The sequence below is a fragment of the Ammodytes marinus genome (assembly GCF_949987685.1).
Source record: "Ammodytes marinus genome assembly, chromosome: 4".
Lineage (NCBI taxonomy): Eukaryota > Metazoa > Chordata > Actinopteri > Uranoscopiformes > Ammodytidae > Ammodytes > Ammodytes marinus.
In genome coordinates this window covers 10997157-11141335 of record NC_137233.1, presented here as the reverse complement: position 1 = coordinate 11141335, position 144179 = coordinate 10997157, and the positions used below count along the sequence as shown (strand labels likewise).

The window sequence follows — 144179 nt, the reverse complement described above, 5'->3', positions numbered from 1 at the left end:
TTTTTTTGCACATTTATACTTCATAGGATCTCCGAGTTCAATACACCTTCATATTCCAACCGGTGAAGTAGGCCTTTAAGGAAGCTGGGTGGGGGAAGACGACTAAATTACATTACAAGAGGTTGGCAGACAGGTTGAGAATACATTGATATTATAATTGGGGGAGGGGCAGGCTGACCAGAGAACAGCAGGAGGCTGTCTGTAAAAGCAGTGTCCATTCAGATGTATATTCAGGCTGGGCTATTTTACCTCCACAGGCTATTCTTTGTTGTAACTTTGAACCCAATCAACAAAGGCAAACATAATGAGAAATCCTTCAATTGCTAAATTAAAAGAACATTTAAACATCTACAACTCATGTGCAAACTCCACCTGTTGATGAAAATCTTGTGCTCCAGAACAGCCACTAAATGAACTTTGAGGTGAGATTGCTTCGTTACAGCTGATTTTAATGATGTAGAGAAGGAGTTTACACATAGGAAGTACTGTTGAGAACACCCTAACGGAATAAATGCAATCCTGTTCGAGAATTTCCTTAATTTAGTTCAAGGTTCAAGGTTCAAGGTTCAAGGTATCTTTATTATCCCCGAGGGGCAATTTGTTGTACAGCCAGCAGTGTAAAAAGATGGCAAACATATAACATATAAGACAACAAATAACACAAACAGATCACATATTTACATGTGGTCATTGACCAGACTGATGGCAGCAGGCATAAATGATTTCTTCCACCGGTTAGTTCGGCAAGGTGGAAGCCTGTATCTGCGCCCTGATGGCAGCAGGGTAAACTCAGGGTACAGGGGATGGGTCGAGTCAGCCATGATTGAGCGGGCCTTCCTCAGTGACCTGACCTTATACAGGTCATTGAGGTTGCTCAATTGGGTTCCAGCAATCTTGCTGCACAGTTTAACAAGTGCCTGCAGCCGATTTTTCTGCTTTACAGAAAGTGACCCGTGCCAGCAGACAAAACAAAAAGTAAGAATAGATTCAATGAAACAAGAATAAAACATTTTCATAAAAGTGGTGTCAACATTAAAACTGCGGAGCTTCCGATAAAAGTACATACGCTGATGTGCTTTCTTGCACACAGCATCGACATGGGGCTCAAAGCTTAATTTTTCATCAATCACAGTCCCAAGGTATTTGTATTGCTGCACCACTTCAACAGGCTGATCATGCATTAAAACAGGGGAGATGGGGGATGGAGCTTTCCTAAAATCAATCAACATCTCCTTTGTTTTTGTCACATTAATATTTAAAAAGGATGATTCACACCAATACATAAAATCGCTCACTACAGGACCGTGTTCAGGGTCGTCACCGTTGAGGAGGGACACAATAATAGAATCATCTGCAAATTTTAAAATGTGGCGCCTATCATGTCGGCTACGACATTCATTTGTGTATAAAACAAATAAAAGAGGTTCATGAAAAAACCCAACTGAACTCCTGAATACCCTTTGTGCTGGCTATGATTTATATTGTGTTTCACATTTGGTCCCATTCAAAAGTTGACATTCACAGGATACAGTCATATGAAAAAGTTTGGGAACCCCTCTCAGCCGGCATTATAATTGACTCTGCTTTCACACAAAAAAGATAAAAGTGGTATGTCTTTAATTTACCAGGAACAGCTAAGTACTGGGATGTTTTCCAAACAAAGATTTTTTGAAAAGCAGTATTTAGTTTTATGAAATTAAATAAAATGTGAAAAACTGGCTGTGCAAAAATATGGGAACCTTTGTGGTCTTGCTGATTTTAATGCATGTAACAGCATGTAAAACTGAGGACTTTAAACACAAAATTGGTTGGATTATGTTGTTAAGCCTTGAACCTCATATAAAGGTCTGTTTAATCATGATAAAAGGTATTTTAGGTGCCTAAATGCAAGTTCTACTTCTCTTTGACTCTCTGCAGAAGTGAGACAGAATGCGATCATCAAAACAGCTCCCAAAAGATCTTAAAAACAAAGATTATTCATTGTCATGGTTTAGGGGAAGGCTACAAGAAGCTTTCCCAAAGGTTTCAATTGTCAATTTCTACTGTAAGGCACGTTGTCAGGGAATGGAAGGACACAGGCACAGTTGCAGTTAAACCCAGGTCTAGCAGACCAAGAAAAGTACAAGAGCGGCATATGCGGCGGATTGTGAGAATGGTTGCACACAACCCAAAGATCACCTCCAAAGACCTGCAAGAACATCTGGCTGCAGATTGTGTATCTGTGCATGGTTCTACAATTCAGTGCAATTTGCACCAAAACATCTGTATGGCCGGGTGATGAGAAGGAAGCCCTTTCTGCGCCCACGCCACAGATACAGTTGCATGGAGTATGCAAAAGCTCATTTAGACAAGCCAGCTTCATATTGGAAGAAAATGCTTTGGACTGATGAGACAAAAATTAAGTTATTTGGTCTTTATAAAAAGCAAATGTTTTGGTGCAAATTGCGCTGAATTGTTGAACGATGTACAGATACACAATCTGCAGCCAGATGTTCTTGCAGGTCTTTGGAGGTGATCTGTGGGTTGTGTGCAACCATTCTCACAATCCTCCACCTATGCCGCTCCTGTTTTTTTCTTGGTCTGCCATGCCTGGGTATAACTGCCACTATGCCTGTGTCCTTCCATTTCCTGACAACGTTCCCTACAGTCGAAATTGACATTTGAAACCTTTGGGAAAGCTTCTTGCAGCCTTCCCCTAAACCATGACAATGAACAATCTTTGTTTTTCAGATCTTTTGGGAGCTGTTTTGATGATCCCATTCTGTCTCACTTCAGCAGAGAGTCAAAGAGAAGTGCAACTTGCATTTAGGCACCTAAAATACATTTTCTCATGATTAAACATACATTTCTATGAGGTTCAAGGCTTAACAACATAATCCAACCAACTTTGTGTTTAAAGTCATCAGTTTTACATGCTGTTACAGGCATTAAAATCAACAAAACCACAAGGGTTCCTATATTTTTGCACAGCCAGTTTTTCACATTTTATTTTATTTCATACAACCAAATACTGCTTTTCAAAAAATCTTTGTTTGGAAAACATCCCAGTACTTAGCTGTTCCTGGTAAATTAAAGACATACCACTTTTATATTTTTTGTGTGAAAGCAGAGTCAATTATAATGCCGGCTGAGAGGGGTTCCCAAACTTTTTCATATGACTGTACCTTCCCAAATAAAATATAATTTTCAATTCTATGAATAATCCAGTGTGTTTGCACATTTAAAAAAATAAACTAATAAAATTACACTATTATCCGCCTAAACTAAGACCAAGATATATTTCATCTTTGTTCATTGCTCTGCAGATGTGTTACTTTTTCAATGGCTTGTTAACCATGTTTTGTTGATTAATTTATATTGCATCAGAGAAGGGCTCTAACGTGTTACAGACTGTTTCCAAGCATTTTTTTCATGCTTGTATGTTGCCACCCACTGACCGTATGCGGAAAAGCACCCACTAATTCCATGTACACACCACACAGGACAAGACTACTTAAAATGCCTTTATTTCCTATGATTACATTTTGACAACACACAGATATGTCCTGACCACATCCCATGTTTGGGTTGCTGTGAGTAAATCTGTTCTACATAGAATGATATATGATTACACGGTCATTGGTCTTTTTTGTTCCCTCCTTTTTTTTCGGTGGAAAACATGGATTTTGTATGGAAAGAAATCATGCAGCTCACAAAAAGGCACACACTACTGACACACCTCTACAACAAGACAAAAACAAGAAGAGTCAAGAGAGACGTTTCAAGCATTTCCTTTGCCTGTGTTGCTTAGAACATGAATTGAGGGAGTAGGATGATCATCGGGTCTTTGGATGTTCTGTATCTTGGCTATGTTCTCGTAAAAGGATTAAGAGGAACCATTATTGAAGCAGCAGGCTGGCAGTATTGCATTGCGAATGTTCCTCTGCACTGTTTGGGTCTGCTCTGTGCTCAGTCAGGCTTATGAGACCCAGGAAGACAGGGATTTTGTTGCCTGCTAGGCAGAAAGTTACAGACACACTCAGTCCATTTAAAGAACACCAATAAACACATAGAGGTTATATTGGTCTTATTGCAAATACACAAAATAGCAGACAGAATCTGGTGGCAGCTTAAATACATAGATGAGACTGAGCATATTAAATGACCCCAGGACAAGATGACCTGACACGTTTTGAAGAAAGGGATATTAGGTAGGGCTCCTCTACAATAATATATTAGCTGAAATTTGACACCACATAATTGAATTGATCCTTCAGAGTAGACTCGATATTAAACATGGAAAGTGTGTCGCTTATTGTTTTCCTCTCAGTCCTTCGAACATCTAGAGACAGCTACTTTACACCCTAAAAGATAAACCGCCATGATGATGAGGGTTGTTCATTTCCATGCACCTGTATGATTTAAATGAAGGTGTATCACATTGTAGATGACTGTTACACAAAAAAGCAGACAGAGTAAACAAATCCCCACATAAGATATGTCATGGTAGACACAGCATTGATATCTCAGAGCATGCACAACCGACACAACACCAGCTCATCCCATTGATATCCATTGGTTAATACTGCATGTTCATTCATGAAGTGATATTTTTAATAAAAATGTTATTGATTGCTTAGTTTTGTGAGCTAACTTAACAAACTGCATCCATTATATGCAATGATAATATTTCACAGAGCAAATCCAGCAAAAAAATTGTAAAATTGATTTCAATTATTTTGTATTCAAATGACTGACTTTGCTCATTTTCTTATGTTAAAAAGTATGATCAGACACATGCGAGCAGGTTTTATTGGACAGCAACAAGATGATAAGGTACAATGTAATGTTGTACGGAAGATAAAAGGGACTATAAGTCTATTTAGTCATCAACTCTATCTACATTTAATAAACAAAGACTTAACACCCATGTGGCAGGAGTAAATGAAGGAAACACTTACGGTACACTGAGATAGAAAATGAAGGAGCCAGCAAATGTTCTCCTTTTTATAATATATACAGTATACTGGTAAGACACTGTATAACAGGTGCAAGCACAAATAAACAATAATTACACAACTCATAGTCCTAGCATTCTGTAACAACGAATTGTGCACAGAGGACAGATACGAACAGAAAACAAGACGATCATGCAGCATTATGGAAAACTATGTGGGCCAGGCGATAATGGAGCCCATGAACCCTATCATTAGTTACACATACATTCAGTCCCATTCAGCAAAAATACATACACTTTGCAGTCAATGCATACTCTTTTTTTACACAATTTTATTATCAAAAATGACACAGAACACAAACACACATACACAATATAGTTATGGTTCCTCTTTAAAACATGCTACTATTTACATCATCCTGTAATTACATGCTGTAGCCTATTAACAGGTTTTGCGTGATGCATTATGGTAACAATAGGGAGAAGTAGTATTCTGAATGGACCAGTCAGTGTGCCGCTGTGTATCCTCCTGTGGAATTTTGTTTTACTTATGTTGACAGCCTGCAATACTTTGAACATTTAACATAACCACTAGTTAAAACTTGATGTTAAGATTGAAATACCACTGAAATTATACTAATTGAGTATTTTACTGTGTGTTCTCTAAATATATATTTTAATTTGATGATATTTTAAAACCTTAACTTTACCAAAGTAAATAGTGTTAAAAATATAGTTACATGGTGACTGCATGTTTTTTTTTTAGGTTTGGTCAATTTTTAACAGTACTATTATTATTACATAATTTTCTCTAGTTTTCTATCTATTTGTTCCTGGGACAATTAATATACTGAAGGTCAAAATTTAACCAATTTGTAAACCTACTTTCAGATGTTTTTCTTACAGTTTCTCTCGCTATACATTCTTTCTCCAGGTAGTTGAGTTACTTCACAATTGCACCACACACCAACGGCAGTACCCTTTAGGGTATAAAGTTTCCCTGGTTGAAAATCAGAAAGATCTGAAGTTTAACATGGCTTAAATTGTTATTCTTCGTAGCTTGGTATTTTTTTTATTTCATTTTCAATCCTTCATTTTGGGTATCTGAATGAACTCAACTTAGATCCAAACCAAATGACCAAAACAATTTGAGCAAAAGAAAGAAAGAAAAATATAATAATTACCTTTTTTTAAATGTGAGGTTGGGGAATTTAACCCACATGAATTTAGATAAACGGTTGTAAAGTAGTGAATAATATTTAAATGCCATAACTTTAGAGCTGATAAAAATGTTTACATTAGGCATACAGTGGTTATTAAACTTCAAAAATTAAAACACTGATGGCATTTATTTTGTCCGTACCTCTGCACATCACACTAACAGTATGTCAGTGATTTAGCTGTAACACCATCATGTTGCAGCATTTTGGCTCCAGGCTTACAAAGCTTGTGGCTGTTGACTGAGTGATCCAAACAACATGAAATACTGCAAGGCATGATACATGCTAGATTCTGCAGCTGTATTTGGTTCAAGCAAATGGTCCAAGATGTGTTTATTATATATTATGTTGGATGTAACAGTTGCCTTGGTGAGTTTTTACAAACCTGCCTTTTGTACTTGAATTCTCGTTCTCTTAAAAATGCAAGCTACATCTCCCATTTCATATTATATTCCCTAGAAAAGCATCTCATCTTTGACAGAAATCCTCATGTTGTTTTACAAGTATTTAAGTGTACTACAGTATGTTTGGTTAACTGCATTATCCATCAAAGAAAGACATATCTTCTGTTAAATGGATATTAAAAGAAAGATAATTTAGACAGCAATGTCTTTAGAAAGCAAAAGCAGAATTTCAAAGAAGCATTTTCGTAATTGAATCAATTGAAACATCATTGGTAAGCCTTCTAGTATCCTTACTTACTTACTCCACAGATAAGTAAGGATTTACATCCAAGTGGTCAACACAGCTCAAGACAGCTCTCAGATGGCACATTCACAGTGTCCCTCACTACTTTAAATGATATTCACTCTGTAAAGGTTTCCCTTCCTAAATAAAACAATAAAGTTTACTGAATTTCTCAAAGTGTCGTATCAGCAAAGGCACCTTTGTATTTCTGTCCTACAACAGATCTGTCTGAAGATACAGAAATGTATGTTGAACTTAAATGCATAGATGGGACTTCATGGCAACACAAACAATGCAACTTAGATCAGACAACTTTGTTATCCCTGCCAGACTGTTTGCTGCTGTACTGTACTGTATGTATTCACCCTCTCAAATGTGAGTTGAATAAATGAGGACAATCATCGATGCAGATTGTTCTTGAAAATATATTGCAACATGGATTTCTGCATTCAGTGACCTTAACCTCACTCATTCACAAATAAATCTTCTTGCATTACTAGACTTAAACAGAGTCATTGCAGGAAATAACCCAATACTACAGTACTTTCTATTAGAAGTTTTAGCACACGTATTAGCAAGATACAATACAGGGCATGGTGTATGCAGAGCAGTGGGGAGGTAAGTAAAGCATGCGTTATAAACTAAACTAAAGCTTTATTTCCAGCATTGTCTTCACAAAGACCGTCATTTAGTGTCAGCACCCTAATAATCAGTTTCTAAGTGTCTTCCAATGAAAGAAAGACCTAAAGTCAATCATTCATGAACCAGTCACCCAATAACACAATGCCATTCTTCTCAACATACACCAATGTGTGAAATGTGATGCTTGAAAATAGTTTTTTCGCCCGACTTAACCATGAATGAGCTGACTTTTCTAAGATGTCTCTTTTTTGCTGAGCAGGTTTCATGACCAGTAGTCATGTGTTAAGTCATGGGTTTCATGCAAAGTAGGGATGGGGATTGGATTTCTGAGTTAGTGCATTAGCTGCTTGGTGGGTCAAGTTACTTCTTTGCAGCCAAGGATGCTAGCTGACCATCGATATCCTCCTCTGGCTGCAACGGATGCCATTGGGCAATGGGGCGACGCGGGTTAGTCAGCATGTCGGACCAGTGCTTCAGACCGAGGCCAGTCGCCTTACTGCCCACAAAGATCTTTCCGATGGCATCATTCTTACCGATCTTGTCATAATCAAACACTGTGACTGCCACCAAGATTTTCTGAGAAGTGAATAGAGAATTTGCATGAGTCACAGAATCGACGTAGGAGAATACATTGCTTTTAAAACCTTTTGTAAAGTGGAGTGATAACACTTTGCTTGCAGCTGCCTATACAGTAAAACTATCTTATTAACAATAGTTCAATATTTTAGTTTGACTTGTACTATACCTGCATCTGTTCCAGGGGTATTTCAAAGCTGAAGGATTCATTATAGTAAGGGTTTAGGCTGTTCTTCTTTACTGTAGTCTTCTTTTTCTTCAGACGCTTACCCCCCTGAAGCAGCTGGATCTTTACATAAGGATCTGCAAAAGGCATCAATATGATCAGCACTAGAGACCATTAAGGCAAGCTATTGTTATGTATGTGACAGCTTTCATGTCGTCTCTACAATATTTAATTCACTTACTGTATATCCCTTGTGATGTGAATTTTCATCATTTCTGTTACCTGATTATTCTCCGTTTTGATTTATTGTCAGTTTTTGTGATAGATGTTGAATTAGTCGATTGGCACCGCTGAATTACAATTGTGAACTGCATTTCCCAAGTTTACTTGCATGAAAAAGCACAGACGTGCTCTAATTGAATTCATACCCTTTTATAAAAATGTACCTTGCGACAGAAGCCGAGAACGGCCATGCCTGCAATTGTTCCTAAATTTTGTTATGTCAATAGCGAGTAATAATCTTGTGATCTTGAGAATAGATAATATAATAATATAATAATGTAATAAGCATAATATTTTCGTACAAAAATAATTGCTGAATGTTGCTAAATGTTCTAAGCTTCTGTACCTTACCCAGGTTCTAGGGAACCAACCGCTTGTCTTTATTATTAAGTCCTAAAGTATGTCTTAGGACATCATTCATTTAAGAATGGTGTCATAGACGCAGTAATACTTGTTTTTATTGCTATATAATGTGTTTTAAAATGGCATCAAAAACTTAAGTCGGATGGACAAACACAATCTAAACTGCTCCCAACAGCACCAAATCCAAATAAAGGTGTAGTAATCTACATTCTGTTCATAACATTTTAACTTAAAATTGATTTTGGTATTCGTCTACCAGATAATCCACAGGCGTCCATCTTCTTCAGGTTCTTTGCCTCCAGGATGCAGACGGTCAGTTTCCCAGCGGTGGGGACGTAACGGAGGGAGATGCAGATGTCACCAAGTTTCTCAGGCTGAGCGGACAGCAAAGAGAGAAGGCAGAATCACATTTGCTTTTCAGCCAACAGCAGAAAAGTTGTTCTTTTAGTCTTTGAGGAAAACGGTCTTAGCTACGGTCTGCTGGAAGTTAAGGTAGTTGTTAGGCAATTAGGCATTAACATACTTGCTAAGAATGAAATAGTTCTGTTTGGTTTAAGAAGAGTTAATAATAATAATAATAATAATAATAATAATAATAATAATAATAATAATAATAATAATAATAATAATAATAATAATAATAATAATAATAATAATAATAATAATAATAATAATAATAATAATAATACTTTTGTTGGTTACGGCGATTACTTCAAATATTTTTTTTTGTAACAAAAATCTCAGCTTTAAGAATTTTAATGTAATGCAACGTTTTGTAAATGATTATACTACTGTAAGTAAATTGCGATTTGATGAATTTTTTAACGTCTCCTTTTACAGTGTACTTCAAAAAGCATAATTTAAAAAGTTTGACTCCTAACGGCACCTCCTCTTGATCAGCGCTCTCCAGATCCTTCCACTCCTCGATCGGCTGTCCGAGGTCGATGGTTTTCATGGCAATCTTCACCTCTCCAATGACGTCATGTTTGGAAAATCGGTCATAGTCATAGACAGACAGCACCAGAGTTTTCCCACCGAGATCTTCATAGGGCACCTGAACGACAAACATTACTTTGTAATGCAGAATGATACTTTGATAAGTAATATTTCCGATTGCATATGACTACAAAATAAATGAAAAATGTACAATCGCAGAAATTGGTTACAGGAAATATATTTAATCTCTTCAAGAAGAAATTTGAAATTCAACCACATTCTCACACGAGGATATGAGCATATCTTCATTTCTGTTCTGTAAAACAATTTTATTTTTTTTGATGCCGAAAATGTACAGACAGGCAGTGCTTCCAACGTGACCCGAAGCCACTTCTTAAGTCTCTGTGGGCTTTATTAGCCAGAAAGAGCAGCATGTTCTGTAGCTTCACAGGCCAGTGAGTACAAACACTGTGACAGGATGCACTCAGTGCTATTACACTTACACACTATTAGACAAAAGCTGGCAGCAAGTTAGAATACATATTGTTGCAGCCAATTTCATATAAAAATGTCATCAATATCATTCAAATATGTTTGATCTATGTCCTCTCTGTCTGTTTAAACCGAAACCGATTCATATCAGAGCCGTTCAGGGTGGAAAGCAGGGCACACACCTCTTCTGCATAGTATTCTCCAATAGCACAGCCAAGACTTACCTTGAATACAAAAGTCTCGTTGAAGACAGGATTCAGTGTTTTCTTGTGGACTTTGGTGTCATACTTCTTCTTCTTGTCAGGGTGGAGCGTGACTTTAACGTAAGGATCTGAGGTGCCACCTGAATCCATGGAGATGAGGTCCGCAGCTTGAAGGATGCCAACTGTGAGCTGTGTGGGGAGAAGGTGTGGGTGAGGGGTGTAAGGAACAAGTAGATACGATTTTTTTCATTTGTCTCAGGGTCACTGCTGCAGAATTTGGTTGAATAACATCATCTGACAATTTGAGCCTCGCCATCTATCACCACAAGCTTCCTGTCCGACATGATACATATTGAATGTTCTGAGTTTTTTCTTCAGTTGTCACAGTGATTTATCAAAAATCTAAATGTCTCTCTCTCTCTCTCTCTCTCTCTAATCATGTTTTATTCTAGTCTTTGCTCTTTGGCGAATGTGTTCACTTTCCCCCCCTATAGCCACACTAATTGCTTAACTATTTATTCCAGAAACTCACCAATTGTTTACTCTGCTGAGGTTTTACAAATATGTTCTCTACAAAGGCGCAAGAATCCAACTTTTAAGGGAGGGATCAACACTGTGAGAAATACGCTTTCTCAATTTATATTTGAGGGTAAGATGAGACGATCAATAGTACTCTCATATACAGTATGTCCGTTCACTCACTAGCTATGCTGATACATCTCCCCGCTAGCTTTGCTATGTTCAGAGGCGCTGGCAGGTAGATTTTTGTTAACCTTGGACAGAGCTAAGCTAACGGTTTCCCCCTGATTCCAGTTGTTGTGCTAAGCTAACGCACCCTACAGACATGATATGAAATTGGTATCTTTATTTTCATCAAATTATCAGCAAGAAATCTAATCGGTATTTTTTCATTAATATAGATGTGTTAGAAAATGTCAAAATACACATGAAACACTCTCAGAAGCATTTTTTGGGGGGAAGATATTTGGATCAGATACTACCTATGAAATACTTCACTGTCTAAAAAAGCTTTTTTTTAAAGCTTTACAATAAATTAATAATAAGATAAAAGCTAGAGAACCACAGACCTTTGCGGCCTCAAAGTCATACTCTAAAGAATATTGCAGCTTCCCCAGTTTCTCTTCCTCTTTCTCCTCTTCCTCTTTCTCTTCTTCCGTCAGTCCGGTCTCTCCCTCTTCTTCATCATCGTCGTCGTCCTGGTGTTTCTGTGGTTTGAAGATTACAAAGACAAAACAAAGTGTTAAAGGTCAAAAGGATTAGGGAACACAGGATAGGGCTCCCTACAACAGCCAGCATGCCACAGACACTGGAGCTCCAGGATTTATTTTCTTAAGTGGGAGATACATGTTTTGGTTACTGCTTACCTGCACAGCACCTGATGATAATAACCAAGGGTTTTTCAATTGCAAGGTGAGACATCTCGATTGGTAACACTTAAAGACATGTTTTTACATTTTTTCTTTTCTGAACACCTTGTCCTCTCAGTATTATGGATCTTTGTACAATTCTTTTGACATGCTTGAGCAGTACATTTACAGCCAGAGTCAGTGGAGGCTTTGCATGCTAGTTCCACTAAGATAGGTCATTAATGCAGCAGTTTCCCAATATAATCAGATATAAGCCTAGTACTTATGTTTTGATTTCACCTAATAAGCAAGATGATGGATGTTTATTTTCAAACCCCCGAAGAACTGGCTTACAACAGTAGTGCATGTAAAATTGTAAAAGGCAAACAAGATATTATATCCGGTGCAAGGAGATGGCTTTCAAATAGTCTTACGCTTCTGGCTATTTTATTATTTCCTGTTTTATTAAACTCTACATTCACAACTTTCAAAATCCCCACCTTAACCTGTAGGCCTTGTTTGACCTCTACGTTTATTTGGCACCAAAAATGCCTCTCCGCAACCATTATTACAATTCATGTTCAGGAACATAGGGCACAGCTGTTTGAATAATGTAGTCTTATTGCTTCAGTGGTATTATTGTAATGAAATTAGGGTCTCATTGCCAAGGTTACCTTCACTTTGAAACGTTCTAACTTATTTGTCCAGGCCATTCAGTTTCTACTCAGTCCACCTCCTCCTTGGGTTTTGCAACAATCCAGAAGACAGGTTTGCAAGTATTTGACTCTTCATGCAGTTGTATCATCACCATTTCCATGTCTCCCAAACAACCAACCATGCCCTTTATCAACATGCATAGATTAATAGTGTTAAAAGTTTCTTGCATATCATCTCTTAGTCCAATACTTTCCATATTGGTGTGAGTTACAGTTACATTGTTGCAGGGACAATGTGTTAGATGGTTAGACTCTCCTCTCTGGGGTTTATGGAGTACATTATAGCTTTCTAGTGTTATATTCTCAAGCTATCAAAACAAATAAAATGAAATAAAAATTGTTTTGGGGGGAGGCGGCTAAAAAAAAAGAGCAAAAAAGCTACTACTTGCATTCCATGAAACCCCCCCTATGCCCTAAAGGGCCAGAGAGCGTCAACGTGAGCTACTATCCACCTACCGTAGAGCGGGAGTCCACCACAGTCAAGAAACATGGGGCATACACAAGACAGACACAAAGCAGGGGGAAGGAGGAGAGCAGAGAGAGGAAGAGATTCAACTCACGAGACACCAAACACAAAAGAGGCAGTCACCACCACCACAATTAGGATGAAAAATGACACACTTGTTTCAATAAATTGACATTGTTACCACAAATAATTGATTGCTTTAATTAACTTTATCTGCAGCTCAGGGGAATCTGTGGTGATGTTGGTTGATTAGTTCACTGGCTTTACTAGTATTCATCCTTTGATTTATTGTGCTTTGCTTTCTAAATCGCCTAATATTTCTGCAGGTCTCCTACCTTCATCCATTATCTTCAATTATGAAATTAAATTTTTTCTACTTAGGTCTTGTCAAAACAAACTTTTCCACTTCATAGTATAGTCATTATTCAGTGCCACCCTGTTACAAAGTGTATCATTTTTCACCACAGGCCACAATGAAATACGTCACGCAATTAAACGACCATCACAACATCGAATAAATGGAGGGAAAGAAGGAGCTCTCCTTGCGTCCTCTACAGCCTGGGCTACAAAAGCTGCTGGTGAAAGATCAAATGTAGTTAGCTAAAGACATTTTGAATTAATAGAAAAGGCAATAAATGTAATTCTGACTTTTCAGCATGTAGGAAGCACAGCGTGTCATACCTCGCCTTGCATGTTCTTCATGTTGAAGCCATCCTTGCCCTTCTTCCCCTTCTTGTTCTTCTTCTTCTTGCAGCAGCATTTTTTGATTATGCAGAAGCAGCAGGTGAGAACAAGTAACGCGGCCACCACCGCAATGGCAATCAGAGCCCATGGAGGCACTGTCAGTTTGAGAACAACAGAGGGCAAATTGAGATTGATTTGTAACTGAAGTGTTTCTCAGCAAAAAATTGTCAAATAAATTGCATTTTGAATCTCAGCAGAAAGTTTGGATGCACTGCATAGCTTTACTCACATGGGATTTTGTCAATTTCATTTAAGAATTTGCTCTTGATTTCCTCAAACATATCGTTTTTGCTGATCTCTGTGTTGTTAGAGCCAGAGGTGTCCGGCACAGAGGTGGAGATGAAAGCCTGGGTGGGAGCCATGGTCATGGTGGTGGCACCGGTGGGACCATTGGGACCGGTGGGTTCGGCGGCCTCTACGGCCTGTGGCCTTCTGAACAAGTTGAACTTCATTGTCAAAGACTAGGCACAGCGTCCCTGGGAGAACACAGATCAGACAGACGGGGATAATCAGATATGTCAAAGAAATGTAGTGTCATGGACTCAGTCGTGAAATTTGGAACATACATAAGGTGAATAATGCAAAGTAGAATATTTGATCTTTATTTGCATTAAAAAACATGTAAACTTCATCCTGTTTATTGAATTTACTGAATGTCAAACACAATTATATATTGTGTCAGAAACATTGTACAGTGCATTTAGCCTGAGAAAAAAAACTAGTGTGTATTAAAAACTAGAAAAAGAAAAATGCCATGGACGACGCAAACTGAGGCAAAGATTGAGCACAAAATACAAGAAACCAGGTAGGCCTATTAACGGATATTCCTCAAATGTGCACAGATTTCAAAAGTAAAAGGAGTAGGGAGAGAAAGGGCTTGACTTCTTGCTGCGTTATATGATCAGCTCAACACAAAGACACAGCTATCACATACAGCTGGCTATCTTGTAGTCAGCTGCATCTGGACAGTTGGCACATCAGCTGTTTGGGTGAATTTACACAGAGAGCAAAAAAACAGTGAGGTGAATGTAGCTATGGGAAACATTTGCATCGCTTGCGATCTGATAACAACTTTTTGGAGTGTGGATAGAGCCGGACTTTCTGTTTTGCCAATAGTCATTATGATAAAATTAGATCATCTAAACTCCAGTTCCATAATTTAAAAAAGCATTCTTGATCTTATCCAGCTGTTGGAAAGTAATGGAATAAGCACATTTCCCAAAATGTCACTGTACTATCTCTCCAAATAAAAATTAATCCAAAACAGATGATGTGATGAAAATATGGTTTGTAGCTGTTTTTAAGAGCTTTCAAGTTAATTCCTGATATATTGTTGCTCATATGGTGACTGACTAATGGATAAAATAGTCCCATGGTTTTTAAAATGGTTTTTGACAGATGATCAGATCAAGAACTGCAATTAAGCCACTCAAGCTCCGTGAAAGATAGAGGGGACCATAAGCAAGCAGTCTGGGTGTCATCACAATCAACAATGATCATTGTTAGTGAAGGATTTAACAAACATCAGTTAAGAACACATTTTCAACTGAGAACATATGAGATACTGTATAAAAGGCATTAAAGTTAAGAGTAAAAAACATCCATTATGCTGAGGATGTTAGAGTGTACTGTCAGTGTGAAGAATGAGAAAAAAACTGCGGGGAGTACCCCTCACCCTCTGATCTGCCAGGGCTGAAGGAGAGAGACAAGCTTCTAAGAGCTATCAATTATTCAAGGATAGATCTCTGTGTTGAAACTGAAACACAGATCTCTAGGTGTTACCTCAATTTTTAAAGAAATAATACAGACGATTATTACTTCTACATTATATGGTATGTGTTTTATGTGATCTAAGCATCAATTCTGCCCCTCCATCTCTGCTAGCCAGCATGTGTCTTGTACGTGCTTTCAATGTGGTTCCTGGACCCTGTACAGTTCTCAGTTAACAATGAGGCTACAGCCATGAGAGGGCAGCTAGCTGAGCTTTCCATTTAGGCTGGAACAAAGGGAAATAGCTGGCTCTGTCCAAAACAACAAAAATAATTGTGTTTTAACACTTTTGTTTTTCATTTGAATTATCCCAAAACTGACATATTTTTGTAATGTTAACTGTAATGGTGTTGCTATTTGGATATTATCACCGTTGGGTAGAGGCAGGCCATCTCTTTTAGGTAGTTATGATAAGCTAACCCAAGTGATCTATGGTGGAAGCTCCGTTTTTAATCGTCTTGTCTAAGTCTTGGAAGAAAGTGAAAGTGAATCCATAAATGTATAACTATAGCTGATTGGTTTAAATAAGTATCTGTGTGGGGTTAACATGCTCTTCCATGTGGGTTACATAGGCTTTAAATATTTGTTTGCATGTTTATATGTTTGACTTATAGTTCTGTTCAACAAAATGCATGCTGGGATAGAGAGTTGGTATGGAATATGTGAGTGAAACATAGATGCAAGTATACATAGAAACAAATACTTTGTTTGACATGTAATACCTGACAGGTGAATGTATTGTTTTTAAGTAGGATATGTAAATACTTAATATAAGACAATAAGAACAGCTAATTGGTTTATCAATAAGTTGATTGACAGTAAATTAATCAGTTATGATTTTATAACGGAGTGATCAAATTTAGATTTTAAACATTCCTTTATTACAGCTGTTCATTTCCTTTCATTTATTTTTTTAAATGTGTGATCGATATACTATCTTTAGGTTTTAAAATGACCCCGGTGTCTCTTCATAATAGTTCACCTTTATAACCCTCTCGAAATACAATCCACTGCAAACAGCTGACAAAATCAATCTGACACCTAACCTAAAGTGAGTATTATATTATTGTTTCTGTTTTTTTCTCTTTGCACACCAACCTGCTCAAAGGTCTTGATGCTCCGGTCTAAATGAGGCTTTCTGGATATTTAAAAAACATGCTGCAGACGCTGGACGCAATTGACAACTCAAGCACCAATTCACGTTGACATTAGTATCAGTGCATTACAGTATGGTGCAGATAAAACCAAATCCTTCTTCCTGTTTCACATCTATTATATTAACTAAAATGGACAGTTATTTTTCAATATGGGGATATTGGAAGCAAAAACTGTTTGGTGGTTTAGATTCAGATCAGCAATCATATTTTTACTGCAGTTTGATACATATCTGCAGAGCTACGGTACTTGTCTGATAGGCTGGTATTATTTCCAACACTGAACACAATAATTTGGATGCTGCCTTCATGCTCCTGTGCCACAAAACCAGCTCAACATAATGCTAAATAATGATGAGCTTCTTGTTGACTGTTTACTTATTGTGTGGCTTCAACATCTCCATGTGTGTATGGTTTTGCTTCAGGGGGAATAATTCAAAGGGTAAAAAGGGTTTCAACTGAGAGGTCACACATTTTAATTATATGTATATATACAGTTTAGTTTCTACCTTAATAAGGTTGGAGTGCATGTGAGGATTACTGTTACACAACAAAGAAATGAACCATCAGACTACAGTAACCTCAGCTTCATTTACTCACAGACCACGGATCAATAAGTATTGCATTCCAACATGTGTGTGTCAGTGTGGACTTACTACGGTCTCCCTTGATGTGAGGTAGGAATTGTGATAAAATGTGAGCCATCCACATAGAGTGCAGTAGAAGCCTGTGTGCTGTGAGCCGGCAGAAAATTGTTGCTAAGCAATCCTGATGGTGTCTATCGGCTATCCAGTATTGCCCACAACCTGCCTATAGCCAAGGTGACCAGCCAATCAAATAAACAATTGGCTCATAGCCAGTGTCAAGTCATTGCCTGAGCAGTGGAAATGGCCATGATACGAACACAGACTTGTCTGCTCAGCTATATTGTATGATGATTATGATTAAAGTTTGAGCTGCAACTGAGGTCCCTCAAAAATCAAGTCACTTGATGTTCGTGCCTCCCCCCAAACACACATACACCAAAATGACATGGTACGAGCCAACTCGTTGCATAACTCAACACTCCAACTTACTAATAACTGAGTATATTATTTCTGTTGGCATGAAAATGAGCTGTGATGACAATAGCGGCTTAATGCAAAATTAACCCTAACAACGTCAATAAGCCCTCATACTTGTGTTTACCTCAATTCCATTAAAATGCAGTCCTTATTTGCCTTTGATTGCTGCAGCTCATCACTGAACAGCAACATTTAACCACAAAAAAGGCTCCGACAAATCGTGACTCACAGGGATATTGAGGTGCAAAGCTTACAGTTACAGTGACATACTTTATTATGACTCACTTAGTTTGAAAACGCAGATAAGAATCTTACAGATTGCTATCTTTTATTTATCTATTTGTATCTTTTGAATGTATTCTTGTTACATAACTGCATCTTAATTTAGAAAGATCTCCAAAACAGAACTCACCGGTCAGATGTGGTATTCCCCTTCGTGAAGTAGCCCATTCAATATCAATAACTGTATGGGCTACAACAGTCCCTCAGTGCTATGGTAACATAGTCTGATCTCTCCCATAAGCAGAGACTGCAGTCTCCTCTCACTTCTCTCCACTGCAGCACTACACCCCTCCTCTTACTCCTCCTCTTGCAAGGCACACATCTCCCCCTTCTTCCACCCTCCCATCACACACCTCCCTATTCCTCTGTCTCTCCCTCAATGTACTCATGCAAGCACGCCATCTCCCCCCCAACCTCATTTGTGATGCTGCTCACACAGCTGATTGCAGCATGCCATTCTTTGGTCTAACATTGGAGGACAGTTGTAAAAGATCAATGTGCACAACCTTTGGGGATTTGAAAAGGCTGCACTTGAATAAATACCACAGTTTGCACGAATAAGATATGGACGACAACCAGGGCATGTAGAAGGTTGGTGGACAGACTCTTAAAGGTGTGCTGACTTTACCAAACCAGCTCCAAACAGTATCACACTGTGCTCATACAATTAATTGGAGAGTAATAATTGATCATAGAAGTGTGATATAACCCTCTGGAGAAATCATTCCTCTTCAAACCTATTCAGAATGAATAACTGACACCATGAAAGATGTGGTCAACCTGTCTGCTTTCATAAATCCCTCGGGAGACTCGTCAATGATAATGGCAAGTGAGCTGATTGCAAGGCATCTTCTCCAGTTACAATACAAACAAAAGCGGTGCAGCCCACAGTGTTGAGCTAAAACCATTACTTCATGAAACAACTGATGTGTGATCAAACAATCAATACATGCATACAGATGGGAATGTTAGGCTTGAATAGGAAAACCTGGCCTAACATTGTTATATTCGTTCTGCATGTTAAACTGGTCCCTTATGTGGTTACTTCTGTACATATTTGAACCACTTTCAACTCCAAAATTTAAAAAAAATCTCAGCTTTCTCCTTAAACCCTCTTTCTCTCCTCACTCTCCTTTGGGAAATACCTGGCTATCTGTGTGCTCATGTTCAGCTAGCATCAGTCAGGAGGAGCCAGTGTGAGGTGGTGCCTCTTACCTCAGTTCACAATGTAATGAGCGTCACCCGCCAGAGGGGGGCAGGGATTTCACACAAAATTGCTGCATCACAGACCATCTTTTTTTCTCCTATATTGAGATGCTGCAAAGTTATGCCAAGAAATATTTTCTCCTCCCTAAATTAGTTTTAATTTGCATATAGTAAAGGTGACTCAGATTGCTCTTTAAAAAATAAATAAAAAATGTTACATAACAGTATACATTGTCATTATGCTTAATGCTTTTCTCTGCATGAGTTTAATGACCTTGCTATTAACTTGCTAGCTACACAACCAAATTAGACATTAGGGACTTTGATGGAATAAGGTGGGTATGAGGGGGTCGTCATGGGATTGAAAAGAATGTTCCAGGGAGAATTGAAGCGGCAAGGTTTAGTTAGGAGGGTTATGTTGCTGGTTTGCTGTTTCAGGACTGAGATGAGCACAAAGAAGTTTAAAAGGTGAAGGTATGCCCTAACCCTATCTGTAAAAGAAAACATAAGCTTCATCTTAAACCATTGGGTACTTTTAAGGAAAATGTAATAATGATGAATAATGGATTGGATTTATATAGCGCTTTTCAAGGCACTCAAAGACGCTTTACAGGGTTCCAGGTTCCATTCATTCACACACAGTCATACTGGTGGTGGTAAACTACCATAGTAGCCACAGCTGCCCTGGGGCAGACTGACGGAAAAGTTTTACATTGTGGTGACTATACTATTCTTTCTTGCCCAGAGTCAGATACAGTCAGTCCGGATTTCACCTGGCAAAAGGCAAACCGGCCTGAGAAATAACATGGGAGTTGAAGGCAAAAACTGTGGAGCTATCATAATAAACAAGTAACTCATTGTTACAGGCTTAATTAACAGGACCCTTTAGCTACACCGCACTCTGCCGAAAGGGCGACCGGCGACGGGCATTGAGCGGTTCACGCAGCGCGGCTAGGGCGGCGCGGCCACCGCAGGAGTTGAAAATATTGATCTTTTTGCCGCCGATAGCCAATCAGCGTTGAGCTCCTCCCGACGTCACTCGCTTCGGGATGACGGACAGAGGAAATTAAGATGGATAAAAACAAAATAGTCACAGTTTGCTCCCATAAGTTCTGTGAATAGCCTATGTGTCTGTTGCCTGTGTACAGCTATCAGTTTTGCTTTATATGAACCAAGTTAGCACCAGTTAGCTTGGGTAAAGCACCATCAGCACAGCAGACTGGTCCCCTCAGCACCGGTTGGCACCAGCACCAGTATATCCCCAGAGTAGAGAAGGCTACTATGGTCGGGCGGCGGGCACAATATGACCCAATATGATCACGCGGCGCGGAACCTGCGATTCGCACGGCCAACTGCCGCGCCGCGGAGTGCAGTGTGTTTGTAGCATTAGAGGGGGCAACCGCCCCTGCCCTTTTTGTTCAGAGTGTCTAAGTGCCCTTTTCAAATGTTTATTTAAACCTGTGTATTTAACCAGTGCCGTCTTAGGAGACTTCTACACTTGCCCAAGGGTCTTACAATGAAGGGGCATTTGAGCTGCTCAGGTGCCCCTGGTGTGAACATACAGGGCAAAACAATTAAGCATGTTATACATCAGAGGGGCATTTGAAGGTATGTGTCAACTTATTCACCTAAAACTAATATTTATCCGAATATCTGTCAGCAAGCACACATGGGCAACTGGGCCCCACGTTTGTCCTGAATGGAGGAGGTGCCCTTTTACATTGTGTTTGCCCCTGCCCCTTTGAGAGAATGTGCACGCCCCAGGACAGAGCAATTAATTTTTCTCAGACCCTCTTCTTACTGTACTTAAAGTTGTTCTTGTTTTTTTGTTAGAGTGACAAGAATCGAATCAAAATGTGGTAAAAATAGCATAGGTTTGAAACTTTGCCTGCAAGTTAAAGGGCACGTTCCCAGCTCACTTTTCTACTACGTCATCACATTGGAAAGCTCCTACAGTCAGTAATTAGGCAATGGCATTTAATCCTAAATATGGAAGCACAAAGTTTAAATCTGCATAATCAGAAGAGGAAACTTGGCAACTACAAAGACTTAATTTACTCAAACGTTAGCATACCCAGCCTTCATTGTGAAATACAGTGCAAAAAGGAAAATTGGATAAAAAGTTATGGAAAATAGGCAAACCAAGCAGCAGTATTCTACAGAAAGAAAGTCAATAAATATCTGATACAAACGTAATAGCCACATTGTCCTTGATGAAATCAAATTTACTTTTGACAAATGCCATTTTGCCAACATGAATACAGACATTTCAGTGTATTTATGATACCATCATACCATAATATATACTTTATTGTCCCCTTAGGGATATTTGTCTTGGACTCAAAAGCTGCATACATAATTAATTGAAGATAAACAGAAACCGGAAGGAGTACTGATTAATTCACAGAACTGGGGCTGCAGTGTCATGGTCTGTCTTTGTCTTGGTGTTCCCCGTGTTTCCTGTTTTATTTTGGTATGTCTGTCTTGTTCCTCCCCATGTCCTGTCAAGTTTCCCTCCTGTGTGATTGCTGCTCCCTCCCCTAATGTGTGGCACCTGTCCCTCGTTGTCTACCCTGTCTTGTGTCTAGTATATATACTCCTTGTGTTCCTTTGTTCCTTGTCTGTACATTATGGTTTGTCACTGTCGGTGAGTCGTTGTCTTGTGTGTTCCCTTTGTTCCTTGTTTCATGTACTCCTGGACTTTGTTTTACTTTTTGCCTGTTGGCGTTTTTTGGTTGCCTTTTTGAGCTAATAAATCACCTTATTTGATACTTCTTGCATTTGGGTCCTGCTTTCCTGCCTGCCTGTCTGCCACACTGTAACATGCAGGAAGCTTTTTAGGACTTTTACAATTTAAAATATATCACTATATAAAAAGAAACAGAAAAGTTTGCCAACAGTTTATGTGAATTATTTTAATATCCTGGAATACTGATATGTTCAGATTAGAATTATTTATTTTTAAAGGTGCTCCGAGGAACTTTTTTGTTCATTCATGCAGCCCCTTTGGACAAAAGCGGTAGTGTTTTTACTAGCTGTTGTTCCTGGGTGAGCGTACCCATGACAAAGGCATTAAAAAAAAACTGTATAAAAGTTGAATTTTTTCCACTGATGGTCTCGTTTTCTGTTACATGTCATTTCTGATCGTTAGAAGAAAAATTAGACTGTTTCAGAAATATTTAAAATTATTTAATTAGATTAAATTATACATTAGAAATAAATACATTAGATTTTTCAAATTATCTGTTAGTTATTTGTGTCTTAATATAGACCTTTGTATATATTCACTGTAGACTATATTACCTTTTTGATTATTCAATTCAATTTTAATGTTACCAACCCTGAACTACCATATAAGTAAAACATTTTAAAACAAGTTTTATTTATTTATTTATTAAGATGTTGCTATTTAAGTGATGTTAGAGCTTTTATTATTCATGAATGTGGTCACCAGATGTAATCAGCTAATGTCCCTTACCAGATCTGATCAATCACTACTGCTTCTTGACTCAGCAGCTTTGGTGTCAGGCAGTGTTTAGTGCAAGGTCACAATGCAGCTGCATTATTAACTGAAGCAGTGATAGTCCAGTAGGATTGTTTCACCTGGACTCCCATTGCATTGTGGGATACTCCATCTCTCTCTTGGCCCCCTCTTATGAGTAAAGCTCTCCTTTGGCCCAAAAAGGAGGAATCAGGCCTGAGGACTGCGCTTTGCTGGGATGTCGATGAGAGCAACGCGCCCACTATCAAAGCCCCAGAGAACAGCTGCTTTCAACGTGTGCCGGTGTGAAGTTGTGATGGGACGTTTTGGTTGAATTTTTTTTTGTCTCCTCCGAGGCAGCATAGAGGATGTGAAAAAGACTGCACCCCTCAGCTCCTGCAGGAAGTGCTGCAATGCAGGGGTGTAACAGAGAAACACAAAGCTAGAAGGCTGTCCAACAGTCAGCTGCTCACACTCTTTCTCCATTTCCTGCCATGCCTCACTTCTTCCTCTCCCCATTGCTTTCATCTCTTAATCCTATCATTCTTGCCCGTTCTGCCTCCCTACCATCTCTCTCTGTATCTCTTGCGGCCTCTCTCTCTCTCACTCACTCACACACACACACACACACACACACACACACACACACACACACACACACACACACACACACAGAGCGAAAGGCATTGGTCATATTCTGGCACATCATTACTGCAGCTCAGACAACAGTAAACAGAAAGCACCATATGGTCGTATTTGGCTCTGTCCATTAGTTGCAGGGTTTGGGTGTCTTGGAAGTAGCAGTTGGTCAAGTAGGTGACAGTGTGCCTATGTTTGCCTGTGTGTGTTTGTGTGTCTGTAAACACCAGGTGGATATTTATGGGCTGTGTTGAGTGGGTGGGTGGATGGATGGCTGTCGAAGGAGAGCTCTTGTTTTTAACAGCAACTTTTCAATCAAACTGAGTTACAAACATGATGAGTGATGACACTACAGTGTCACTATTTGGCCTGCTAAGCCAACAGAACCTCAAATATCCTGAAGCTGTGTTGAAATGTGAGGCAGGTGAGTCAGTTAATTGTGTCTAAAAGCTAAACAATTGGCCAGACTGTACAAATATCCAATTACTTGTTACTTGTATAGCTGTTTTCAGACATATGTTGAAGAGCTGACCAGTAATAGTTTGAAAGAGTTAGACTCAAACTGGGCACCTCTATTTTATTTTTTATTTTTGGTGCTTTATAAGATAGTACTGTAAAGTGAAGAGTGAAGTGAAGAGACAGGAAGCAGGGAAGAGGGGGGGAAGACATGCAGCAAAGGGCCTATAGCCGGTGAGCCCCTGGGGTGTCCTATTTTGACACATTCTGACAAAATGATATTCCTTTGTGATAAGTAACCTGACACCTGTCTGGTTGGGTTGGATTTTGTCTATAAGTGTTTCAGTAGCCATGTACCAATGAACTACCATGCAACAGTCCAGAACCCTGATGTTGGACAAATTAAATGGGATAAAGTAATTTTTAGTGCTACAATTGAACATGTACATCTCTTTCCATGATACAGTATGTTGAAATGTATTCCATGTTAAAGGTCTATAAAAGCCAGCATGTGTAAGAGTTGAATACTTCTGATTGTGCCACCCCCAACTAATAGTATGAAAAAAGGTCAAGAAAAATGTGGCAGAAAGCCGATTTCCTTGTGGACCCAGGTTTACGCTGACATGAAACTTATTTTTACAAGGGTGTTATATATTTTATCCATTAATGCCAAAAGAATGGGCCCTTTTCACAGCACACAGTTTTACGCTTGATAGTAGGAACAGCACTGGTGTTACTGATAGCATTAACAATGGCTTTGTTCTATTCAAATGTCCTAGTAAGCCATGACAGTGTCACAGTGAGACAGTACACGTAATACCAGGACACTTAAAACGGATGCAGCCACTATTATTTTAATTGGATGCACCTGTTCTGTTCTTACTGTGAGTTTGAAAAAGAAAAAGCATGGAAAACATCTGCTGGCATATTTTTTCAAGCCTTCTATGACCTGGTAATGAATGACTTAAACCCTATACTCACTACAAGGCATAAGAAATTGCTGTCCAAACTTTTCTATTTGCTTAAAGCATACTGTATTATAAACTGATTTTTACATTGACAGTTTGGTGTGGAAATTCTCATTAAACAAAGCAACGTATGAAATAGCTGATGTGGAGTGTGTGGATTTCACCAAGCTCTGACAGAAGAAGTGAGGAGGGAACCAGCATTTCCCAAATGGCGGATTTTTACATACAATTGTCTAAATCTCTCTATATATCTTTAAAGAGCCTGGGAATGTAAGGATGACCAACAAAAGAGATTAACTGCATATTATGTTTCCGCTTAATTTCCCCTGTGTGCTAATTCACATACATTAGCTTAAAAGGCAAACTATCGCAACTATAACACCAACAATAATTTCCCTTAAAAAACGTTATCAAAAAATGTGCAGAAAACTCTACAAATAAAGGAAAAGACAACAATGGGTGACGATCCGGCTTTTTGCGGATCGTTTTACAAAAACTGGAATAAAGCATTTCACAGTTTTCTTTGTAGTTTAAGTAATGAATTGCACTGCATATAATCTGTATGTAAGTGTGATCCATTACAGTCATTAACTGCAAAAATATGACACATTTAGCTCTCTAGAGCTGATGTTGCAATGGTGACTCATACTGACTGATGACTTCCTCAGAGAAGTTTTTTCCTCTCAAGGTTTCTCAGATTGCACCGATCCAACCCTTTACTTTCCGTCTTGTTCTGGTCCTACTTTCCTCTTTCCACATTGTTAACACCAATGAAGATTACTTCTACATACCATCAAGATTTAAAACATACAGATTTGTGCCGTACACCTACACTCAACAAACACACTCTTTTTCTCTCTCCCAGTGCTGAAAATAGCCTGACCGACCAGCGCGGGATATTGGTGCATTTAGCAGGAGGGAGGGAGAGAGTAACTTTCAGAGAGGGAAGAAAAGAAAGGGAGGCAATACATCTCCCCCGCAGTAAAGGATGTGTTGCCCAACGGCACAGATCTGGGGCAACATGGCGGAGTAGTACTGAGTAAAGAGAAGCCGGAAGGGACTTGAGTTCAGTAGGTAATTATCTGAACCTTCTGCACTGACATCCTACATTTCTTCCTCTCCTCGTCTGCCATTGAAACCTTTTCACATTAGATTTTATTCAAGACGCTTGCGAATTAAAAGAGCAATCAATCACTTTCCCCTCTGTGCCTTATTAAAACATGCATAAAATGAAGCGGAAGCAAGATATTTTAAGGTGGTATATGACTAAAGTCTCTAGTACAATGGCCAGCAATGAAAACAGGAGTTAGATGTGTCAATCTTGGCGACTTCCATTTTCTGCTCCAGCAAATTTCCCAAATCTGTCATGGGTTTCGTGCTGGGAGAGGAGAAGACAAATTGGTATCATTAACAAAGCCCTTCATCAGCAAATCCTGAAAAACAGGTCTGTTTTCTGCATCAACCCAGAAAATGGCAGAATCATCCTCTTTGGTTTATTATTATAAGCAATATATTGCTTAATCTACTGTGATTTTACATATTCAGTTCATAAATAAATAGATGCAATCTTAAATCTTGGTTATCACGCCCCTGCATGTTGTCAGTGTGAAAGTGTAGGACTCAAAATGTCCAGTTGAGGGCATTAGATATACAGTATTTATTTCACAGAGCTTACCAGTATCAGTAAAATGTCTGCATACTTCAAGGAGACCTACTTTATCATTGTTAACACCATGCTCTTTTTTCTTTTTCCTTTTCTGTTATTTAGAGGTAGAAAGTGTGTGAAAATACTTAAGTTCTTCTACTTCACTTCAGAATTTCCATTTTAATCTACTCATTGGTTAGGTTTTTTATCCCTTTTCAATTTAACTGCCAGTTATAGTTACAACTATTTAACTGAGACCCCTTGTCATGTTTCAGTTGTCTGCATTGTCAGCAGTTCCACCTAAGAAACATTAACCCTCTAAATAATTTCACAGCAAAGCTAAGATCCAAAATATGAATAATGCATTGGTGCAGTTTTTCTTCTTTCATACCATTAGTTAGTCTCCTTCATCAACATATAGATGGGTCACTATTAATAATGACATTGATAATATTGCATTGCTCAATGGGTAATTAATACCTTTATAAAAATACATGTATTTAATTTGAATAATTATATTTTGTTGGCATCACTTCTATAATTTTACAAGAGTAGGATTTTTAAATCTACAACTTCTAATTTACTACTGTCATATTTTAACTAAAGTGATATGGTCCTTTTAGCTAACTTCCTGTCAGTGACTGCAGTTAGCAGTCCCCTCCCTCGTCCCAACGTCACCTTCACATGAATACACAGCCGTCTTCGTCAGATAGTGCCGGGATGGAGAGCAGCGAGTCATCGTTCACGGGCACAGAGATCCGCCTCTTTTTAGCGCTCTGTACCTTGATTGGATAAAAAACGAGATACTAAAAACTTTATCTGGCAATTACTTCACAGCTGAATGACTGGGAGACCCTTATTATGAACTGTGCATATTGTTTAGGTGATTGCTGTATGAATATAGAGTGATTTGAAACGTGATATCAACAACATAATATCACTTCTCCTTTAAAGCTGCAATAACTTCATATTATTTATCTAAATGTTGGCATCGTGGGGGCAGCAGAAACAGGTTTAGCAAAACAGCATCATCACATTCGTAATTGATTTGATGAGCTTGTAGGCTTACAGTTGGCAGCTGCTTATTAATGCATCCAGCAGTTACAGAGCAACATTACTATTAATTTGGAGTTGTGCTTCTGGCCATGTGATGGCTAGTCGAACATGACCTCCCTTTTAGCTCTTTTTTGGTCTCTAACAAACCATAAAGGAAATATCTTCCAGTTTAGTGGCACAATCCTTCACTATTTTCACAAGCAGGACAATTACTGTGTATATCCGCTGTTATGGTGCTCACAAGGGTTTTTTGAGCTATATCACGGAAAACAGCTGTCTACAGCAGCTGGGAATAATACTTTGATGAAAAATGGTTAATTTGTGGTCCGGAAAGTTAAAGGATGAGCTGAAACTCACTATGAAGCTCCATAAACCAGAGGGGAGCCGCATATTTGAGTGATGATTCTCTGCAAATGCATCACTAATAGCATCTCCTCCCACATCGTTTTCACATTGTCTTTTGGTACATTATTTATCAAAAAGTATTTATTACATCTGCTTAAAGTAAAGGATCGTAATACTTCCTCAGTTGAGTTTTGATGTACTCCACTTAAAATTCTGCGTTTAGCTTTGGAGTATTACAGCATTAGGCTGTACCTCTCAAACAGCAGTAGAAACAAACCTTCAGACTGTTGCTGCTCTCTCTGGTACTTAACTATATTAATTCTCTCATGAAGCACTCAAAATTGATCTGCTGAAAAGTATTGATTCTCTGCATGAGAGTGCAGAGGTTTGGCTGAAACAGTCACTGTGTCAATCATGTGCTTACTGTTTTCACTAATGTAAATGACTGGACGACGACCAAGGTTGGCACAACATTGTGGAAATACATTTCATAATTTGTCTACTGTGTAAAATTATATTATGATGGTATCTATCATACACGTTGGTCCAGTGTGCTCACCAGCAACTGTATTTGTCTTTCATTTTGTGATTAGCAAGACGTGAAAAATAGGTGTATTGCTACATACATGTTCTGCAGTCCAGGGTGATTGAAATCTATGGGGTTGTCACTACTAGCAACAACCAAGCCATTGCACAAGGTTCTGATATCCATTGTTAGTTTAAAATACTGATAAGTGCAGCATTCAATCAAAAAGTATTTTAAACTGCCTTCACACTGATGTCCTCTTTCTTTCAATGCATCCTTCTTTCCTATAAAGTATATACACTGTGTTCCAAATTATTATGCAAATTGGAATTAAGTGTCATAAACATTTAATTTTTTATATTTAATTTAAACTCATGGATGGTATTGTGTCTCAGGGCGCTTTGGATCATTGAAATCAATCTCAGACACCTGTGATAATCAGTTTGCTAAGTAAGCCCAAGCCTAATCTACTTCACAAGGACGTTCCACATTATTAAGCAGGCCACATGTTTCAAGCAATATGGGAAAGAAAAAGGATCTCTCTGCTGCTGAAAAGCGTCAAATAGTGCAATACCTTGGACAAGGTATGAAAACATTCGATATTTCACAAAAACTTAAGTGTGATCATCATACTGTGAAGAGATTTTTGGCTGATTCAGAGCACAGACGGGTTCGTTCGGATAAAGGTAATATGAGGCAGGTTTCTGCCAGACAAATTCATCTGAATAGGAGAGCAGATGCTAAAATGCCATCACAAAGCAGCAGACAGGTATTTGAAGCTTCTGGTGCCTCTGGAGTCCCGCAAACCTCAAGGTGTAGGATCCAGAAGTTTGCAGTTGTGTATAAACCTATTATTCGGCCACCCCTAAACAATGATCACAAGCTGAAACAGTTGCAGTAGGCTCAGGACTACATGAAGACTCATCTTCATGCCGTGCAACCCTGGATGGTCCGGATGGATGGAGTAGTGCATGGTTGGTGAATGACCACAATGTCCCAACAAGGCTGCAACGTCAGACAGGAGGTGGCGGAGTCATGTTTAGGGCAGGAATCAAGGGGAGAGAGCTGGTTGGCACCTTCAGGGTCCCTGACGGTGTGAAAATGACCTCGGCAAAGTATGTAGAGTTTCTGACTGACCACTTTCTTCCGTGGTACAAAAAGAAGAACCGTGCCTTCCGTAGTAAAATCATCTTCATGCATGACAATGCACCATCTCATGCTGCAAAGAATACCTCTGTGTCATTGGCTGCTATGGGCATAAAAGGAGAGAAACTCATGGTGTGGCCCCCATCTTCCCCTGACCTCAACCCTATTGAGAACCTTTGGAGCATCCTCAAGAAAAATATCTATGAGGTTGGGAGGCAGTTCACATCAAAACAGCAGCTATGGGAGGCTATTCTGGCATCCTGCAAAGATGTTTAGTTTAGTTTAGTTTATTTATTTAGCACACATTAACAATTAATGGTGCAAGGAGGGAACGAAGCTTGTACAGAGTTCCTATCATATTCAGGCTAACAAATAAACTCTAGAAATTAAGGAGACAAGGTAGCCTGGCTCCGCCCGCCCGCCTACTTCCGGACAAATTGTATTTTCCCTTCAGTAGTCAGTCTGGGTGTACAGCCCATTTCCCAGTTTTGCCGGAGATTCGACAGCCGGTCCAATCAGCGAACAGAGCGAGTGGCTGAGAACGATGACGTCGAAGTCGCGCTCCAGTTTCAGTTGCCAGAAGCCGGCTCATGACACACGTGACGACCAAAGGTTATGCGATTGGTTGGCTAATCCAGAGTGGCACTGGGCAGATCCAATAGTTTTAAACTTAACAGACACCCGCCTCCATGAGTGAACGTTTGCCAATTACAGCACTGCCAACCTTCTGTACAAATGAAATGAAGTACAATGGTCTGGTAGCACCAGGCTAGAGACAAGGTACATAAATACTCAAAATAATCAAAAATAGATGGAAAAAAAATTGATAAATACAGTCATATGAAAAAGTTTGGGAACCCCTCTCAGCCGGCATTATAATTGACTCTGCTTTCACACAAAAAAGATAAAAGTGGTATGTCTTTAATTTACCAGGAACAGCTAAGTACTGGGATGTTTTCCAAAAAAATTTTGAAAAGCAGTATTTAGTTTTATGAAATTAAATAAAATGTGAAAAACTGGCTGTGCAAAAATATGGGAACCCTTGTGGTCTTGCTGATTTTAATGCATGTAACATCATGTAAAACTGAGGACTTTAAACACAAAATTGGTTGGATTATGTTGTTAAGCCTTGAACCTCATATAAAGGTCTGTTTAAACATGATAAAAGGTATTTTAGGTGCCTAAATGCAAGTTCCACTTCTCTTTGACTCTCTGCAGAAGTGAGACAGAATGCGATCATCAAAACAGCTCCCAAAAGATCTTAAAAACAAAGATTATTCATTGTCATGGTTTAGGGCAGGGGTGGCCAACCCGCGGCTCGCGAGCCGCATGCGGCTCTTTGCCCAGCTTCGTGCGGCTCTTCAGTTCATATCAAATTATGTGATTATAATTTTTTTTTTTTTTATACTTTTTTTTTTGTGTGGGCTTATGTGTGTGCATGTTCGCAAACGTTTCATGCGGCTCTTACGTTCGTTTTACATGTTGTCTATTATTTCATTTTTTATTTTATTAATGTGTAGGCCCTATGTGTATGCCTGTTCGCAAATGTTTAATTGAGGACGCAACATAACGTTCGCAAACGTTTGGTGCGGACGCAACATAAAACTGCCCGCTCAGCTTGGAGGGAGGTTTTCCGTGAGTAAACTATTTGTGTCAAGTTCGCTCCGAAACAGAGTGGTAGAGTTCATATTTTTTGTTGAATGTTATGGCAGGCCATTCTGCCTTATATGCCAGGTGTCATTTGCGCATTTCAAGGCTTCAAATCTTCGGCGCCACTTCAGCTCTCTCCATGCTAAAAGTAAGTCCCACAAAGCAACATGCATAGTAAGAGAAAAACGCTATTTTAAATTGTTATACTTTTGTTTGTGGACTTGGTTGAACTGAGAGTTTGTGCGTGAGGCAGTGCACACAATGTTCATTGTTGAAAATGACTGCCCTGTCGTCTTTAGTACTGTAGGAGTCCAGTCCTGTCATTATCACAGGGGCGGCCTTAACGATCTGGGGGCCCGTTTCAAGTCCTAGTGTGGGGCCCCCTGTTTTTTTTTTTTTTTTTTTAAATAAATAATGCTTGTGCATGCATGTGCAAGCTCCCCGCGAAAATAAAAACGCCCCCCCCCCCCCTGAAATCTTACTGGCCACCCCAGTGCCCCCCCCCCAGTTCAAATGTTATTTTTATTTTCATTTTATTTATTTTATTACATTTTTTTCCTGATATGTATCCTAGTTCAGAGATGATATGTATTTTAAGGTAGTTGCCAAGTTCATCACACAAACACTCCAATCCACTGATATGAGATCAGTTTGCAATTTTTTACTAAATTAATGGTAGGACTGTGGCCACTAGAACTGGTCTCTGGTCAGCAAAGGTCTTGAAAACAGCATAAGTGTGCTTGTGACATGCGTGCCACCCATGCATGTGTATAGGCACGTGTCCCAGCAGATTTTTGAAATCTGAATAAAAAAATTAAAGTTTGTAGTTAGCGAGTGTAACATGTTCTTAGCAAGGGCAGACTTTCATAAATAAAGGTTTATTTTTTTAGCAAGATATTTGGTCAAAAGCTAGTGGTCATCCGTCCCTCTGTGCAGTTGTTAGGCATCTGGCTGCTAGCAAGTTATGTTGTCTTGCTAATTTTACTATTCATCTGAGCTGAAATAAATATTGACTTTTTCCTTTATTATCTTCGCCAGAATGCACCAGAATGCTTATATTACATGTTAAAAACACAAACAAATCTTCTGGGGGGGGGATGCCCCCAGACCCCCCTTCAGGGGTTTAGTTTTCTGACAAACATTACAATGGATACTAACATGATTTGGGCATTTGGGATTATAAATCATCTTTGAATTGGTTGTACAGCATATCACATGCTATTCATTCAGGGGTGCGATGGCCACCCCACTCTAACTCTGTGGCCCACCTTGGCCACCCCCAGTCAACATTTCCTGGAATCGCCACTGTGTGTACCCGTGTGTACGATGTGGCTCTTTGCAGTAACACAGTAAAAAATGTGGCTCTTTGTCTCTGACTGGTTGGCCACCCCTGGTTTAGGGGAAGGCTACAAGAAGCTTTCCCAAAGGTTTCAATTGTCAATTTCTACTGTAAGGAATGTTGTCAGGGAATGGAAGGACACAGGCACAATTGCAGTTAAACCCAGGTCTAGCAGACCAAGAAAAGTACAAGAGCGGCATATGCGGCGGATTGTGAGAATGGACACGTGCCTATACACATGCATGGGTGGCACGCATGTCACAAGCACACTTATGCTGTTTTCAAGACCTTTGTTGACCAGAGACCAGTTCTAGTGGCCACAGTCCTACCATTAATTTAGTAATTGAAAATTGCAAACTGATCTCATATCAGTGGATTGGAGTGTTTGTGTGATGAACTTGGCAACTACCTATCAAAAAAAGTTAAGAAAGAAAAAAAATACATATCATCTCTGAACTAGGATACATATCAGGAAAAAAATGTAATTAAAAAAATAAAATGAAAATAAAAAATAACATTTGAACGGGGGGGGGGGGGGTGGCACTGGGGTGGCCAGTAAGATTTCAGGGGGGAGGGGGGGCGTTTTTATTTTCGCGGTGAGCTTGCACATGCATGCACAAGCATTATTTATTAAAAAAAAACAAAAAAAAACAGGAGGCCCCACACTAGGACTTGAAACGGGCCCCCAGATCGTTAAGGCCGCCCCTGTGATAATGACAGGACTGGACTCCTACAGTACTGAAGACGACAGGGCAGTCATTTTCAACAATGAACATTGTGTGCACTGCCTCACACACAAACTCTCAGTTCAACCAAGTCCACATACAAAAATATAACAATTTAAAATAGCGTTTTTCTCTTACTATGCATGTTGCTTTGTGGGACTTACTTTTAGCATGGAGAGAGCTGAAGTGGCGCCGAAGATTTGAAGCCTTGAATTGCGCAAATGACACCTGGCATATAAGGCAGAATGGCCTGCCATAACGTTCAACAAACAATATGAACTCTCCCACTCTGTTTCGGAGCGAACTTGACACAAATAGTTTACTCACGGAAAACCTCCCTCCAAGCTGAGCGGGCAGTTTTATGTTGCGTCCGCACCAAACGTTTGCGAACGTTATGTTGCGTCCTCAATTAAACATTTGCGAACAGGCATACACATAGGGCCTAAACATTAATAAAATAAAAAATTAAACAATAGACAACATGTAAAACGAACGTAAGAGCCGCATGAAACGTTTGCGAACATGCACACACATAGGCCCACACAAAAAAAAAAGTATAAAAAAAAAATTAAAAAAATTATTATCACATAATTTGATATGAACTGAAGAGCCGCACGAAGCTGGGCAAAGAGCCGCATGCGGCTCGCAAGCCGCGGGTTGGCCACCCCTGGTCTAGTGCGATGTGAATGTACGTTAAATGAATAAGTAAACAAAGTCTGAAAGCTTTCCGGGAGATCTTGGTTTCTGTAAATAAACTTGTGAATGAATAAACATATGTGATAGACAATTCACCATATGTGATAGACAATTCACAATATTCAATTTGTGAATTGGAAATATATAAAAATGAATAAAAAGTGGTGCTGACGGAGCATATCTGTTTGAATGTGAGATGAATCTTAAAAATCGCTTCTGAATAATACATAATTTTTTGAGATGGTTGGGATATGAAGCTGCCCAGACCAGATTACAGTAGTTCAGGAAAGGAAACAAAAAACTATAGTATAAAGTTAAATGGGCAGAAGGATGAATTAAAGGACAAACTTTCCTTAATATGCCCATCATCTTTGTGGACCTTTTGCAAACCAGGTATATGTGATTTGACCAATTAAGTCTTTCATCAACTAGAATTCCCCAAAATTTGGTAGCCTTTACTTGCATAATTTCTGATCCGTTAAAGCTACTACGAGTAAGTCGGCACGTTGGCGACACCTTTGAACAAAAGCGGTAGTATTATTACGACGCCAGCTGTCGTGAAGCTGTTTTGTAGCTCGTGCAGGGAGTTCAAGATTCAAATAATCAGGAAGCAATATGGTGCGTGTCCGTGTGTTGAAAGTGTGAGGGCACCGGACTCTTTTCGGCTCCGTGAGTCTATGGGTGACACAGCATCAACTAATGCCAGTAAGTGCTAAACACACCTGATTGCAATGAGTTGATGCATTGTCACCTCTCACGGAGCTGAACGAGTCCCCGTGTCTTCACACAAAGCGAATGAACGAGAGATGGCAGTTAGTATGTATCACGATGAGGTTATGTGTTTATGTTGTAAATAAGGACTATTTCCGATGAATAATGGTCATCTGATGATGCTGGTGAGGCAAAGTAAACTTTGTTTTAGTAGGCTACCGCTCATTCATTTAGGAGTAAACACTGCAGTCTAGTTTCGCTGCGTGAAATTGTGTATACGTTGCTTGGCAACGCCCTCCCGCCCGACTATCAATCTCCGTTTTAGCTTTTCTTCATTGCATTTTCTTTTTTTTTCTTTTATGGTTCAGCCCCGTTATCAGTCATTATGACGACAAACATCTGTCTCAAACAAGGCTCCCGCTCCCCTTCCCTCACCAGGAGGGATAGGCTTCTCAATTCACGTTCCTGCGCCACACTGAAATCTGTGACCAATACGGATATGTGACCATAGAGCATGCACGCGTGAACCGAAAATCAGACTGGGTGTACGACCAGATCAAATGCAGCAATAAAAACTATTTAAAAACGTCTTTCTTTGCACTGATGGTCTCGTTTGCTGTTAAAGGTAATTTATGATTATGAGAGGAAACATGAGGCTGTTTAAAAGATATTTAAATGTTACTCGTAGCCGCTTTAATAAGTACTTTTGCTTGTTCTTTGGGGTAAGACTTGTTTATGTTGCAAAAGATCACAAAGTTACATTTCTTCACATTAAGTGTTAATTTATTAATTTGAAACCATTTGGCAATAGAGCATAATTCATCATTCACACAGTCAATCAAATAATTAAAGTCATTATGAGTTGCTATGAGATTAGTGTCATCAGCAAATAATACAGGAAAAAGATGTTTGCAAGACATGGCTAAATCGTTTATATAGATCAAAAATAATAAAGGGCCCAGTATTGAGCCCTGTGGCACCCCATGTATAATTCTGGACTTGGTAGAAGAATAGCCATTAAGCGACACATATTGTTCTCTGTTAGTTAAGTAATTCTTAAACCAGTTCAGGGCAATATCCTCCACTCCATATCTATTTAATTTGCTTATCAAAGTTCAAGCAGAAACTCTCCAAAAACTCACAAGTTCAATGGATGCAAGAATTGTGAAGGTGATATCAAAGAAGGGGTCCTATGTTAACATGTAACTTGGCCTGTTAAGATGTTTTTGATTGAAATAGCTTTTGATTTCACTAAATATGACCTCCTAATGCTGCAAATTCAACAAATGACAATTTTTAGTTGTTTACAACCTATAAAATGTTTTGAAATTCTGTTGAGCATAACAATTTGGAACAGTGCATTTGGAGTTTTTTATTTTTGAAAAAAATGCTTTTATTATTGGGAGGTTTGTTCAATAAAATTTGAAATATAGGGGAAGGTGGGGTGATTTGTGCATTTTGGAAGATGCAAAACCCCTTGTTTCTAGAAAACCGTGGAAGAAATTGGAAATGTGACCACATATTTAAGAAGAGCCATCCATTTGACTCATCCTGTAAAGAAGGGAGACACAAGGAATAAGATATAAGCACATTTAAGCTCAAAAAACTGTGTTTTGCCTTTCAAAGTAAAATTTCCATGATCAAGGTTTTTTGATTATTGTGTCTGAACAATTATAGACACGTTTGAAAACATTTGACACATGTTTAGTGCTTTGGTATGCTACACTTTGAGTCTATATAGTTAGCACAATGTCAACCCTAAATTGCTGCATCATGCCTATTATCCAAAATTCTGGGGATGGGGTGATTTGTGCGCAAGGGCCTGGGTGAGTTATAAGTAAGTAAGTAAGTAAAATGTATTTATAAAAGCACATTTATGACAGTTTGCACTGTCCAAAGTGCTGTACATAGTGCATTCAGTAGGTAAACAATGAAGGTACAATAACAATAACCAAAATAAAAGACGTAAAGCCCATACATCCACATAAACACAGATAGTAGTGCAGAGGTAAGATAGTTAATGGGGAGGAAACACCAGGGTGTACATATGGGTTTTGAGCCTTGATTTAAAGGCAGAAATGTAGGGGGAATCACATTTGTCAGGTGGCAGTTGGTTCCACAAGCACGGAGCAACTAGTGCAAAGTACATTTCTGAGAGTTGTGCCAGTGGCATGGCTGTATACGCTCGTCACCAAAAGAAAGTGATTGTCTACAGTAGCTCAGAAGAGAGTGACATCTCAATTCCACTTAACGACACCACTGATGAGAGTTCAGATGGCCAGAAAGATGATGATGGTGACTTTGTCATTGTGACACAATGACGCACTACGTGGGGTGATTTGTGCGTCAAGACAACTTTTTTTCCGAAAGCTATATTTCTTAAACAGTTTATTCCAGATCCAAAGTTTTTATTGCCAGGGATGCACAACATCCTGAAATATATGTACATATTTGAGTTGGAGACATAACTGTCAAGGCCTCACTTTAAAATCACTTTGAGTAAAAAGTTGCACAAATCACCCCACCTTCCCCTACTCTAACGGTTGATGACTTCAAAATTATACTGACTGTGATTTGCATCGACTATTTAGGAAAATCTGGGAAAATCTCATTTGCATTATAATTTGGAACGCAGTGTATATTGGAGACCATACTGTTAACTCAACCATATCTTGCCACTTATGATTAGTGTCATTATCAATTGATCTTCTGATGATTTTTCTTTGATAAAGCAGTTAATGCTTTGTCAGAAAATGGTTTAGGAAATCTCTTCACATTCTTCAAATGTCTTGTTTTATTGTCTGACAAACTGTCCAAAACCCAAAGATAATATTTTAAAAGTGATATAAAAAAGAAAAATAGGCAACAATTAATCACATCGGAAAAGTTGAGTTGCAACCAAAGGATCGTAGTGTTTTTTACGTGAAAAAGTATTTGATGCATTGATCGATTCTAATAATAGTTGCTATTATTTTATCCACGATGTAATTATCAGGTAAATATAACAGATCTAGTTCTCAGTGAATCGTGCTCTTGTATACGGCTTCATGTGTGTTGCTTGTAACTCCTCCCTCTCTACTCCTCTCTGTGTTTTGGATTTGACCTGATGCAAATCTGTTCAGTCTTGTAGGCCTCTTAAGGTTTAGCACCAACATCCCATTTTAGTTATACTAACTACTCAAAGCACGCAGTTGGAATGCAGTTGGGCTAAAAAGGCCAGAGGTTCAACACCTGAGCTATGTTATAGTACACATTTCCTTGTCGCTGTAGGTCGAACCTTAGAACAAGTCCACTGGATATATCCTCAGGCAGAGAATTATTGTACTGATGGCATTCATCTGACAGAAAATGCACTGCAGCACAAGCAAATACGTCAGTTTAGAAACATCAAAGAGTAGTTGTCAAAGTCTACAAAACGTCTCCCATCACTGCGTACGAGAATGTTTCCAAACACAAAAAAATTGTCATCGCCAAATTGCCATTTTGTGAACCGATATTATTTTATAGGCTACACCTACTGCAGTATCAGTGTCTGTAGAGTATAAGCTATATGAAAAACATCAACAGTGTGCTTTATGTACATTGATGCACCTGACAGCCGTGAAAGAGAGTTTTAGTGGGGACAGGATAGGCTTCAGTACAGAATCCCATTTCATGAACCATCAAGCAGCAAAAGTGCTCCGGACATGCATACCTCTCCTTAAGACAAACTGTAATGTGGAAAGTTAAAGGAGCTCAATTGAAGCCTACTGATTACTGCAAGAAGAGTCAACAACATGGAATGAAAACATTACTGATATTCAGATTTCCTACACCTTTCAATCTGTCAACCGAAGGCACTATATCAAATCAATGATCCAACAATGGTGGAGACCACTAGGCTCAGAAGACGCATATGGCAACATGCAGTACAATAACAAGACTAAAGAGTCTACAGCCATGCTAAAAGCTCTGCAAGTTGCTAATGTCAACATGCTAAGCTGCCCAGGTAGGCTACTAACATACAGTATTATGATTACCAGTTATAATGTTTACAATGTTGACCATATTGAGGGTATTAACATGCTTACATTTGCTTATTATTACTAAACGCAAAAAAAACAAGCTGTTATGAGTGTAACTTTGCAGACATTTGGTCGCAAACCAAAGTATTCGATAAATGAAGAGATTTAACTCATGGTGTCGCTATTTCAAATGTCAGAGGATCCCTAGAGTTAATTCAATGTATCCTGATGGGAGCACACATGTGTGAACCAATTTCATGATAAGCTTTCCAACAGTTTATCAGGACACCTCACTCAGACCTACACATTTCAACAACGTAGAAACACAGGAAAAAAAAGAAGGGATCCCCAAATTCAGCAGGATCCATCATCTCTAAGTAATTAATATCTGAACAGCATTTCATGTCAAGCCATCCTACATCCACAGCACTACATGGCCAAAATAGGAAGTGTGCTTGCTAGCATATATTTGAAATGGAAACAAAGTATAATTCTTATAAAGCGACTCCCTTTAACATGATCTCATTGAAGAGATGTAACGCTGACTTAATCATCCGAAACCGGGAACAAACTGCAAAACTGTGGAGTTTGATCAATCCTCTCTCAGGGTAGCCAAATTCAAATTTTGCAACTCTATATGAAAAATATACTGCTTTGGACTCTGCGTACAGTTAATTGTGTGCTTTCTCTAATCTAATTGCAGCACAAAATACCCTAAGGCAAGTACATTCACTGTGGGACAGGGAAGCCGCATGCGTCAGTGTGAGCATGCATGAGTGCTGACATACTGCAGCTACACACTCCTTGATCCACCTCTGCTGATGCCAAAAGGGTTCCTTTACCCTCATTTGGCTCACACACACTCAGGAATGTCCCTGCCATGTAGCCTACTCATAACACCGCCGGGGATTGAAGAAACCACTGCATCACCAGATCTGTTCACACCACTGCATCATAATCAGCCAAGGGACACAAGGCACCAGCAAAGATCATTCACGCATATCTGTAGAAATTGTTCTTAATCAATAAAAAAAACAGGGATATCCACACAGGATGTCTTTGAGGCCAAATCAAGAGAAAGTGCCAAGGTGCCTAAATGATAAGAAAATGAAGCCAATTTCAAGCTACAAGGATATCAGCATTCATCAGAGGCAGCTGCGCAACATTAAAATACAGTTTATTTAAAGCTTTACTTCCTACCATCTCCCAGTCAGAGAAGAGCACATTTTACTCAAACGCATTCAAAGAAAATGTTGCAGTGGACTTATATAATTCACTGGTTTAACCGCTAACGTAATGACACAGATTTGCACAAACTCAGAGTGCTCTGCAGGCTCTTACGTGGGCCCTTCACTCTTGCTGGCTCAGCAGATTTGAGTTCGCACACAGTCCCTCAGAGCTTTTACTGTATAGCTGTGAGCTGACTCTCATCAACCATCTAAAAATGGACAAACTGCAAAAAAAAGAAAGGAAAAAAAGCCCCAGAAGAAAAATGCAGATGGAAGTTATTCAGGTACATGCCAAAGCTTTATAACAACTTATTATCTGTTTTCTAGTTTAGGAAAATATGTATTCCAATTTATTGCAAATGAAATATTTCTCATATTTTATTCATTTCCTCATATCTTTATTCAAAGCCACCAATGAAATGTGCTGTTGAGTGTTCTCATTCCCGCACAAGATATTATCATTACACACGCATACACGTTTGTTTTTTGATGTGTAACATTATACTGCAGCACTACAAGATGCCACGCACCAGGCTCGAGGATTCTCCCGCACGCTATAAAAGTTCCACTCTGGCACATATGATATTACTTTAAGTCTATCTGCATTAAAATGAGAGGCGACGGGTGAAACGCTAACACCGTCTGCTCTAATTACCCCTGAGACATTCATTCTCTCTTTCTTTTTCTGCAGAGCGTTACTTCCCGCACATTCAGCCAGGATGTGTGTAATGAGGCTAGGTGCCTCTGTGACAACTTGGCATGCAGCAAAGCCCTGGTAACTGATGATGCTGCTGTGGACACAGAGAGAAAGAAGAGGGAAATGTTGCTTACCTTGAATAGAGATGTGCTGCCTCCTAACAGGGAGTGGAAGCAGAGAACAGGGTCAGGTACTCTTGCAGGAGAAAGAACAAATATCTTAAAGATCTGCACTTTGGCTCATCCCACTCTCTCTAAATACATCTCAAAACCTCAGTGCTGGTAATAGGTAGTTCCCGGTTTCACCAGGGGGGTGTCTGTGTCCAAGAAGCAGACACCCTCAAACCCTCAAAAGACTTTCCTTCGGTCAAGGTGCTGACGAGGTGTATTCAGATTAGGCAGAGAGGAGAGGAAACACTCACACAGATTAACATTGTTCTGACACACTGAAATCAGCACACACACGCCTCAGAGTCGGTGCAGTTCTACTGCTGTATTTCCCGGCACTGTTCGCTCATTGGCTGTGGAGCTACTCAATAAAAAAAAAACACCTTGTCATCAACTGGGCAGGGGAGGGGTGGTTGGATTTTTCTGTGGCGCACTAACAACTGTGCTCCTCCTCTTTTCTTTCTTGCTCTATCACTTCTTTTTTCCTCCTCAGCACAGGGAGACGGGGAGTGCTGAGCTTTGAGAATTAGACGCAGGAGGAAAGGGAGGAAGAGAGAGAAGTGAGAGAAAGCACAGGAATGGAGGAGTTGTGAATGGAGAATGGTGGGCTATGGTAACCAGCAGCATGCAGTGGTTCATTCACTCACAGAGCTCGATTGTAGGTTCCGTGTCTCCCTGCTACACAAACTCTGCAGGAACCTGAGTGCAGTGAGGTGTGAGGAGGAGGGAGGAGGAGGATGGGTGAGGGGGGGGGTGTATAGCAGTCTGCTTGGGCTGGTTTTGCTGCAGTATAGAGGCAGGCAGCAGATGGGAAGTTGTTTTGTTTTTTTCTTTGCTTTTTCCTCTCAGCAGCAGCAATGTAAAAAGGCAACTAGTTCCTCCTGTCCGTGTTTACAGGCATCTTACATGTAACTGATGAATAATTTAAAAGAGCAGAAGGTGGGATGAGCTGCAGGACTGACACAGATAACTGCTGCTGTTTATTAGGGATGTTATAGAGACAGCTAATTAAACTAAATATGTTAATTTTGTAGAACAACATTATATCCAACCTGCAAACAGAACATTCAGTTCAACAACTGGACATTTAAAATGCTCTAGGAGCATCTGCTGAGGGTGAAGAAGTTAAACATACATGAGTGAACACTTGAGCTGTTTCTGCTATTGCTTTTAATTTCCTTCCCACTCAACAGTGTCTGTTTTAATCAAATTGACTTAATGAAGTCTCCATCTTCCATCTGAAATCAATAAGCTATACCTGACTTCCTACACTGGAAAGCGGGTGAGAGCCAAATCACAGTCATACTGCAGGTTTCTCTGGGGAAATCCATTAAAATACTAGACTGGTTTGTGGGAATCACTGTCTCCTTCAGCCAATGTGAAGCAGCATGCAAAAAACTAACATATATAATCAAATAATTTCAGACTATTTGAGATACTGCCACTGTGGAGTCAGATGAAGAAGAGATCTCAGGGGGCTGTAAACTGTTCATAAAAAAACAACAAAGAATGCCTTAGTCTGTAAATAACAGTATCAACCCAGCATAGGAAGTATTGAGGCAAGTGAAACATGTCCTCAGACAGTCTAGGCCAGCGGATTTAGCTACATTTGTTAATGAAAAGCAACGGCAGGACATTGGTGCGAGTGCCAGTTTCACCATTACACTTATTAACTGGGAACGTTGCCAGAACCTCTGCAGCTAAGAGGAGCCGGGCTCCCCTCAAGAAGGACACGCCATCGCATTGCCTTTGGCATTACCCTTGGTATAGACGCAACCAGTCAGTGCTACCAATCATTGGAGAAACACCACCTGTTACAGCCATTCCTTAAGTTAAATCAGCGTATTAATTGTTGACTGTTTATTTGGGGTAATTGAATTATTAGATGGCAGGGGGCGTGGTTTGGCCCACCTGTTAATTGCATGGTAGAATGGCAGCCGGTGAGTCCAGCCAAGTCACAACCTGGAGTAGAAGCTGTGGTTACACATAATTTTGACCACTGTGGCGTGTAGAGACGGGAGTCGGAGGCGGAGTGTCAAAAGACGGAGCTAACTGCTTTAATGACATTAATACACTTGTCGAGTAACAACAACGGAGCAGACAGTAAACTCTTGATAGTCTCAAAACGCCAACAAGACAAAACAGGAAATTCCCCCAGTCATAACAGTTCCCCCGGAACCCCGGAACTTCAGTTCCATAGGTGAATTATGTAAGAGCACTACACAAGCCCCCCCAGAATTCACCCATAGTCAAAGTCCCCGTGCCGGAAAGGCACGATGGCCCGGCCGCGACTAGAACGAGTGGCAGGGGCCGAAGAGGGGAGGGGCGTGGTGGGTGCGGCAGGACCAAGCCCAGGACTGGGCGGCAACGGCACCGACAAGGCGGCAGGGAGCCCAGCGGGGCGTGGCAACGGGGGGCGTCCACGGCGCGGAGCCTGGGCCAACTCCAACGGTCTGGAAATGTCCACGTGGGCAGGCTTGATCCTGTCGACCGAGACAGTCTCGGGCCTACCACCGACGTCCACGACCAGGCTCTTATCCCCGTGTTGCAAGACCCTAAACGGCCCGTCATAGGGGGGGCGCAACGGTCCACGGTGGGCGTCGTGGCGGATGAACACAAACTCCGCCGTGTGCAGATTGGGTGGCACCAGGGAAACGGGGGTGCAGTGATGCGAAGTGGGGACGGGTGCGAACTGCTTGGCGACCTCCAGCAGAGAGGACCGCTGCCTGGCCGCCGACCAGGGTGTTGTGGCGTTCGGAATGAAATCCCCTGGAACTCGCAGCACCTGACCGTAGACTAACTCGGCAGACGAGGACTCCGGAGCCCCAGCATCACCCAGGGAAGTCTGTCCAACCAGTTGCCGTCCGTCAAACTGGCACGCAAGGCCGCCTTCATGGAGCGATGGAACCGCTCGCACAAACCATTAGCCTGAGGATGGTATGCGGTAGTGCGATGCAGTTTAACCCCCAGATCCTTGGCAACCACATTCCAGATCTCCGAGGTAAACTGTGCACCCCGGTCGGAGGAGAGGTCCGAAGGTGTCCCAAAGCGCGCGACCCACGTGCCGATAAACGCACGGGCCACATCGGAAGACGATGTCGAGGTGAGTGGCACAGCTTCAGGCCAACGCGTCGTCCTGTCCACCATCGTGAGGAGGTGGGTGAAACCATGCGAAGGGGGGAGTGGCCCCACCAGGTCGATGTTGACATGGTCGAACCTCCTACCAGGGACGACGAATGGCTCCAACGGGGCCTTGGTGTGGCGGTGCACTTTTGCACGCTGACAGGGCACACACGAGTCGACCCAGGCCCGTACGTCCTTCTTCAGTCCTTTCCAGACAAACTTCTGAGAGACCAGCCTCACGGACGCCCTCCTACCGGGATGGGACAGGCCGTGTATTGCCCCGAAAACAGCCCGCTGCCAGCCGGCAGGGACCAGTGGCCTGGGCTGGCCGGTGGAGAGGTCACACCATAACCTGACCCCTGAGTCGCCGATCGCCACTTTTTCCAGGCGCAGCCCGGTGTCCGAGTCTTTGAGGGACTGAAAACCGTGGTCCGTGGCCTGTTCCGCACTCATACGCGAGTAGTCGAGATCCAGCTGCACCGCGCCGACGATCACTCTGGAGAGGCAATCCGCGACCACGTTGGATTTGCCAGCGATGTGCCTGATGTCCGTGGTATACTCAGAGATGAATGACAGCTGGCGCTGTTGGCGGGCGGACCACGGCTCGGCTACCTTGGACATGGAGAACGTGAGGGGTTTGTGGTCCACAAAAACCGTAAACTGACGGCCCTCCAGGGCGAAGCGGAAATGACGGATTGCCAGCCAGACGCCGAGCAGCTCCCTGTCGAAAGTACTGTATTTGCGCTCCCGGGGTACCAGCTGGCGGCTGAAAAAGGCGAGCGGTTGCCAGGCGCCACCGTCCCACTGCTCTAACACCGCGCCAACCGCGTAGTCGGACGCGTCGGTTGTGAGGGCCACCTGAGCTCCGGGCAACGGGTGGACCAACAACGCGGCCCGGCTCAATGCAGTCTTAGTGTCCTCGAACGCTCTGTCCCTCTCTGCAGTCCAGTCGACGTCTTGGCCGGGCGCCTTGTCCTTGAGGGCCTCATACAGCGGGCGCATAGTGTGGGCCGCCCGGTGTATGAATCGGTGATAGAAGGTGACCATCCCCAGGAACTCCCGGAGCCCCCGGGCCGAACGTGGGCGGGGAAAGTTGGAAACAGCCTCCACCTTCGACGGAAGGGGGACGGCACCATCCCTGTTGATGAGGTGCCCGAGGAACTGGATAGACGGCACCCCAAAAACACACTTCGCCGGGTTAATGATCAAGCCGTGGCGGTCGAGCCTTGTGAAGAGGGCCCGGAGGTGTGTGAGGTGCTCCTCCTCCGAGGAACTGGCGACCAGGACATCGTCCAAGTAGACGAAGATGAAAGGCATGTCCCTCAGCGCCGAGTCCATCAGCCGCTGGAAGGACTGGGCTGCGTTTTTCAGGCCGAATGGCATCCTGAGGAACTCAAACAACCCAAACGGAGTGACCACGGCTGTCTTCGGGACATCCGCAGGGTGCACCGGAACCTGGTGGTAGCCCCGCACAAGGTCGACTTTGGAAAACAGGAGCTTCCCCGCCAGATGCACGGAGAAGTCCTGAATATGGGGCACTGGATAGCGGTCGGGCGTGGTGGCGTCATTCAGGCGGCGGTAGTCTCCACATGGGCGCCAGCCGCCATCCTGCTTCGGAACCATGTGGAGTGGCGAGGACCACGGACTGTCGGAACGGCGAATGATGCCCAGGCGCTCCATGTTGGCGAATTCAGCCTTAGCAACCGCCAGTCTCTCCGGAGCGAGCCGTCGGGCCCTGGCATGGACAGGGGGCCCTTTCGTCTCAATATGGTGCTCCACACCGTGTTTCGTCGACGTGGACGAGAAGGTTGGTTGCAGCAGGCTAGAGAACTCTCTGAGCAGCCGCTGGTACTTGTCACCCTCAGAGAGCGAGCTAGAAAGGCCGTCGTATGTCCCCTCATCGCAGACACATGCGAACGAGGAGAAGGTCAATGCGTCCACCAGGCGCTCGTTCTTGACATCAACCAGCAGCCCGTGTGCGCACAGAAAATCTGCGCCGAGGAGGGGGAAGGAGACGTCGGCTGTAACAAAATCCCATGTGAACCGTTGACCTCCAAAACATAAATCCACAGACTTCGTGCCATACGTTCGGATCGGGGTGTCGTTGGCAGATGTCAAGGGAGGGCCGTGCAACCCGCCGGCGGCGTCGTCCACCGTAGCCGGCACCACGCTCCTCTGTGCACCGGTGTCGCAAAGGAATTTACGCCTGGAGAGGGTGTCCACGATGAACAGCAGCCGGCCCTTTGTGCCTGCGCTCACGGCCACTACTGAGCGCAGGCCTTGGCGTTTCCCGCCGCGTTGAAAGTGCACGGAGAACGGCACTTTTTTGCCTTGGCCCCGAAACGTGCATGGAAATAGCACAAGCCCGCAGCGGTAAGGCTGTCGGTGGACGCGTGTCCTCCGCCAAGGGGAGCGCTGCTGCCCGCACGAGTGTAACTGCGTGTCGGGGCCAGCACATCCGGGGCGAAACGCTGGGTGGCCAGAAAGAACCTGTCTGCCTCCTCTGCCAGAGCCCGTGGCTCCGTGATGGATGTATTCGCGAGCGCTGTCTGGACGTGTGGTGGCATGTGTCGCAGGAAGAGTTCGATGAAAAGGAAATTTGGTACCTCCGTGCCCAGCAGGTTTAACATCATTTCCATATGTTCGGAGGGTTTGCTGTCCCCCAGGCCTTGAATGGCAAGAAGACGCCGGGCTCTTTCCGATCTTGACAGTTCAAAGATTTTGAGGAGGTAAGCCTTGAGCCCTGCATATTTATTTTGGGCAGGAGGAGATGTAATAAAGCTTACTGCCCTGGCTGCAGTGGAGCTCTCCAGTGCTGAGACGACGTGGTAATAGCGTGTGGCATCATCCGTAATCCCACGGAGGGTGAACTGAGCCTCTGCCTGTGCGAACCACGTTGCCGCGGACGTCTCCCAGAACTTCGGCAGTTTGAGAACGATGGAAAGCGCCATGCTGTTGCGATCGATATTCAAATCAGTCTCGGAATCTTCAGCGGGACTGACGTCAGGGTCACCAATGTGGCGTGTAGAGACGGGAGTCGGAGGCGGAGTGTCAAAAGACGGAGCTAACTGCTTTAATGACATTAATACACTTGTCGAGTAACAACAACGGAGCAGACAGTAAACTCTTGATAGTCTCAAAACGCCAACAAGACAAAACAGGAAATTCCCCCAGTCATAACAGTTCCCCCGGAACCCCGGAACTTCAGTTCCATAGGTGAATTATGTAAGAGCACTACACCACTCTGATTTCAATGTGTGTTTACCAGCAATTTAAGCTTTTCGTTTAGTCTAGCATTTATTTGTTATTTTGAAACCTTTTTGTTCGTAAATAAATACCTTTTTGGATGGAAGAAATCAAAGTTTCTGAGTGCGTATATCAAACCACCACAGTTAATGCCCCGGAGGAATCATCGACTAGGATGCCGTGACATTAAGTCAAAATTATATCGATTCTGGACTGACTGGAAACTGGATTTGGACACGTTTGCAGCGCTAAAGGACGCTCGGATGGAAATGTTTGCCAACTACCGTGAGTACGCAGCAGAACAATAGGTGGAGCCTGGCCAGGCCTTTCGTTGGAAGCGCTCACTGCGCACTGCTTTTACCAAAGTTTGTGTGAAAGTTAAGAAGTGGAAATGGAGAGCGATACTGATGAAGTTGTGGACCCTGAAAGGAAATTGTTGCCAACAAATAAATCGCGCAGAGGAAGGCTCGGCGCAGCAACTAGAAAAAAGAATGAAGTGCTACATATGATGAAAACAAATGAAGACAAAGAAAATGTGAGTAAACGTATGGACGCATTCCGTGAACTGTTAAAAGACTTTATGGATTTGCAAGTGGATGTTCAATCATTGCTAGAGGCTGATGAAAGACAGGCTGATCATACTTGTTGGTACGAGCCAAAGTTAATTGAGTTCAAAGAATTCCTGACAAGCGTTGGCTCATGGATGTGTGAAGATGATGGGGAAGGAGGTAAAGTGGATGACATAAATGCTTTAAGTGGACAAGTTGATGATAATGATGGTGACGAACAAGCATACGGTGAGATTGGCTGTAGCGCATCACAAGTGTCGTCATGCGCCAGCGGCCCCAAGTCATTAACAACTGCCTACGTAGAAGCCGAGGCTGAGCGCGCTGCTCTTAGCGCAAAAGTCAAAGCGCTGGAACAAAAGCATATATTGGATATGGAGGAGGCAAAGATAAAGGCAAAGCAAGAAACGCTTGCATTAACAGCTGAACTGGCAGCCGCAGAAGCCAAAGCAAAAGTACTACGGCAAGCCGGAGCTGGCTCCGTCAGTTCGAGAGCAAGCAGCCGCACAAGTCAACATCGCTCTGCTTTACCTCAACTCCCCCCTGCTAAAATGCAGACTCCCCAACAGCATTCATTTAAATCTGAACCAATCACTGCCCAAATTGACAGCCATACTAATCAAGGAACAAGTAGCACAGAAAATGTTGTAGACGTACTGAAAAGGCAAAATTACATAACTGAAATATTAATACAACAGCAGAAAGCCTCCCTCCTGCCTGTTAGAGAAATTCCCAGCTTTGATGGTGACCCACTGCAATTCCATTCCTTCATTAGAGCCTTTGAGCAAGGCATAGAAAATAAAACAGACAATATGCAAGATAGACTCTATTACCTTGAGCAGTACACCGTGGGGCAGCCAAGACAAATTGTACGCAGCTGTCAGCATATGGATGTGGAAAGTGGATATAAGGAAGCAAGGAAGCAGCTTGAGTGGCACTTTGGAAATAAGATGAAGATCACAATGGCATTCATGAGCAAAGCTTTAAACTGGACAGCTATAAAAGCAGAAGATGGCCCTGCATTAAGAGCATATTCAATATTTCTCCGAAGCTGCTACAACACCTTGTCAGGAATTGACTATGTGGAGGAACTGGAAAATGCAGCAAATTTGAGGATAATTGTGTCAAAGTTACCCTTTAAGCTGCGTGACAGCTGGAGAACGGTCGTCTGTGATGTTCAAGAAAAGCAATGCAGACGTCCAAAGTTTAAAGATCTCCTCCAATTCATTGAGAAGAAAACTTGTGCTCTACTGGATCCCATGTTTGGTGAAATAAATATGCCAGTGGAAAATAGAGCCAAACTCAAGGTACCACAAATGCCCAGCAGGAGAAGCAGTTTTGCCACCACTGTCTTAGAAAAACAAATAGCAACACATGCCATTAGAAGATCCTGCCTGTTTTGCAGCAAAGACCACTCACTTGAAATATGTATGTTGTTTAAAGGCAAACCCAACGAAGTAAAGGTGGAATTCATGAGAGCCAACGGATTGTGTTTTGGATGCATGGAAAAAGGACACATGAGCAAGTACTGTAAAAATCGTATGACATGTAGAACCTGCCACAAGACCCATCCAACCATCTTGCACATAGAAACAAAAGACAGTCAAAGAGAGCAACCAGCTAGGATGCAATTTACAGAAGCATCCATGTCCAGTGCCTTGGTTTCTATGAACGCTGGTAGCCACACTGGGGCCGGCATAAAAGTAAGTGCACTCTCAATAGTCCCAGTTAAAGTGAAATTGGAAAAGGGAACAAAAACTGTGCAAACATATGCCTTTTTGGATGGAGGAAGCACAGCAACATTCTGCACAGAGGAGTTGATGCAACAGCTAAATGCTAATGGAAGGAAGCAGGACATATTGCTCAGGACAATGGGTCAAGAGAAGCCAGTGTCTAGCTACAAAATCTCTGGATTGGAAGTTGCTGCTTTGCATGGAAATGGATACCTTAAACTGCCTGATGTCTACACACACACATCCATCCCAGTCACCCAAGAAAATATCCCCACAAATGAGGATATTAGAAAATGGCCTTACCTGGATGAAGTTGACTTGACACCCATAGATGCCAGCATTGGGCTGCTTATAGGTGTCAATGCCCCAAAGGCCATAGAACCATGGAGAGTGATTAATAGTGAGGGTATTGGGCCCTACGCTGTGAAGACTCGACTTGGGTGGGTTGTCAATGGCCCGCTCAACATGACCGGTGATGGAAATGGAAATGCAGGTAAAGTTCAAGTTAATCACGTATCTGTTGAAGATCTGTTGGTCCAGCAGCATAATCAAAACTTTATTGTGCAGCAATATGAAGGCAAACAAGTGATGTCTGTGGAAGACCAACAGTTTATGGACAAAGTGTCAAGCTCAGCTGTGCTAGAAGATGGCCATTACAGCTTAAAGCTCCCCTTTCGTAAGGATGATGTGAATCTTCCCAACAACAAAGCTGTAGCCCGGCAAAGAACACAGCACCTTTCTAAAGAAGTTCAAAACGAACAGTACGCTTGCAGGCGTTGGAGGCGGGTCCACTACATCGCCGACCTGTTGTCGAAAAGGTGGGTAAAAGAATACCTCCCACTAATTCAAGCACATCGAAGGTGGAACAGGAGAAAAAGAAAAAAAGCTTTGCAGTTGGAGCCAGGTGCTTGTCATGGACAAACGGCAGAGCTGGAACGACCCCTCACCAAGCTGTGCCTTCTTTTGGAGGGGGCTGCAGCTTAAATATCGACACTTACACTGATGGATACACCCAAAGGCTCTTGCAGACACTATATTTTTAATAATGCACATATTCCTTTGCATTACACCTTATCCCCTTTTTGAATTTTGACCCTTGCATTCCAACTTTTCCCATTTTTTGACCTTTTGACACCCTTGCATACACCACCTTCCCTTTTTTGCCTTTTGAAGAAAGAAGACCCTATTTTTGCCTTTTTTAATGGCTTATGAACTGATAAAGAGACACTTTAAAAAGACAAAGTTTAAAAAAAAAAGGAAAGAAAAAATGCATGATGTAACTGATGTCAGTAGATTTTGTTATGGCTGTATATTTTTCCCTTTTTGAATTTGTAATTAGTTGCTTGGCAATAATTAGGGGCCGGAATGTTACAGCCATTCCTTAAGTTAAATCAGCGTATTAATTGTTGACTGTTTATTTGGGGTAATTGAATTATTAGATGGCAGGGGGCGTGGTTTGGCCCACCTGTTAATTGCATGGTAGAATGGCAGCCGGTGAGTCCAGCCAAGTCACAACCTGGAGTAGAAGCTGTGGTTACACATAATTTTGACCACTCTGATTTCAATGTGTGTTTACCAGCAATTTAAGCTTTTCGTTTAGTCTAGCATTTATTTGTTATTTTGAAACCTTTTTGTTCGTAAATAAATACCTTTTTGGATGGAAGAAATCAAAGTTTCTGAGTGCGTATATCAAACCACCACAGTTAATGCCCCGGAGGAATCATCGACTAGGATGCCGTGACAATGCATCAGTCTGATGAGTCAGACTGATGCTGCTGCACTAAAGCATTTTGCCTTTTTATGAACTTTCCAATCCTGCGGAACTTCTTTCCTTATCATGTTCACTCTCGAGGAGAGACTGAAGGTTTTGATTGGATCCAATTAGTCAGCCACAGGATATTTTGTGATTGCCTAGTGCTGGACTTCATGGCAATTAATCCAAATAAAATAAAACAGAGACACAGATCATTCAGCATGGAGATAAGAGATGGAGTATGTGCCTGAGGCCGAGGCAGCCGAGTAGTTCTTGTTTCATAAAGGTGAACCAGGGAGACTAATGAATAAACAGCCACTGTTGCCTCTCTATGAGGGAGCGAATGATGTTGGTAACATGCTGATAATGACAATTCTAACATGCTGAAGGTAAATATTTAGCAGGTATAATCTTTATCCCCATCTTATCTTTGGTGCATTGACATGCTAAGGTTTACTAATTAGCACGTAACGGCTATTTGACACAGCTGAGGCGGAAGTCATATGTTTTTTTTTTGTCATGAACCAGCATATTGGATGAATTTGTTCTTATCGAAAGGATCATCAAAGTGATTACAGTACATTCTGATAGGGACATGAATACATTAAGTGTACCAAATTGAATCTATTCAATTGTTGTTGATATGTTTCTCTCTAAACAACAAATGGGAACTCCATGGGTTTGCACTAGAGGAAAAATCAGGTCAACACCAAATTGAGTAGGATACTTTGTCTTTGCACAAAAAATATCAGCGCACAACTCAATTGCAATTCATCCAATAGTTGTTTGGATATTTCTGTCTGGACTGACCACTGACAGACATATGGTGTGCCATCCCTATAGACGTTCTGCTAGTGTGGCTTAAAGGCCAATTTTCCTTAAATGAGGCCTTGCAAATATGACATATTTCCCCAAATTAAACTCTTCTCACAAAAATGTAATGAATCAAAACACAAGAGATACGTAAGAGAAAAACTCTCCCTTTCAACAATAGTAAACAGGGAGGTTCAGACCTAATGCCCCTTTCACCCAGTTGACTAGTTATTAAAAATTATTGTAGTTTGTGCACTTTACTAACATGATTTCAAATTTCACAGATTCAGAAAGTCACGGTTACTGTAAGAGATTGTGTTGAAATATACTGGATTGAAACACATGATGTACAGTATATAGCTTTATAACATTTAATGTGTGCACTTACATACATTATACATCAGTGATTTAACAATGGTTTTCATCGAAGCATTTGAAACTTTGTCGGTGCAGGACCTAAATTAGATGGGAAGTCTCTTGCTCCATGACCCTATTGCAGCATGTCAGCACCAGGGACCCACCAGAAGTAGGACTGAGACCCATTATGGCTCCCACCCCACGGGCTGAGGCCTTCACAACGCACATTTTGCGAGACAACGCCTCATTATGGCAGAGATATCTATTTAAAGGAAAAATAAATATATATATTTTTTTAAATAACAAAAGGTGACTATGTTACTACCCCGTTGCAGGTATAATGTTTAAATTTTCCCATTTGTGGAGGAGCCTCAATATATAATTTCTCAATTGTAACACTAGAGGACGCCACACTCAAAGTCTGAGATTCAGATTTGTTTCACTAACTGTGGAGCTGGGTCACCTATTTCGCTGCACTCTGCATGCATTACTATCTCCACACAGTCATAATACGGACGTGTCCTATCGGGAACATTATGATTGTACAACATCGTTCACCATAAACTGCTTCATACAATCTAAATAGGATCCTGTAAGGGAGGGACCAATTGGGTTTTCTGATTCTTTGAAATCAATGCTTTTTCCATTTAACTCTGACCAGGCACATGTCGCTGGTCGAGACCCTCATTCCAAAAATAACCAGGAGCTTGCAGGAGAACTGAGGCTAATTTTGTCAGCCTCTGTGTGAACCCATGTGTCTCTGTAACCTGGATATCTGTGACATCCAGTGCCTTATCACTATGCCAGTAACACTCAGTCTAAATAGCTACAGGCTCAGTAATATTAGACTGGTCTCATTATAATGATTTCTGGAATTCTGTAATGTGCTCTTGGGTGTGTAGGAGCCAGATTAATAATACTGCTGTCGTTGGATTCTCACTGCTCTCCTGCCAAAGAGGCTTCATACGTACAGTAGCTGAGTGAGACTGTAGTGGGCTGAAATTATAATAATTCAGAGTACAGTATCTTACCGCTTTAGCATAGCCAGTCAGCCAAATACTGAGTTTCTGAAAAAACTGTACAGTTTGTTTTAATTTGGTACTAAATTTAAGGTAAATATAATTTGAAACCCAAGTCATTATTCACTTGTCATTCACTTGTCATTGGAAGCAAATCTGTTATATATGTTTATCTGACCTGCTCTGCACTGACCAACTACCCTCTAAGTTATGCTTTCAATTAACTTGACAAGTTCTAGGAAACCCATACAAAATTATGAAATATATCAGGAATGACGGACTTATAAATAAGTTATATTATAATAAATTTATATTAAATAATTTATAATACCCGATATGTTAAGCACACTATAAACAGTAGTAACCTTCACAAGATCTACTGGTGGATATTTTTATTTTAAGAAAAAAACACTACTGAAAAAAAATCCAGAAATTAAATTATTTATTGATATAAACACATAGTTTTTAGATGTAGTTTTACTGTGAAAAACAGAAACATTCATAGAGTACAATTATTTCATGTACACCTAGACTGGCAAGATGACCAGCCAAGGAGGGACAGTATTTGGAACATGGTATACATTGTTTACCGAGAAAATTGTTTGGGAAAAAGCTGATTATGGACATGGATAAGGATTTATTTATGTAGTGAACGATAAAGGCATAAAGCGACAACAATTGTTCATCCTAATGGGGTAACACTCGACAAGAGCTCACAGGCAACAACCCTTTGGTAGTGTGGTCACCAGCCATATATACATTTTCTTCCAGGAATCCAGCACCTTCCTGTTAAGATATAGAAACAATTTAAACTTTAAAAATCTCAATTCACTGTTGAGGACAACAATTTAGAAATTCTAAATGTGTAACTCACCTTATGCTGCATAGGTCATTCCTCAGCTCCTAATTTGGGAATGCAACAGATGAACACATTACGTGTTAAAAAAGGAAGGCAGTACTGCATTTGTGGAGATAGCAGAGATTAAGACCACATAAAACAATTCAAGGAAATAAGGCATGAATAAAGATAAATATAAAATTTTAAAGATTAGATTTATTCAGCAATTAAATGGTATAAAGAACAACCACATTATGCAGATTAAAGCTCAAAAAAGGGTCAATCTGTGTCATTATTAGGACAGTCCTTAAACAAAATGCTGAGCCCTTAAAAAACTGCTGCTGCTGCTGAGTCGAGGAAATGTGATGTCACATAACACATGAGAAGCTCTAACAAGTTTAATTTATGGGTGCTACCTCTTGGACATGTTCAGTGGCAGAGGCCACCTTTTCCAAGTTTAGTGCCCACCATGTATGGACAGTAAGGCATGCAGATAGCAGATGTCAACTCAGGGCTCATATATAGATCAACCTATCCGATACATCAAGAATCATTGTTAACATTTCATTGAATGAATTGCATACATTTCTATTTTTAACCAACATTTTATGAATACACTATATTCTGTAATAAGGAGTAAAGGCACTTAGATTTAGTTTTTGAATTGAGTGTATAAAGCAAGCAATGCAATAATAGGAATATTCAAATAAGACCCCAACACATCCTGACCTGTGAGAATCCGAATGTTGACCTATTCCTTTTCTTTTTCAGCATCTGCACCTGCAACTACAGGCTCTGTTTGGCAGAAAGACAATTTATTAGCTTTCAGAAGGTTAAAACTTGAATACTTGTAACTTAAACAGCAGTTTGACACCCATATATAGATGAAAAAAAGTTGTTGTTTTTTATTCGATCTCAACTTACGTTTGACCTCCAGCCTGCAGCTGACGACATCTTCTCCGTGAGCGTTCTTGGCTTTGCAGCAGTACACACCTCCGTCATAGTTACCGGGCCTACGGATCTCCAGAGAGCAGATACCCTGGACACAGATCTGCCTGTACTTGGGGTCGTCTCCAATAATCATTTGGTTCTTCGTCCATATAACTTTGGGCTGTACCAACAACAACAAGAAAAAATTATATAAGCAAAACATAGGATTCTTGCATGTTTTCCAGCAGTAGTATGGTCACGGTATTAATACATCTCAGCTCCTAACAAATAAACAAGCTGTAGTGGTGTTTCTATTTCTGTTTGTGCTTCATGGCACGACAAAACCCTTTTGATTGAAGTCGACACACAGCACATACTGAGTTTGGGAGTTTTAATGGCACTAATATGGTCAGGGCCTCCTGGGGCCGCATAGGGAATGTTACACATGTGACCCAGCTTCTCAGCTGACTTACAACCCTGAAGGCCTCTTCTACTTGTACAAATGCTTCAGAAGCAAAGAATACCAATTCATGCATTCTCTTCAAAACCAATTACACTACTGTCCTGTTGGCAAGCTGGTGGGATTATGAGCCCAACAGAACATGACAGGCTCAGACAGCAAGCTAACAAGGCCAGTCGAGGATTTTAGCAGATCATAACACATTCACAGCTTAATAGAGCTGCTGACAAGTGGTGTGAACAGTGGCGTCACTTGAGTTACAGTAACATTGAACAAACACTGAATGATCACTTCAGTTTGAAAAGTTCTGCATCTCACTTCACCAAAGGCGAGGAGGTTATCAATGGTTTCATAGTTTTAAGCCATTGCATAACAGCCAAACATGATCCCAAATATATGATTCTGGTTTTGGACTGCAACCCTACCTCCGAGGGAGCCTTTCTTTTTCGATTATTTTACAACTAATTTAATGATCATCACATTGCAGTGACTTGTTGTGATAACTTATCACAGCAAGCACACGGCCAATGTTTCTATATTTGTCAAATGTCAGCAGCGAATGAGGTTTGTTTTTCAATGGACACTGAATTGGAAGCTGAAACATGCTATATTAATCAGCTACATTTTTCCAGGAAAACAAACTTGGAAATCAAAGTGTGTTAGGTTTTTTTAAGAATAAGATCAGTTTTTCAAAAGGTTAAGTCTTGAAGTTTGACTTCATCAAAAAGTTCCAGTGCTCGATTTTATCGCTGTCATCATTTGGCATGACATGATAATGGTCCAGCTTTAAATATGTTACTCTACCCTTGGGGTTCCCCTGACGGAGCACAGCAGCTTGGTGCTGTAGCCAACGGTGGTGGATCTGTCGTTCAGAATGGTGGTGAACTTTGGTGGCTCGTTGAAGTCGCGTTCCTGGTACACAGGAGGCTTGTAATCAATATCTGGACGATGGGAGAGAAACACACATGAAGCTACAACCATACACCTTATTTGATTTAACTGTAAATGTAAAGGGTATTTTGTTAGAATGATATTTGGGAGATCGTTACATCTCTGGTGCTACAGATCAATCTTAATGTCAGTTGTATATAGGATAACATCTTTGTCAATAAAGGGGCCTATGGCATAGGAATGGATTATACAATTTAGCTACTCAAATCTGGATCCATAACAAAATAACTTGAGCACCAAGTGCCACTTACTAGGTAAAAAAAAGGTATGAAGGACCTATGGGACGATTAATTCAGAGGAAATAGGGAAAAATTAAAGATACAATGTTCATACGTTGCTGCTGAATGAACAAAGTTATACATTTTGATTAGAGAAACAAAAAAAATTGAAATGTACCTGTCTTTAAGATAACGGCCTCCTCCTTTGCAATACAGACATCTTCACTCCTTCCAATCTTGTTTTCAGAAAACGCTCTGAACTTGTAGGTGTTGCCCATGATGAGGTCTGAGATTGTGGCATTCAGTCTATGGTAATGTTCCAACACAGTGAACCAGTCCTGAAGATGCACAACACACACAAAAAAAGAAGAAGACAAAGTGATGCATTAGCAGAGGGAGGGTTTGAGGATTCGGCAAGTACTGAGACAGGTGGGATCCTTCTCATGTTAATTGTCTGTTCTAATTTCTAAGGACCTTGGAGACACCCTCTGATACTGAAAACTCACTCCAGTCTTTTTGTCGGCCTTCTGGATTGTGTACCCTGTGATTTCGGTGTTTCCATTGTCCTTGGGGGGAGTCCACTCCAGAGCAACATTGAAGCCCCAGGTATCCACAATCTTGATACTGGCAGGAGGCCCGGGCAGCTCTGTGAACAACCGGGCACTCATTAGGGATTACGCATTACGTCAATAGTGTCAAATCCCATCTCACCAAAATAAAGATATATCGGCCAATGGACAATTTGTCAATCTATTTTGGATCAGTTTTTTTTCTTTTTGCGTGCAATCTCAACATTTTGCTCACCAACAATTTGGAGGATGAGTGGAGCCTTGTCCTCAAAGTCGTCTACCTTCACGCACATCTCATACACGCCGGAGTCGTCTCTCTCTGATGTACGGATGAACAGGATGCTGTCTCTATCGCTGCTGCGGACGTTCACCCTCTTTGTGTCCAGGGGCTGCCCATCCTTTGACCAGGTGACCACAGGTTTGGGTTTGCCCTGGGAGAAGAAAAAAAATTAAATAAAAAATTCAAAAATCAGACGGAGAATTGTGAGAAGCTGTGTGGTTTTCATTCATCATGCATCCACTGGAATATGTAGCGGTGTTGGGCTTACTGTGAAGGGGATGGTTAGGTTGATCTTATCGCCGACTTGAGCGATGTATCTCTGCCTGAGGAAACGGGGCAAGCGGACCTTGGGGCGATCTAGAGACAAACACATTGAGAAGAAAGCAACTGATGATTATTATAGTAGGTAAACAGGTATGTCATTTATTCTTAGCCTTTCTGAAGTTATTTTTATTTGCCGCCTCCATCGGTGATCAGTGAAGGATTACTCGAATCAGGTAAGAGTATTATGGAGTGAAGCAAAAGGACTTAACTTTTATTTGTGACCAACAAATCGATAAATCTGCCAGGCCTATCTAAGCTCATTTAAGCCACGGAATTTCGCTGGTGCCATCAGGGTGTGTCTGTGCTTTAACTGGTTGTAAAAAGTAAATGTGTCCTTTAGTCCTCTATCCCTTTTGCTATGTATCTGTCTCCTCTGTAGTGCATACTTCTCATTGCATGTTCAAAAGCAACGATACAGATCATGGGACACGTAGGACTCTAAACATTTTCAAGAAGGTAAATCAGTTTTTATTTATACAACCCAATATCACAAATAGCCTTTTTGCCTTAGTGGGCTTCACAGTCCCTACACAATATGACACAATTGGACCCTAGGCTCGACTAAGGAAAACTCCCAGCAAAAGAAATACCTTTAACGGGGAAAACATGTCTATGCTCTGTCTAAATAAGTTACATTTTTTATTTTTTAAGACGACAATCTATAAAAAACTGGATAGTTAAAATGTATTTATGCAGGTATGTAGGATTTTCGGCTGTATGAATGAATGAATGAATGAATTAATTAATTTTTATTATTGTGTCATGTCCAAACAAGGACCCATCCCCTTTGGGATTATAAGACACCAACAACTGTATCAAATTCAAATGATAACATTCACTTCCTGTAAATGGTGATCACATTTCACTGTTTGTATGTTGTATTTGTGTCCATGTTGTGCCTGCATTTTATATCTGTTCACAATGCATACATCTATTCAATATAGATCATAAAATAGTAATCTAATGTCTTAAGTGTTCTTCTCCATATTTGCTCATTTTATATTCACCCAAACTCATCATGCATTTGTGGTTCGTTGTCCTGTATTGCAAGCTGACAGGCTGGCAAGTAAAATTGCCTTCACATGAAATTCGATAAGGGCATGTGTAATTCTGCAGGTAGGAAGTTAAAGTCAATATAAATATTAATAGGTATGAGAATATCATAGGTGTGAGATGTCCTGGTTGACATCATATCTATGTACCTTAATAGTTTTTAATGGGTCCAAAATAGCCCATGAATTATCATAAAAAGAAAACTATGATGATAGTTGGCCACTATGATGTTTGAAAGGAATCTTAACCCTGGATGTATCTTGCTCATGCTCCTTAGTAAAAAATGATTTAGTGAGAAGCACCACCTGCTGAGTTCAGCGGAACATATTTTTCAGTACTAAAAAAAGCGGACGTGTACTGTACTACTTACTACATAACCTCCCAAATGACGCATGAGCTTCAGTTACTCCCCCACCAAAATGAGAAGGCGTTACAATCATAGATGACTTAAGCAGGACTCATTAGACATAAATGAAAAAAGGAAAGAAAAGTAAGATGATGTCAAAAAAAATACACCACATGTCAAGTGTCTTATCACTTTGTACGGAGAAGATTAGCCTTAATGAACATTACCCCTGTGAAGTCTGTGGCATGTTTCAAAATAAACAGAGGATCTCGGGAAGTGTCAGGAGATTTGGGCGCCACCTGAGAGGTTAAGATCCATGTCCACCACCCCCACCCACCAGTTCTGTCCGTATGCAGAGACAAGACACATTGGAATGTACCATCCAACCCTTCCCCCCTGCAGCCCCCACCTGCTTGCAGTAGGATCACTTGTCGCCATCAATCTCATGAAAGAAGCAGCCTGACAACTCCCTCAGCTTGAATCCTGGCAGGGATCACAATGACATGCCAGCCACTCCACAGAACAAACCTGTGATACTGGAGGGCAACATCCCAACCATTTTTCCAAAGCTTCTTTGTTATTTTGTCGGAAACCATTCATACGGTTAATCTATATGTAGACCTGCCACTATGCTGCACATTCCGCTGAACATGGACTGTTAAAATATTGCCCACCCAGCGGGGATCAAGTTGCCCCCCTCCCTTAAGCTCTCCATTACGCATAACGATGATTTGTGAGTGAGCCTCAGTAACGCAGCTCCTCCTTTTAGAACCCTTGGTGGCCAATGGTCACTTCATCGCGAACCACTTTAGATACGTTTAACACTGTTAGGTGTGTGGCATCGCATCAGTAAAACCATCTACTGTACGTGTGTTATTACAACACTATGGTTTGGTTGGAAGGAGTCGGAAGGCCCCAGTTTTATGCCGTTGACACAGTGCGTGCAGTGACATGCCAACAGGACATGGACAGCTGAGAAGAAAACATTGCTGAGCTGCTTCGGTTTGACTCCTGCACTTCAAAACTACCCTATCCTCTAATGAAAGGCCCTGTAAAGTTTCACCCTCAGCAGTGTGAAATAGTATCTTGTATATGTGCTGAAATTTACAGATGGATCAAGCTAATCTAGAAGCACCTGAGTGAAAGTTTATTACAAATCTAAATACATGTGTATTTTTCATTAAAATGAGACCTTTTGCAGTTTGTTTTAAAATTAAAAAATATCTTGACTCATGTTGGACCCTCAAATCCTCAAACCATGTATCCTCAAATGTAGAGAGAAAATAGCCTCATAATGACTTTTACATTCTGATTCAACACATATTCGTGACTATTGTACCTTAATACAGTTTGTAATTAAAATTGTTTTTACTGTAACTTATTTCTCAATTCACTTTATATTGAAAATAGTAGTTGATGCATTGAAAAAAAAATGCATTTTGCACAGCTTGTGCATAGTCAGTGGCTCCCCTTCTTGGACATACACAAATATAGAAAATGCTCATATTGTAGAAGTTTTCTTATCCATATGAGGCATATGTTCTCTCCTTTATTTCGCTTCTATGGCACTTCATTTCCCATGTTTGTGATCAACAAGTGAATATTTTCCTGTGATTTTTTACTTTAATAACGGAGTAGGCAGCTGATTTCCCGTGCTGACTCTTTTGTTACAATAAATCTTTAGTTCTGTTACTGGCCATGCTTTAGCAATCATACTTTCTGAACTCTTCTTACCAGCAACCTCCTTCACCAAGACAGCCTCGGGAAGGGCTACAGCGGGGCTGCGGCCGCCAGCGTTCACAGCCACCACACGGATCTTCAGACGGTCACCAGTGGTCTGGTTCTTGATAACGTAGCGGCAGGACTTCTGCAGATCCTCATTGACTGCTTTCCAGTCCTCAGCTGAATGGGAAATGTACAAAATAGACAGATAAGTTATTTATTTTGATATTAAATTATTAAGACTGTGGTTATAGAGTTGGCCCACTGTGTAAACTGCGGGCGGACTGAGAGGGACCTATCTAATTCATAAACAATACATCGTCACGATAGTTTATAATGGAAATAAAGTGTTTATGTTTGACAAAAATGTCCTGTAAAATTACATTGCTGGTCTTTGGGAAATCAGAATCACGCCCCGTCTGCTAAATCAAGCCTACATTGAAAGGCTGCTGGTATTGGCTTAGGGCTGTAAGTCTAAAAGCAGGACCTCTTGCAAGACCACTGTGGCTACAGAAATGCCTCTTTCCTTGTAGGGAGAAGTAAGGTAGCTCATGTTATAGCTCTGCAGGGTGACACTTCTGGGACAGCTGCAACCAATATGGCTGACCCACATTAAAACAGTTATTTAACATGCCCCCTAGTGAATTTTAAAAGAATTTAAACAGACACAATTATAGATATAAGCTATATAATGATATTTCAATTAGAAACCTAGATAAGCTTTTGAAATAAAACCTTTAAAGATCATTTAAAAAAGGCAGTTGTTATTTTTGTCACTATGTATTAATAATCCAACCCCTTCCATGCTAATGCCACTGTGGAGTGCACCTGGTCAAAAACAGAGACAGACTTACTTCCGTCCTTGCAGACTTCAATGGTGTATCCATCCAGACCGGTGTGTCCGACTTCGGCTGGCTGGCTCCAGATGATAGAAACTGAAGTGTCATTCTTGTCCTCAATAAACAGTTCAAGGGGAGCGCTGGTGGGCTCTGCAAATGCCAAAAACAATTCATTATTCAACTGATATTTGCAAAATAACAACGTAAATCCTTCAAATCAAAAATATATTCAATCTGAGGTCTGTGAGAGCTGATGACGCAGTTCTTAATTTTTACGCTGTTTTTTTATTTTTTAAAGAACACAAGTTGAAAGTGGATTTATATCACTCTGAGATGAAGTGTTCTTACTGAATAGAGGGGTTACCTTTGGGTGGAGGTGGTGGAGGGGAGGGTGCTTTTGGCTCTTCTGGGGCAGCTTCAGCTGATGTTAAATAGGCATTTGCATTATTATTGGCAGCATGTTATGAGCGGAGCGATGCCACAGCATCAAATCAAATTCAGTTGTGTACCTCACAGCTCCCCATTAAGGGCTACTACTAATGAGAGGTTAAATCCTGTACAGTGCTAATGCTGGAGTCCTTTAATCCAATATGCCTCAATTGACAAAATCATCGTGGATATTTAAAAGAGAGAGGAGAGAACTGAATCATGTTTTGTTTTGTTGCAGGTTGGTTTACCATCGGCAGGTGCTTCGCCGTCAGCAGCGGGAGCAGCTTCCTCTGCGGCTGGAGCTGCGGCAGCTATTGTTAAATGTTAGATATTATTGATTAATGCAATGAGCAAATGGGACATGTTGTACCAGATAATAATGCGTGTGTTTAGACTGAAGACTGTGTTCAAAGTGTTGTAATGTAGTCAGTTAGTGACGTTAGCTCTACAATAAGGGGTTGAATATTCAAATTCTATTCTACTTGTATGAAATATCTGCTGTGGCTCATGCGACAGTCTGCTTTACCATCAGCGGGGGCCTCTGCGACAGCGGCCGGCGTTTCCTCAGCAGCGGGAGCAGCAGCTGATGTTAGATGTTTGAAGATATTAGCATAAGATTTTAGTGCAGTTACTGTAGCAGGTTGACGGTTCAAGATTGACTCATTCTTAGATAGGCTCTATTATTTATTCATTCTACTCATTAACTCTCATTTAAAGTCTATTATTCCACTCTTCTTTCTTTACCATCAGGGGCAGCAGCAGGTGTTTCTTCTGCGGTAGGAGCAGCAGCTAATATTAGATGTTAGGAGATATGAGCATTAGTTAGAAGTGTAGTTAGCTATTGGCCAACTGTAGGATGTGGACAGTCTAGATTGCATAGTCATAGGATGTCTGTGATTCCACTCTGTTTTACCCTCAGCGGGGGCCTCAGGTGCAGCGGCAGGCGTTTCCTCTGCAGCAGGCGCGGCAGCTGATGTTAAAGGTTAGAAGACGTAAGCATTAGATGTTACAGAGTTAGCTTTACTGTAGGACGTTGTAGTTTAAAGCTATAGTGTGTAACTTATGAACGCATGTCAGTTACATTCAAGCCATCGACAAATTATTTTGCCAAAGTTGATTACGCCTATCTGTTCCCCAGAACTCTCTCTGTATTTCTCAGTATGGCAGTGTCTACAAACTGGTGTCGCCCACTTCCCCGACACTGGCGCAGGAGCTCAGCCAAATACATAATATTCAATGATCTAATGTATACGCCGACATTGTTGTTGTAATTAGTCAGAATTCCCCATAGAGGTAACATAAGTTACGTACTATAGCTTTAGATAATATTATATGTATCAATCCCAGGATAGTCCATTTTACCATCAGCGGGGACCTCAGGGGCAGCAGCTGGCGTTTCCTCAGTAGCAGGCGCGTGGGCTAATATTAGAGGTTAGGAGACGTGAGCATTAAATATTAGTGTAGTTAGGCTTTACTGTAGAAGGTGGACAGTTCAAGATTGCATAGTCATAGGATTTCTGTGATTCCACTCTGTTTTACCCTCAGCGGGGGCCTCAGGTGCTGCGGCAGGCGTTTCCTCTGCAGCAGGCGCGGCAGCTGATGTTAAAGGTTAGAAGACGTAAGCATTAGATGTTACAGAGTTAGCTTTACTGTAGGACGTTGTAGTTTAAAGCTATAGTGCGTAACTTTGAATGAATGACAGTTACATTCAAGTCATTGAGTTGGCCAAAGTTGATTAAGCCTATCAGATCCCAAAACTCTCTCTGTATTGCTAAGTATGGCCGTGTTTACAAACTGGTGTCGCCCACCTCAACCGACACTGGCCCAGGAGCTCAGACCAATACATAGCCTAAGAATAAATTACCTCACGTAGATTGTAGTTGTAATTACTCAGAATTACTTACTTGTTCTGGCAACAGACGTTAGGCACTATAGCTTTAGATAATATCAAAGATATGTGTCAATCCCAGGATAGTCTATTTTACCCTCAGCGGGGGCCTCAGGGGCAGCAGCTGGCGTTTCCTCAGTAGCAGGCGCGGGAGCTAATATTAGAGGTTAGGAGACGTGAGCATTAAATATTAGTGTAGTTAGGCTTTACTGTAGGAGGTGGACAGTTCAAGATGGAATATTTATAGGATTTCTGTGATTCCACTCTGTTTTACCATCAGCGGGGGCTTCTGCAGGAGCAGCAGGCGTTTCCTCTGCAGCAGGTGCGGCAGCTGATGTTACAGGTTAGAAGATGTCAGCATTAGATATTAGTGGTTAGCTTAACTGTAGGACGTTGAAGTCTACATAATACTTGTATAAGTTATCTGCTAATCCTCGGATAGTCTGTTTACCCTCAGCTAGGGCCTCAGGGGCAGCAGCTGATATCGGGGGTTAGGAGATGAGCATTAGGTGTTAGTTTAGTTATTTTTGCCATAGTAGCCTACACTGAAGTTCAAATAATATGTAGGCTCTCTATCAATCCTATAAATCTGTTGTACCCTCAGGGCAGCAGTTGGCTTTTCTTCTGTTGCAGGCGAAGCAGCTGTTATTAGACGTTAGGAGATATTAGTGTGCAGTTATTTACTGTAGGACGTTCACATTTACTAATAATACTTGTAAAAGATCTCTGACAATCCGCTGTGTTTCTTCTGTGGCAGGAACAGCAGCTGATAGAAGTAGATGTATAACATTTTGAAAATTGTACATGACATTTTCAAAATGTTATAAAAGAGGTTAAATCTATTGAAAAAAAAGAGAGACAGTTACAAGCAGAATAGGTGAGTTGGTTAATAAGTTCAGATGGTAGGTTATACCCTGAACCACCATGGTATAACATCTGAACTTATTAAGATAAGGGTTCTTAATGTTTGTTTGTTAGGCGACAAGAAGAAGATCACGAAGGCAGGCTATTAAAGCGCACATTAGCAAGGACTTTACAAGTCAACAAGACAAAGTTTTGCGCAATGGAAGCGCAAAAAGCGCACGAGGATGACTTTCAGCAAAGATCAGGCGGATTATGCAGTAACCATGTGTTTTATGTCGATGGATAACATTTCTTACGCACGGCACCTTCGCACTGAGAGCGCGCGTGCGTAAAGGTCACCGCGTGCTTACCGTGGGACGAACCGACTGCTTTGGCCTTAATTAAAAAGGTACAACAACTAATCCAAGACACATTCTGTGAGAAATAAAATATGTGGCCATGATGTACAATTTGACTGTAACTCATGGCACGAACGCCCCTTCGCTCGGTGCATTACCATCAGCGGGTGGAGGGGTGGGGGGTTTGGGCTCCTCAGCTGGTGGGGCAGCTTCGGCCTCAGCTGGTGCAGCTTCGCCCTCAGCGGGGGCTCCTTCTGCTGGGGCGGCTTCAGCTGGGGCGGCTTCAGCTTCAGCAGGGGCAGCTTCAGCAGGGGCAGCTTCAACAGGGGCAGCCTCGACCGGTGCTGGCTCTGGGACGGGCTCAGGTGCTGGCTCTGCAGCCTTCTCCTCTTTCTTGGCTGGCTCTTTCTTAGCCGCCTTCTTGATCGGGGCAGGCTTGGACGGCATGTTGATGGTTGCTGATTCCCAACTCGGTAAAGTCCTTTAAAAAAAAACCCTGTATCCAATGCCGGTATCCCCGCGGGGTTGGAAGGTTTATATAGGGCTCAGGAGGCTCAGGCTACGCCCTCCAATGAGTCACTTGGAATAGATACTGGACCCTAAAGACCCAAGCCCCATGTCTGTTTGTCTCACTCATCAACACTAACTGAGTCTACTTAAATATTCCATGATGGCCTACTTCACCACAACTAAATAAATAAAACATATATATGTGTTTATTTTTAAATCAAGGATTAGACAATCATTATTGATTTTTAATGTTTTATACTTCATATGTTGTGCATTGATTGATACTGAACAATTACTTTTTTTTAACAAATAGAATAATTTTATTTTGACTTTATTATACTTAAATATGAATGCAAATGCATTACTATGGCATTTTATACTCAAAATAACAGTCTTATTAAAATGACACAAAGGCAGAAGCAGAATAAATATAACATGTATTTTATTGATTCCAACAACCAGTGATAGGTGGATGAAAGCCTTCAGAAACATGCCATATCGATGTACTGGATGCAACTCTGAAGAAATACCTTTATCTCAAGGATGAACCACCCTTCCTCCTCCCAAATGATTGTTGCCGCATCCAGAATGCTGACCTATTTACAATCTTTACAATGATATCCTGTACAAAATAGAGAAATAAGGTTTTGAAAAGGATTCCTTAGAAAAAAAAGAAAAGAAATATCAAATATCTGAGTAGTAAAAAGGAAAACATTATCTATAATGATTTTCCTAGACAATACATTAATGTTAACATAGCAACACAGCAAGTTTACATGCATTTACAACACTTAGAAACCCTTAACATTTGCACATCAGTGACATTAGATACCTCATAACATTTTAATTTTTTTTTGTTAAGTCTACAACACGCTTTGCAAAAATATGACTATTCAGCAACCTGTATTGGCTTAATATATCCGATTACTTTCTTTATCCAGGTTGATCTTGCTTCAAAATCAACTATGCAAACATTGCAGTGCTGATTCTTGCCAACTATTTCAGGCTCATTATTAGATTTTTAATCTATTTTTAATCTTTTTTTGTTTGTTTATCGTCATTTGACCATTTACAAGTCCAGTTGTGGTTCTTTTTTGCCATTCATAAGGACTTAACACATGAAGCAAACAACTTCCAAACAGCTTAGTTTCTTGAACTCATTCTATTAACCCTGTTCTCAATGCATCGCCAAGCAAATCCTTCTCTCTTTAAGGCTAAAAACAAGCTTCCACTTTATTCCTGCAATGTAATTTGGTCCAAAATAAGAAATCAAAGACAGACCAGATGAAAACACACAGCGTTTGTTTGTGAAGTTCAGACATTTGTTGATTGCCAACACCAAGTAGAAGTTGCTGCATAGTCCAGATACACTAGTTTGCAAACACAAATCACAGCTACTACAGAGCAACAGGCACAATAACCAGTGAATGAGATGAGAAGCTTGTGCTGATGGATTTTGCAGAAACAGACCTGGTTGAGGTTGGTAACACTGTCTAATATGAGAAATATTTACAATAACTGACATTTTTATCAATCTGCATGTGGCCAGTGTGAGAGTCGCTGGCCATTTTGGCATCTTTTTGTTCTCTGAAGTTCTTTATTCATTTTTTTTTGTTAAGGAGGTGACCAATCAAAGCTGCGGATTATCTTGATTCATTGTGTTAGCCTTACACAAACAGTGCAATACCAAAGCTCAGACACAATTAAAACTTTCTTACCAAGCTGTCATAAAAGTGGTCCGACATTCATTTACAGGATTTATGTACATGTGATGTTATGTCTAACAAGGACACAGCTTGGGAACAGGGGAATTAATTTCGAGACCACAACTTGTCATTTACTCCGTTAGGGCTTCTTCACAAATACCTACACAACATACCTTTGAGAGTTGTGGTATCTTTACATTTTTGCTCGACTTCAAACACAAACTCTTCATAATCAGTTTGTTACTGTGTTGTGTACCCAAAATGTTTTACTGTACAACATCAGCAGGCATGGGCACGCACAATACAATGTCTCACATGACTTCACTGCCCCTATAAGCAATATCTCCAACAATACAGCTTAAATGATATCGACTTTTTTTCTAGATCTCTTTTCACAATTCTATAGCATTTGAATGTTCCGACACTAACCTCTTTTCTAACCTAACCTGTAAGTCTATATGACATTTCTTCAACACTTGAACAGTTTGGGACATTATTAAAGAGCACCATAAATATATCTAAATTATGATAATAAGCATGAGTGGCATTAAGAATGAGATTTGTTAAGTCTGTTTGTGAAGAGCATGAACAAATGAAATGGACATAGGTAGCTTAAACGTCCCTCTACTCAGTCATCGTTAAACGTGTTTTGCAGGGGAGCTTTGCGATAAGGCGTCCTTTAGAAAAAGCACCCACTAGATGATTTATACTTTTAAATGGTCTTTTATAACTGTTTTATATACATTCAAAGTTTAACTTAAACCTGTAACTCGACAGTCAATATGCATGGTTAAAGTATTTGGTTCAGTATATTAGATATTTGCACCAACTAATGCAGACAAAATAACTGCGATATAGCCCGATTGTATGTACATAATATATACAATAACTAATCTGAATATGGGGGGCAAGCTTTAAAACAAATCTACTCTCTACTGAACACATTTTACAGAAAAAAAAAACTCCTGAATTGGATTCAATTAGCATTTGCTACTTATGTTTAATCATAGGTGTTTGTGATGTTAAATTATCCCTGCCTTTCTAATACCTGATATATATGGCAACATTGGTGACACTGCTTGTTTTGAATAAGGCAGTTCATAAAAACTGAAATTAAGTGCTTGAAAAATGAATAAATTAGTTTTTCCTTAAGTAAGAGCATGACAGCATGTTGTTTAAACTTGTAAGCCATAAAAAGATCAATAATGTCATATTGTAATAGAAACGATGATTAATTGACATAAATAACGTAGTGAGTTGAAGAAGTAACCTAGTAGTTTTAAATTAGCTGGGATGATATTTGATGAAAGCACCAGTCTGCTGAAGTTAAGGTGACACCGACGTCTTTGTTCTTAAGACATTCCCTTTCTTTCACCTGCTCGGGTTGTAAGGTTTGTCAGGATTGCATATGTAAAATATTTGGCCTTCAAAGACTTATACAGTAGATACAGTATGTACCAAATAACTTTGGAATACAGTAGCGTCTGTCATGCCGTCATACTCTTCTTCCAAAATGAGTCACCATAATTAACAATAGCGCCTGTTGACATGCACTCCATATCCCACCATGCACTTGAGCACAAGACAGATCTGCGTGCGCTGCTGCAGAAATCACCTGAAGTTTAAGTGCTGACAGACGGTGAGTTTGGTAGTGATCTATTAGCACCAATCTAAGAAAACTGAGGGCTGACGCTGGGGTAAAGGAATATCAACTGGAGGGAATGTCATCCAACCATATATAAGAGTAAGTTAACATAATATAGCTTTGCATTCAAACCTATGAATAGTCTTACTTAAATAGTGTGTAATAACATGATTTGTAATTATGCAGCTAAATGTTTCACTAACTGCGGGAATGTAATTGAAATCCCCCTACAACCACTTCTGAAGGTTCATTTGCTCCTGAATGCAATGTGTCATTGCAGTGGACCAAAAAAGAAAAATTTGAAGTGCTAGGTGTTATGTCTAAGCTTTGTGTTCAAAGTTTAGGTAGGCCAGGGTCTTCTTTGTCTGGGGATTCAATGTAATTGGCAGCCTCTTGAAGTTTCAAAAGCATTGCCATCTACAACAAAGAGGAGAAGAGTTGAGAAATTAGCAATGCTAAAGGGAACATTTCAGTTTGAAGTATTAGATACAAATAACAAGAAAAGACCATGAAGTGACCTCTCTTACCAGTGGATCAGATTCCATAGAGCTTGGTGGAGTGTCCTTGTGCAACCTCTCCTCCAGGGTTTGACCTGGGCTGCTTGAACTGATGCTGGGGGGAGGCAGGTGAAATAGCTTTGCCTGGTCTTGCTGGGCAGAAGGCCAAGGCAAGGTGCCCCTTACCCACTCCACTGGGTCCTCCCATACCGCCTTCTGGCCGTGGACCTGAAGTGTCGCAACATACCAAGAACAGTAACATTAGAGCACAACATTTACAGTAACATTAGAGCACAACATTTACTGTGAAAAGTAAAATAAGCCACCAGCATGTTCCAAGCAATTATCTAAACTGATAAAAGATGGAGACCTTTTTCTGGATTTGCTGACTGTGGTTTCTCACCTTGATGCCGTCCTTGGCCCCCTCTTGCAAGTAAGGAATAATAGAGTGGTTCCAAAGGTCAATGAACCACGATCGAAACTCATCCACCGTGACTGGACAGGACAGGAAAAAGCAGGGGCCTGGGGAGACATGGGACGACAAAGAAGTACATTAAGGACACACACTGAGAAAAGTTTGACATCATTCACACAATTAAAGTACTCAATACTATAATGAAAACTCCTGTGTTGGAATGGATGGATTCAGCACGCTAATAGCTCCATAATTTGCGGAGAATTTGCACCAGCATTCTGACATATTTGCACCGGCATAATGGTATGCCGGCACTAACACACCCACACATTTGTCTCCTTTCTGCGTTAAATTGAATACACACATTCCTTTCCAGTGTTTCAGGTGACACGACACCATGCACTTTTACACACAGTGCCACCTGAAAAACTGGTCAGTTGCTTCATTAGGCCAGGATTTCATACCGGTGAAGACAAATTGCACCTATTTAATACACCAGCCTCAATGGTGATATACAGTAGCACCACTATAACTGCCTGTGGCAATTAGTGCTGGTCCTTGTGAAGTATTGGTATTTATAACTAAGCTTATCATCTGCTTGGCTAAGCAGTTTGCGTGAATTTCCCTCTTTGCGCCTGCTTTGTGAATTATCTTTTTCTCTCTTTTGCACAGGTTTAGTGGCCGCAATAGCAGCTCACTCATTTGGTGAATCTGGCCCTTAGTTTCATACCAATGAGGAAGTCCGACGTGCTGTGCTTCTCCAGGAAGGCGTGCAGATGATACCACAGCTTAGGAACCCAGTCTAACACCCTGATCAGGTCCTCGTTGGTCAAACTGCTTTCATCCTCCGACTCCATCAGCTTCCTGTGCAAGTAGCGCACCAGGAAGCCATTGGCTGGCTCCACATTATTGGAGAAAGTCACCATCCTGAGAAAAAGAAAGAAAAAGTCATATCAAAAAACAAACGAATAACGAAGGCTAGTTTATTAGCCAAATATTGGGTTAGCCATATCAATAATAATAGGTTTTAGTTAGATCCAAAGTAAAATACTGGTTGGACCATTTCCCGTGGCTATATCATTTTTATTCATCCAAGTGATAGTACCATTCAACTAAATGTATATAATAAATCATTCTGCTATTGCAACCTTTCATAATCAGTTTGAATAAACAAATTATTGTTACTTTGTTTTCATTGTTCAACCTCAGCCACAGAATTTGGTAAGTACACAAAAGTTTCAGATATGTAATTTTCATTAAAAAAAAGTTTAGGTAAACCATAACAAAGTCAATTGAATTACCGTTTGTTTTTTACTGGCAGTGAGCTCAATCAAACTGTTTTAAATCATGTCTTATCGGATTAGTCCTACATTTAAAACACATTAACTGTACTCTTGATTTGGTTTAAGACCTTTTTATTGTTTAAACTTTTGTACTCTATAGTTTGCTTCAAATCTCATCTCAGTGTAATCAGGACAAATTCAGCCTAAACCCATCAGACAATACTGTAGGAGAATTAGAGATCAATATTGTAAATAAGAAACTGTTCTTAATGTTTTATCTGGAAAAATAAAGGTTAAAAAAAATAAAAAATAAAAAACATCCCACAAAAGTGCCTTCAACCAACCTGAAGCTGAGATGGAGGCCATGATTTGCTATCATCTTCACTGGCTGATTGCTTGTTCCAATAATGTAAGGACTAAGGGCAGGAAAAAGAATGAAGTTTAGATACATTAAATCCCATAAACACTCTTGTAGCTACCTCAAAAAGGTTAATTTAGTCTAACTTGATCAATTAACGTGTATGTTCATGTAAATAGACTAGTATTCATTTGTTTGTACCTTGACATGTTATGACTACTTCCTGCAGTCTTCTTCAGATGTGTCAGATGTTGCTGTGACACGCGTTGTGTCAGCTGATGTTATAGACGACCATGTCAAGGTACAAACAAATTAATACTAGTCTGTTCACATGAACATACAAGTTACTCATGTAGCTAGTCTTGGTATGTGGAGCTTACCATTTGTGGTATTTGCAGGTTAGCGCACCATTGACAAGTTCACTGATTGAAGCAGGGTCATTAATGTCATCCAGAATAACTACAAGCGGGATTTCTGACATGCTGCTTTCCCGATCGATTTGATTGGCCAGGTTGGAAAGATAAAGCTGCAGATCCTGAGGAGAGAAAGTAGAAATAGGGAGGGTGAAGGAAGATGATTAGAACAAACTGACATGAATCTAACCACTTTTGAACGGACTCGTACGGGACATCAGTTTCGCTCACCTTGCATGACTGGCGATGCATGTTGAAAGTGGCCACAATGCCGGTGGTGACTTCGCGGGCGCTGCGATCCACCAGGTACTCAGCCAGTCGGGATGCGAGGTAGCTCTTACCTGTCCCGCTTGGGCCGGACAGGATGAGACGGCGGTGTTTAAGTAGCAGACTGATGTAGTGTTGCATCATGGGTTTGGGTATGAGGGTATGGAATACTAGGTTGTCCACACACTTCTCCTTTAAACCTGAACATAGTGAGGAAAAGTAAGATTAGACTGTGTTGTAATAAACACTGAGGTTGATGACTACCTACTGATTTGCCAGCACATATTAAAATGTCTGACACAATGCGGTTTGATACTTCATTTAAAAAGTGTTTCTGGAAATATAACAAAATGCCAAACAGAAACATGGAGACCAATAGGATGATCCAAGGTAACTCCTTGTTGTGAAAACAGACTTGTATCACCTCGCATGTCCTCTTTAAGAAACATGGGGTCCAAGCATTTTGCTCTGAAAATAACTTTGCATCAAGTGTAGGGAGTCCGTTTACCCCCCACCAGTCTACTGCAGTCTAATTTTCCGCTTTGACATCTTTGGGGCCCTTGTGGCTAGGTCTGGGCAACCAGCTGGGCCTGGCTGCACTGAGATCATGTTACCCAGAGCCCTGTCTGAGCTGCCGCAGCTTTCTCAACTCTCCCAACACGTCGCTCCTAACATTCCTGCATGCAAAGCTGCTGAGGGCTGGACTTCATAAACCAGGCGCTCCCCTCTCCTTACTGACCACAGCTCTGGTTAAGAAACTCTGATGGCCTCTACATATGTGCTTCCAGCTCAAACAAAAAAACTGCTGTTGGTGAAATAAGATGTATCTAAGTCACCTAAGTCTGTACAAGCATTTAGAAGTTTGTATACATCATTTGACCAAATAAATCTGGAAACTGTGGCAATTTCCACAGAGGCAAAATATAATGTTGATTAACTGATGAGTTCTTCAGATGTTCTGTGTTTAATTCAGTTTATGTTTTGGACAACTTTGAGGACAACACAAGGTAAAAGGAAGATGATTGGGCGATGGGCGTGAACAACAGTGGTAAGGTAAAAAAAGCAACACTGCAAGCAACAGCAAACAGCCATAAACACAGACATGCCCAAATGTGTCGCTCTGATAAGCCGACCAACATGAGGATTTGCACTTGGTCGAGACATGGACGAGACCGATAAACTCCTCGGATAAACACCTCATGCCATGATTAACCCAAAAGATCTACAGTAACAAAATAAACCTGACTGAACTGACTCCAACGTAGGGTTGCTGAAATTTCCCGAAATGGCCCCTTTTCAAATCCCGGGATTTCAGAGCTCCTCACGGGATTTCCCGGGATTTCCCGTTGAAACCATTATTGCCCTTTAATACTACTTTAATGGGACTAAATCAATGCCAATAGATAAATAAATGCAGCAGGACAAGGCTATATTACATCACGTTTTATTTCTACTTAAATAACATGAAGAAAAGCCATTCAAATTAGGCAAAATATTTTCCAGAAGTTAAATAGGCCTATTGAAAACGGTGTTTTTATGAAGAAAATACGAAAAATGTTTCACAGAGGTTCAATATCAAAACATGGCCAAAAAACGGTGTTTGGCGAACAAATGTATTTCAAACAATCTATTTTTATTTCTATGAACGAAATCAGTTTAAATTGAATATTTTCCAAAGGATAGGCAAATAACAAAAAATGCACTACCGATTGCTCTTAACGTGTGAAATAAGACATGACAGAACTAACAGCCTATTCAAACTGACACGCTAAGCAAGATTACTTTCCAGCTTTCCTTTCTTTTATTTTCATGAAGTGTGACTTCAAGAAACATGCTCAGCCTGTTTCTGAGCTTTGTCACGAACTGACCGCACACCGAGAACGCTCTTTCTTCCACGGACGTCGGCTGTATGGTGGAAAGTGCAGAGTAGAGCTGCTGCAGGTGTTTGGGTCGCTCTTTGGTTGCCTCGAAGAGCGCAAACTCTTTTGAAATTATTTTGTGGAGGTCATTCCCATACCTCTGGTCTGGCTCGGGACATTGCATGCAGTCATTAGCCTCGTTCGACTTGGAGCCGTCTTGCTCAGACCTGCGCAACTATGAAGCCCGTCTTGCTGAGCGCACAACAAAAATGCTGTGCGCTCAGCAAGCCGAGCGTCATAATTGCGCAGGTCTGAGCAAGACGGCGACATCTCTAACGAGGCTAATGACTGCCTGCTGCAGATGTGCAGTAAGGCTCTGGGTCATCGTCTGCTCGCTTGGCTCTGGCTGATACGCATATTCTTGGGTATCATCAGACTCTTCCTCGGACACAGCACTTTCAGTATTGTAGAGGCGCTGGTATTTCGTATGCCTGCCTGTCTAAATAATATTTAAAAATATATCCCCCCTCAAAAAAAACGAAAAAAAAAAAAAAAACGGGAGGACGGGTCCCGCGGCCAATTTCCGGTACTCCCGGACTGACTCATTTCACGGGAATCCCGAAATCCCGGGACCCGTCCAGCAACCCTACTCCAACGTAGTCTATTGCAGAAAGTCATCATTTAAGTACTAACATGAGGATGTTTATCTCATTAGCCCAAATTCTGATTGACTACAGGCAAACATATACTGTATATCTTGCTTTGTTAAGATTTGACAAAATAATGTCAATATACTACAGTTGGCCCACAATGTATGTTTTGAGCCAGTAGAATTACATTTTCTAAATGATCAATAAATGACAATTTGAGATTCATCTTTGTGTTTAAATGTATGTAATTTAATCTAATCTAATCAACCGTGTCATGATCTAAAAGCTACTAATGCCTTGAGTTTAATTTACTTTCAAATCTTCAATAATAAAAGCCAACATGATTTTAAACGTCACAGTTGCTAAAACATTTCTCCACAGACCTTTCAGAGCCACCGAGATGCCAGTGGGGCCTCGGGACATGCAGCGAGAGGGCTGCGTCTCCGGAGCTTCTCCTCCCAGAACTCTCTTAATGTGGCTCATACTGTAACTGTAGATGGAGTCTGTCGACAGGCCCAGACTAGAGGCGGGGTCCACCTTGGCTATGTACACCTGCACGTGAAAAGAGCAGAAAAACAGAACTGAGTAAATCTGTCTTAACAGGGTTTAGCGTGTGCAGTGACAGTGCCCCCTGTGGTGTTTTGGAGCTAACTTGCAATAACAACCTAAGGTAAAACTAAACATGATCTGAACACGGGTGTTTACAAGCTCATGCTCATGAGCCCTTGGGTTTTATTGGGCACCTACATAGCACAAATTGTGAATGTGCGTGATGCAACAGATGTACATTCAGTTCTCGGACAGGTCACATTGAATGAAGTTGTCAGAAGAAGGCGACTGACCTTAAAAGCTTGGCTGACAGCTGAATCCAGCATGGGCCAGTCCATCCGGCCGTTCACCCTGACAGTGCCCATAAAGAAATCCTGCTGTTTCACTTCCTGTTGATACAAAGTGCAACAAATAGGTGATACAAAGATTGATTGACTGTGTATTGGTCTAAAGACAGGAAGACGACAAATAATGCACTTACATCTTTGAAGACGTGCAAATCTGCGACACAAACCACCACCCTAACGCGGTGGTCATCTCTCTGTAAGGAAAGGCTGAGAGAATCTGCAGAGTGGATGTCCGCTGAGGAGTAAATAATTTTTTTTTTAAAGACGGGAAAATATATATATAATAATAATAATTGATAGGTTTTATATAGCGCTTTATTGCCTAGGCACTCAAAGACGCTTTACAGGGTTCCTGGTTCAATTCGTTCACACACAGTCATACCGGTGGTGGTAAACTACGAGAGTAGCCACAGCTGCCCTGGGGCAGACTGACGGAAGTGTGGCTGCCATTCAGCGCCAACGGCCCCTCCGACCACCACCTCAAACATACAGCAATCATACACATTCACACAAGGCAAGGTGGGTGAAGTGTCTTGCCCAAGGACACAACAACCATGACACAGGTGGTCGGGCGGGGATTGAACCGCCAACCCTTGGATCGTTGGCCAACCCGCTTAACCACCTGAGCCACAGTCGCCCCGATTATTATTATTTAGACCACCAAAAAATAAATTAGAAAAATAAATGAATATACAAACTAGTGGTGGGCCGATAACGGCGTTAACGTGCTGCGTTAACGCCAGACTCTTATCGGCGATAAAAAAAATATCGCCGTTAACCTCTTATTTTAGCGCGGATGTATACCTGGCCGAATTGCACTGTAGTGCACTGCCCACGAGTCAGAACGAGTCCGACTTCGCACCTGTGTAGCCTACCACATCAAACGTAACGTGCTGACATGGATGCAGCTAGGAAGCCGCCGGGTTTGCTTCAGGGAAAATGTATTTTTAAGAAGCTCCGTCCGCTTTGTTTGACAACTGACAGAGCTGCCAAGTCTCACCCTTTTGGCCGTGAGACACACTCATATCAACCAGCTCACACTCTCACACGCTAGCCTACAACTCAAATTTCTCACGCGGAGAAGTTAATCCCCAAAATAACGATTGTTTTGCGGGACTTTTATTTTGACAGTCTTATATTGAAAAGCTAACGGACATGAGTTCCGTGACATCCTCTTTCTGCACGCAAGTTAACTTGATGCATTAGGTGTGCACCTGCACAGGAGATGAGCCCCTGGTCTGATGCGCCACCTGCTTGAGAAACACGTTCTCAAAGACTTACTTTGAGTCATTATTTAGGGAGCACACACATATTATGAATGAATTCAAATGAGCCATTTTAATCTAGATTAATCTAGATTAATTCCAAAATTAATCTAGATTAATCTAGATTAAAAAAATTAATCTATGCCCACCTCTAATACAAACACTTGCACATAAAGTATGATACGATTATTATAATTTTTTTAGAATACAGCTCCAATCATTTCAGTTATACACTTTTTATTGTTCATACTGCATGTTTATGTGTATGTAGTAAACACCATTCAATCTAAGTGATACGCCTACCTGTTTACCACACTGGTAAAACTACACCAACTCTACATTGTCAACATGTCAAGTAGTTGAACTGTACCTGAGGTGACTCCTTCACTCAGCCCTCTGCTGTAGCTTTTGGGCATTTGCATGGCTACTGACTGTCGAGGGGATGAACCTCCCAGAGCAGTGAGACCTGAGGACTGGGAGACAGAGCTGGAGGGTCCAGGAGATGGACAGGGAGACAGACCAGTTGTTTTCAGCTGGTCATTCTCTGCCTTCAGGTTTTCCACTGTCATCTGCAGACAAATTACAAATGTTAATGCACTTTTTCCATTAATGTCCTATTGTCTATTGTCTATTACTACGTGCAAACATACATTGACATGAAAACAGGTGAATAACGTGTATTCACGTCAGAAAACAATATTTCAAGTAAAATATACTATTGCATTTCATGGGATACAAATTCAACAAAATGAAAAAAAATATCTGCAAATAGTAAACTAATATTGTTCTTGACCCTCTAAACCAGGGGTCTCCAAACTTTTTTCACTGAGGGCCACATACAGAAAAATCTACGAAGGGCCGGGCCACTTTGCAAAAATAACACATTTATCAGGACATGTAGCTGCTCTGATGTCACATTTCCCCTCTTGTTTATATGCCAATACCCAGTGTTTTCTGCCTTTGCGTCCAATGTCCAGCAGGGTGAAAATAGTATCCAGCCGAGGTCCCGACCCTCCTAGGGGGGTCCGGGGGTATGCCCCCCCGGGAGATTTTTTAAAGTTTTTAAAGCGAAATGCATGAATCTGGTGCACTTTGAGAAGGAAATTAAGAGGCTAAATCTGAAGAATTTTGTATGAAAAAAAAATGGAGACACTGTGTCAGATGAATTAGAAGCTATTGGAGAAGGACGCATAGATTTTCCATAATAATATTAATTTAAAATAAAATATTATGCAGGGTCCTCTGGGATGGGCTTGTTGCTCATTTTCTTTTATGGGACATATTTCTCTGTAATATAATGAGTGCATTTAAATTATTTAAAAATTAAAAGCGCCATATTACATTATATTTTTAAAATGTGCCGCGGGCCGCATTTGGCCCGCGGGCCGTAGTTTGGGGACCCCTGCTCTAAACGTATTTGTAGACAGTGCAAAAGATAAAGATTTTGCATCCTAGTCACCTTAACCAACCCCATGGGTAAGTAGCACATTAAAAAAAAAAAATTTAAATGAAAAGGAATGTACCTGCATGTTGGTCATGGCATCTTGCAGCTGCTCCAGGTGATGGGCGGAGCTCAGAGCCTCCAGGCGAATGTCGGTCAGTTTACGCTCCTTCTCCCACAGCTCTGTACGCAGCTCTGTTACAACCTTATCATCATCATCATCATCATCCCCTTCCCCACCTCCTTCACAGAGCCTGGGGAAATTAAGGTCAAATAAGAGATATGTGAAGGTAACAGGAACATCAAAATGACAGCCAGAAACCTCATTTTCAAACGCTTAATTAACGATTATAACAGGCAGTTATTATTTTTTTTTTAAATACAGATATAGTAAAACATGCGTACCGACCGCATAGAGTTTTGTTATAATCTACTCTACACTGACATCAGTTTAATCAATTAAATCTATCTATATCTTATAATGCTATAATGTTGCTTTTATATTTTAGTTTACTTTTTGTTGATCCAAGAGATCATTTACCCTGTTGATGATGCAGAAGTTGAGGATTGCATTGACAATGGACGGTTAACGCCAACATGGTGGACTTTGGGGGAAGAAGGTGCAGAAGACTCTGGAGTGGCAATTTCCTCAATGTCAGCATACGGCCCACACTTGGGGCCCTTCTTACTGAAGGCCTTGTTGAAGGAGCTACGCAACTGCACAGAGAATAAATGAGAGACTGAAATGAATGACACATCTTAAAAAAACTTAACATGCGTATAATAGGATTAACAATACATTCTTTAAATGACTTGTGTTGAGCCGTGTTTACCACTCAGGACTAGGACTGTCATCAACACTGAACATGAACAACAGACAGATGCCAAACCTTTCACAAGTATGACTCATTAGGTGCATGCAGGCTGGAATAGGAGAGGGAGATTCAAGCATATTCAACATAACTCACCTCAAATACCTAAAACAAAAGACAGGGCAGCATGAGGGAAAGACCAGAGTCATACTTAATAACGGATTTGGAACAAGTGAGGAGGAGAATCGTACACAAACACATGCAGGGCAACAAACAAGGACAGCCGCTGACAGACTGTTATCTTTTTCAGAACAAACACAACATAATAAAAACTGACGCCAGCACGGAGCTCACCTACATGCTGGGCGAATAAACATCTTTTTAACAACTGGAATTCAGAACATTTCTCCATTAAATTTTTTATTTTTTAATCTTTTATCATTTCCTTTTATTATTTTAGGTTTCTTAATTGTCTGTCTTCATCCTCACCCAGCTCTTCTTCTTCTTCTTCTTGGCCTCCTGCTCTTTTAGACTGCTCACACTTGCGTGGCTGGTGTGGCTGGTGTGGCTCGTGGTGCTGGTGAGGCTGGAGATACTTTCTGAGGAGTTCTGGCGATTGATCTGCAGTTCTAAATACCAGGAAAAATAACAGCACAATGAATATTCGAAAAAAAGAAAAACTTCTTCATCTTTGCTTGCGTTTTAAATAATAGCCCTAATTATACTGTACAGTTCACAGCTTATTCAGTACCTTTAGGTGCCATGTCTGGATTATTGAGAGCCACGTGAATGATTTCTTGGGCCTCTGTATTTTTGGCCTTCAGATTATCGATGGTGTCTTTTAGCTCATTGAGTTCAGAATCCTGAAGAGGGAAAATAAAAAGAATGTGTTTGTGTTAGCTTACAGGCTGGTTACTGCACCAAGATTCTTTTTCTGGACTAACGATTGTGGAACGTCTATGGGCTTTCAACAACAACAAGGATGACGGTTGATGAAGGTTGTGTTGAGTGGCTGGTGACAATGTGAAACTCCCGCCCTGCAAACCTTTGGCCTACACCTCATTTCCTAAACAACTATGTCACATGGTGTTTTTTCGCTGACAGGATCTCATATAAAGCAGCTGGATGATGATCAGATAATAGTTTATCATCAACATGTATTTATTATCATCATGTCTTTGTATTAGGGATGGGGCCGATCCGATCCAGTATCGGTATCGGGTCCGATATGGGCGAAATCTGCGGATCGGATATCGGACTGACAGCTCCGATATAAAATCCGATAAAAAAAAAAAAATTAAATTAATTTAATTTTTTTTTAATTTATTTATTTTTTTAACTATGAAAGAGCGAAAGCCCCGCGCGAGCAGATGCCGACGTTCGGTGGAGGGAGATATGATTTGAATACTCGTTCTAAAAAAACACACCAAAGTCTGAGTTTCTTACTTTTTCCTGTGGAAGCGAACAGAGCTGTTGTTCCGTTCCAAATCAGCTGTGCCACCATTAATCCATCCTGGAACATGCATTTTCGGGGATTTATAAATCCATACAAAAGATCCAATATTGGTCTTTTGTATCCATATTATATCCATTATTGACCGCGTATTCCTATGATGCAAGGCAGTCACTGTTGATTGGCAATAGCAGCACTGCATAGGGAATTTAAACAAACAGCTAAGCTAAGCTAACGTTAGCATTTCGCCGAGCACTGCTTTCCCTTCCGAGATCACGCTAATGTTGTGGTATAAAGTTAAGGGAAACACATGCTGATATTCTTCCTCCCTCTCTGTATTCCTACTGCGCTTGGTGCCGCTTTTAGTTTGCCTCGCTCTGACAATAGCCAACAGTTGGTGTATCACCGATTGCTCTTTGAAAAGACGGTGGCCAACTAGGTCAAAGTTCAAATAATTTGATAATTTACTTTAAATGAGCATTACATTTATATTTTAACAATTGTTGTATATATAACGTGTATATCTGAGTAGTAATATTTGCTGACAACATATATTGTAGTTTAAGCTACTTGTGCAAAAAAAACATAAAATATATATATAAAAAAATATATATATTTGGAATACTGAATTGAGCTTCGAATACAAACTTAACAAACAAGTTTTTTGATATTCGAATTATTCGGCCCGGCCCTAATGCATTTGTGTATATTTCTTGCTCAGAATTGCTTAAGCCTTCCTAGCCTTACACGTAAAGTCACCACAAGCAAAGAAATGTAGAATAATTATGATATCGTATCGGACAGTATCGGTCGATATCCAAACCCAGATATCGGAATCGGATCGGAACTAAAAATAGTGGATCGGTGCATCCCTACTTTGTATGTAGAGTATGCAGTTAACGTAACTATATATTTAGAATGATATTCAACTCTGCCTTCCATTCGTTCGCTATGGGCTTGTGTCATGACTTTTTCCCTTCACTTTTCCTCATACAAATAAATGGAAATTGACACACGTGTCACAAGTGGTATAACATTTATTAGCATCATTATATCACCTTAGTTACCTTATGCTCCGAGGAGACTGACAAGGTCTGTAGACGTGCTGTCATCAATGCCAGACTCTGCTCAAACGCTGCTACCAGATTAGCCTTTGTAGGAAGAAACAGAGATAGAAGGAGAGAGAGAGACAGAAAATAGTGAATAGGGGTCAAGGCAGCGGAGAGGTATGAGTCACCGTCCGATCACATCAAATGGGCCTGCAGCCAGCACATCAAGCAAATGGCTTTTTCTCCATCTGCTGGGAGATGGAGGGAGGGGAGGGATGGAGCAGTAGACAGCTGGGAGTGATGTCAGTGATGAAAGAGGTAGTCGGTGGTGAGGGACGCCAGCAGTGGGGGACAAACCTCATCCACCTAATATAGCATGTTTGACCATAAGGCTAGGATGTATTATACCATCTATGCTGATGGAGAAAGTGTTACTGTATTTCTTTTTATAACAAGTAGTGATCTAGTAAAAATCCATGGCCAGCACCATCATTTAGGATTATGACAAACTATTCATGTTAGTTTTATTTGTTTCGATTGGTACATACAGTCTTTTTGCTGCTATGATTTATTGTGTTTGATAGTTAGGAGACATGTTAAATATCTTCTGGAATGTTTGTCAAACAAAACACGAAATATACATTGGAAAGCAGCTTGGGGCTTTGTGAAATTCTTACAATTTTAATTATTTTCATTTTGTTGGGATATTTTAGAGAATCAATATTCAATTGTAAATAAATTGTTGGCAGATTAATATGGAAAGAATAAGTAGTTGTAACCCTTGTCAACATGCATCAAAATGGGTGATGAGATCAGTTCAAAACAAGCCCAACGGAGATGCCTGCAACTTCGCCACCTTGACGTCCACTAAGGGTGTATTCACACTGGGAAAGTCCGCTAGTTCACTTGCTTCGGTCCAGACCAAATAGAGTTTAGATTTTTTTTGTTGGTGTGGTCCACTTTCATATTGCCCCTTTTGTAAGTGAACCAGCATTAAAGTTACAACGAGTAAGTCGGCACGTTGGCGACACCTTTGAACAAAAGCGGTAGTATTTTTACGACGCCAGCTGTCGTGAAGCTGTTTCCTAGCTCGTGCAGGGAGTGAAAGATTCAATTAATCAGGAAGCAATATGGTGCGTGGTGCGTGTCCGTGTGTTGAAAGTGTGAGGGCACCGGACTCTTTTCGGCTCCGTGAGAGAGTGGAGAGCATCAACTAATGCCAGTAAGTGCTAAACACACCTGATTGCAATGAGTTGATGCATTGTCACCTCTCACGGAGCTGAAGGAGTCCCCGTGTCCTCACACAAAGCGAATGAACGAGAGATGGCAGTTAGTTAGTAATGGTATGGATCATGATGAGGTAATGTGTTTATGATGTAAATAATGACTATTTCAGATGAATAATGGTCATCTGATGATGCTGGTGAGGCAAAGTAAACTTTGCTTTAGTAGGCTACCGCTCATTCATTTAGGAGTAAACACTGCAGTCCATGCTGCAGTCTAGGTTCGCTCCGTGAAATTGTGTATACGTTGCTTGGCAACGCCCTCCCGTCCGCCTATCACTCTCCATTTTAGCTTTTCTTCATTGCATTTTATTTTTTTTCTTTGATGGTTCAGCCCCGTTATCAGTCATTATGACGACAAGCAACTGTCTCAAACAAGGCTCCCGCTCCCCTTCCCTCACCTGGAGGGATAGGCTTCTCACATCGCGCTGCTGCGCCTCACTGAAATCTGCGACCAATGCGGATATGTGACCATAGAGCATGCACGCGTGAACCGAAAATCGGACTGGGTGTACGACCAGATCAAATGCAGTAATAAAAACTATATAAAAACATCTTTCTTTGCACTGATGGTCTCGTTTGCTGTTAAAGGTAATTTATGATTATGAGAGGAAACATGAGGCTGTTTAAAAGATATTTAAATGTTACTCGTTGCCGCTTTAAGAAGTAAAACCACACGTGATCTGAGGTCATTCATTCATTGGACAGACATTCTGGGGTGGAGAGAAGCAGGAAGCAGGAAGTGAAAACTGCAAAATATATAACTGATACGATATGGGGTTAAAAATAATAGATAGATAGATAGATAGATAGATAGATAGATAGATAGATAGATAGATAGATAGATAGATAGATAGATAGATAGATAGATAGATAGATAGATAGATAGATAGATAGATAGATAGATAGATAGATAGATAGATAGATAGATAGATAAGATAGATAAGATAGATAAGATAGATAAGATAGATAAGATAGATAGATAGATAGATAGATAGATAGATAGATAGATAGATAGATAGATAGATAGATAAATAGATAAATAGATAGACCTACATCTAGCCTATAAATAAAATAAAAAACATAAAATTATTGTTGTTTCATATGGTTATAATATGTAGGCATGTGTCAATGTGTGGCTTGTAGCCTAAGATGTGAAACATAATATTTACTGTATTTTTGCTGCTGGACGCGCGGCTCGCGAGGAATAGGCGCAAGCTGACACACAGCTGATTCAGCCGTGTGTCAGCTGGGTGTGAGTTTGGCGCGGCTCAGCTCCAAACTGACACGGGGATAGTAGGCCTATTGACGGTCCCGTAACATGGGAAGCAAAATAAAAACACGCACTTCATACAAAGCGCAACATGAACCTGTTGTCACTGTGCGGGAGACGCTCCCCTCTCCTTCATCTGATCGCTGAACACATCAGCATGTTTACGCGTCTTCTCGATCAAATGTAATATAGCCTACTCGCTCGGGGCTCCCGGTAAAACCACAACTAATCTTCCTAACAATGGCGACAACAACACTTTCCCATAATGTGAAGCTGACGGCGATTTATTAAAAAAGAAAAGGCACAGCGATTCCTGCAATTGGGTCGGATCGAGTCTGGACAAATTCACACCACAAACGAACTGCAGCAGAGTGCGTTTGGAAACGCACCGAGACTACCTCTTCAGCTGGGTCTCAGAGCGCTTGATTGGTCCGCCCCCGAGTGCGATTGCTGTATTCACATATGTCTGAAAGATGCGCACCGAAGGCGGACGTGCATCTGAGTTTGTTTCAACCGAAGTAAACATGGCATGTGTGAATACACCCTAAGAATCATGCAGTAGTGACATTGAGGGTTCTGGAAGCAACAGTCCTACAAACCTGGCCTAGCTGCTTCACCCAGCATCCAGAGGTGCAAGTCAGCGGGAGGCAGGAAGGGGGTGGGGGAAGAGCCAGTCCAGCCAAGAATGCAAAAAAACAGAGGGACAGTAGTATTAGGCGTGGGAATAAACTTTATACAAAATACAACCATAAACACAAACACACACACAGAGACAGATATGCATCATACAATCACTAAGTGTTTTCAATAGGTCCTAACTTCATAGGTTAGTTGAAGGTTTAGCAGAGGGAGTGAATACAACATGCAACAGGAGACTGTAGTTCAAACTGGTGGTGTATTATTAGATCAGGATCAGTTGGAGGAGGTGTTAAAGTAAAAGCTGAGTGTGATTCAAAAAGCCAGCAAGCATTTTGAAGAAGCAGGGTTGGTACATTTTTTAAGCTTGTGTCAACAAAGAAAAAGCACGTATTATGGGTGAAGATTACACTGGTGTCCGCCAAGATTGCAGAGCTGAAGGGTTTAAAGTGACAATGTAACGGTCAGAACGGTGGTGAGAGAACTGGAATAATCGCATGTCTGTGATACAAGCACTTTTTATGGCGCTGACTATGGACCACAGATGGGCACATTTTGTGCATCTCGTTCTCCCTTTGTTTCCTGTCATCTCCCCACTCTCAAATTACAAGTTAAGGCATTAAATACTTCAAAAATATGTTCACAAAGTTCCAAATATAGGTATAGAGTGCTTGTTCTGCACATTGGAAAGACCCCATGGTCAAGCTTCAGCATCCAGAGTGATCAGAGATCCTCATATTCATAAGTGAAGGATTCAAAACATATATTCCCCCATCTCACCCTCAAAAGGACGCAGTATCTGTTTACATTTTTTTTTATCATATATTTTGTTTGTCCTTGTCTACTTGTTTATTTGATTTATTTACTATTGCATTTCTTATTCTGTCAAAGTTATATGTTTACATCCGAACCTTTGATTATGATAATATACGTAAACAAATGTCTATAGGCCTATAAAAAATAAAGTGATATAAAAAAAGAAAATCCAAAACAGAATTGTACATACATTGGCCGAAAGCTGCATGGTCAAGTCGGCAACCTTTTCTTGGGAGGATTCCAACTCTCGCCTCAACTTGCGGATTTGCTGTGGACAAATGGAAAAAGTAAGCCCAGAAGTATAGCAAATGTATAATACGATTACCTCAGACTAAAAGCTTTAAGTGTAGTACAGTCACAGCAACTGAACGTGTTGAAATGTTGTTTGGATGACTTTGAAAAAGTGTGTTAACAAATATGCAAAGAAGAACAACATAAACCAAAATGACGGTGGGTAAATAGACTGAAACAAATGAATATGTTTAATCATGGGGTGATGGTGGATTTTGACAACATTTCTAATGCGTCTCATCTCATGCAAGATTTATATGAGGTCTGAAAATGTATGTATTAAATGTTAGCAGGTGATGCTAACGGACAAATAATATTTGAGATAAAAAATATTAACAAAAAGTTATGAACTCCTGGGATCCAGGGTCACACACTAAACTGGGCATCGATAACACCATCTGATGAATGATTCCCTATTAACAGGAAATGACTGATGACGCAGAAGAAAAGGCACAATGTGGGTTGAAAACTCATGGCACGTTGGCTTTACCTCTCCTTGTATCCTGTCCTCATTCTAAAAGGAAGGCATGGTAAAAAAAAAAAAAAGAACAATAAAAAGGGATTAGACACAGCATTTAACTTTAGTGGTAGGTACTCAGAAATACTCATCCAGAGAAAAGGAACGTCACTAAAGTTTTATAGGTGATGACAAATGGTGAAATATAAACTTGTCTAATCCCGGAATGCAATACTAAGGTCACTAAGAGGTTTGTTACCCACTAGGGAAGGCTTTAAGATAGTTTGAAGTACGATAATGCATGTTCTCCTGAAGGTCAAATTAATAATTATGATTAAGGCAATGTGCCCTTTATTGGCTTTGGAGACTATGCCGCACACGTTTTCTTATAGTAGAACTTTGCTTTTTGAAGACCGGACAATGTGTAAACCTGGTCACAAAGAACTCAACCCACACAAAAGTTAACATTATACGGTAAATAGTATGACTCTCTACTCACCGCGGAATAGTTGGATGAAGCATTGGATGCCAAAGAGAGTACAGAGCCATGCACTGAAAGAAAAAAAGCAATTTAAACACAATATTAGGCTAAGGTGTTAAACAAGCAATCATTTATTATAAATTGGCAGCAACCCCGGCACAAATAAATGATTATTGCTGTGCAAAAATGTAATTGTTTTTACTATTGAAGACACTTACGGCAAAGGAACATCTCAAACTCCAACAGGCCAATTCACAGACATGATTTAAGAGTTTGACTTACTTCAAGTACATAATTCAAATCTGATGCTTGTTTAATTCTGGATTTAGTTGTGTTGTACTTGAGATACTTACTGATGTAAAAAAGCCCTTTATTATAGCATGAAAATGCATTACGTTTGTGGCGTTAGTAGTAGTCTAGTGCTAGAATGTTTATAAAAAGGCCTGCCAATAATCTAAGAGTGAAAGCAGACTTAAATTATTTAAGGGCATCCTGTTTGCTTGCATTTAGTTCACGGATTGTTCCTTTATGTTCTCAAATAACTCTTTATATAATAACTATATAGCTCAAATGGAGGCACCAAGACTCCTTGCCCCTCTCTTTGACCATGAAAGCAAATGTCCTTCAGACATTTTGCCTAGCCGATTGTGTGCTGCATGAGCGGACAGCTTTGTTTAATTGGAGGCCATGTTGAACAATTGCCCTGCAGAAAAGCAGGCTGCGCAGGCTCACCATCGTCCCCTGGTTCACGGAAAGACCCACAGCGCATCATGCTTTTTGGCCGGTCAGCCAGAGACATACTGCTGCCCAGGGGGGAGGATCCATAGAGATCACAGGGTGACTCACTGGGGGGACCAATGCTGTTGGAGCGCGATATCCTTGGGGTGCCACTAGAAATTGGGGCCACTATAATAAAAAGGATTTTTAGAAAGACAGTGAGTGGCACAATATAATTATAATCCTTATTCTGCTTACTCTGTGAAAGGCACTACTATGGTTCCACTACAGTCAAACAGACAAATATAGCCCAACCTGACCACTGTATGCCTCCAACACCAGCATATTTCAGACTTGAACCAAAGTCTGAATGAGTGTAGATAAGGCATAGTAATATTCACATGTAGTTAAATCTGTTACCATAATAATGTTATCATTCAGACTTGTCTGGATCTATTATTGAAACTATGTCAACATTTTGTAACTGTAAAAACTTTCCTCTCTATGTGAACTTTACATACCCGCCCTCAGCAATATTAACAATAACATGGATGGCTTATCAAACATCTCATGTCTCATTACTTTCAAAACTCACACAGCGAGTGTTTTTAGAACTTGGCCGCCAAACAGAGCAGGCTCAGACTCACCCACGTTGGTGAGAGGAGCCTTGCCAGAGGAGGGGTGGAGGTGGCGGGTGGGAGAAGGCAGCTGAGGGGGGCTATCGCACTCGGTCATGCCGACTGTGTTGTGGGAGTGGCGCCTTCCCGTTTTGCTTCCGTCACTATCCGACAGGCTTGACCCATAGCGTCTGATGAGAAGATAAGTCTTTTTTACTTTTAAACAATGACGATACATTACAGTGTGAGGTTTAAAAAGGGATGCTCGGACAAAAATGGCTTTGACGTACTCTAATCCTTTCTTTGGGAAGGTACTTCTGTCGGTTTGCAAGCTGAAAAAAGAGAATAAAAAGAGTATTCTTTGAGAATAAACACTCAGTGTGAATAAATCATATACAAACTGTAAGTTTCTCAGAGCCTTATGCAAACACTATAATTTTAAGTTTTTTTATAGGACCTTGGTTTGGGCTATTTCATGGGTTTATATTCTAATCCTTTTTGAAAATCTATCCCATATTGCACATTTGGCACTTTCATACACACAGCGTGGGATTGCTTAAAAGTAAATTCCTTTGGCAGGAAATCATTCAGACCATCTCCACCTTTACAAACAGAACTGTTCTGATGGATTCAGCACTCCTTCCTCAATATGAGTTCCAGTTCCCAGACAAGGTACATCAATTATAGTTGGCTGGTTGAAATGTTGCCAAGAAACGTGTTGCTCAGAGTTGGATGTTTTCACACTAGAACAACTGTTCAACTGCCAAATGGACATACTGTTTCCCACACTATCAGCTACTAGGATACATTCGGTTACCTCTACCAGTGTTGGTTCATATGAAGACGGAAAAGTGGGAGTTTTACTGAACAATATATGACACATTTGACAAGTAAATGTAAGTAAAATATCTGCACAGACAGTAGACGGGGAATTAGGTGTATCGTTGAAAGCATTGCTTGGTTGCTAGCAGAAATCAATACAGATTGAACAACATCAAACATCTACATTTTGTGGATTTTTTTACCATCCCTTTTTGCAAAAAGTAAAATTAAGTTTATCATTTAAGAATTCAAGACGCTTGAAGGCTAACCTACAATGAACTGTGCTTGCTTCTCATTTCATATTAAAGTTATCACTTTGTAAAAAAAAAAGGTAAGGCATTTGTTAATTACACCTTCATACTGATTATATCTCAAATTAAATCCCAATAAGTCAAAAAATATATAATATATATTTCAACACACTGGACATTACCTGTCTGTGAGGTTAAGGGATGTCCTACTTCCGGCTCCCCAGGTTCCTGTACCCTTCTCTTCTCTCCCATGATGAGTCTCAGTCCTGACAAACCTTGCACTGGGGGGCACGCTCATCTGGAGTGGCAGGGACTCCAAGCTGCGGTGCATGCTAGACAGCTTGGGGTAGAGCAGAGGCGATCCGCCCAGACTAAGGCTTTCACTGGTGTAGGAGCCGGGGGAATTGATGTGGAGCATTGGTGCTGGGCTGGGGGTGAGGCGGGCTGGGGTGTGGGAACCAGCCAAGTCCTGCAGCTTGGAATATGGGGGGACCTTGGGCGGGAGGTCATGGATGGTCACACAGGAGTCAAAACTGTTGGAGTTGACCTTGTCCAGGTGAGCCAAGCTAGGTGGACGGCCAAGAGACTTAGTGTTCAGCATCCTATGGATCAAGCAAAAGGAAATATGTTAAAATAAACAGATAACGGGGAAACTCTGGGACATGATGTTAGGCTTGTTGGTGTCAAAGTTTTTAAAATATCTTCCTCCAAGATTTCTGCCTCTAAATTTCAAGAGCAACATTAATCCAGAGAAACAATGACCCCATTACCCTAGAACATTCCTTTAGGATAAATTAGATGCATTAAAAATGTTGAGGATTATTAAGAGTAACTGGGTATGTGTTTGTGGAACAAATATTGCTGATTTTCTAAGATGTTATTATTATTCAATCATGTATGCGCCACAACTGATCTGCCACTTCCATTTCAAACCAAGGTTACTGTAATTGCATGTCCAGATAACACGACTAGATAATACAAAATAGAGGGGAAAGTAATACTTCTGGATACCACTAGAAATATTGTTTGTGTTTGTTTTGTAATTTTGGTGAACAGACCCTGTATAGCACTATTTAAAAGGAGACACCTTGGTGTGGTGGGTGATGACAGTTCTGGGTATTTGCTGCTGCTGGTTCGTCGCAGGCCGTGTAGTTTCATAGCAGACTCTCCTGTGGACTGACTCTCATCTCCTTTCAGAGAACAACAGTCCATGTCAGCACCCACAGCCTTTGCCTTGGCTCTCTCCTTCTCCTTCTCCCGGTCCGTCTGGTTCACTGGGCCTGTGCTCGTTCGATGAGACATTTTACTGCCGCAGCTACTCAGCTCTTTAACCCTGGGGCCTGTGGAGGCCATGGGCACAGGTTTCAAACTCAACAGACTGGGATCAATGATACCGCTGGCAGGGCGAGGTGCAGGGCGACCAATCACACTCAGCGTGCTTGATTTGGCGGGTCGAGGCAGGCTGCGGTACTGAATGCTGTTTCGGGCGATAGGACCCAGGAAGCTCTGCTCACTGCTGGCATCAAAACTGTTCTTCCGACCCGAGGGCGTTCCTCCCCCCACAGGCTTCACAGGGATGCCAGATGACTTAGGGGTTTTCCCCACAGTAGCAGAGCCACTGGAGATGGTGGCGCCCCCTGCTGTCATAACAGTGGCGGTACCGGTGGCTATTGGTGGTTTCTTGTAGCCAAAGGAGGCTCCAGCAGTGGGTTTGACTAGACCTGACGGTGGCTTGCGTTGTTCGAAATGATGATCCCTGCCAGCATCTGAACGAGACCGTTGTAGACCAGCAGCTTTGATGGACATCTTGGATTTATCCAGTGGCTTCTCACTTTTGGGTGCTACATAAAAGAAAGACATTGTATGTTTGAATAACAACATTATGGCAATTTTATAACAATTACATGTATGATGATGATAATTAGCAGCCAGTATGTTTGGGTAACTCTGTTTGTTCTGTTGATAGTTTGACAGTTACAAGAATAAACTTATAAAAAAAAAGATTATGGAATGATATAATGGATGGATGGACTGGGTAAGTTAAAAGGCCAGTAAAACCAGTAAACTTGTGCTAAGCCCACTTATTTGACGGGGTAAATAAAATTTTACTGGTAAATAAAATGTCTAACTTCCATCGCTTTTTGTAAGCTATTTGTTCTTCGTCATTTATTTGGAATTAAAACTACATAATTGAAGTAAGATATCTATTTATCCATCTATCTGCCTTAACAGAAAAGCAAATGTAGATGTCCTTCCAGCAGAGTTAAAATAGAAGCCAGAAACATCTGTGTTTACTCAGATAGCTTTTATGTTACCATGACGTCGTTTGTGACTCATCAGCAGACTGACGAGACTTGTGCAAATAAAGCAAAATACAACACATATGTCGACCTGTGTCATCCTGTAAACCAAGCACAAGCCTTAAAAATGCATCTACAAAGATAAACTTTTCCCCTGCAGACAGAATACATAAAATCAGATCATTTATGTTTAAAGTGGATGTAATGCAAAAAAAAATTAAATAAAGGAGACAACATTTTTTGTTATTGGAACTAAAGTTCAACCTAGCATTTAATCACGGCATGTTCTGCTGGGGATTAAATCAATGCAGTTGCTACAGACGGCAGACACTGTGTCTCTGCAGACATGTAACAGGCTTTTCTCTGAGATAATAACAGAAACATGGCTCTGGCCTTTAAACAGAGAGTTTCAGGGATTTCATGGAACATTTTTTCAGTGTAACTGTGCTGTGCTACAAATCAAATCCTGGCTTACGTGAAGGGGTAAGTGCATTTATGTATTAATGTCGACAGTGAGCAGATATCCGCCTTGGCTGCTCTACAAACAGGCTCTTGTTTTAAATGTGGATTCAGCATACCAAAGGAGGTAAGGGATGACAAAAGATAACAATGGCAGTGATATGCCAAATTCCTAAAGGTGAGGAATAGCAGTGAAAAGGAAAGGCTGAGAAAAACATACAGCAATGAAAAACGAGAAGATACTATTATGTCTCACCTGCGACTTTCAATGTGCTCTGAGAGGTGTGAGTGATGGGGGAGGTGACGCCTACGGGAGGGTTGCGACCCTTCCTGAAACTTCCTGGTTGACCCAAACTCTGAGGCTTCTTCAGTTCTCCTCTAACCCCGGCATCTTCACTGAGGCTCGGAGGCTTCTTTCTCCACTTGCTTGGGGCTTGCTCTGTCTTGAGACTCCCCGTCCCCGTCTCATAGCTGCCACTACTGAGCTTGTGGCTGGCTCTGCCATCTTCGCTGTACCAAGAGAGTCCACTCTCCACCAGGGAGCGCTTCTCTGCATCGGTGCGGAGCTGCAGATGTAGGGAGGGAAGAGGCACAATGTGGGTAACCAGCAGTCATGGTCTGTGTTATCTATGGAACTGCACGTTCTCTGTAATCTTTTCTGATTCTCAGATGCATTCCAGTGGGAGGGAGGGAGGGTGAGATAGAATGATATGCCCCAAGTGGATTCAAGAAAAACCCAGAGGAAAACAAAGGAAGGGAAACAAAACCCAGAAAAAACTGTGTTTATGTATTTATCACTTTAAGGGAAAAGGCGAAAAAAGTATAAAAGACACAATAGAGTAAAAAACAAAAAAAGGAGAGAAAAAAAGTCAGCTACACTATAATACGAAAACTATCATGTGGTGCATTGACGAGGTGGCACTGAGGACAAAATTGGGCAAGCTGCTTCTTGGCATCCTTTTAATGCAATACAGAGGGACAGATGGCTCATTGAGAATCACTAATGATCATTTCTTCCAACTGAACATTCTGTGAGTAAGTTAAAAGTCAAAATGTTCACCTGTGGAAAATGTAAATAAGAGTAAGTGAACACAACATAAGTTTGATCAAATACAAATATTCCTCCAGACATGTTCTGTAACATATAAATATACTCAGCTAAGAGAAATTATAAACCATCCACTGTGAATATCAAACATCCAAGAGAAGTAACAATAGGCACATTTTTGAGTGCAGTGTGGCTTCCAGGCTCAGTGGAGCCACCGGCAGTTTACATGTCATTTTCTGAACAACAGAAAAAAAAAGACAACTACCATTGTAAAGATGTATTTCAGTTTGTGCTGTGACAGATTATGGTTCTCTTTAGTTTCATTTTAATGACAGAGGTCCTGTGGTGTCTTGTAGCAGCCTTGTCAAAACAGAGGACTCGCTTTCAACACACAATACATAGTAAATCACAGAATGGAGAGTAAAGGCCTTGGTTGCAATTTTTGGCGCCGCTTTTATAAAAACAAGAAGATAAAAAAAGAAAATAAATTTAAGCCAAACTTTGTCACGGACTGTTAGCTCACCATAGCAGAAGAGTTGCATCTGGATCCCAAGGGTGTGCTCGGTAGGGAGTTAAGGGAGGAGCTGGCGTTGAACTCCTCCGAACTGAGGTTCTCCGAGCCATCGCCGTCTCCGTCGCTGAGCCCACTGCTGATGGAGCTGCTCTCATCCCACCTAAAAACAGGACATGACATTTAGCCAAAACACACTGTTGTGTTGTTAACAAGTAAATGACAACCATATGAAAGAAGAGTAGGTAAAGCTGAAGGGAGAAAAGGCCGGCGGCAACAGTGACATGTCCATATGTCTGTCAGTAAGCTGTCTCAGGAGGTGGTCATGTGCTCAAACAAGCAGGTAATTGCAACATGGCTGCAGCTGCTTTGACTCAACTTATAGTTCCAGGCCATATGGTGACATAATCTTCAACTGCGGATGTGCCATGTTTGAATCAAATTTGTTTTCACTCATTTACCATATAATTGCCTATACCATAATGTATTTTAAAAATATATATATATTCTGGTATTTGTGTGTCAAATAACTTTGATTTTATTCACTTAAATTCTGGATTAACCCTTTTTGATGAATTGTGATTGTGACCGAAAGCATTTCTGAATTTAAACCCACTTTGAAGGTTTCAGCCATGAATGTGTTGTTGCATCGTTTAGTTTTAGTTTAGTTGTATTCATCATATCATTGAGAAATGATGTCATGATAAACTTAAAGGTAATGCAGGGCACGTGAAATGGGGAACCCCCCAAAAAAACTATTAAAAGCTTTTCAGAGGGGGCCCAATAACGGAGAATAAACACAAAATTAAAAAACAACATTACCCTCAAAATGGTGTTTCCTTATGTTTCCTTCTTTATATTGTTTGGTACTTTCTTCACCCAAAACAAACTACTGTTCAGAGACTTTACAAAGGTGAATAAAGCTTAAAACTCCAAAATCAACAACTTATCTGGAAAACTCATGATTGGCTTTAGGTCTGAGTTTTGAATTAGTTCCAAGCTTAAAATAGAAAAAGCTTAACCATAATTAAATAAATCACCATGACAGGAAAACTAGCTGTTTTTAAACAAGGGCCAATACATTTAAATCACAGGTATAGCTTCAAGGGAAACTTTACAGGATATGCTGATAAATCAAGCTGAATGAAAAAGGTATGCAAACTAACAGCTCGGGGTTTAGAAAGCAGTTTGCTCCAAAGAAGCAGGATGAGGCAAAATCACAGTGACAGGCTTCTAAACACTCCCTGACCTTTTCCCTCCGCCCCACCATGAAGACCTGGCTGCATCGCCCTGAAACAGATGCTGGCAGATTGGCCCCTCGTGCGAAGAAAGGCAGGCAAAGCACAGAGGAACTGCACACACTAGGCTTTAAGTCTCTCTCTGGATACATTCATCAATACATTTAAATACCAAATCCCTCTGTGGAGTTCAACAAGAAGTGTAGCCGCTCAGTCAACCAAGACATACAAGAGGAGGATAAAACGGTTCAGAGCCTCTCAGGGAGTTAAAATTGGAAGAGTGAAAACATTTTGTATGTGCTTTAGAGGAGCAATAATACCATGTTAAATTTAAAATAAATCTCTAGAGAGCTAAATAAGCGAGTCCAACTCAGATTTGTATAATTGCGTTCCCCATCATTACCACTGGCAACCACAGGTGGTAATCAGATTTATGTTGGCTCACAAAAACTGTGGCCCAGTGGAAAAGGTAAATTAATAAGGCCCTTTTAAGCTGTGTCACTGCTTGAGCTGAATCAGTTATTTCCCCTTCTTTTTGCTTTCCCCAATAAGCTGAAAATGCTCTTTGTGGGTCTGCAGCCTGCAATTAGCTGAGGCACGGAACAAGGAATTGGATAGAAAAATACAGGGAGACAAAAATGGCCCGTACACATTCAGAATTGGATTTAATCACATGGCTGTAGTCGCTGTTGTAAAACAGAAAGGGAGCTTACCCTGACGCTGTGTGCTGGTTTGGAGCTTTCTTGTGCATGAAAGCAAAATTTTAGTGAAGCGATTTGTGGCCACACAGATACATGACCTCAAGAGGCAAAGTTTGACTTGCTCTGAGAATTTAAAAATGTTCTCACATTCCATCAATGAGGAGAATCATTTTGATTTACATCAGGCCCAGATGTTCGTGGTATGTTTGAACAATACCACCTCTGTCAGAGGCGACATTGGGGCCATGAATAACCCCAAAGGGATGTCAGCTAAGAAGAGGCAGGAGGGCCTGTGGGGCCGTTGATATTACAAGACAAACTGTCCGCTCTCAGAGGTGAAATCCAGACAGGGAGAGGGTGGGAGTATATGCCAGCAAAGTACATACTTCATACATAGGATGGCAATTAACGTCTTGTTTTCTATGGCTCAACTCCAACATCTCTCTGATTTGTATGTCCGAGCTATTATTTGAGCTGGGTTGCTCTGGAAATGTTGTGATTTAGGAAGACTGAGGGATGATTTGTGTGGCGGAGTAGGGTGGGGACGTTACAATCACAAGTGTCCAGACTTGGACCTGGATCTAAAAGCATCACTTAATACACAATCACACACACATAAGAACATACATGGCTTAGCACACTGCAAAAATAGATTAACAAAATTCAAAGAAGCAAGGTCAGATTTGTAAATTGCACTTTGATTCCCATATAGTTATACCCTAATGTAGCATTACAACCAGATTAGTTAGCACACAATGAGAAAAATAAATGTTGTTCTGGCTCTATTTTCTGCACAAAGACAAGGTTCAAGGGGTGCATGCATATGACTGGATGAGTGGTGCAGACACCCTGTATTATACAGATAGCTGTGGTAACAGCACCACAGTGTCATCCAAGAATAAAATGCGTTTCCACAGATGTTATAATGTCTAGTGTGCCAGACTACTGTCAACACATAGCCTACATTATGCAGTTTACAATGAATTTTCCTCACATTCACAATAACAGTAGAAGTTCAAATAAAGAAGAAATACACTAGTGAAGTTAACTATCCTAGTAAAATATTATGTTAATGTAAAACCTGCTGACTTCATCCTCGACAAGAGTGACTATGTAGCCTAAGTCTACTGTAGCCTACTACCGTTAGTCAAAAGCAAAGTCATGGTTGGGATGATTTAGAGCCCAAGAAGCAGCCTAATACCTATGTTAGACCTAAGTCCCTCAAACAACCATTAACTGTTGATAGTCAACAGTGAGAGGGCAAATAAAGAAGCAACAATTGGACAGCTGTAACAAAAAAAGTCTAAATGAGTTGTTGAAATGTCCTAAAGGGGAAATATCATCATTACCTTGGCGTAAAAAGTAAAGTCCTTCTAGCTCTTGGTGCAGACTGCAGAGGAGGCACTTTCCCGATCAGAACACGACCGCTCATTACCGTTTATCGGTGAGAACAACTTCCCCGAGATGATCTGTGAGCCGAGATTCAAATTCATAACCTCTGCAAGCAAAGACCCTCTAGTAGGCTATGTTCCGCCCATTCAGCGAGCAGAACGAAGTCAGTCTGCCGCTAGTCATGCAGCAGCAGCCCCCTCTCAAACAAAAAGAAAAAAAGAGGCAGAGATGACGAGACCAGAGACCCCGATGTTCCGCTGTGCTCTGATGGCCAACGACGGCTGTCGAGCAGCACGAGCTGAGCTGTAAGTAACCATGGTAACCTTCATTTATCTGCCAAGGTGGACAGTGTTGCCAGTTGTTGGCCTCATGGTTTTAACGGTTTAAAACTCACGTTTTTTAAATAGGCCTACATTTTCCCCCTCGAAATATGCTAGGCCTATGTAGGCTATATTAAAGGTGGGGTCAGCAATTCTGGAGAATGCTTGTTGTCAGCATCACTTGTTGTCAGGATCATTGAATATCTCACCATGAACGGTAGGCTACTAAAGAGGGGCTACACAGTCTAAAAACATTTTTTTTTGTAATTTTTTCTTTATTAGATAGATTTGGAGAGACATAGTAGAAATGGGTCTAGGGGAAGAAATGCGGAGAACTGACCCGGGGGGGATTTGAACCCGGGTCTGCTGCGGGCCCTGGGCCCGGGGGGATGCCCTAACTACTGCAGTCTAGACACTGTTAACTGTTTGTAAATAAAGGGTAGGCTATGTAGCCGATACAAAGTGGCCCATCATAGCTAGCAACATGCCCATTTACAGAGCCTAGGCTGTGTATTAACACCAAACTTTTTACACTTGCCTACACACTCGTTATGGACAGTTAGCAGATCATGAGGAGATATTTACTGATTTTGACAAGCATTCTGCAGAATTGCTGACTCCACCTTTAATGGAGGGATCAACGTCTTGGCCCTGTGACCGCAATAGACAGGCAATGCCTTGCAGTACCAAGATTGGCCGCTAAGCCCATGGTTGCATGGAGCTGGCTCTGATCCTTGGGGCCTATAAGGGATCAGACTGCAATGAATGCAATATTAATATAGATATTAATGTAGACGTTTTGCTAGGCTATATGAGTGCTAAATGGTCTAGTGTTTGTATGAGTCTCCAAAGTCACTATTGTTCGGACCCAGTAAAAAAAAAACTTCGACAAATGCTGTGAAATCCAGGTTTTGAAATGATCTATATTAGGAACAAATATGTTTAAGCTCTCAGCCATTTTTTAAAGTCACATTTTGTTTTATATTAAAAGGAGATCATTAGCATGACGAATATCCTTGAAAATAAAACCATTCCATCTTTAGTCATTACTTTTCTTGGGCCAGGCTGGAAAAACTCAAGTCCAAGGTAAGGCTTGAATCACTGTGAGTGCAACCACAAAAGCCACAAATGACACTGGAACCTCCAGTGAGGCATGAGTCGCCTTGGAAAAAAAAAACCTGCCTCCCCCTCTCATTAGCAGTGGAACGGTCTTATGGGGATGATCTCACCAGAGCTCGGCTATGTAAACTTGTCCAGGAGGTAAAAGCTCTGTGGGCCAAGGAGGTTCCTCACCCTGTCCACATATCAGTCCAAATCGGTCTACTGCAAGTCCAGCTGGACCTATTTGGGTTTTAAAATGAAGGGTAAAGAAAGGTCGGACGTGGCCGTGCAACGTGAGTCCGTGCTCATTTCATCATGTAGGAGATCCATTACAGTTGCAGGAAATGACAAAAACACACAAGGATTGTCAAAAGTTAATACTGTGTTGTTAGACATCAAATGTAAGAAGGTTTTCTTCCACATTAGGCCAGGTTTTCTAACATAAATACAGTCAGCTAAAATGGGATTCAAAAAGACGGTGGTTTTTAGTCTTTGGTGAAACTATAAACAACTGTTTCGCCATCCACGTGTATACCAGCAGACATACAAGCATTCCTCAAACTATCTTGAACAGAGTGAGATGCTAGTTTGATAAAAGATTGTTTGGTCTGCCTCCACCTTGTGATATTATCATTCTGTTCCCCAGCTGACAAACAACTGATTTATCTGCCCCATTTACTCTTTTTGATTTGCTCAAATAAAATCCTAAACATTTTATTTGGTTAGCTTAAAACAATTTTCTAATAGCAATACAAAAACCTGGATGTTTGTTACTTTGCCCAGAATGAGGAGTGATATAAATTGTTTACAGGACAAAAAAAATAGCTGTCTTTCTTGTGTCTGTTTATCTCAGTCAGGCCACAGAGCGGCTAAACAAGCTTGAAGTCGTGTTTGTACTATAAAGTAACAGCTGTACTGCACTGATAACCAAATGGCTCTTGTCAGAAACATCCTCTGCATGTTTGCTATGTTTGGCTATCGATCATTGCTGACACTGCTGGGTTTGGGCTATTTCCAAACAACTCAAATATAGAGATTCAACCCACCTGTGAGAGGTCGACGCACCGTGAGGACCTTTACTGGTGTGGCTCAGTGTTGTCTACTACGATGTCTTCCATTTATGCTGATTTCTTTTGGTTCGACGACTATGAAAAACTTGAGTTGTGTTTTAAAAAGGGAACCTTTTATGTTGCAACCTTTCTCTGTAAAGCCTGGGAGAGAAGAAGAAGTATGTTGTTCAGAGACCCAGCTGTACAATATTCTGTATTTTGATTGTAATGTAGTATGTGATGGTGTCCTATAAACCCATGAGGGTTGGGCACTTTGAGTGCAGGACACAAAAACCAAAATAAAAATGAATGAATGAATGTTGTCCGTTTCCGGTGTAGTAAACTGTGCTGCAATATGCAAATCTAAAACATGTATTTATAAAGATAGATTGTTTGTTTGTTTGAGAGATGTTTTCGAAAGGCCCCTCTTTGTGTATTCTTCAATAGTTTGTTCAAATTGGCAACAAATAAGCCACAGCTGAAACATGAATGGGACGTCGTAGCAAGTGATATATTTCTACAATGAGCAACAGGCCAATGTAAAATAACTTGTAAAACTGTTAACTACACTGCATGATGCATGGCCAAAAGTACCTGGACACACTGATGCTCCTGTTCCAGTTAGTCTCCAAGGTGTTGGATTAGATTTAGGACAGGGGTCTGTGCACGCCAGTAAAGTCTTGTGCACCAAACTTGGAAAACTTTTTTCTTGGCTTGGCTTTGTGCATAGGGTCACCTGGGATGTTCAAAGAGTAAAAGGGCCTGTCAGCACACACTTTATAATCTAAAATATATCATTCAGATTCCTCTCAATTGGAACTGAGGGGCCTAAGTGCAGGGTATTAAAGACAGCCCTATAGGCCATAAAGTATGCGGTGTGGGGACAGGACATATAATGTACCAGTTACAATATTTTATTGTTTATAGTTATAAGTCATTTTTAGATGCCACTTTTATAAGCAATCAGAAAACATACATTCTGACTGAGTAACTATTACCAAATACCAAACCTCACTTAACGTTGCAGGAGATTTTACAACCATTCAGTAAACCTGGATGAATTTAAAACTGTTTTGCTGTTACAGGGCCTCTTTCCATGTGTTGTCATGCCATTATATTTCCAGCAGGAGGCACAATGAGTTAAAGCTGTGTCTCCTATGGCAATCGTGTTACTGTACATGCTCGGTTAATGTATCAAAAGGAGGCACCATTTGGCATCTAAAATACAAATAGGACTTCACTGGATTTGAAAGAGCCTTTGATGCAGAGAAGGAGCAGACATTTCTGTACTCTCTGCATTCAATTCAATTGTACAATGTGATGGAATTACTCAAGAAGGACAGCATCACAGGAAACCATTGTGCTCAGGGATTTATGTCTGTTTAAGTATCATTCATTCAGTAGAACTACAGATGAAAAAGCCAGCTGAGCTTTTTCCCCCTGCGCATCTCTGATCCGCCCAGTGGCTAATTTTGATCTGTATTGAGCTTGACCACAGCTAGGCAAATGGGACTGGGCTGCCTTCATCACCGAGCAGCAGTGGAATATGAGTATAGTAAATGGGTCTGACATGCATCAGTGGCTGCGTCTGGGACTGTAGCAGGGCCGCCCCATCTCCGCAGAGCCCCACAAAATGGACTCCTCGTCCTCGACTGATTATTGGACTGGAAAGTGAATGTACAGTGTCCCTCAACCTCAGACAGGAAACCTCCACTAAACAGACGCAGCCACAATACAGCTGGTGCACACTTCATCCTGGGACCCAAAGTCTCATGCGGTGCCACATTTACAGCTTGATAGTGTGGGGAATTCTATTGTGAAGTTGTGTTGTTTTACGATGATGTCCTTGTGCTCTGTTGTTATCCCAGCTGCACTCCAGCAAAATGCATACCAACTTGATTGATACTACTCCACAGTATAACTTAAATACTGAACTTGGACTGACTCCGCTTGCTGTTTGTGTAATGCAGATTCAGTCGAAGCCGAAGCCAAATCTGACGATATATTGTGAATTTATCTGAACCAACCAGACCTGATTAGCCAAACTTAAAGCTGATAATCTGACATTTTTGTACCGACTTCAAACAAACAGTGATGAATAGGGAACGATTGATTAACCAGTACCACATGATCTTTTTTTTTAAGTGTAACACTGTAATTCAAAACAGTATCATACTTTCCACCTGGGACTGAGTATTTTGCACTGATGGAATTCACACTGTACAGGAGACCAGAAGACCACACGCAGACATGACACAGGGATGATTCATGCTCCCTGGGGTGCTACTGTAACAGTCCATTATACACATGGCTGGTGAGGATGCTGGTGAAGGTGTTGGGTGGAGGTGGAGGGGGGGGGTTTCTTTCTGGATCCGGAATTTTACTGTCCGGTGTTGGGGAATGAGAGCTCCATATTGACCCCAGATGTGTTTCTGCTGACTGTGGGATCCTTTGTGTACTTTATGTCTGGTTAACAGTGACACATAGCAGGGGTCAGAGGGAGGGGGTGCTTTTATATTGTTACTCTTCCTTAAGCTATTCTATAAGCAAATAGTATTTTGGCCCAGTGGCTTACGTTACATTGGAGAGGGTGATTTATTACAGATGTATTACAAGCCAATAAAATAAAGAAAACAAGACAAGAAAACAAACACCATCCTTACAGAGTCCTAAAGGACTGACCTCAAGTGGTGGCCTTACTTAATTGTAATCCTAACTCAATTATTGTGCAGATAAGATTTTCAGAAAACATGTGATGCTTCAATAGTCAGGAAAGCGCTCAGTGACTGTAGTGAGATCCAAACCCAGGCAGGAAAGGGAAATTGAATGCAGACTGCCGGGGGCACAGATCCAGGATCAGATGAATGAAGCAAACCCTTTGTGCATTACAGAATGTGTAGATACACATAGTTTCCATGAGTGAGGTTGTAAAGTATTCCAATATTTAGAAAACTATCAACACTCACTTTCTTACTTTACATGCTAAGCTTTGAGCATATCCATTCTCTAGCATGGGCAAAGCTTCACCGTGGTTACCATGGAAATGACATTGCTGGAGGAGCAAACTAAGCCAAGGGGCTTATCAACGATATACAGTAATGTTGGTGATGATGGCAACAAAATCCATTCGATACTTGTGAGGGGTAAGAATATGTCATTTAAATCTGGAACATGCAATTAGATGATTTCTATATTAGAGACGAAGAAGTTAGGAAGGAGGGAAAGGACTAAATAAGTGTGTTCTTTTTGGGTAAATCATATACTTTTTTCATTCAAGATTTCTGGAAAATTACGTGAATGAAATAATTTCAACAAACAGCGCTGTGTATGTGTTTGTGATTTGTGTATCATGGCAATACCAGGAACCTAATGGAACTATAAACCATAGGCTGACAGCTTTCCCCCACATGCCTATTAAAAACAATCTAATTAAGTCATTAGCATAATGTCCTCACACCAGTCTGTCTGCCCGCTGCCTGTAGGTCCTTCTTTGTTGCTCGACTGCATTTCCTCTCTGTTTCTATCTATTTCTCTCTACTTCTTTCCCTCTTTCCATCTCACACAGAAACCAGCAGTCGATGCACACGCACACTCTCCACATCCGTTCAGCAGCTATTACACTGACACATCAGTGGGTCAGTGAAAAACGGTTGCCATGGCAGCACATCCCGAGCCATGTTGCCGCATGATCAGGAGGTGTGATGCCACTGAACCAGCCTCCTTTCTCTGCTCTGCATTGCTCTGTATGCTACTGCATAGAAACACAGAGTGGCACGCTTTGTATCCACAGATGTCAACAATTGTGTTTCACCTGCATTATGTTTTGTTCCACAATATGTAATCTATCTATCTATATGCATCAGTGATGAACTGTGACTTGTTCTGTGTCACGTGTGAGGCTATATGAACATCATATGGTGCCAAAATGAAATTGAATACATCCACCAGATAAATAAAACATTTAATGTAATAAAATAAAACAAATTTAATTAGTTTGTAGGATCAAATCTTAACCATAATATATCAAAAACAGGAAATATGGTAGGTTAAATACAACATTTACATACTGTATGTTTTGACACTAGCTGCTCTAATCAATATGTGTTCAATTAACAATAGATCAAATTACTATGTGTAATGTGAACTAGGTCGCTGAAAGAGAAGCTGTCTGCGAATCATCCAAATGAATGCTAATGGTGTCAGCTAATGTTGTGTCTACTGGATGTGTAAAACTCTTTGCTAACATGTTCACTATATCAACTGAGGTGATAATACAGTATGTTGATGTTGAAGTGTTTACAGCTTGTTGTGCTGCCCTAAAGAGGTAAAAAATAATATATTGCAAGTCCACGACTTACTGTTAAGGAGTAACAACAACAGTAGACTATGTCTAAGCTTTGCTACTGCACACACCAAGATCTTCACTGAAGCTATGCCAAAAGGAATGAAATAATCTGCTCTAGCAGTTTTTAGAAATCTCGAGATGTATAGAGCGAATTTAAAAAAAATCATTAGCCAAACCTAATTCCTAACCATTTAAGGTTTATGGAAATCTGACATATGTTTATTTTTGTTCAGCCAGATTCTAATGTTTCAGGTTTTAAGAGGTGTGGGGAAACAAAGTTAGTCCAAAAGTGAGATGGGATTTCAGCTGCCTAGGAGACACTGCATCCATCAATAGCTCTTTACTGCTGCTAAGTGCCTTCTTGCTGCATCTCTCCTCACTCAACCAAAGAGTTTGGAGCCGTACTTCCAATTAAGTTTATTTTTAAACTGTTTATCAGTCAAGATAATGCATACATCTGCCAGATATAATAATCATGGGCCTCCAGTGAAATTCACATGTTCTGTTACAAACATTAGCATTTATTCCACCAAATAAATTGCATTATGGGGGGAAAAAAAAGTAATTTTCCTGCTGAACATCTGTATTAGACATGAGCTAAGCTAACCTGTGCTTACATGCGCTACAGCTGAGCGCCTGTAAAACATCAACCGTTATTGACTGGACACCAGTTAAATGACACCGAACGCTAAATACCAGTCATAATTTATAGACCAGAAATGGAAAAACCAACCATACAACAGCAATATAATGTGATAACTGCTCTACTCGTAAACCAGCGTTTTTAAGTATGGCTTGCAATTGGATGACATCATATGAGTGATGGCTACATTTTGCCAATATGTGTGAATAATATCACCACAGGAAACAGTTATGTTTCTGGACGTGGTCAGACATGGTCATGGCTAAAGTAAGAAGCCATCTCAACACTCCTTAGACATGAACAAAGTCACTCACTCAAAGAAGAAGTGGTATTCAGTTTCATAACATTTAGCAAAAGTAAATATAGCCAACATTTCAAGCAGACACACTGTCTGCTGAGGGAGAAATGGGAAATTGCCTATAATTTTAATATTACAACATTCTCTGTATTTTACAGACAAGCTTGAGGACATATACTGCATAACAGTAACCACTGTTTAAAATGCAATTTGTCTTGCAATAATAAATACTTGCTCTGTGAAACTTTTTGGTGTTATGGTCAGAGCGCCAGATTGGCAGGGACTTAACTTGTTTGAGACTTAAAGCTCCCATATTATACACTTTTCGGTTCTATTATACACCATATTATATGGTCTTAGTGGTCCCTAATACGTTTTTCTTTAATTGTTTGCTGAAAAAAACTTTCAGATAATTTATTGTACTATGCTGATGTTCAGCTAATCTCACAATGGCCTATTTTTTAAAAAGAGCTGCAGCTCCCCTCGTAAATATACAATCTTTGAGCTGCCCCCGCCCCCTGTCCGGAAGCGAAGCCAGATACGCCTCGCCCTCTGTCTGTCAGGGCCGTGGACCAATAAGAAATAGGGGTGTGGGCTGCACAGTGGAAGCTTCTGGCTTTCCAGTTTGTGAGGTCAGAAAAGGGGAAAATTCTGACTGGAGTATATTGGGGGGGAGGGGTGGGGGTTTCAGAAAGGGGGAGAGTGAGAACAGGAGAGATTGTTCTTTTTTTAAATATTTTGGCAGTCTCTAGGCACACCGTGGACCCATGGATATGTTAGAACACATTTAAAAAGTGCATTTAGCATAATATGTGACCTTTAACTTGTATTGTACTGGATTGCATTTTATCTTAAGGTATATCAATCAGGTGGACAAGTATAATCATATATACAAGAAATGTTTAGTGTGTTGTCGTGTCTGCTGAATGTAAAAATTGGTTACTATTTGTCTACAAGTTATTGAGCCTGTGATATTGTGGGTGTTGTCACCAGCCCATGTTATGGTTTGTTTGTCGAAAATTGATTCATGTTGTTCCTTCTCTTGTATAAATCAAAAACAATTAGTTATATGTTAAAAATAACGACTTGTACTGTATGTCAGGACTAGGTGTCTTTTAGATTGCTTCTGAGTTATGCTTTCCTCTTGTGATTTAATTATTGTATTATACAATAATTAAATTTGAATTATCCATTTTTTAGTATAACTTTGTTGTTCCACAATTTATAATACAGGATAATATATACATATACACATATATATACATATATATATATATATATATATATATATATATATATATATATATATATATATATATACACATATATATACACATATATATATATATATATATATACACATATATATATATATATATATATATATATATATATATATATATATATATATATATACACATATATATACACATATATATATATATATATATATATATATATACACATATATATATATATATATATATATATATATATATATATACACATATATATACACATATATATATATATATATATATATATACACATATATATATATATATATATATATATATATATATATATATATATACACATATATATACACATATATATATATATATATATATACACATATATATATATATATATATATATATATATATATACATATATATATATATATATATATATATATATATATATATATAATCCTGTATTATACATTTATAATACATATATTTATAATACATATATTAAACTATAGTATAAATTGTGGGACGAAAGACAGTAATACTTGCAATGATGAGTGATGACAGATTAATGGTGCCAGTTTCACAGAAACATGTAAATTATTAATAAAACAGACTTCATGATGACTTGTTTTTGATTATCATTGTGTGTAGTTGTAGAGAAGGGACTATTCATCTCTGTTGGAAAGAAAGAGCTTTGGGAAGTATATCAGTCAGTATGTACACATTTAGCCTTAGACAGCCAGTAGCCTACTGTCTGATGTGGGTTAATCAATATCCATTAGACATTGAGTGATGTGTTGTCGCTCCATTCTGTGCCAACTAACATGCATTGTGTCTTGTTATTTTACCAATAGATAATTGTCTTTTTTAGCATTTTCTATTGAACAGTACAACATTACAATTGATAAGCAATTGGTTGATAGCCATAGCATTTATTCACGCAACCATTCAGATATACTTTATTATGTGAGGGCTCATTTTAGATCAATGTAATGTATGAAAACGTAGAACTGGGGCTTTAGTGAAAGGGAGCAGAATTTTGCACCTCTCCATGCAGTCGATCATCAACTGGTTTCCATGGTTACGCAGCACGGAGGAGCCTGATCTATTTTAAAGTGCTCGTAGCTTCTTGAGCTGAACTGTGAGTCTGTAACAAGGGATGTACAGTAGAAATGCAAATGTGTCACAGAATTTGTAAGAGGATACGGGCAGAAAAAAAATTGGAGCATGTGCTGTTGCGCCTGCCTCAAAAACTGGATTAGCTTGGTTATGTACACCAAGGGGTTGCTGGTATGTTTATGAGGCAGGGTTAATTCTGAACGGTATTCTAGCATTCTTTCGAGAGATAGAAGCAATACAAACCCAGACCAGCAAAGTGTACAATTCAGAGGGGTTTTCCACATTGTTGTAACCACCATTATAAGTGTGCAACCTCAAGGTCAGTGAGAAAATAGCATTCAGAATTTCTATATATTGGTGCATTTTGGCAGCCAGAATGACCTATCATTATACTTGAGATAACACATTGGATAATACATATAATTTACAGTATATGTATTCAAACACAACAAAACTACTCTTGATAATAATCTAGTGTGGGGACCGGTTCTACCCTGCAGGATGTTTCACACACACCTGGACATGTTCAGGGATAGCGGACTTTGGTGACCTGAGGCTGACTATGATATGGCATTTTAAAATTGTTACATGAAATGACGATGGCGCCTGTTGTGCTGCAAAAGCAGAGGCGGGCCCCCACGCTAACCTCTGACACACATTTGAACCATCACAATGGAGCGGCTGGAGAAAGGACAAAATACAGAGCAGATTTAAATGGATTTGGAGTGCATGGATATTACTGTGAGGAATATGAAATAATCCCAGTTTAATCCTACCCTCATCAGGGTTCTACCTTCTGATCTTTTTCACCTTCCCTCCTAAAAAAAATGTGTAACCTTTACAAATGGAGCTCGTTTTATATTTTTGTTTAACGCAATGCTTCTTTATTTGAACGTTCTCTTACTACACAATTTCTAGTGATGTTCTGACCAACCTCATCTGAAAAAAAATTACAGAATTTACATTGGCCCACCTCCATTGCAAACCCTTTTCTTGGTTGGTCTAATTTGAAATCATTTCAAATGTGCCTCATCTCTTTTCTTCCCCTTACTGCACTCCGTAGTAAAAACGTGACCTGGCAAGCAGGGCCTAGTGAGTGCTCCAGAGGCTAAGCTTAAATCCCACTGCAGGGGGAATGATGATAAACCACAGAGAACTGTCCTGGATTCTTTTCCTGCGTCTCTCTGACTCTCACTGTCAGCTGTCAACTTGGGAGAGAGGAATAAGACCAAGACACAGGAAGTATGTGAGAGTAGGCGAAGGTAAAGAAGGAGAGGGTGAAAAAGAGTGTAAAGGTGAAGCAGGGGAATATAAAGACAAATAATTGTCACGTTTTCTTCAGAGGCCAGGGAGCATTTATTGAGAAAACAAGAGAACACCTGATGAGTTCTTAAATCCGCTCCTCCGCTTCTGAAAAGCTTTGAAAGCATTCCCTCAGAGTCAGCAGCTTCTGGGAATGTGTTGGGCAATCGGAGAAATCCTTTTTAAAAAAAAGATCTGCAGAGACTGCTGATGTTAGCCTAGATCTTTGATCTGCTGGCCAAGTGCAACTCAGATACCAACACAAACCACAAATCCATGACGCAGCCATGAAAATATTCTTCCAAGAAAGTTGTTGGCCCCACGTATGTATGTGTTGAAATGTATAAAAATGACATATTCTGAAAGGTCCAGCAGTTACAGCAGGGGTTCAGTGATAACTGTGAGTAAAATGTAACTCGACAGCAACTCCTAACTGACCTTTTTCAAAAGCACGACAAGACAGACCAACACACAAGCCACTGATTGGTTCATGGGTTGTCATGGTAACATGGGGTTTCAAGCCCCTTATCCCTTCAGGCACTGAGTCTCTTACCCATTGGCCAGGTTGTCGTCATCATCATCCGGCAGGCCTTTTCCTAGGAGGTCACTGTCGCTCAGGTAACCGGATTTGAGGTCGCCGTCATCCAGCCCTTCGATGAGCTCAATGCGAGCGGTGCTGTTGAGGCGGCTGGAGCAGCGAGCAGGCATTGTGTGGGCCGTATACTGGGCAGCGCTCTTACTCCCCTGGTAGCCTCCGCCCGTGGAGGATGGGGCATCGCCGGCTTGAAGGCGAGGGCTGGACTGGCCGTGGCGCCAGGAGAGAGGGGATGAGCGGTTGGAAAGACTGGAGATGCTGCGAGGGTTGGTCTCGTCACTGTCATAGCCCACGTTACTGCTGTCCAGACAGCTAGAGGGACACGTCAGGGGGGGGGGGGGAGCGTGTGTTACATTTTAAATACTTAAGGCATTATGCTGACACAGTCTTGACAACAGTGCAAAGGAAAAAGACCAGAGCACCCAGCAAAGAATTTCTGTAAGAAGTCCTTCAAAGAAACGATGGCATTGAGTCACCATTGACCCAGATAGAGCATTTGTGTCTTTTTTTCCATCAAGGACGAAGATGAGGACGACCTGGTATATCTGTGTTATTATAGAGTAGCGTTCTCCGTCTGTCTGCTTGTCTTACTAATAAATTGACTTTTCGTTGCACGACCACACCCAAAAGATGCTGTTGTAAAACCTATTTCCATAATTCTGTATAGAGCTCATCAAAGTTTTCCCATTCACTCCTGTAAGTGGGTCACAGAAATGTCCCTCCAAATGGCTGTGAGCGTATTTTGTGTCTGCCGATTACATAACTCTGTGCACCAACTCACCCAAATAAATATTGCAATGGCCATGACCGTGGGAGTATTTTTATCCATTGTTGATGGATAATTCATCTGTATGGAGGCAAAGTGCCACTTGTGTACTGAAATTGACAAAGAGGGAGAATTTTAACTTTTTTCAATGAGTGATATAGTAGCTTGTTTAAAACGAGATCTGAATGATATAATAATAATAGTATTTATCAAGATAACAGCTATATTTTGCAGAGAAATACAAGAAGGTCTGGCCAAAGGGAAGTATACAGTTGCACGTTTTCACAGATACGATAATGGGTGAAGAGCAAGTGGAATTGAATGAGATGACTAGCGTGGTTCTTTTTAAATGAAAGATTAATTTTAAGATTGTTTGTGTGGTCAGTCATTGACATTTAATGGCTTAGAGTTGGGATGTCCATATGATCATGTAATTTTCTATGAAACAATCAAAAGGCACCGCAACTGGATATTTGAGACTATTTCTTTTAAAGCTTTTCTTTAAGGATCCCTTCAATATTAATGTGTATAATGGTGTCCTCCAACAAGTCTTTGGCTTTCTGTATTGGTCGACCGATTTGCAGAAAAACGCCTTTTGTTTGAACGGCATTTACATTCAAACAGAAGACTTTAAAGCTGTTCCTAACCCGTTTCTATGCTACAAGGTAAATACAATTAGAACAGAACAGACTGACATATACACAACCACTAACATTTCACTAGCTCATGAGGTTGTTTGTGTTAGCAAGCAACTGTTACACATCCAGCAGACATAGAGCAACATTAGTATGTATTTGAAGTCATCTGGTCACCCAATACATTTTGATGAGGTTCTAGTGTTTTACAAGCTTTAAACTGTGGTTTATGAAAAAAACTTTGGCTAGCTATACTTGGTTCACCTCTTAATCAGCAACTATGATATCCAATTGATGCTGGCCAGGTAGCTTATAATAATAAAAACGGCTCAGACTCATATAGGGTGAGTCTGAACTAACCAATCATACTGGTTAGTCAAAAGATAACTGTAAAAAGCTTTATACAGCTGCAGAACTGAATACATATTTTTCCACGGTAATGGGACTATGCAACATCCATTCAAATTGCAGATTTAAAAGGGGATAAAAGTATCCTGCTCAGTGTTACACATGATATTACAACCAAACCTTAAAGTCGAAATTAAATAAAGAACTATCCTCCACCAGAGTCTTGTTGTGTTGTGGTCAATGCAACAAATTTATGCCTGGGCCTTTTGCCTATGAGATCCAAACACAGTGAGATTCCTAGAATGAAGTCATGACCATGAAACAGAATCAGAGACGGATTATTTAAAAAAGATGGGAACCAGATGGGAACCAGGTGGCAATTCTCCAAGCGGCCACAACACAACTGTTTATACATGATTGTGTTTTGCATCGATCCAACATTATATCGGTAGTTTGTTTTAACTTTTTCAGTTTAAGTCGAATCACGAGCAAAAGATTTGACGGAAAAAAACATACACTGTTTGTATGTGTGATATAACCCAGTGGTGAACGAGACACAAATATGAAGCATACCACAACTCTTAAATGCATATATATTGCACCGACCTATGGCTGAGCTGGGAGCCCCGCAGACTGGACATGGTATCCTCCAAATTCTGGCGGAGGTCAAGGACATTCTGCACGGTCCGCTTCCTCTGGGACTCAGGGTCTGTGGGTCAGTCATGCAGAACAATATGTTATAAAACATTTAGAGTGTCAAAGTTAAACTCAGAGACAAGCAGCTGTTTGATTGTGGTCTGTGTTTCTGTTTTAAGAGAATTCATTTAAGCACGCAAAATTGTTGCCTCCACATGCATGTGTTTTTTTTTTCATATGCATTATTTGTGATTGGACTGATGTGACAGCTGTCTTCCTTGTTAGCACACACGGCCAACCTATGTTAAGATCATTAGGGGGACAAATTTCACTTCATGTGCAGCCTCACCATGGTAACCTCCACTCTACCCCCCTTCTCCACTGACATGGTCCATAGTACTGAAAATGAAATCCTGAAAGGCTGCCTCTAGCTTGGACTGCCCACTAGGGGGATGTATTCTGACATTTAATGCCACACCATGATAATTTTCAAGGCGCTTAATTTGTTCTTTTCCAAAGCTTTTGTCTTTTTTGTTTTGTTGAGCATTGTCCCAGAGTCATTCACTTGAAGCTGTAAGACTAGTAGTGCAGCCAGGACGATGTAGGTCAGCATGTGTGGACAAAGCTGCAGCGTGCAATGTGCCGTCAGTGGGTCCTGACCATGTCCAATCAATATCACAGTACAATTAGGATTGTTGTTGTGTTAGCTGTAATGACAGAGAAAACCACAATGTCTCAAAAATAATACACGACTACAATGGGGTGTTCCACTGCAGCATGGAGACAAAAACCATCAGGGAGAAAGAAATTAACATTCAATGCAGTAACTGGAATAGCTGGAAGAGAGGCGAGGATGTCAGGGGAGCACAAATCTAATAATGTTCTGCTCTCAAAAGGGGGTGTTGAAAAAATTCAGCAGGGTGTACAGAGGGTGGGAATTGTAAGCATCAATATCTCACAAACAAAAAATTTAAATACAGCTCAGACAATCAAAACAAATTTGCTAACATCCTTTTTGCAAACCAGCACTGGTGATACAATATTTAAATGTCTGTTTATTATTGAACTTCTGATACATTAGCTGGTTTTCACAGAGCCCAAATACAATACATTGATGGGTTCAGTGGAAAAAAAAATACATTGATAGCAGTCTCAGTATAGGCTACACCAGTGTAGGTGTGTATTATGTATGTTTAATATTGACTAGCAGCACACTGGAAAGAAAGATATTGAGTATAAATATTACATTGATGGAAATAAGTCTGTCTTATTGATACATTCAGTATCAACATTTTTGCAACTTGCCATATTTGTTAATTAAAAACATTTCCTTATTAGGTTAGTAAAGAGAACACTGTACGAAAGTGGCAAAATATTTTCTTGTAAACTAAACATATTTGACGCTGGACATTTACTTGAGATGAACTATGTGATGAATTTTTGGGAATATTTTCAATGTCAGAAACCTGGACAAAGAACATACAGTGGCACCCAGTCTCAAGTCTTTTGCAGACTCTAACTTTCTTCCCTGTATTTGGCTCCATCCATCTTCCCATCAACTCTAACCAGCTTCCCTGTACATGCCAAAAGCCATGCATAGTCAGATGAGACCAAACGTGAAATGTTTGGCCTGAATGCAAAATGCAATGTGTGGCGGAAACTAACACTACAAACCACCCTATACACACCATCACCACCGTCAAACATGGTGGTGGCAGCATCATGTACAGGGAAGCTGGTTAGAGTTGATGGGAAGATATATGGAGCCAAATACAGGGCAGAAAACCTGTTAGAGTCTGCAAAAGATTTGAGACTGGGGCAGAGGTTCACCTTCCAGAAGAAAAACTACACTAAACATATAACCAGATCTACTATGAAATGGTTTAAATCAAAGCATAGTCATGTGTTAGAATGGCCCAAGCAAAGTCCAGACCTAAAAACAATTGAGAATATTGAGAAAGACTTGAAAATTGCGGTTGACAGATGCTCTCCATCCAATCTGATGCTGAATCTGAACCTTGAGCTATTTTGCAAAGTAGAATGGACAACATATATTAGTCTGTAGATGTGCAAAGCTGGTAGAGAAATACTCCAATAAATTTGCAGCTGTAATGGCAGCGATAGGTGGTTCTACAAAGCATTGACTCAGGGGGGCTGAATACTTTTGCACGACACACTTTTCAGTTTTCTATTTATAAAAAATAAAATAAAACCATGTTTCATTTTCATTCCACTTCACAATGATGCACCACTTTGTGTTGGTGTATCACATAAAATCCCAATAGAATAAATGTACGTATGTGGTTGTAACGTGACAAAATGTGGAACATTTTAAGGGGTATAAATACTTTTGCAAGCCACTGTACATATTTGCATCACATCTGCTTTGAGTATATATAGTATGCATAATGTACTGTGTTCAGTGTTCGCTGTATCCAGTGACTGACTGTACTCTGGCTTACTCTGATTATCATAAAAAATGTAATATTGTCCATTAACCTGTACATAAATAAACAAGGCAGTGTCAGCCTGTATCAGCCTCTACAGGTCATTTCCTAACTGCTGATAGGATCAGATATCACAGGACATCGGAGGCACTTGACAGAAAAAAGAGAGGTTTCTTCATTGTATAAAACCAGAAGAGTTTGCATACTTCTGCCTCAAATGGCTCTTCACAATGTGATGCAGTGAGTGAAAACCGATGGAAAAATAATTTGAGTGCTTTAATAAAAAGAAACACACTCAGTGATGTCAGAAAGAGTTAGAAGTAGGCGATACCTCCTTTGAGTGCCACATGGATTACTCAGTGAATGGCTAGCACTCAATAGTTTGAATCATCTGTTTTTGAATCAATGCGTTGGTGTTCACTGTAAGCGGAAACACCCAGTTATGTTGAAGCTTTTGCCAATAGCTCTGTGATCAGAAAACTGTTCACATCCAAAAATTAATATCAGAAACAAACTCACTCCCATTTAATGAAGCAAGAAAGTCATCTTGTTTACATGTTTAACAAGTTTTGAGACGCAGAGAGAGAAACAAGTGTCCACGTATAAAAACGGAGACCTTTATCTGTACTGTACCTTTAAGAGACAACCTTTTAGAGACCCTTGCGACCCTTGATAGCTGGCAATCATTCCATCTTTGACCATTGCTTCCCTATTGCTGAATGTGATTCTGCATGGCTTTAGGACATTGCTACGCTCGAGATCTTGCATGACAGATCACATATAATTACAATGAATGTAGGTTGGCTCATCCCCTAGTTGTCTAGGAGAGGTTGTACTGCTGTCGTAATCCTCCGCTTCGTAACTGTCATTTTACAGTCATCAATTTGAAAAAAAATAATTGAAGCAACTGATTTGAATTTAGTCTATTTTCATGTATAACACAGTAGACATGCACATGGCAGAAGTATTTTGAAAGATGCACCTTTGAAGCCTGGTCTTTTGTTGGGGAAGTATTCGATGTTCCAGTATTGTATGACAGCCACGATGCACAAACGTACATGGCAAGTTAAATAAATGAGCCAATAAACCTTTCTTGATATTGGTGGAATGGACAAAAAGACTCTGTGGTCAGAAATAAAAGCATCCTTTCACTGAGCTTATAAAGAGATATGCTGCAGAAGCAGAGCACAGCATAGCATTAAGTAGGCCTTGAATATACTGCAGACTATGATTAAAAAGACCTATTTACAGCAACAAGCATGTCCACACAGTACATGAACTGTAGGACATGGAGGGGGAGGTCCAGTCTAACACACAATTAAGAGTGTTCATATAGCAGTGCCGTGAATGCAAAACATTAGTATTAGTCATTACAACAACAAAAAAATATATATATACTGTATATATATTCTTTTTTATTTAAGTCAACTTTCTTTTCATCAACAACTTCCATTTTAGGGTCTGTTTTTCCTTTCATGGCCAAAAAGCACTTGACTTGTGTCAAAGGCAAGCCTGGGATTATCATCTTTAATGATTATAAATAATTAATTAAGATAGCATACTCCCCTTTTGAGAAATAATGGCTTTTAATTGATTTAGAAATGTCATAGGGGTCAATAGATTACATTTGGGAGAATAGATGCCCCAGCCCGAGGCATTGTACTGCAAATGTTATGCAATTAGGTTAATAAACCGGACATGGGTGGAGCCGAAATCTGCAGAGGTTTTATACATTTTGGTTGTGGCGACACACTCAAACACGGACAAACAAAAACAAACAAAGAGGCCATACTCTCATGCATCCATGACAACTTCTTTAACGTTTCCATATCGTATTGACTTTAAGTGTGACTAACATGAGTGAAAGACGTCCAAGTGGCGTAATGAGGCGTGGATAAGAGATTCAATCACCACAGATGTGTTCATTAAGAAACAACCGAGAACAAGCTCTCCTGATGATATTGGAGCAATGGAATAACTACAGTAGGCTATGTGATAATTAAATAGTGCATGAAATGCTTTTTGATGATATGCATGAACTAGACTGGTCAATGATGGGATTTTAGGAGTATGAGTTAATGCCAAGTGTCAATGAGTGAGAAATGTGCAATTTCTGGTAAAAATGTATGTATAAGACAGTGATATCTTCCCCTGTGACTAAATCAAATTGTCATTATTATAAATATACTACACCTGCAAATAAAACAAGGAGTATGCTTTGATACATAAAGAAGTGAATTACAATCACAATCATATGACCAATGCCCTTGTTAGTCATCAATTTATACACCTGACCTATACCCCCCGAGAGAAAGCCATTTTCTCAGCCATTTGCAGCGTTGTTGTACTCGGGGTGTAAGCCATCTGTCAGTGCTATACAGATGAATGGAGCTGGGAGGAGGCTAAATATGTGTCTGTGTGCCCACCATGAATTCAATATGGCATGCCTTCTTTCCCGTCTCTCTTTATGGGAGCGTACATGGAGGAGTGAACCCCTCGAATACATCGGCACGTTGCAGCAAAGGAGAGCTTTATACAAGGTTTGTTGGTAATAATCCCCAACCCCGCAGGCTTTTTTCATGCAGTAAGCCAGCAATGCTGTGATAGGAAGCAAGCATTTTTCACATAATCAATAGCATAACGCCTCAGACACCTGAGAGACATGCTGGAGGAACAAGAACAATAGAGCTTTATGTGGAAATGCCAAACCGATGCAGCATTCAATGAAATAATAAAAAGTGGAGCAAGCTTTGCAAGCACAACAAGGACGTTTTCACCCCCCCCCCCCTCCCCTTTAGCTGGTGAGCTGCATAAAATCCATTCAAGGAGAATGTGGGTCTGCAGCAGCAAGCAGGTGCCGTGCGGTGGCTGTATCAAAGGGGGCGTGATGCCGAGAAGCACTGAGGAAACGTACAAGCAGGACGTTTGGTTTGTAGCACATGGCGACAACACATACTGTAATGCATGGCCCTGGGGTGGGTAGAAGTATGGTGTTCTGCTGTACTCACCTAATATCTGACTGAAGAGCAGCTGCTCCAGGTCGCCCAGTACTGTAACCACCAGTTCTGGGTCCACCTTCAGGAAGCCCTTGTCTCCCCCTTCCTCCCCCTGGCCTTTGGAAGCAGACTCCCCTCCAGCTCCTGCTCCCTGCCTCTTAGCGTTGGCCTTGGCCTTGCTGGAGAGGATCTCATCATCAGACTTGCCATCCTCAGGTGCCTTGCTGAGGGGCTTCACCTCAGCGTAAGGAGCACGAGGTATGCGGCTCTGCTTGTTCAGAGCAGAGGGAGCAGCCAGAGGGCTGAAGGGCTTGGGTTTGCCCTGGAACAGTGAGTGTTCGGATTTAGAAAGGTTTCGTGAGAGAGGGGCACCCCCTCCAGCACTGCTGCCACCTCCTGCTGCCTTTGGTCTGCCCGCCTTGGGCTGCCCTGCTCCAGGCTTGGCCATGTCATCGCACCACTTGGGCTCGTAAAGGTGCAACTTCTTCTCAGCATCGGTGAGCACAGCCAGGTTTGTCATAGACCTCTGCTTGCGGAGATTGGAGGGCACTGGTATCCTGCCATCAGAGCTACCTGCCCGGTAAACCTTCAGTTCACCCCGCTGTGTGCTCTGGGGCACCCCAGACTTGGCCCTCTTAGCTGCCATACCAACTCCTTTGCCATCTGCTTGGCCGTATGCCTTTGTGCTATCCGTCCTTTCCATCTTCAAATCTCCTTCCCTGCCTTTCACACTATTCCCAAACATGCCTCCTGCATGACACCATATAGGAAAACATCAGCCAGGGAGAAAACAGATTTCCTTATCAAACCCTTATCCTTGTGAAAAAACATAAATACAAAAATGCTTCCTCTAAGGCAATCCTGCAGCCATCTCTTTTTTTCCTCTCAGTCTCCTTCTCTCCCTCTTTCGTCCTGACGGACTGCTGCGGCTGCAGCTGTTGCAGTGCTGCCCAGGCACTCCCTTTCTCTCCTTTCCTCCCGTCGGCCTCTCCTCCGTTTTTTCCACACTCCTCCTCTCCGCGCACCCTCCTGCCACTGAACCGCGCAGCAGCGGAATGACACCGGCGGCACACGCAACAATGCTCCCTCCTCCCCCTGCTTTCAGCTGCCTCTCCCTCGCCTCCGACTTCCCTCCCATCCTCCCTCCTCCTTCCATCGGTTTGCCTTCATTAACAAGATGCTTTGCCGTGTCTCAGCAGAATATGCGAAATTCAAGAGAATGCATGAGAAACAAAGATCTGCGGCTTTTTGAAACCAGGTACCATTCTCCTCCAACATACCATGTTTTTCCCCCATCAGCTCTGATTCCTTTGTTCTTCCCTTCCCCCTCCCTTAACTCCAGAATTCCCTGTTCAATACACACACATCATGATTTGGCATGTTATTGGATGTGTTAAAAATGCAAATGGTTACACATTTAGATATGTATTTAGAGACCAATGCATACATTACTATTACAAAATCCCACACAATGCAACAACTGGAGCATCCAGATTATCTTTTGATCCCGTCTGAGCTTCCTTATGATATCAATTCCAGATTAGGGGCTGGATAAATCATATGCTAAACATGTGTTGTACTGCTATAAATGGAAAAACTGTATTCTTGTCATAAAATATCAACAATGGCAAAATAATAATAATAATAATAATAATAATAATAATAATAATAATAATAATAATAATAATAATAATAATAATAATAAAGCAAATGCAAACTGTTAAAAAAATATAGTGGACTGTTTTTGTTGTAAATGGTAAGAGAAAAATGCAATCCAAAAACTGCATCTGCCAAACGGGTGATTTCACTTCAGCAGACTGAGCGTCCAGCAAGATGTGCCAGTGTAAGTAACACACCCAAAACCACACTTTGGAAATTTCTTAAAATCAGTGTAATACGCACAAAAACTCATAGACACAAATGTATGTTTTTTTTCAGGCAGGGTTTTTTGCTAGCAAGAGTCTGATCATCTTTTTAAGATATTCCACACCGTCTCTCAGGAGGATTGGGGAGGCTCTGCAGCGCTCACATGCAGCGCTGCTCCATGGAAACCACCTTCTCTCATCGCATTCATGTCATCTGCAGCAGCCCTCACTGCTCTGCACTAACACGGCTGCCAAAAAACATTTACCTTTTCCATAAACTATCGAATGCAGCCCACATGTTATGAGGTTTTCCTCAAACATCTAATTTCCTCTTTTAATAATCCAAATGCAATACCGGTGAATTGATTTTCTTTTCTATTACCATTAAGTGAACAACGGAGTAGACAGACGCTCTTTTTTCTGCAACACAGCATGAGTGAATACAAGCATGCTACATGGTGCAAATCCACTGGATAGGATTGACCTGTTAGCTACAATGTCCAGAGGGTATGACTCAAACTCTAACTATGGGTTTGCAACACACTCCACTGCTTTTCTTTCTTATTTGGGTTCCAGCGCACCTGTGATGGGTCATGGGTCAGTGAGGTCTTTTAAACTGGCAATGTAATTCTTTTCAGGAAACAATGTCATGTCTTGTTCCTCCTCATCACGAGGTCCAAAGCTCCCCCCCCCCCCCCCCCCCCCCCCCCCCCCCCCCCCCTGCTGACTCCAGATCACTGATGGAGATCTTCCTCCCTTGATGCAGTGAATAGCTCATTTGTTTTTTGGAGTTTTTTAGTGAATCACAGGATACCTAATTCAGACATGACAAATTTACCGGAAGCTGATTTTAGAATGTGAGGAAATCTATGCATAAAGTTTGCATCACCCTGAAAAAAAATCAGAAGGCCTACTTACCACTTGGAGTTAAGTTTATATTTAAACATCTGGATTTGTGTGGCTCTACTGATGGTTAGTCAGTCCACCACTTTGCTTCTGACAAAAAAATATTATAACAACAACATTGTATGGATTTGGATATTATAGTGATGTTCAAGTTCTCCAGTGGATGAATCCTTCTGACTTTGGTGACATCTATTTTTTTTCACTCATCTTCACCAGAGCATCCACGCTAATGAGTGAGAAAAGTCTCACAACTGTTCAACTGTTTTAAAGTTTAGGCCCTTATATTTACAGAATGAGCACTACATTTTTTTTATAATAGCCACCCATTCCCAGTATAGTGGAGGGTGGAGCTGCATCTCTCATTTGCTTTATCATACATCTGGGGTTGATTATCTCTCTTCCACTGGCCATGTGAGTAATTGTGAGTGTGTTAAAGTGTATGGTATGACAGGAAAGTCACACAGCTGTGTGTTATATATTTCCCTGGACAGCACATGTAATCATTTTGGGGGCTGCTCAGCTGCTGTAACGCAATGGATTTAAAACATCTGGGAGACCTCCACGTGTGCTTTAAGGGGAAAAACCCCAGACAACATCAATGCAAATGTACACAGTCACGTGTAAGCTATAGTTTTGTGTTAAAGACAAATGTAAAATATTGCATTTGTGCATTGGGTTTGAAGCCATGTGGTAGAAGCCCCTACATAGAGATCTGATATAATCATTGTGCTTGCTGGAATGTGAGCAGCCTGAGGGATAAAGACTGATCTAAACTTACCCCAATTCCCTTCATGTGCTTAGAAACAGTCTTTTCATGATGAACCCAAGCTGCTGCAAATGATAGCAAGTGTAAAACTATCTTGTCTGAGTTTAAACACTTGGCAGTGTGATTAATTCACTGTTTTGTGTGAATCTTGGAGCATCCATTTCCTCCCTGTTCGGAAATGTTAAAGTTGGATTTGTCAACAGAGATCCTAATTGAGCTTAATCTGCTGCAGAGGTTTCTACCGTCATTAAAGCAACCCCATTTTTCATCTACCATAAAGCTTGGTGGTTGACATTAGATGACAGCTTATGAAGACACATCGCTCTACTCTATGGTCAAGAACTGAATTTAAGCGTCCCCGAGGTCCATCCAGCTAGGACAAGAGAAACTCCCAGACAGGAGGTGAAAACCGATCTGCCCATCAAACCACTCAAACTCTCAGTCCTGCATCTGTCCACCATCAGCTGAGGACCACTCAGTCTCTGGCTTAGTCCCTCCCTAAGGAGGCTGGCAGGAGGCTCTCACCCCTCAAAGTCATGAAGATAATTAAGCAGACAGTTAAAGGGTTTTAGAATGGCCCAGTGTAATTATAAAGGCTCTGAGCACTTACACAATAGCACTTATTTACAGTAGATCTTTAATTAATTAATATATCTCTAATTGAAATTAATTGATTGAATGTTTGTGGTTGTAATTGCTACTGGTGACTTGCTTTCACTCAGCAAGATATTCTGAGTTCCTTAAAATAATTAAGTATTGATTAAGTATGTAGGCTATGCTTGTGTTTGTCTCGTGTGTATGTCAATCTGTAAGCAACAAGATGTGTGAGACACAGGGTTGTTGAAGGCGTAAGAATAAGAAAAACACAACATTCAACGTTTAATGTTGAACACATAACCGATACATGACGCACACATAATCACTGTGGCACACAAGAGACATCACATCCAGGAAAAACAATGGTGCATTAGCAGTGCTGTGTGATTCGAGAAAAGTGCTCTCCTCCAAGAATCTGTATTTTCCCACATGCACGTAACGAAAGAAGAGAAGTAACTTCAGGAAATCTTGATGCAAATAACAGGTGGTACATACAGTTTGAGGCGCTCGCTGTGAGTTGGCAGCAGCTCTGGTGAGAACAACTGCCACGCTGAACAGACTCCAGTGTCAACATTCAGCCATATGTGTTACAGGATGCAATATCATACAATTGGAAAAACAGGGTTGCATAACTAACTGGTTGAACTCAATGAACTGAGTGAAAGTTTATTTTTTTCTCCCCAAGATTGAAGTCATTTCTTCTGGCATATTGGGAGTGCGAAGGGAGAACAAGTACTACCCAAAGATAAAGTGTGAATTTAATGGAAAGTCGATAAGGTGAATAAAATTCATGGACTGCCTGCTCTTTAAATTTAACATCCTGGATGATAACCCTTAGATAACACTGAGTATTGGCGTAACTGCTCGTCATTGATAGATTAACAGCAGAGCTTCCCGAGCTCTTAGTGTGACCCCTTCAAAGTCTTTGTCACAGGCCACATCACTTTCTGACTCAGTGGCAGAAAACCATGGTCTATGCCTTCATCACCTCCCGCTTGGAGTACCGCAATGGAGTCCTGTATGGGGTTCACAGGAAAGACCTCAAAAGGCTCCAGTACGACCACAATTTAACCACCAGGGTTCTCACACCCATCACTTACAAAATCCTCCTTTTACAAATCTCTCCATGCCCTTCGGCCCCCAGTACTTAACACACCTCCTCTACCCCTTCTCAGAGCCGGCTCTCCATTTCCCACTCTCCCTTCCGAACTCTTTGGGACAGAGCGCTCTGTGCTGCGGCCCCCACCATCTAGAAATTCTCATCCTGCCCCGATTCGCTACGCAGCCTCTCTGAAATGTTTAAAGACAACTCTTAAAACCCATCTGTTCACCATGGCCTTTAGACTTTCATTCATCACCTTCCCCTGTTTTCACTATTATTTATATTAATTTATGTATTTGCCTTATTTGTTTGCTTGTTTTGTTCCTTTGTGTCTTGCATTGGTTCCCTTGAAACCTGATACTATATGAAATGAAGTTTCCTATTTTTCTGAGCTCTGGGTGCTTTTTATGCATTTATTTGGGGGGAGTTGCATGCCTTAACTGGATAGCCAGCAGTATAGATATGAAAGAAAACAAGAGGGAAGATGGACTGGTAATAACATGCAACTATTGTCCCCAAAAAGTGGCATTAGGATTTATAACCCTTGGACCATAAGGGAGCAACAAGCTAGCTCTTCAACCGATATGATTGAGGGGATTCTTGTTAATTTGCATACATTTCTAGAGGTACTTAAGAGCGTCAGGTGTGTACATTCCCAGGATGAATAGATCAGTGGGAGGAAATTCCAATAGACTCACCTAGATCGTCACAGCAGACTTCCATGGAGTCGGAGGAACAGTCACTTAGATCATCAAGGGCGGCATCTGGGTCTTCTTGGACCTGAAGCCTCCTGAAAAAGACACAACCACAAAACATTTCAATGGACAAAAAAAAAATACAATTGGATTAACTGGTCTGCCCCTAAAATCATCTTTAAAACGGATTAATTATTAGAGAAAGCATGAAATTCACTTCGGCTGCATCATATGCATTGTGTCCTAAAACCAAACTGCAGTATCTGCAATGCTGCTTATTTCCCATCTTTAAAAAAGGTGAAACACTGCCCTCACCTGAACCTGAAGGGAGCAACAGCGGCCATGTTGACTCTTCCTGGCTCACTCCCTCTGCATGGCATGTTGAATGTTTGGTAAGAAGACTTGGATTTGTTACTGAACACGTCTCCTTCAGGAACTCCAACTTCCCGGTTGGAGGTTTTCCATTCATCGTTTTGGATTTTGCCCATTCCAGGTGGAGACACCCCTGATACGTCATTCCCATTTGCACCTTTAGTATTAAGCAGATGTCCTCTTCCATGGCCTGATTGGACGTTAGCAGAGAGCCGGCACAAGGCTTCGTCCTCAGCTGCATTGTCCACACTCCTATGACGATATTTCCCAAAGGTCCAGTTTTTGTTGGTGTTTCGTCTTAACTGGAGATCTCGCAAAGCCTTCTGGGTCAGCGTGCTGGTGCGGAGGTCTAGTGTGTCTTTAGACCGTGGGACTTGTCTCTTTGGTATCTGAGGGCTGCTGTAGGCAGAGCACGTTCCATCTGTTCTCTCTGTAGCTGCCGGGCTTCTATGAGGATACATGCCACCCTTTTGCTGCAGCAGGTGGTTCTTTAAAGCTGCACCTCTCAACATCTCTGCAGGACCTGAGGAAACAGAAGAGGAAGGATCGGAAGGCCGCCGTTTTGCAGCGCGCTGATACTGCTCGGTGGGATTGGGGAGGCCAATGTATTGTTTGGGATCCATCTTGGAAAGAGGCATCATGCTTCGAGGTAAAGGCAGACTTGAGCTGACACCTGCGTCACTCCGACTCTGAGATATGAGTTTGATATTCACTCCACCACTCATGGTTGGTGAGCATCAATGGGCTGATGACTGAAAAAAAGAAAAGGAAAAATATGTTGTGATAACAGATGTTCCTGACCACAATGTGAATCATATCATTCATATTCATTCTTGTTTTAAGGTATTGGTTTTAGAAAATTATCATGAATAGGCACAAGCATTGGGATCAGAGGAAGCAGCGATATTCAGACACTATCTATAGCTCCGGAACCTTATTCCACTGGCAAAAGGCAACATTTCAACTCTTTTCATCAGGCAAATGGATATCGGTACAGCATACAAAGTAGGGACAATGGTGATGACGTAATGCTGATGTCATCGTCAACCTATGAAACAAAACACTTAGTCTGATGCTTTCAACAGAACAATCCAGATGCATTTTCGAAAAAATCTAATGTTATCATAGAATAGCATACAAAGACAATAGATAAATCAATTCATTTTATTTTGTGGGTATATCTTAAAACCACATTATGAAAGATGAAATAGCCCTGAATAAAATTTGACAGTGTTAAGGATAAGAGGAGGTTTTAAGAAGAGCGGCTTACCTAAAGCACATGTTTTATCTAGCTTCTAAGGGGAAAGGTGATACTAGACAAAATCAATTGATTTGCAGCCTTTAATATAAAATAAATATATAATAAAGAAAATATCTTTTGTGGTTGAAACCATTAATGGTAGTATTCTTTTCATCTAACTTTTGGCAAAAATTACTACAGTCTGGCATAATATAAGAGGTAAATAAAAATATTACATGTCAGTGAAAAAGGCAAATGTGTTTGGTGGTTAAATGAAGATTGAACATTTACAACACTTGTTATTTGGAGGCTCTGGACATTCATCCTTTTTGTATACTGCATGAAGAAAAACAAGTTGTGTGTATATAATATACAGTATTATTGTACTTTACTGTAGAAAATACTTCAAAACAGCTGCACATTCCAGGGCGTATAAGGCTTCTAATCACAGAGGTACTGACTAAATCAAGTTAGTGGGAAAGAATAAAGAGAAGCAGATGGTTTGAGAGCAAGGACCATTATACCATTATGTATCACTGACAACATCAAATCAAAGGAGCCTTAAAGGTATGCGATCCAAATTAATCACCAGTTTAAATTCCTGAACTGGGAGAACCCTTTAAATGAAGAAAGTGAATGAAACTCTCCATCAAATCGAATGGTGCAATGTGAAGCAGCTGGTCAAAGGAAAAAAAAGGAAAAGAACAAAGGTTAAATAAGGATTAAAAGAACCCAAAATGTTCCTCTGGAAGAAAAAAATAAATCAGGCTGCATTTAAAATTAGATTTAAAATAATCAAACAGCATAACACAAAATCAATCAAAGCATCATCTGCATCGAATAAAGACGCCATATGTTTCAACAGCTTTGCCTAATGTATTCGTGGTCCTCTAGCCACAACCTCCGGTGAGAAACATGCTGTGAAAGCCAACGGCAGACTGACACCACTTGGCACATGCAGCAGGTGGACTGCTCCTTTCAGGCCATGCCAAAGTCGACAGCACCTCTCCTCCAAAGACATAATGGTGGGGGCCTTATAAGTCCCCCATCACCATCGCCTCCATCAGTTCATCTGATGCTGATAACAGATGACAGTGCAACATGACCACGATCTAAAGTATTTATTATGGTAAGAGGACTGATTCAGTTCAATGCGGTTTGACTAAGGGAAAATAGAGTACCACTACATTTAAATCACCCTACACCTACAGCAATGTTTTATCACAACTTAGTTGCAGCAAAAGTCTAAATGGGATGTCATCTATCCAATTTTTTCAAGCAAAAACTTGGTTTTGGACTATGCACATCATAAACAAAAAATAAGTTAAGAAAACGATTCGCAGATTTATCGATAATAAAAAATAATCAGGCGTTGAGACTCTGATAGATTCATGTAAGACAGATAGACAGAGAGATAAAATGCATTACACATTCGTGAGAGCACTATAATATCGGTAGTTATCACTTAATCATCATATGTTTAAAGATAGGAAAATGTGTTCTTGGTTAAACAAATTAAGTTGTTGAGGGGACTCTTCTCAAGGGACTCTATATATTTTTTTAATAGTGTGTCCAAATGACCAAACAAAAATTAAAAAGAATTAATTAAGCCAGAAATGGTTTTGTATTTTTTCTTTCCAAATTAGAATATATTGCCTCATACCATAAAACTATCTTCTCCTAATTTCTTATTTATAAAGTGGAGTGAAGCTTTGAACTAGCTGATGTGCATGACAAAATACTGCTTCACATAGACACGATTTTATTCCATATTAAGCAAACAAATAAAATTATTTTAAAAGTCACATTTAATCATGCAATTACTAATTTATTTATTTTAAATCGTTGCTTTCAATCATTAATTTTCATTGATTTCATCATTTGTGAAGTAAACACAGCATTACTTCCCTTATGATGCAATTTCAATGAGAGTTGATCAATTAAAACAATTAATAACTTTGGTGACAACCTGAATAAAGTAAAAAAAATAAAATAAAAACAATCTCTAAATCTAACCTGATAGGGCTAAATGAGACAGGAGGTCATGTCTTACCTGTGGTAATACATGTCCAACAAGAATCTTCAGCGAAGAGACAGTAACAAAACAACAACATGCGAATGCAATGCAGATGCAAACTAACTTGCTCTCAACAGAGATGAGCTTCACCCAACGGTATGATGCATGCGGTAATGCAATTAAGACCCTAGTGCTGCCTTAAAGTGAGTTGGGCCAATCGATGCTGGAAGACAAGAAGCCAGTGAGGAGGCTGAATGGAAACTGCATGTCTTCACATCTCTTAAAGTAACACACACACACACACACACACACACACACACACACACACACACACACACACACACACACACACACACACACACACACACACACACACACACACACACACACACACACACACACACACACACACACACACACACACACACACACACACACACACACACACACACACACACACACACACACACACACACACACACACACACACACACACACACACACACACACACACACACACACACACACACACACACACACACACACACACACACACACACACACACACACACACACACACACACACACACACACACATTCCCCCAATTATGACCAGACATGCTAGTGACTCATATTTCGATCTTTCTCTGGTGATATCATGGCTTTTTCCCCCTGGGGCTCATGTTTCTGTGACAGTTTGAATGAGACTTTGAGCTCCTTTGTAACATGTCAGCCTTTCAACATGCCATCATCAAAGCATCCAGCCAGCGGTACCAGGAGCTAAAGATTCCCCAGTCCTCCTAACCTGTAATCAGCCCGAGGGCCAGACTAAAGATACTCGTACAGACCAACAGTGTGTCGGCGCCGTTACTCTCCAAAATCGCCAAACTAGTCAGATGAACTGTCCTGCTGAATCAAAGGGTCTGATGATGCACTCATAAGACATCAGCAGACTCTATTTATCAAATTCTTAAAATACATTTTGAAAGAAAAAAAAAAGATTCCCATCTTAAAATTTAGTTTACCAAATCTGGAAATCATTAAATAAAAAATTGAGGGCTTTTGTTGTATAATATAAATTAGTGTTTTGTACCAAATAAAATATTGTGTCACCTTGTAAAACATCTGCAAGTAAAAGGAGACAGTCACCATTTTATAGAGCTGTGCTCCAGTTTCTCTCCATTCTCGCTCAGCACCAACAGATAATGGAGTTGAACGAGTGCATCATTATCTACATAATTCAATTTTCCCAAGACTGTCGTACTATCTTGTTTTACATGAGGCCTGATCTAATTTTTATATATAGCACCAAGTCCTAGATTACTGATTTGCGGCGCTTCCTGCTCTGTCCCAGCTTTGCCTGAGGGCAAACGTGACCTGAGGTCAACTCACACACACAGATGAACATGGTGTTGACAGAAGTAGTAAAGCACCGCTCTTCTTACTTTTGGCTGAAGCTCCACTGTAAGCTGACACTAGTCCAAACTTTGTGTTGCCGTTGTTCGGGACAGGTAAACACTGTGTTTATGTACTCTCTCCAGCACCACTGGTTTGTTTTAAATTAAATAAAGCAAAACTATTTTAAAAAAATGTATCAAAGCACACACCAAGAGCAAGGAAGAGAAGTGTGTTTGGTTTTTGTATGATTAAAACTGTCATTGACACTGATCGTATTTTTTTACTCATTTATTTTGGCCACCCAAACGAGGAATCAAGGTTTGCATAGGTAAATAAAACATGAATAAAACATAAACTTCAAAAAAGGCAAACAAGAAAAGAAAGTGAATAATAATTGTTAATGTATAACGACAGATCTAGAGGTGAGCATTATGAACTAGCTTAGGCTAGTATCGACTGTGCTATTTGTTACTTGGTACATGTTATTTATATGTATTTGTTGAATATCACAACTAAGATATATAAAAGGGCTAGTTAAACATGTGTAAACGTTCATGTGCAAGTGACAATAAAAACACTTTCTGTTTAATAGAAGCTGTAATGTGTGGACACAGCTTCTTTATGAGATCAAATCACTGTCATTCACCTGCCAGTGCGGCAGCAAGCCAAAAGGTCAGACAACATCATGGCTAGACTAAAGTAGATCACTGTGTCACACAACAAGAGCTGCATCTTTGTGTTTCTCCTTTACAAAAACACAAGTTGTTCTGGAGTTGTGTCACCATCTAGAGTGAAAAAGTTTGTACAGCAATGTATTTAAGGGTGCATTTCCTGCCATATAATTACATTTTTCCTTATCGCATTGTATCGCCAACATCGATTATGGTCAAACTTTCCCTGATCGTCCATCACACATTGTAATAAAATTATAGCAAAATGCAGTAGCACTATCCCTGCAGTGTCTAGTATGTGTCTGTTTACTTGTGAAAGGCATGTGTATTCAGAAAACCTTGTTTTTCTGTCTTTTCATCACAAATGGCCCCCTCCATACCAGTTTGTCATGTCCGCTGAACATCAATTATTCAAAGATTACCATAAAACCATAAAATACTGACATATTGTCCTTTGCTTTTAAGCCTACTGTTCTTATTGTGGCACATGAGATTAGAGTGGGCATTTAGTGCGGGTGAGTTAATCTGGTGGCCCATTACACGGATGTATCCCTATAAGTCACTTTAAGTGATTAACCATGGATATGCCATGACATCATTAAAACCCTATAATGCTTCAGCTTCAGGCAGCTGTGCCCTGTTAGTAGCACTGTTTGAATTATTTCAACAACAACAACAAAAATCATACATTTACTAAAGAGGGTTGAGTCCACATTTGATCAATTTCTCGCTATGCTTTGTTACATTCAAGTATGTAGCCTACATCTGACCACACCACAAATAGTGATGTCACAGTGGGTAATTAGCAATGGATGTAAAATACCTAAGTAAGAAAAGCACATGATCTACTCTAATGTTGGTTTGCTTCATTTTAGTGTTTTGATCATACAGTGACCCAGCATTTGTTTTTAACAGAACACAAGCTGGACAGCAAAACTTTGATTTGGCGTCTTAAACTAGCGGCCTTGCAACCTAACAGGGTCAATGAGGCCTTTTCACTTACGTGATGTTGCCTCTCTGATATAAATTATTTATTTTAACCTGAGAATCGTAGACATTTACCCAGAAGGATGAGAAAATGGACCATCAGCAGTACAGGATGTTGTATTTTAAAATCCCTACAGCACATGGAAAAAACCTTCCGCTGCAGTTGTGCTGCTGTTATGCAACTGACACAGTTATCTGAAGTGAAATGAGTGCATGAAGAAATAGGAAGGCTGTCTGCAGCATACTGCAGCACATTGAAGAGTCAATGTGTGGGCAGTTGTCTGTGGTGGACAATCAGTCTTGCAAACTGGGTCATTGGAACAGGTAGGAGAACAGAGAAATGTGCATTAGAAATACTCTTGAAATGGGCGCCCTTAGCTCAGTTGGTAGGGCGTCCCCCCCCGGGCCGGGCCCAGCAGCAGACCCGGGTTCGATTCCCGCCCGCGGTCGTTCTCTGCATGTCACTCCCCTCTCTGCCCCATTTCACCTCTTTCTCTCTGCACTATCAATAAAAGCATAAAAGAAATGCCAAAAAAATATCTTTAAAAAAATATATATATATATTTATATACTCTTGAAAAACGTTAAAAACTATGCACCACCTAAAAGAAAAAAAAAAAAAAATCACACATTAATGTGTTAATGTATTACAGTATTGACCTCGTAAAAATAAACGCACCTGCTAAACCCTCATTTTCATATGAACTGCCAAAAATAAACATAATTCTTGTTGATTTTTTATTTGCCTGGTATGTTGTAATATTTCCAAAAATGCCATCCTTTCACAATGATTTTTTAGCTTGAACACAATGTTTCATATTTTTTTCATCTCAGAAGTAGGGTTTCAGTAGTATTTAAAAGCTAAGTATATATAATATGTTTTATTGACGTTTGGCAGGTTTTCATGAACAAACACAAGCACATATTTTACATGAATAATAGAAGTATTTCCATCCGTTGCCGGAAAAGTCCGTTTTTATGACTTAATGAGCCTCTTCTCCTTCCTGAGAGCTATCATAACTGCCAGCTTGTACCAAGAGACATCAACACAGGACTTCATTCCTTTTTCATCCAGCACTTTGATTTAAAAAAAAATTAAATAGTGATCCAATTCCAATACCTGGATTTCTACCGACATTGATGCCGATACCAGAATTCCACTGTTGTTGTCGTATACAAAATGCTAAAACTTTGAATTTATTCCAAAACAAATGTTTAAACATGTTTCTATACATCAGTCTATCATCAAAGGTATAATTACGGAATTTCAAAGAGTGTTATGGCAAATTGACAACTTTAGAAAAGTTAATATTTTGAAATAAAAGTGCAAGAACTTTGAAGATAAATAATTTTCAAAGAAATCAAGAAAGCGGAATGTTAATGCTGCATCAACATCAGTAAAGAAACAACAGTAAAGAAACAACCTCAATAGTTAATCCAAGAGAATGTGGTGTACAGGGACATGGATCAACCTTATTTTTGATCCCATTTATAACCTCATCTATTTCCGCCAGATATTAAACTAAAGTTTAAGTTGAAATCTATCATATTCCTAAAACTCTGATACAACCGATTGCAGCATCTATATTTTCTGAAAGGATTCCAATTCAGCCACTCTCCCCTAGTTCAACCAAACAGCTTCATCAGCAAGAGCCTCCCGTGTCCTCCCATCAATGTCTGAATCAAATGTGTGAATGTGTATGACTGCTGTATGTTTGAGGTGGTGGTCGGAGGGGCCGTTGGCGCTGAATGGCAGCCACGCTTCCGTCAGTCTGCCCCAGGGCAGCTGTGGCTACTCTCGTAGTTTACCACCACCGGTATGACTGTGTGTGAACGAATTGAACCAGGAACCCTGTAAAGCGTCTTTGAGTGCCTAGGCAATAAAGCGCTATATAAAACCTATCAATTATTATTATTATTATTATTATTATTATTATTATTATTAGATCCTGTTCACTGGGTGAAAGCTGCACTGAAATGCCAGTTCTCAACAGGCGCCTGCAACATGTCACTCAATAAAAAAAAATACTAATCATTATATATAAATTAAATATGCCAGTCAATAGGAACCTTTGTTTTTTTCAAAATCAAAACATGCAATTAACGTATTTATGTAGTGTCTGTTATTTTAATAGACAACAAGACAAATGTCTTACGCCGCAATTCATTTGTATATCAAAGTTGTATTTGCTTTTCCAGCAGACAGCTGTACCAGAAACAAACCATTGTGTAAAGATTAACCATGACATCTTTCGGCATTAACATTCGTGCCTCTGGCAGCCATCACAGACTTTGAATTCATCAAAATAAAAACCATGAACCTCTGCACAATATATGGGTAATCTTCATACATCTAGTATCTGTTTTCAATCATCTTGTCTTGAACACTCATTGTTATATAACAGCTTTATATGCAGCACATCAAATATGGATCAACTTTTCCAAGGCCAGCACACAGAGTATTTTTGGGTTAGCGAAGGTAGAACGCGTCTTCCACTGGAGCGTGCCTGTGGACTAGACTTTCCAAACCAGACAAAACACACACACACACACACACACACACACACACACACACACACACACTTGGATCTGGCACACACTGAGACGTGGCATTTACAAGGGAACACATAAATCGCCCTTTGCACATGATGCTCCAGCGTATTTGAAAACATCCTCTCATTACAGTCTGCCCAGTGATGTTATGTTATATTATAATCATCATAATTATTTTGATGGTACATTTGTTCTGAAATCAGCTATAGATGAACTGTGCAGAAGCTCAATGTGACCACAATGCCTGCAGTGGTAGGCTACTTCTTTGAAGGAAATGATGAGTAGGTAGCTACAAAGTAACAGCTCTATATGCATAGCTTCCGAGAGTGTCATGGACATGATGCAGGATGTTGAGAAGGGAAATTATGCCCTCTGCAGCATTTTTCACCACCATAATAGATGCTGTTCTACCACAAGACACTATTTATGTGTTGTTGTACCATGAACCAGAATGGTATTCAATTTAGTTCAGTTCAAAGGTCCAACAAGTTGCACATATGGTAGATCTGCTTTATTACAAATCACATCACCCACCATAAGTGGTATTCCCAGAGCCATGCATGGACTGACAGTCCATACGTTTAATTGAATTACTTGATGGTCTGTTTTTGTGTACATGCTAGGGCTGGTTAAGGTACTTCAAAACGTATTTTGGTCCAAACCAGAATTTGTCATAGCCAAGAAAAGATTACAGTTTTTTTGATAGTCTTTGTCAAAGAACATCAAAACCGTGTGCAAAAAAAATAAAATAAAATAAAATAAAATAAAATAAAATAAAATAAAATAAAATAAAATAAAATAAAATAAAATAAAATAAAATAAAATAAAATAAAATAAAATAAAATAAAATAAAATAAAATAAAATAAAATAAAATAAAATAAAATAAAATAAAATAAATGTTTTATTTAATAAACTTCTATTTGTATTATTACTGTTAATTATTTCGATCTTTACATGTAATCCGCAACTACTTTAAAAAAGTGTAGACGTTTTGATGAGAAATGTGGCAGTTAGTAAGTTACGCGAAAATAAGCTGTGCCTTTGCCTCCTATTCATTGTGGACGGCAAGCAAAAAAATATTTTCGCACATGCGCACTTCGATTTGTATTCTTTAACATGTACGCAAATAAGCATAATTATTTGTGCTTATTTTGACGTAAATGTGGTATGCTAGTAGCCTTTACGTTACATATCATTCATGGACCAATTAAAATCGAGATATTACTGGACATTTACGCAGCTTAGGCCAACGTCATTATGCCGGCTATGCTCATTCACGTCGTTACCCCCGCGGATTTTAAAGTCAACATTGCAGCTGCCGTGTCCATGCCCGCAGATATTTCAGACTGGAGGAATTTTACCAAAATGTATTATAATTCAGACAGGAACAGAATGAATAGCAAGAATTGCTGCTGATACAACAGATCAACAAGATGTTGATTTTGTTTCACTCTTTGATGAGGACATCAAACAGCAACACATGAATAACAACAGTCTTCTCTTTATCAGTCTGAACTAAGGACATGAGCAGTGTGAAGTGTGAGCCTGATGCAGTGGTAGCTTGTAGCACACACACACCCACTGGTATGAGTCAGCAGTGCATCACAGACAATTACTAAGCACATGACTCCCCGTCCCATGCAGTACAATGCAAGTCCAGCACGGGACTGCAAAGTCTTTACAGCGATTAGTTCAGCAGCCCGACTGTGTCCTTCACGCCTCTCTCCATCGCCTGCAGTCCTACACATGACAGTAATATCCATGTCTACCACAGGATACTATTTCTATAAAAGACTGTCTCACAACTGCTCACATGCTCAACAAACACTGCAGCTTAATGCACTTTGTAGAAGTGAATTTGTTTATCTGATTTGTTTTGGACAATGAGGTCTGGCATGCATCTCACTTGTCAAATTGGAGTATAATATAAGTAAAATTGTACTTTTATGGACATTATTTGTCCTCCGTATTCAACAAGGAATTCGTACTTACCTCAAATGAGGTTGACAAAACTTAGGTATGTACATGCAAGGGAAGCTGAGGCAACTTGGCGATGAGTGCGGAGCTGAGTGATGATGGTTATCTTCAGGTGTCCTCGCGTCCGTCCCTCACATGCTCTTTCTGTGCACAGTAGCTGCTCTGAGCCCCATGCTGCTACAGTAGCCCACTGTCTGAGATGCAAATTCCCAAATGGGACAACGAAACAGCAGCCTCCAGCTCAAACAGCAGCGAGGACCGAAGCATTGCAGCCTACGACCGGTGTCTGAATCAAAGTGGGACTGCTTTCCCTTTCTGCTTGCATAACAATACTCCACACAGATCCTCTTGCTGCAGTTGTTGCCTGTGGATTGGACTACTTAGCCCAGCAGGACATCTATACCACTTGCAAATGGACCTGGCACTGTTCCAGTCCAAGTCGCCTCTCTGAACAAATGTGCTGAGTTGAAAACTGGGCCATAATACCCAATGAAATAATAAAACTGCCTGATACTCTCAGTCTTATGTCTCTCTCTCTCTCTCTTTTTTTTTATCTGTCACAGTTCAGCCTGGCGAGTTGTGTGTGCATCTTTTCGGCCTGGCGCAGAGCGTCCTGAGTCACAGCCAAAGCCGGTGAACTGGACTGATTTGAATTGAATTGTCACTGGCAGTGCATTTATGTTGTTGTCTGCCTACAAGGCACACAGGCTTCCTCAGCACAAACCTCAGTGGGGATCTGGAAGCCGGCTCCGAGGTGTCATCTCAGGGAAAAAGAATGACAGGAGCACTAACGTAGCAACAGCATGTGCACACACACACACACACACACACACACACACACACACACACACATATAATCTTTGAGTTGGGGATTAAAAACTGTTGTTAGTCCGACTATTTCAAAATGACTCATACATTCATCTTCAAAGGGAAGAGTATGTGAAGTTCAAGGACACGCGGTGGATCACGACCTAATGTAGCATGTAGCCGAGAGCAATGACACAACACGGGTACTGGTGTGAAGATACAAGGCAGCGGGGGGGGGGGGGGGGGGGGGGGGGGTGTTTGTGGGGTATGTTATACATTTCCCTCTCGCACATTTGAACAAATTGCCTCTCCTTGAAGTTAAACTGCTCTGCAGGATGATTCAAGTTCATGAGGGGGTATTATAGACCGTGGCAGTTTGGAAATTACATCCTCTGTGTTGAGTCAAAGTCAGGAGATAAGTCAGGATTACAGTCAGAGATGTACACGGAAACTTTCTGTAATATGTAATTATTCTGCAGTGCACACATACACACACACACATAAATATGCTGTCTGACCTTGAGAGAAACATATTGTTATCTACATTATTAGATCCCTGGCACAGTGGCACAGAGCTGAACACAATCACAGCTTAATTAAAGGGAGCCAAGATAACGAATCAGTGGGTTCACAGGCAGGTACAAACAGTCCAAGTACAACGGATTGATGGCAAAGTCCTTCATCCCTCAACCTACTCTCACAGATTATTAATTGCGCTCTTCACACTCCAGTGCGTGCATGTTCTGCTTCAGTTAATAAACCCTGTCACCCACTGCATCCACACGGCTTACAGAAAGTAGGCCTGGTACACACACAGAAACACACACAGAAAAACACACACACACACACAGAAAAACACACACACACACACACACACACACAGAGACAGCAAGAGACAGCTACAGAGAGAGAAATCAGGGTGTGTCTCAGCAACACTTCAGTATAATCTGTGCCCATATGTGACCTCTACTGACTTATTCATGAAACTGCATTTCTTCAGCCTCTCATTATGGCATGCATAGCCCGTGCAGCAGAACAGGAGTCAGCAGAGAGCACATTACACTCTGTGAAACATCGAACTGCTGTTCCTTAAATCAGACACAGAGGGTCGTCCAGCTGAGACAACCTGCCAAAATTCCCTCTGTCCTAAACACAGTCATCTCATTTCCCCCTGACACACATCTAATAATGCTAATTGGATAATGGAGATTGCATTATATCCGAAGCCATCTCAATTACATTATGTTAAATGTTTAAACAGCTTGCTTTTGTTTTCCTCTACAGGCAGGAAGAAAGATGTATTGCTGAAAAGAGTTAAATTTAGTAAAAGTAACCCGATTACTGACATTCCCTAAATGTACTTTAAATGAGTGGGATGTGGGTCGCTGTCAAGCGCATAACACAATATTCAAACAATTAAGTAGATTCATTGTTTATCCATAAAAATAATCACAATATTTCAAAACCTAATTAAAAATAAACCAAAGTCTTATTTTATCCAAAAATGAGTTTCAAACCGACATGATGGTTATAATCCTATAAAATCAAGAAAACCAGAAAACGTTCACATGGAAGGATCTGGGAGCTGTACATTTTTAGCATTTTTTTCTAAAAAACAGAAAGATAACTTAAATATAATTATCCAAAAAGTTGCTAATAATCTTCTGTCAATTAAAATCGATGAAAGTTAAAAACACACAAATAAATAAACATGCACTTTGAATATACAAAATGAGGCTACATAAAATAATCCTGGCACACGACAACATGGAGATCCGCCACCATGGATTTAACTCTGAACGACGCCGTGCACAAAACCAAATAACAGCCAGTGACGGCTGGTTCCCTAAGCAAACACATTTCCTCAGTGTGGAGTCAACTCACCTCCTCCAGCTCTTTCTCTTCACCTGACAACTTGGCAAAGCATCTGTGAGAAAAGCTGCCAACAGGGAGAGCATCACCCAAAGAGGAGTCCTGGCTTCACGTCAGGTCAAATGCCAAAAAAGAGACGCTGTACTGAATTCCAAGTCTAATAAGCAATCACTTATGCACTGATGGATGGACTATAGCCCAGCCTCGTCCCTGCCTCCTATCCTCTCCTCTTCCTCTGGATTAAGTCCATTGAGTCTCTGTCATGAGCATGTAATCACATGTACACATCCGCTCGTCTCCCTCTCTGTAAAGGGCATAAGCACATGTGCACATACTACACAACTAGCCAAGGCGGATGTCCACAGAGCAGAAAACAGAGGGCTAGTGTTGGCCAATGGCCCGCTATAAATAGGCTTGTTGAGTTCATCATTGTCTCTTCCTATGATGGTGAGGAGCCTAGAGGGCTTGGAGAGAGGGAGGAACTCAGGCAGACCGAGCAGCATCACTCTCTGCTGGCTTTCACTCCCCTCCTTGTATCTACTTCAGCCTCCATATCAGTTTCACCTGTCTTGATTCCCCTCCTTGTAGTGAGATATCTGAGCCCAGCTCGAAGTGATGAAATCCATGTTTTATTTATTTGTTTTTTACTGAATGGTGAAAGAATATAAGGAAAAATTGCCCCAGACTACTCAAGGTTGTGCCTCATTGAGTTGTATTTAATTTAAAATAGCATGATGGCTTCATTGTTACACTGACCATCAATCCAAACATCCAGTAATCCACCTATTAAATGTAAAGGACATACATTATGAGTGATGAGCTCCTATAGAGAGATCCCCTGCCTGCACAACTGTTGAATGTAGCAGTGGATATCAATGCCATCAATGCTCTTTATGTAGTAGTAGTGATAACATTAGTACCACCAAGTCCGCACATGCTCTTATAAAAACAACAAAACAATGTTGCAAGGTGAAGGGACTTTACTCAAAATATTGTTGATTCAACATTATTCTGAAGTATTAAGTGTTCCTTTATTATCCGAGAAATAAATTCCCACCTTTACATTGAATCAATCATTAAAAAAAATTCTGGATGGATTGTTTTATCATCTGTCCTTTGCCAGAATTGTCCCAGAGACAGTAATGGCCAATACAAAAAAAGGGTTAGAAAGGGTAATTTTACTATAAGGCTTATTCTCCCAAATGTTCATATGAAAAGCAATACAAACATGAAACAGACTTCAACCTCACCTACCCACTTCTATTTATGCATGATGGTATGATATGTTCCTTATTTTGGTTTGTACTACTAAAACAATCAACAGACCATTGTTCATTACAAAGGTCCTGGTTTTAAAAAAAACTCGTTTTAAGTTGATTATACAGCAAAGTCTGACACATGAATCATGTGTTTCACGTCAGCATTACAAGGTACACATGTCTGATTGACCCATTGACGTTGGTGGAACACGGCTCACTAAAGCTCAGTGAGTAATCCACTGTGGGTGTATAAGGGAATCCCATGCTTTTAGCAGAAACACCTTGTTAGGCAGCAGCGTTTCTATTCTCCCATCCAACAGATTTATAGGACGTCCACACTAAATATCACTGCCGTCTCCCTTATAAACTGTTGTCAGTGACAACAAAAAAAGCATCAGCAGGAAGCACACAGATCCAACACACAAATGCATTGAGTATGTCATGAACACATGTCTACAATGGGGATTGTGCTTTTGAGGCAGTCACTTGTTTTTAAGATATCTAGAATCTGTGGAAGTTTTAATGACCCACCATTTTTGACTTGCTTTTACTTAATGTTTTATCTTTGTTGAGGTTATTTTTTATACCTGTTTTCCCTATGTTCTGTATTTGAGATATGTTCATCCTGCTACTCTATTCTTCAATCCATGTCTGTTGCATTTGTTGTGAAGCACTTTGTGACATCTGATTTTGAAAGGTGCTATAGGCTTCATGTTACCTATTATAATTGCTGAAGGTGTTCCTTAAATGAAAAACAACTTGTTATGTTTCGGAAAGTTCAACAGCTACATACTAGCTTTTGTGCCTGCCATTTAACAATCAACAGGTAGTATAGCCTGTCCCTCTGCTCTGCCCAAACTGCATATCGCAATAAAGTCTTGATTTTCAATAATACAAAGAAATGTATGAGTTGGTGCGCACACACACACACACACACACACACACACACACACACACACACACACACACACACACACACACACACACACACACACACACACACACACACACACACACACACACACACACACACACACACACACACACACACACACACACACACACACACACACACACACACACACACACACACACACACACACACACACACACACACACACACACACACACACACACACACACACACACACACGCACACACACACACTTCTTTTTTTTCTCACAAACACAGTGTGGGCATGTAAAGCATTGTGAGGAGATTTTCCATGAATTTGACATAAAGTGATTTGGAAAACAACATTCTCCAGAATCACTGACTCCACCTTTAATTGTCAGATTTCCCAAATAGGAAAGTTTTGGATACAGGGAGATGGTTGATCTGTCCCTCTGTCTTGTCCTCCAGCCTTCCCCCTCCATCAACAGCTATAGTCTCTCCATCTTTCTCCTCCTTTTCCTCTTTGGGTTCCTTATTTACTGACTCCTCCCTCAGTGCTGCCCGGTGTCCATTCAGCCTCCCTCTTGCTTCTCTACATCAGACCAGTTTCTCATCCGGACTCAGGCAACTCTTGACACCACTGAGCAACCACAGAGAGGATCAGCCTTTCGCCACAGTACAGGTAGGTTTGTTTAAGTTATAGGGACACAGAAATCAGGTCATTAGCTCAACACTTAACTGTAGTTTTGGATTATAGAGTGACACTTTGTTCCATGTCGTGATGTTTGAGTTTTATTTTAGCAAAATCAAATTTGTGAAATCAGTCAATGACAAAAACAAAAAAAGGGATTTAGAGACAAAGTTACTTTTAGTAATTCATAATTTTCTTAAAGAGAATTTTATATTATTTTATTATGACAGAAAGCATGTCAGATAATCTGTGTCGGAGATTGTCTGGTTGCCTGAGGTCACCACTGTTAACATGGGTGATTACAAAATGAAATGCAGGGAATTTCCTGTTTATCCAGAGCCGGCCTTTTAGATTGCTGATGTTCTGTGTGGATGAAAAACGACTGGCTGAACCCTAAAACATTACACGAGGGTTGTCGCCATACAAATAAGTTTTATCTTAGAATTCAAGACTGACATTGGTGTGGTCTCAATGCAGAGTGTACTATGATGTCATTTCTGTATGAGGTGGTTTGGTGCTATCTATGACAGCAGAAGGTACTTTGCATTTTACAATGAGGAAGGAAAAGTCCTTTGGATATCAACTTATGCCAATACCCTGAAACAAGAAGAGGAAATAAAAAGAGCAGCGCGTCGCAGCAAACTGGTGCCTCTCCTTTTATAGGTATTGTTGCAATCTAGCCTTAAGTGATGCAGATGGTGTCTGTCTGTCTGTCTGTCTGTATGAGCAACACTGCTCTTTACTCCAGAAGAGAGATGTTATATATACAGTGAATGATGAAATGTACACAACAGGCTCTGGTGTGTGTGCGCTCACAGAATGCCTTTCGGGGGAGGAAACAAGTGCGGCTGCTGCCAGAAAACCGTCTACTTCGCAGAGGAAGTGCAGTGTGAGGGCAAGAGCTGGCATAAATCCTGTTTTCTTTGCAGTAAGTATTTCAGTTCTCAGGTTTATCTGCTTTATTGGTCTATTCACTCCTGGGGCTTTAACGACTGTGAAAATAACACAAAGTGCCAGCATGGAATGCAGAGTATTTGGCATCGAGGCAGGAAAGTGATCATACGCAGGTTTTCACTCAGACATCTCAGTCCTTATTTGGATCCAGTGGAAATGTGACTCGGTCTTCCTTATATGGCAGAGAAAGGTACACACATACTCCCCCCTTCAGCACACACAAGCACATAGTGGGTATGCCACTATCTGATTTAGAATGTCACACATAGTTTGTGGTAATGTCAAGGCCAAACAGCTGTGGAAAAAAATATCAAGAGCTTTGGTTGAATGTAGATATTTGTGAACTGAACAAAAAAGGAAAAGTATGTAGATTTTTAAAAAAATCGAATCTGTTGTAAGTGGTCTGTAAGAAGAACTTGGACAGCACCACGGTGGCTGTTCATGTGGATGAGATCTACTGCAAATCCTGCTATGGCAAGAAGTACGGGCCAAAAGGCTATGGCTTCGGTGGCGGAGCCGGCACTCTGAGCATGGACACGGGAGAAGGACTCGGAATTAAGCCTGAAGCGTGAGTGAAACAGCACTTCATCCTTGTTATTTATTTAACTATTGTGGACATTATGAAGCTACACTCTATATCCACATTTTAGAATGAGAAGTACATTTCATATAACGTTTGAGTGTGAACCCATTTAAACAGAAACAAATGTGCACAAATAAAAAATAATTCTACACATGCTGGGTATAGAAAGATAAAAAAGGATATACTTTGAGTAAATCTAATACATTGAAACAGTGTTTTGGTCTCAGAGACGTGGTCCAGCTGTTATTTTTCCTCCCTCAGTTGACTTAAAGCTGTCCTCTTTAAAGCTATTCTCTTTGTTTTCTTCTTTTGTAACAGACAAGCTCCTCATCGGCCTACAAATAACCCCAACGCCTCAAAGTTTGCCAACAAAGCAGGGGGCTCAGATGTGTGTCCTCGATGTGGGAAAACAGTGTACGCAGCGGAAAAGGTCATCGGAGGAGGCAATGTAAGGCAGACCGACGTGTACAATGTAGTTAATTATTTAAATCAAGCATAATAACTGGATGATCTGTAAATATTCTGAACTCTCTGCTCCCTCATCAGTCCTGGCATAAAAGCTGCTTTCGCTGTGCCAAGTGCGGCAAAGGCCTCGAGTCCACGACCCTCGCCGATAGAGACGGGGAGATCTTCTGTAAAGGTAGAGTGTGTGTTTATCAACAAGAGTTAGGCAACCGCTTGTTAATTTGATTAGTTTGTGGGCACAACTTTAATCTCATTTTGATAAGTAATTATGAGAAAAAAAATACCAAACATTCCCTTGGTCCACCGTCTATGATGTTAGGATTTGATGATGTTTCTTTGTCTTTTGTAACATTAAATTAAATATCGTAGGAATTGGTTGGAAACAAAAATAAATAAATGTGAAGACTTCAACCTGGGCTTTCAGGAAAAAAAATATTTTGTTAATCAATTACAAAAAAAAAATCAAAAAATTCCATCGGTTCAACTTCTAAAATGTCTGTCTTATTAAATAGTAAAAAACATTTTCAAGATTTTTTTATACCAAAATGATGCATTGATTAATTGATTAAATAATCTGAAGATTCATTGGTGCGAAAAATGAACGTCCTTGCTTCAAAGCAGATGTCACTAATGAGAAATTGATTTTAGTGTTCTTAATGAAGCAATGCAAGCATGGAGAATGCCGTCATGATAAAATCAATAAGGCAGTATTGTGTTGCAGTACTTCCAACTATTTGCATTGTCATTTTTCAACAAGGGACAGTTACTTCAAACTCCCACTTCTAGAGTAAAACCTCCACTGGTGACATCTGAACCCCAACCTTTAGAACAGAAGCAGTTGCTTAATGACTTGAGACAGAGGCCGAGTAGGTCAGCAGGCCCTCTGATCCTTTTGCCATTTAGTTTTTTTTTCTATATTCCTATTTGACCAAGACTACATGTCTATTTGGTTCTGATACTGTGTCTCTGCAACATGAGGTGTAGGAACAAACTTGAAGTCATTATAGTATTATGCAATTCATACTTGTTTCTCATTCTATGTTCTGTCCTTTACAGCCTGCTATGCAAAGAACTTTGGTCCCAAGGGGTTTGGCTTTGGTCAGGGTGCAGGAGCTCTGGCTCACTCCCAGTAAAACCTGAAGCCTCTCACCACCTGAGACTGACGCCTGCACTCTGATATCATCGCTTCCAGGATCCCTCAGTCGATACCTAACCTATTTCACTCCGCCTGTTCACTGCAGCCACAGGCAAAGAGGAATATAAGAAGCTCACAACACACAGCTTTTCTGCACAACCTCACCAAGTAGAATTTGCCCTATATGTTACAATTTAATCTGGATTTACGATGTCCTCGTTCCTGTCTGGTTTAAATAAAAGATATAACGGTAAACATTTATAACACTAAATTCTAACTCTGTGTTTGCCGGATGTACACATTGTAGGTGTTTGGAAACGAGTGGTTTAGAGCAAGCTGGCTACATTCTACGGAGAAAAATGAACTGTGTTTATATGCCAAGGTGTCCACCGGAAATACACCCATTGGAAGATGAAAAAAAGTGCTATAAATAACTAAAGACAGCTTCACCTCATCACTTCAGCAGTGGTGGATGAGGCCATCTTAAGTAGCTTCTTGTCCTTGCAGGCCACCGTAGCTTCTGTATATTCTCCCAACAGGAGGGGTGGCCACGAAGCGTTGCAATCGAAAACTTTCACGACTAGATGACGCCAAAATACACGTTATTGCACACTGCACCTTTAAAACTATATTAACAGAATTTAATTAAGTAAATGTTGAGTTTGATTAACAATAGAATCAAATAGAATCAAAGACTTACAGCTATGAAAAGAACAACTTACACACTCGAGATAACGTTTTACTTTCTGCCTTAGCTGCTGAATGCTACACACTGTTTTTAGATTACGGTTGAGTACAAATAAAAACAAACTAAAATAACTTGTGGATTGAATGCTGTTTGTGAATCTGGTCTGATGAAATCTATGCGTGTGTTTAAGTTTGGGTGTGCTTGTTATTCATCTGAAATCATCTTCAAACAGAGCTAAATGCCAGCTGTGGTGGGGAACAACAGAGTCATGGTGCTGCTCAGCCCCGTCGCTGCCTGCACCACGAGGTTGGCACAGTGACATGCAGCTGTACTGGTGTGGGGCAGTTGTTTGTTTTGTCCCACACTACAACGTTAGCGTCATTTCAACAGCAAAATTAGGTCTGAAATCTATGCAAGGATCAAAGTATTACAGTGGGATCTGTTCCAGATATTTCATGTGGTTAGATTGATGTTAAAATGAGTGCAAGGAAAATGTGCTTCATCTAAGACTTCAAATAAATCTTAAAAGGCTAAAGCTGAACTAAAGAGGCATCTCTACAATAATGAATGAAAACGCTCGAAATTACTACAATATTTGGGGGGAA

General features: G+C 40.6%; 4 protein-coding genes across 5 annotated transcripts; 1 reads left to right on the top strand and 3 right to left on the bottom strand.

Moving 5' to 3' along the window:
* Nucleotides 1-7845: 7845 nt before the first annotated feature.
* LOC307249299 (synaptotagmin-2-like) lies at nucleotides 7846-14248 on the bottom strand (the record flags this gene model as incomplete). The annotated part of the gene is made up of 8 exons (XM_080025947.1): nucleotides 7846-8061; nucleotides 8231-8364; nucleotides 9129-9246; nucleotides 9759-9926; nucleotides 10525-10692; nucleotides 11592-11729; nucleotides 13734-13891; nucleotides 14026-14248. The coding sequence occupies 8 exons, from the start codon at nucleotides 14246-14248 to the stop codon at nucleotides 7846-7848; spliced, it is 1323 nt and encodes a 440-aa protein (XP_079882073.1).
* A 39497-nt stretch (nucleotides 14249-53745) lies between these two features.
* mybphb (myosin binding protein Hb) lies at nucleotides 53746-65902 on the bottom strand. Its single transcript, XM_080025540.1, has 12 exons — nucleotides 65570-65902; nucleotides 61908-62042; nucleotides 61066-61233; nucleotides 57877-57965; nucleotides 57564-57759; nucleotides 57266-57405; nucleotides 56938-57097; nucleotides 56395-56531; nucleotides 55125-55311; nucleotides 54930-54995; nucleotides 54237-54265; nucleotides 53746-54148 (listed from the first exon to the last, which is right to left on the bottom strand). Exons 1-10 carry the CDS (start codon nucleotides 65856-65858, stop codon nucleotides 54952-54954), a joined length of 1545 nt encoding a protein of 514 aa, XP_079881666.1. The 5' UTR covers nucleotides 65859-65902; the 3' UTR covers nucleotides 53746-54148; nucleotides 54237-54265; nucleotides 54930-54951.
* A 524-nt stretch (nucleotides 65903-66426) lies between these two features.
* nav1b (neuron navigator 1b) lies at nucleotides 66427-124107 on the bottom strand (the record flags this gene model as incomplete). Of its 2 annotated transcripts, XM_080026133.1 has the most annotated exons (32): nucleotides 66427-69689; nucleotides 69800-69997; nucleotides 70173-70291; nucleotides 70915-71111; nucleotides 71812-71883; nucleotides 72206-72360; nucleotides 72470-72705; nucleotides 75398-75566; nucleotides 75857-75952; nucleotides 76045-76145; nucleotides 77546-77744; nucleotides 78699-78870; nucleotides 79158-79333; nucleotides 79585-79593; nucleotides 79918-80057; nucleotides 80180-80291; nucleotides 81949-82032; nucleotides 86129-86206; nucleotides 86720-86743; nucleotides 87186-87238; nucleotides 87900-88073; nucleotides 88532-88692; nucleotides 88792-88833; nucleotides 89757-90176; nucleotides 90662-91415; nucleotides 92590-92899; nucleotides 93905-94055; nucleotides 109210-109563; nucleotides 111607-111709; nucleotides 117092-117829; nucleotides 123014-123102; nucleotides 123326-124107. In XM_080026133.1, the coding sequence occupies 32 exons, from the start codon at nucleotides 124105-124107 to the stop codon at nucleotides 69606-69608; spliced, it is 6552 nt and encodes a 2183-aa protein (XP_079882259.1). In that variant the 3' UTR covers nucleotides 66427-69605. The 2 variants fall into 2 exon arrangements, with proteins under 2 accessions (XP_079882259.1, XP_079882260.1); XM_080026134.1 differs by lacking the exons at nucleotides 79585-79593; nucleotides 86720-86743; nucleotides 123014-123102; nucleotides 123326-124107 and having other exon boundaries at nucleotides 117092-117913.
* Nucleotides 124108-139635: 15528 nt separating this feature from the next.
* On the top strand, nucleotides 139636-143677 carry csrp1b (cysteine and glycine-rich protein 1b). Its single transcript, XM_080026846.1, has 6 exons — nucleotides 139636-139740; nucleotides 140568-140677; nucleotides 141103-141271; nucleotides 141605-141734; nucleotides 141833-141926; nucleotides 142808-143677. Exons 2-6 carry the CDS (start codon nucleotides 140569-140571, stop codon nucleotides 142882-142884), a joined length of 579 nt encoding a protein of 192 aa, XP_079882972.1. The 5' UTR covers nucleotides 139636-139740; nucleotide 140568; the 3' UTR covers nucleotides 142885-143677.
* Nucleotides 143678-144179: the final 502 nt, after the last annotated feature.

What these genes read in the sequence shown, in the direction of transcription:
- mybphb (XM_080025540.1), bottom strand. Translation starts at nt 65,858, where the DNA reads ATGCCGTCCAAGCCTGCCCCGATCAAGAAGGCGGCTAAGAAAGAGCCA. An exon ending in GGCCGTTATCTTAAAGACAG is followed by an intron (nt 56,532 to 56,937) that starts GTACATTTCAAT and finishes CCCATCGTCCAG; the next exon opens with ATATTGATTACAAGCCTCCT. An exon ending in CTGCAGGCTGGAGGTCAAAC is followed by an intron (nt 54,996 to 55,124) that starts GTAAGTTGAGAT and finishes TCTGCCAAACAG; the next exon opens with AGCCTGTAGTTGCAGGTGCA.
- csrp1b (XM_080026846.1), top strand. Translation starts at nt 140,569, where the DNA reads ATGCCTTTCGGGGGAGGAAACAAGTGCGGCTGCTGCCAGAAAACCGTC. An exon ending in CTCGGAATTAAGCCTGAAGC is followed by an intron (nt 141,272 to 141,604) that starts GTGAGTGAAACA and finishes CTTTTGTAACAG; the next exon opens with ACAAGCTCCTCATCGGCCTA. An exon ending in AGGTCATCGGAGGAGGCAAT is followed by an intron (nt 141,735 to 141,832) that starts GTAAGGCAGACC and finishes CTCCCTCATCAG; the next exon opens with TCCTGGCATAAAAGCTGCTT.